The sequence below is a fragment of the Pithys albifrons genome, chromosome 1 (genome assembly GCF_047495875.1).
Source record: "Pithys albifrons albifrons isolate INPA30051 chromosome 1, PitAlb_v1, whole genome shotgun sequence".
Taxonomy (NCBI): domain Eukaryota; kingdom Metazoa; phylum Chordata; class Aves; order Passeriformes; family Thamnophilidae; genus Pithys; species Pithys albifrons.
The window spans coordinates 44,574,357-44,718,535 of NC_092458.1; the positions used below are offsets into that span (position 1 = coordinate 44,574,357).

Genomic DNA, 144,179 nt, shown 5'->3' on the forward strand with positions numbered 1-144,179 from the left:
ACTTTGGCCATATGATCTAAGCCTACAATGCATTTTATGTTAATTGTTAAGAGAAGAAGGGTTATGAGCCCAAATCTCTCCCTTTCCACATATAGTGCCCTGAGTGCTACCTACCCATCCAGACTCATGATCACTTCTGTTCTGGGTCTCTGCTGATGGAAATAGTTACCATGAGTTGGATGATCTTTGGTCGATCGACTATCGGAAAATTGCACTAAGAGTAAAAACCATAAGGAACCCACTGTGATTAGCTTTGAGCTGCAGACACTTGAAAATATCTGCAACACATACAGCAACTGAATTTTTCTTATTATTTATTGAAGCAAAAAATACTACTTAGAGGGTCAAGTAACGAGATTTTGACAGAATCTTCAGGAAATTCTAGGAGGACTGAAGTGTTGCCATTTCTATATAATTAAGGATTAGAGAAAAATTATCTCCTTTTTCTTGTCAGATGCTGTAAATGTGAAGTGATATCAATTCTTTAAACCTGCACACAAATCCTCATGCAGATCTGGATCAACCAATATCAGAATTGTCCCAAACACAGGGGGAAACAACAGGATCTCACAGGGTGGTGGTTTCTTGCCTGGTCAGCCTGGTCCTTGCCTGCTGTTTTCAGCAAATACCTCTGGTGCACTAGCAGGGATTTCTTTCTGTGATCTGCCTGAGAGGCAAGTCTCCCAGCACAGCATGTACACAATACAGGGCAAAACACTCCAGAAACAAAACTGTTCATATTTTTTTCTATCCCAGAGCACAGGCATTACTAATTTTTCCATTTCCCAAATGCTGTGTGTTTTAGATTTATGAAAAATGGATTTTTATACTCACTTGGAATAGTCTTTTTCTAAAGCAAAGATTCAGCTTCACCTAGTCTCTGTCAGAGCTGTAGTCTCAGATGGACAAGTAAGCATTCAGAATGATAATACTGAAGCACAGACCTCTAAGAAATCTGTTTTAATAATAAGCATCCTGAAGCCGGAAACTAAAAAAGCAAAACACGTTTGCTACAGAACAAACCCCCAAAGAGAGTGTATAAAACCAGTGTATTTTACTAAATCTCTGCTGTGTGGCAAGTATAGAAAAGTTGTGAACTTTTTAAATTATGAAAGTCCATTCCTATTTGACTTTATCATAGTGATAATGCAGACATACAAATCCCTAATCAAAAAGTCTTTGTACCATTCTGTATCAGTAAATTTATTCTGGAGTTAGAGAAAGAAAAAAGGAAGAAATTTTATAAAAACATTACAAGAGCTAGTTAGTCTTCACACCAGCTGACAATAAAACACGGCCCAGGTACATTCGAAGTTCAGAGCAAAATATGAATATCTCAACAAATTACATAAAAATGCTTTACAGAACTGAATGTGTCGCTTCCAAGAGATTGTCTCAAGGCTAAAAGTGAGAGCTATGTGTCCCATCCTAACAACCCAGACCCAGGGACAAAATGGTCTTTTTTCTCAACTAAAAAGTCACAAGATACCAAACTGCTATTAATGCTGACTTAACTCAATGACAGAATTTTATAAAAGAAAACGAAATTGTTAGGGAAGGCAAACTAAGAGAAAATTAATATATGGAGGCAAAAAACTATCATAACATACCAAGGTGAATAGTTTAGGCTATCTAAATAGTCGGAAGTTTGGTTTGTTATGCATTACAGGAGAGATTTTAGTGCACAGATTGGTTTCTCATATGGCTGTGCAGTTAATCACATAATTACCTCCTTTACATGACATTCATGTACCAAAATGCTGTTGTCCCTCTGCTAAGCATCACCCCATGTGAATCAGCTTCTCTTTAGAGGGGAAACAAGTAGCATGCGTAACTCCTCAGATCACATGTGTAATAGTGTCGTACATTTCCCTCGGTTAATTGCCACCCTCTCAGAACAGAGGTGGGCATGACCAAGTCACAGCCAAGCTGGTGTTCTATGAGCTCAGCTCCTGGCTTCAGGAGGTGCCTCTGCCTCCGTAAATAATCCTGCTGTATTAGCAAGCATAAGAAAAACCAGTTCCCTTGACTTTTGATCCCTTACTTTCCTACCCACCCACCACCACCACCAAACAGGCAGAGCGATTGATTGCCTGCTGCACGCCCACAGTATTCTGTGAAAGCCCTCGTGATAGTGCCATCTAGTGGCACCTGCCTCAAAAATACACCTACAAACCTTCGAGAATCCCCCAAACCCTGGAATGTGCTCATTATTGTATCAGGAAAACCGTGATGACAATTTGAACCCACGGAGCAAAAGGATAAATGAATGCATCAATGTTATGTTCAGATTTCCCAACAGGAGACCCCCTTCCCAGTCCTAGGTCTCCTTCCCTTCTGTCCATCAGTTCCTACTCACATCTGGAGCAATTGTTCCTGGGTCTCAGTAATCTGGTATAATTTGCTAAGAACAAAAGAGCCCTAATTATTCTATTTATCCTGTTACTGAAGCTTAATATGTTCAAAATATCCATTTTCAGATGTTAGTGCTATATAGTCTGTAATGCATACATAGGTGTATAATGTACCTATTAGACTGGCTGTGAATATCAGGCATTTGTATTGAATATTGAAATATTGCATTTTTACATACAGAAATATTGAGTATTGTGCCAAACCTCTTTCACAGTGTCACTGAGAAAAAGTCTTAGTAACCTCCAGCACTGGATGATTATGGTCAGTGGGTGAGCACAGTCACTGGACAGCCTCTGCCAGTCACCTCAGCAAATGATCCAGCATAAACTGTAGTACAGACAGCACAGATACTCCAGGCACTGAAGATTAGGGAGGTATGTTAGATTACAAGTATTTTCCATTTCTGTGGGTCTATAAAAATACAATTATCCTATAAGGAGTAATTGTTCAAAGTGATTAGCACATTTAAAAAAAAAAACCAACCAAACAAAACCAAAACCACAACCAAAAAAAAAAAGAAGACAGAATAAAAGGAATATGTTGCGAACATTAAACTAATACTTAATGGTTTCCTACAATCAGTTGCCTGGCTTTCATGTCTTTGACCACAGGATGCTGGCTTGCCTGTGGAGGATGACAGCACTATCAGGAAGTGTATCAAACAGATTAATTAGTCTTTGAAAGGCCTAACATGCTTTTTGGAATATTACCTTCTGTTCTGAGGGCTCTTTTTATATGCCATATATGGAGAGTTTATATTATCCTTTATGTTAGATCTATCTTCAAAGTCAGATGTGGAGAAAACAGTACCATTTTTAAAAAATTTATTTATTTGTTTTTTATGCCATGTCTCATTTTCAGGAATCTCAGAGGGTATAGATTCCTTATATAAGCTAATGCATTAGGACTGCACATCTGAACCTTTCTATATGTCAACCAAAGTCTGCTGTTTGCAGACACAGTACTGGTAGAAATGTATATGGTTGAAGTTTTCCAACACTTTTTAACATCAAGAATTTCTTCTGGTTGCTCATCCCTACCAAATTATTTCTACAAGATGTTTATGTAATTGTATGTTTTTTTAAACGTTGGCAAAAAAGATGGAACAATACGAAAATAAATATTTTTGTGGCATATGGTCTTATAAATTATGCTGGAAAATGGAATTGGCTCCCTTTTGTTATGGCATTCCTTTGTGATCCTAAGCAAGAAATTGGGTTAGATTTACCCTCTATTTTAAGAATTTGTTTACTTGCTCTTCCCACATTAGTTTCCTAACTGAAAGTGCATGGTGATTCTATTTCTCTCTCTCTCAAGCTCAACATAAAAGTCAAGTCAGTTATTTTGGTTATTGTGGACATGATGAGGTTAGAGTAAGCATCACAGAAATGCTTACATTTGGCATGCTACACAGTAGATATGGCTATCTACATGCATGTAGAAAACTAGAATGAACAAGCTCTCAGTCAATGTTGTCCGTCCAATGTACTGAAGTCTATGGAAAAAAGACTTTATAATTGTGCATATCAAAACTTGCATAATGTATATGCATATGAGAGAAACGAAAACTGACTTAGTTCTACCATGAGTTAAAATTGGTTCTCTCTGCCCCATTATGGCTGTATTATACACAGGGGCTCTATCTGCAGGATCTACCTGTTTCCCAGGTCACAGTTTCTGGGCTGAGAGCATTTCAGACTAATTAAATATTTTCCTGGTGAGTGGTGGGACCCATTTAAATGAGTGAAAAGGAAAGTGTTTAATAAACATTCCAGCAGCAAACATTGTCTGGTGTCTTCTTGAAAATAATTGCCACTGAGAAATCAAGAATAAAAGATGTTTATATTGAAACAACCTGGTTTGGTGCCTTGGAATCATGCACTGGAAGTTTTTCTGATATTAAAAGAAAGTTATAGAGTGCCTGCATGACCCCACATACTTCTAGCATAGTCTCAGGAAAACTTGCAGGGCTACTAAGCAAAGGGTGATTGGCAGGAGCTTTCACAACTTAAAAAGAAAGTACTCCTTATTAAATTCTGAAACTTTTAAATAAAAATGACTACATGAAAAGATAACTTCAACAGTTACCTCTTGAATTCCTGAAATGTGGAATGGATCTAGTTTTCAGGTTAACCTCTTTGTCAATACCTCTCTTGCTGTAGGTCATAGTGAAACCACAGCAGGTAATAACTGAGATGTGTTTACATCTGTCTGGTGTAAAGTTTGTTTATGCCTTGTAATGGGTATAAGTTCTCCTTGGGAACTGCAGTCTTAATACTTGGAACAAATATTTTTATGTCTATCTCAGAATTCTCAAAGAGAATTTAGTGAAGAAAGCTCCCAGAAAAGGAAACATGGAATCGTTGGGGTTGGAAGTGACCTCTGCAGTTTGTCTGGTCCACACCCCTTGCTCAAGCTGGGCCACATACCTCCAAGGATGGAGAATCCAGAGTCTCTCTGGGCAACCTGTGCCAGTGACTGATCACTCACACAGTAAGGAAGTGTGATCAGATGAAAGTTATAGTTTGTGTTCCCTGCCTCTGTTACTATCACTGGGCATTACTGAGAAAAATCCCCTTCATTCCCTCCCTTCAGATATTTATACATACTGAAGATATCCCCCCAAGACTCCTCTTCTCCAGGCTAGATAGTCCCAGCTTCAGCCTTTCTTCACAGAAGAGAGATTCTGGTCCTTTAATCTTTATGGCCTCTCATTGAATTGTTTCCATTATGTCATGTCCTGTGGACACAACACTGCAAATGAAGTCTCACCAGGGTGGAGTAGAGGGGAAGCTTCACCTCCCATGACCTGCTGGCAGTGATCTTCCTACTGCAGTCCAGGATACCAGAGGCCTTTTCTTGCCACAAGAGTGCATTGGAAGCTTATATTCAGCTTACTGTTCACCACAACCCCAAGGTAATTTTTGCTAAAGCTACTTTTCGCCCAGCTGAACCACAACTGAACCTCCTGCCTGGATGTTTCCAGTTCTTGTTGAAGTTCATGAGATTCCCACCAGCCCATGTCTCAAGCCTGTTAACATGCCATTGAATGACAGTATAACCCTATGGGCTATCGGCCATTCCCCCAGCTTAGGATATTTAGGTATTAGAAAATATTGAGAATTTTCCAGCATAAATAAGTAGCAACCTGGCATCTTGGAAGTGTCCAAATATTAACAAAAGATGACTTGAAACAGCAATTAATGGTTTCCCTGCTGAAGGCACAATCTATTCTTCAGCTTCTTTATCTTTCCTTTGAACTGTCTGCAATGTCAGACCGTTGTCTGGCCTTTGCTACATTTTCAGATCTTATCCCCTTCTCATTTTACAAATCTAGAAAATAACAACTGTGGCTCAGGAAAAAAAATTAGTTTTCAAAACAAGTTTTTCATTCTTCACTGGAATAAAGCCAGGATATTCCCACATTCTTCATCAGGGAAAGCAAGACAGTAAAGAAAACAAAACCACAAAAAGATAACCCACTTATTGTGGATAAAATATTCACCTGATCCATACAAGATCATGTGTAACTTTCCACTTCTGACTGACTCAAGGCTGACACTTCTCTGCCCAAATGAGTGCTCTAGGACAGAGGTTACAGCTTCAGTTTCTTTATAGGGAGCAATAAATAATGAAAAACAGCTTCAAAAGGAAGGACTGAGAAGGATTAGCTACTCGTCATCGACCCAAAACATAGGGGGATTTGCATATAATTCTTCAACACCTTCAGAATATTTCCTTAGCATTCTTCTGTTAGTAAGTTTGTGAAACTCATTTTTATTCTTCTCCTCAACTTTTGCCCTGAAGCTACTGTGAGTTTGCAGCAACTGTTTGTTTAAAATGACACATTTACATGAAACCATAAAGGTTTGTTAAACTGCCATTTTCCAATGTAAACTGTTCTCACCAAAGAAAACCCTTATTAGTACTCCTTTTTACCTTCTTTAATTTTTATTCTCTCTTTTTTCTTTTTTTTTCTTTTTTTTTCTTTTTTTTTTTTTTTTTGGTAGAGAGTCTTGGGCTCTGTTCTCTTCAATGTCTTCATAAATGACTTGGATGCAGGACTGGAGGGATACTAAGCAAGTTTGCAGATGACACAATATTTGTGAAGAGCTGGTGACACCTTCGAAGGCAGGGAGGCCCTGCAGAGAGACCTCAACAAATCAATGGACTGGGCAATCACCAACAATTTGATGTTCAACAAGGGGAAGTGCTGGATTCTGAAGCTTGAATGGGGCAACCCTGGATGTAACTATAGACGCTGAGATGCTGAAAAGCAGTGCCATGAGAAAGGACCTGGGGGTCTTTTTCAGTGGCAAGTTGAATATGAGTCAGCAGTGCCCTGACAGCCAGGAGGGCCAACTGTGTCCTGGGGGGTAACAGACAAAGCATCACCAGCTGGTCAATGGAGGGGATTGTCCTACTCTGCTCTGCAGTGGGGTGGCCTCACCTTGAATATTGTGTGCAGTTCTGGGCACCACAATATAAGAAAGATATTAAGCTGCTAGAGAATGTCCAAAGGAGGGCAATGAAGATGGTGAAGGGCCTTAAGGGGAAGCCATATCAGGAGTGGCTGAGGTCACTTAGATGGTTCAGTCTGGAGAAGAGGAGACTGAGGGGACACCTCATTGCAGTTACAACTTCCTCATGAGGGGAAGAGGAGTGGTAGGCACTGATCTTTTCTCTGTGGTGGTCAGTGACAGGACCCAAGGGAACGGGCTGAAGTTGTGTCAGGGGAGGTTTAGGTTGGATATTAGAAAAAGGTTCTTCACCCAGAGGGTGGTTGGGACTGAAACACCCTCCTCAAAGAGGTGGTCACAGCACTAAGCCTGCCAGAGTACAAGAAGTGTTTGGATGATACTCTTGGACACATGGTGTGACTCTTGGGTATGGTCCTATACAGGGCCAGGAGTTGAACTCAATGATCCTTGTGGGGCCCTTCCAACTTAGCATATTCTGTGATTCAGTGAAATAAAAAGAAATGGATATATTCACAAAACTTCCCCACCTAAATTTAAAGGATATGATTCAAATGAAAGCAAACTAAGAGATTTGTTTTCAATTCTGAAGAAAATGAATACACAGCAGATTACTTGGGATTAATTATTTTGTCTAATTTGGCCTTAACAGGTCTATCTTGATCAAGATAGACACAAGCATAATTAGACCTACAGAGTCCTGGGCAAAGCCAAAATTGTTGGGATGTATCTTCTGTTCTTTTGGACCTATAATTCTTTGCTAACTGTATCAGTAAACAAATAATGTCCAAAGCACTATATAATGTTACTTTTAGGATATCAGAAGCACTGAAGCATATTGCCTGAGCTGGGGAGTCCTAACATTAGTTGCTTCTGGCTTTTGTCTTGCTTCCATGGTTACCCGTTGCAAGTACTGCAATGTGCTAACTTTAGAGAATGGAAGAGCAAACTAAATAGTGACTTTAACAGATATGCTAAATATATTTCCATTAATTATCTACAAAGCTAGTTCTTCTTGCCAAACCTATGAAGCATTAAGCTTTTACACTTCTTTGCCAGGTCACTGTACTGCATCTATCAGCTCCCTCAGCTCTGGTTCCACTCTAGTTTTCTTCCATAACTTTCTTGACAGAAGCAAGAATTTTGAAATTACTGCCAAGTTTACTTCTATAGATTTCTCAAATTTACCTTCAGGATTGTACTGCAATTGTAGGAAAAAGCAAAAGTGAGACAATGAAAGACATAAGACTATCAAGTATAAATCACTTATTTTCTTCACTATAAACCATTTTTTTGGAATAAAAATCTCTCCTGGAAAATTAGGTATTCAACAGAAGAGACAGGTACATTCATGTGTCTCATGGGCCTCCTAAAAGTGACTCTTTTGCATTATAATTTCAGAATAAATAAAAAATTAAGAATGTGAGAAAAGGGGGATGCCAATTTTCTGACCCAAATTCCCAAGAGAGAATGAAATTCATTAGAATATGAAAGACCTGTGGCATAGTAACTGACATTCCATAATAGGCTGAAATACAGCTCAATATAATAAAACAATTGTAAAATAATAATAGAAAAGATTATTCCATTTAGATCAACAGCCTCTTTGGAACAGAGAGACAGGTATAACACTTAACCACTTTGTTTAATCTTTTTATAAGTGAGGAGCATAATGTTTTCTCTATTTGCAATTTTCATGATGTTCCCAAGTGTTCCGTATAGCTGATTTTATAAAACGTAAATACAAGTTCTCACTGATAATATTGCATTACACATTGCTTTGTAAAATTTGGTGGTGTGAAAAGATATTGTTAATCAATTATAATACTAGACAGGACTCAAATCTTAGCTGAAAAACTGTGTCCAACATTGAATAGTCATAGAGTGTTTAACTTTATCTAGTTTATGAGGAAAAAAATATTCTGTGACAAGGTAGATAGACAAGATAATTGTGAAATTGGGGCAAGACAACACCTGGTGCTGGGTCCCTCAATAAGGATTTCTGTGGACACTCAAATGAATCCTGGAGTGGGGAGTAAGACAGTTAAGTACATTTTTGTTCATATGCATGTCAATTTACTTTTGTGATATTATCCTAAAGACAGGGAAGTAAATCAGAGGAGACTGCTGGAGGAAACAAATAGAAGATAAATCAGTGGGAACAGTGCTGTTTGGTTCCAAATAAAAGGATAAGATTTATGCTTCAGTGCGTTTTTTAGCAGCACCTGAAATAAGCCATCTAAAGGAAGGTGCACACAAATTGCAGCAAGACCCTATCTCTCCCAAGCTAGAGATTGAAAATTGAAAGTCCAGAAGACATAATATAAATTACAATGTTGATAAGACCACATTGATGATGGCTTTATTTTGAGTATTAACCCTTTTCTATGTCTGCTCTATGGTTTTGGATAACTAGTGTCTTTGAAAAGTTGGGGTTTTTTAATTTCCTTTATCAACTATTGTTACAGGCTCAACAATCCCTGCTATACCTATTAACAAATCATAATGATACATAGAGCAAGGGGCTGTGAGATTTTACAAACTCTATCCCCTTAAGATAGAGGCCAATTTTTTCTGATGGTTTTCTGATGGCTTCTTTCTGAGAAGGAGTAATGTATCAACAAACCAAAGTGATGAACTTCAGTGTGTAAAAAAGAACACATTTACCAGATGTACATTCCTAGTTTGGACTTAATTATGTTTCAGTTAAAATCAAATAGAAATTTTTACAAAGCACTTTGTGAGCTCTTGTCTACAAAATGGTTTTGTCTTGCATGTTACTAAAGACCTGTGGGATCACTGTCACATGATTGATGCTATATGTAATTTACATAGTGTGTGACATTATGAAACAGGGACAGTCTCAAGATGACAAAGTGTGCCGGAATTCAGAGTTAGTCATGTATACGTTCTTCAATAAACTTAATTGCTGTTTGAATAAATGAATCCGAGGAAAAAAATAACAGCCAGAAATAGCTTCATCTATGCAATGGAAACAATGTGTTTAGTCTTCATGATGAATGTAAGTGAAGTTAGAGCAAGTTTTAAAGTTTTCTACTGGGTTTCAGTTACAGACAGGTCAAATATCAATACTTGCATTTTTTACTTCACTGTATTATGTAAAACAAATGTTTTTCTCCTGCCTCATGAAAGCAAAATTATTCTTCCTGAAGATGGTAAAGTTGAAAATGTTTTTCTTTATTTTCCAAAGTTCATTCACTATGAAAAAGAGTGAAAGGATGGAAATATGTTAACATGGTAAAAAATATTCTGGTTTAATGAGAAAGCAATCAAATACATGTTAATAATCATGAAATTGACAGCACTTTTGATATATCAGAATAAGGTGAGGAAAATTATGCAAAGAGCATTATCATGCATTTATAATTGTCTTATGTACAGATATCTTCTGTGGAGAGATGACATGGGAGTCCTAAACAAGTCTTCATTGATTTACTCTGGATGTAGAATCAGCACCTGTAACTTTGCTTTTAAGCTGAGAGAGATGGCTTGTCAAAAACTTGATGTTAAATATTGCATTCAGACTGACTTTTCTGAAATGGCTTCTAGTGGAAACAGCAGCTCAGAGAACTTATCTTGAAGGAAAAAATTCTAAGTTATTATGCAAAACCTGCAGCAGAACAGGTAGTTTGTATAATTTAAAGAACATTTTTAATCTTCTGAGATAGAAAAAGGGATTTCATTTAACTCCTTTCTTCATAAAACAGTTCAGTTTGCATTAAAATTTTGATTGTCTTACAATCAGAAGTGAACACACCCCAAAGTAAAAGTCGCCATGTCTTTAACATGCAGTTCAATGATTTATCCATTATGAAAGGAGCTGATGTAGTTGCCTGCAGGTTAAAAATTCTTAACCATGGCAGGCACAACTTGAGTCCTCTAGTTCCCAGTGTTCTCTCCTGGTCTGGGATGGTTTTGCCTTCTCTGTAACTGCAGCAGGTGCATGGCCCAGATTGCATGCTGGAGCCGGCACCATGAACAGTGCTGAGGCTGTGGAGCAGATGTGCTGCTATCAGCAAAGTCCTGTTGTCCATGGAGAAATCTGGGGATGCACGAGCATGGACATCACACGCGAGTATCTCAGGAGCTGAAAGCTGAATCTTCCTCCTTTTGAGAGTACTCCCTACATGGAAGAGTTTCCAGTCTTGGCAGGTTCTCACTACCTTATTTAGTTGGCATAAATCTGAGGACTGCCCTTTGGGTGTGATTCACAGGGTTCTGGTTTAAGCTCCATCGAAACTGGATTTTTCTGGTATATTTCAACTGGCATATGACAAAATGAAATGCCCATGCAAACTTGCATTACAGCTGGCTGGGCTTTTGCTTTTCTGGGCATCTAGAATCTGAAAGAGCACCACCAGAGGACAGGCAATAATACCTCCTTTGAGTTCCCCTATTCCACCCATAATAATCTAACAGACCATGGCCTCCACTAGGCTTTTGCCTTAGAAGTCTACGTAACACTTCCTGATATATGGAGAAAGTAGTTATTTTACAATGTGAGTATTTGCCTCTGGGATAAATCTATAATTAGGATACCCACTTATGGACATTTTCCAAATACGTCTAAACAGTTATGCCAATTACTGGCATAATTGCAAGTGAATCAGAATAAGCATCAGCAAATGAATCAAACTGGAAGTTGTACAGTTTGCCTTGCTAATTATATTCCTCATAAAATAGCTGACATGAGATGTCTGCTACCTGCTGACTGGGAAATGCAGGGAATTTTTAATGCTAATTTTGAACACTATTAATAAATAGGATATTTATAGGGAAAAAATATAAATATCTTCAGATAGTGACCAGGAGTTGTTATTTTAACATATAGAACATGCCCATTCCATTAGATTTGGAAACCAGGCATTGGTGGTACACTTTTGCAGTGTGTTAGCAGAAAGTACAGATGCTTTTCTCCTTAGTTCAAACTCTCTCAATCCAGTTCCAAACAGCTTTTTCTTTTAAGCTTCCAGCCTCCAAGACAAGGAAGCTTTGGCGGGACAGACTGAAGAAATGTAAATTCAGTCCTTTCTTGGCAATTTATGTATGTTCAGTTAAAATAAGTAGATTCTTGACATCTCCATCCTTTTACTGTCTTCCCCTCCTTAAGTATTTGATGCCTTTTATTGATTTTGCAATCATACAAATAAGTCTTTTTAGCAGCTATTTGCCATGTAGTTTTATTGCTATCATTTACAATGAAACTCACAAGAAACATGCAATATTAACAGCTGACAATATCATATTCATGTAATATACATCAGAATAACCTTAATTTCGCAACTGACCCTTCCAATTGGGCTAATATTTGACCAAATTAATGAGCTGTTCTTTCTCCCCCACTGCCAGCTGGTTTAGTCCCACACAAGGTGACAGCAAAGGCTGGTGAGGGGGAAGCAGAAGAGAGGAAGCAGAGACTAAAGCTCCTGCTGTCTCTTCTTTGGCATTGCTTGCTTAGCTGTGCAGCTCAGCAGCAGCAGAAGTGCCTCACAGATGCCTCTTCAATCAACTATGCAAGTGTTGAAGCGCACTCTCCATTCCCAGGAGTCAGGAAAAGTAGTACATCTGTACCCCCTTACTACCAAACTTACCACTCAAATAAGACACTTGTTAGCAACAACAAGGAGTGAGAATTTCAAACACCCACACTCTGCAATATCACACTTCAAAGAGTAAAATATCTCTAATCAAAAGTTCCCATTCTTGCTTATTTTCTTGTACTGCTGAGGAACCTGAGCTCTGCTCAGAGAAGTGGGCATATAAAACATTTTGAGCAAAAAGTGACATATCTCAAAAACTCTTGTCCATTTTGGCATATGTGCTATGCACAGTTTTATAAACAGTTTTACACAGCTCCATCACCTTAATATAGACATAACATCTGTGCTTTAGTGGAGCTTCTCCCCACTCTGTGATACTGCCTCTGATTTTCACTTACTGTAGAGCTGTGCTTTGAAAGTAAGTTGCAAGGCAGGACAAGAAATAATCTACTTAGAGATTAAGAGTTAGTGTCAAAAAAAACCCCAAACAACCAAAAAAACCCCAAACCCAAAAAACCTAAGAGACTAAATGGTATTCAAACTCAGATAGAAGAGACTGTGAAATACTCAGTTTGGGGCAGTATTTTGGACCACAGAATCAGAGGCAAAGTCCTTGTCCTAGTTGCAGTAGATCCTGTATTTCACTGCTTTTATATTCCTGACCAGAGTGAACGAGTGATTATGCTGCTCAGGAATAAAATCTTGACTACATGAATATTCTTCTGCATTCTGTCATATAAACTATGACCTCCTGCTGCTTAAAAGCTTTCACTCATTGTCCTGAAAAATTAAGGAAGTTAAATGGTACAGACAAACTGTTCTGCTACAGATGATTTGAAAGGTGATGGTGTGTAGCCAAGGTGATACTTACAGAGTACCATTTGCCTTTTGTATATGCGGATAATGTGTGAGTGGCTAGCCATTATGATGTTATGCCTGTTGTGTGTTGAGGATTATATGCTTCCTTCCTTCTTTGCAATCAATAATCTTCTCTCTTCCCACCAGCCCTTTCCCTCAGCTCCTGTCAGCTGAGGGGACATAATTTGTCTGATCCTTACAAGTAGTCTTGTGTTGAGACTCAAAATACTGCATTGCTTCTTTGTACTGCCTCATGAAAGGGTCAACATAACCTCATCAGTCATATCACAGAACCATAGAATGATGTGGGTTGGAAGGGATCTTAAAGATCATCTAGTTCCAACACCCTTCCATGGAAAGGGACTCCTTTCACTAGACCAGGTTGCTCAAAGCCCCATCCAGCCTGGCCTTGAACACTTCCAGGGAGGGGGCATCCACAATTTCTCTGGACAATCTGTTCCAATGTTTCACCACCCTCATAGACAAGAATTTCTTTCTCTCTCTAATCTAACCCTCACCACTGTCAATGTGAAGCCATTCCCCATTGTTCTGCCACTCCCAACTATTGCCCAAAGTCCCTCTCCAGCTTTCTTGTGGGCTTCTTCATGTACTGAAAAGCTGCTCTAAGGTCTCCCTGGTGCTTCCTCTTCTCCAGGCTGAACAACCCCAGCTCTCCCAGCCTTTTCTCATAAGAGAGGGGCTCCATCCCTCTAATCACCTTTTGGGCTTTCCTCTGGACTCAGTACAACAAATTAAGCTCCTTCATGTGCTAGGGACCCCAGAGGTGGATGCAACACTCCAAGTGAGGTCTCACCAGAGTGGGGCAGAGTCACCTCCCTCAACCTACTGGCCATTGTACTTTGGATGCAGCCTCAGTGGACTGCTGGGTCACATCCAGCCTCTCATCCACCAGCAACCCCAAGTCTTTCTCTAGCGGTGGATGAAAAGCGACCAAATACTGATGAGGGTCTTCAGCTCTGAGGGGCTTAGTTCTGTGAGTGATAAATAAGCACCAGTGCTATCAGCCTTAGCCCCTCAAAGCCCAGGAAGGCTCCCTCTGCACCAAGCACTACATTCAAAAGAGGGCTGGATACAGGAGGCTTAGTGGCAACAGAAGAAGCAACTTTATTGGAAACGTCTCGTTTATATAGGGTTAGGCAGGGAAGGTTCTGGAACAAGGGGCAGAGTCATGCTTCCCATTGGTCGAGGGAAGGATTGAAAAATGGACCAATGGGGAGTGGGGGTGGAACTTCATAACAGCCAATAACTGAACAGGGATAACAACCAATCATTGAACAGAGATAAAGACCAATAAGAATACAGACCTTGAACCAACGGGAGAGAATGGCGGAAAAGGAACCCTAGGGGATTATGGGAAGAAGAAACCTGGACAGGAATGACTAAGGGAAAATGCAATAGGGAAGACATATTTATGACGCACTTTTTATTAAACCTCTGATGTTAACCTAATATTAGGGGCAATAGAAATTGGAGAGTCCACATTCTCATAGGCACAGTGCTTAATCCAGGGTATTCTCCCACATTTCTCAGCAGGGCTGCTCTCAATCTCTTATTCCTCAACCTGCATCACTACCCAGTGTTGCCCCAATATGCTCTGCCATGAACACCATCTGGCGTTGTGGAGGAGGAAGACAACTCATGACCACCTTCTTCCTTACCAGCTGTTCAGGCAAAGAGTTCAGGGTTTCCAGTTCTTTTCTCTCCACAGGACTAGGACCTATTGCTTGGAACAGGGAATATAGAGGGGAAAAAATTGTCTACCCATCAATTTTTCAGAGGGAGTAAGATGCAGCCTCCTTGCTTAGGCAGTGTTCCAGTGGGATATGAGGTGGAATGAGGTAAAAGCCTATTAGATCTCAGCTCCCAGAAGTGAGCTCCACAAGCACCACACAAGGAAGAGACCCACAAACATAAGCAGGCGTGACTAGCATGCAGGATGACAAAGCAATGTGCAAAAAACCAATATAGTAATAGTAGTCAGTAGTGAGGGAATAAGGGAGACAAACTTGAACAAGGGGAAAAAGGAAAATAGAGGACCTCCTTTGCAATGCTTGCCATAGAGAAGCCTCCTTTTCCTGCCCACTACTCAGAGTAAATGAGGAAAACAAGCAGCCAGAGCCCTCAGCACAGCAACTTACACTACTGCTACCTTCAAGAGCTTCCTCTGTAACAGTCTCAATCCCAAAGAGATGCCAAAGAGCAAAGCAACAATCCGATTACAGCAAACGTAATTCACTTTAGTCTGCACAGAGCTGAAGAGCAGAAAGTTGAAGTAAGAGCTTTTACAATGGAAGAGCACTTTCAGTTGCACTGTCATGGCATTCCTGATGGAATAAAACCCCTGTATCTTCCCCTCCACAGTTTTTTCCTGTGGTCCTAAGGCCTTCACCAAATATAAAATATGAACAGCAATGCAAAAGATTTGTCCCATTTGCCATTTCATTTTATTGACATCTTCTACTTAAGGATGAAGTTTTGCTTCACTTTTACATAGCTATGGTTAATATTTAGAGGTAAAAATAAAGAGAGCAAACATATGCTGGTATTAAGGGAACAAAGATTACAGGTTTTACTGTATATTTAAAAGGAGAGAGCATTTCACTCAATTTTTTTTAAATATAGTAGTTACAGAGTTAGACTGGTAAAAAACAATATCATACATAACTGAGCCCCATAGAGTTTTACTTTTAACTCTTTGTTTTCAGTCACTGAAAGTAAATTATTAGTGGCTTCAGCTCGACATTTCATGCAATGTTTCTGAAAGATGTAGAAAGAGGAGGAAAAAGGAAGGAAAAGAACGGGCTTGAACAGAACCTGCAGACAACTGAGAGCATTTTTAAATTTAAATTCCTTACCACAGCCTAAATTCCATTAGCATGAGACTTGGAAGGACACATCTGCTATTCTTTAAGGAACTAAAGCAGTTGGCTGGCCTCCTAGCTCTTGAACAAAGTGTTCAAGGCTCACATGGCAACACTGTGCTGCATATAAGAAATCTGTTTAATTTAAATTATATTTCTAATGGAAAAAAAAAGGAAGGAGTAATGATTGAGAAGCATCTGTGAAAGATCTGCTACACCTTGGGTTTTTTTTTCAAAATCTGTCATCGTGGCTTGATTCATACATCATCTGTAGTTACTGGAAGAAGCACTAACATGGAAGTACTGTTCATGAAAAGTACAATATCTGAAGATTAAGTCTAGCGTCCTGTTTCACTGTCTTGTATATGAATGGAGAGTGTACAGAAAAGGTGTGAAGAAAGCTGTTTAAGTTCATTTTATTAATGACAAACTGATTCAAAATGCTGACCAGCCTTTTCTTTTCTTAATCACCTTCCAGTTGGACTGCAAGTGTGTAATGAAAAGGAGAATGCAGACTTCTTTACATGAGATTTTGGTGTAAAAATCTAAGTTGAAAGGGGGGGGGGGGGTGGGGGGAGGAAGCAGAGTGGAAGATAGACTAAGGGAGGAGTAATGTTTATAGAGACAAAAGAAGTGAAACCGTATGTACTTGAAGCTATCCATAAAGTACTGTACCAAGAAAACCACAGAAATAAATTAGAGAGAGTGAAAAGTCCCCATTCACTCTTTAGGTTGAGGAAATAATGTCCTCATGTCTGAATGACTACAAAACAGACAGACATAGGTGTTATGTGTATGTGTGTTATCTAGAGAGGTACAGTGGTTTAGCAAAGGAAGAAAAATTACCAGGAACTGTATATTTACAAGAAATAAATAGAGGAAAGGTTTTGTGATTAGATGAGTAGACTTTATCCACTGCATTCAGAATCCTTCAGTACTCGAGTTTTACATTATTCATCTGTAAATGTCATATATAAAGGCTGAATGAGAAAAACACTAATATGAACTGTCCTGAATGTCTCATGAAAAGCCTAACTTTAATCCCTAAAACCACTTTCATGAACTCTTTATAAACCATAGTATTTCCATGTCTTTGTATTGCTAGTCAATAGAGATTGGAGGGAAAGACAAGTCTGAATTTGTTATTTGTGGTTTTTTTTTCTTTCTACTGCTTTACAAGACCTACTGCAGATATGAGGATTCTGTTGCTGAAGACTCTTCACATTTGTCTTTGATTTCTTTCCTAATGAGACAAAAAAGAAAAAAACAAAAAAAAAAGACATAAGAAATTCTTCAGTATTTGAGAAGCCAAGCTGTTCTCAGCACTACACAAAGAGAAGAGCAGCAGAACTTTTGTAAGACTTGGGCAGGCCTACAGTAACCTGACTGAGGCACTCCTCATGGGAGATTATCTTTATTTCTGGTCATCCCTTGCCTGGATAGCTTTATTGATATTTTATGGGTTTGCTTCTTTCAATTAAAAGGAAAGACTTAAAAAAACCACAAAAGTGTTTTCCCTGGCCAGCCAAGATCTGGATGCCTCATAATGCATGTGGTCACTGAAGTATTTCAAGTACTCCTTGAAGTAAAACCCATCAATTACAAAAAAACACTATAACAGCACATTTAGGAACATATGGTTAAACTGGCTTCACCTATTTTAAGCAGGACAAAGACCAACTGAAAAATTTCAAAGAAGATGACACCATTTTATGTGGAGACACTAATGGGATCTTTTTGGGTAAGAACCCTGTGATTTGAGTCTGAAAAGAAAATAAGTATGTTGTGGAAAAATAAAATTTCAGCATGTATGGACTTCAAGATGATTGCCAGGAGATCTCTTCCATTTATGACAGCTCTGTCTGTGGTTTCCTCCATAACCTGAAATTAAGAGGAATAAAGTTTCTATAAATAAATAATTTTCAGTAGGCCAAATGATATTGAAACAGACAAACTTGCAGACCTCTCAAATATTTCAGACTCTGAATAACTGATCCAATTTTGTCTGTCTGTAAGTTTACACACAAGCTGATCCAACTTAATATACTAGCCGATCCGTCTGCCTCTGGAAGAACTTATGTGCTCCCAGGAAACACTTTAGCACACATTCATCGGGGCTGCTTAAAAATGCCAGGCTTCATGTTCTCCTGTGGTTTTGGTCCAAGGAATTGCAGCCCCATACTCAAAGTACTGCCCTGCATCCAAGCATTGCAAGCTATAATTTTAGAACACAGCCTTAATGTGGTCTGCCTTCAAGCCCACATCTCTGCCCAGGCAGTTACAGGCAACATCGTTCATTTCCCAGATAAATTCTCTACACGATTGTCCTAGTTCAGCAGCTGGGAGAGGTTTATCACTGTGTGGGTGTAACCAAAGCTGTGTATTCTACATGCTCTATTCATTTCCCATGAACTGTTAACAACAGACCGTTTGCAGCAGTTGCCCAGGACACACCTGGCCCCTCAGGCTGCAAGCTGGATATTAAAGAAGCCTCTGAGATAGGAGCTGTGATAACTCCCCTCTGGTGACTCGTTAGCACCACCACATGGAGCCTAAGGGGATGTGTCTGCTAATGGGCCATCAATGATTCCAGAAATACTCCATGACTCACAGAGTTAAATCACCCATTGATCCCTGCCCTGAGGGAGGTACTGGGCAATGGTATATAATCAGATGGTATATAATCTTCGGGTTTGAGGACTTCTGGGACCACTTATCAGATCCAGAGGAGGACCAGAACCTCAACAGGACTGCGACTGTCATCTGCATGGACAAGTTTTCCTTTCCTTTTCCTTTGGACTCAGGGGGACTACATAGTGCTCAGCACAGGGGCTAATGAACACTACCTTGTTTGTGCCCCAGGGTGCTGGGTTATACCTCTGGGTTTTGTGGATTAAAACCAGTTTTTCTTTGTATCTTTGCATTTATTGTTATATTTTTATTAAATCGTAATTCTGATTTATAATCTCTTTTTGAGTTGGGTTCATTTCTCCTGCCAGTTTACCTTTAAACAATATACAAGATATTGTCCACTGTTTGTCAGGAGAAAAGTCAATGAATAGCATGGACTTAATTTCACCACCCATTTTTACAAATGGAAAAATAGGAAGCAGAATGTAGAGAAAGATTTTAGAAGCTTTGAATCCTTTTTATTACATTGTACTGCACAGGCAATTTTATTGCTTAGAATAAGATGAGCAAGCACTTGCTCAAAATATGGAATGATTGACCTTCAAGGTCAGCAGAACTGGTGGCAGTATACAACATAACTACTTGCCAGATAGTAGAAAGAGGATGAATCAAATGCTCTCAATGCATTTTTCATCTTCAAACTCATCTTGTGGGCCTTGTGGAGGAACAGAAATGATGTCACTGAGGACAAAATAGAACTGAAGAATATTTCTTTCTTGCATTTTCTCCTCCATCTGCTCACATTTCCTGGGTGACAGGTTCATCTCATCATTGTTGAGTTGAAGACCCACCCACACTGCAAACCTCTTACAACTTTCATTGTCAGCAGTAGACAGAAATACTGAGTGTTTGGCCATGATTTTTATTTGTGTGAATGTTGACTTTAGCAGCGGCAAAAATGAGCTCTGTTAGCCTTACATGAACTGTGCCTTGTCCTTCTTGCTCAACAGCAGAGAGAGAGGAGGCTGTGTTCAAAGAGATACTTAGTAGAGGAGAGCTGTCTCCCTCGTCCTCAGGGCTGCAAACTCTCATGTAGCCTGAGTATGTTTTCTGCCCATCGTGTTAGTGTGGGGAAAAGCATTCTTGTTTCAATGGCTTCCCGTTTAAAGAGGAACTATTCTCCCATTTTTCAAAGAAAAATTGTGACATGAACGTTTTTAAGATTTTCCCTTTTTCACTTAAACTGAATTGTTTAGAAGTGGTATTTCCTGAAGGTTGTATTCTACCCTAACCTATTTCTTGTGGGTTCTGACAAGGCAATTTCCCTTGAATGTGATAAACATTTAGCAAAGCAGAATGAAGTGGTGGGTCCAACCCACAGACGTAATTGAGTAATCCAATAAGTATTTTGTATTTTCCAGTAAGCCCATGGAGACTACTGAATCAAGATTTCATTCACTAATGCATAATTACATGTTTAAATAATATGTAAGAGCACTAAATGAGAAGTGGACTTTGTAACTCAGGCCCTCACCTAGCTTGTGAGAGAACAGGCAAGAATTTGACAATGTCTTTCACATGCCTTTAATCACTGGATTACTGGTTATTTAGACACGATCCCTTCTGCTTTAGAAAAAAACCATAACCTGAAACATTTCTGTCGTTTCTCATTTACATCGCTTTATTAGTACTAGATTTGAGAAAATGGCCTTTTCCCACTGTAGAGAAGCTTCCTGGAAGCTAGAGTTACATTTTGTTACTCCTTTGGTTCACTTGCAGCCTAGATGCAATGTGGCTCTGAAGTTGAGGGGAGCTTTGTTCAGGCACTTTTCTGTTCTTACCTCTCTGTTCTTACCTTTCCCCAAGAGAAACAGAGACTTTCCTCCTTCACAAAGTCCCTCGAGATCTGCTGCTGGCAATCACTTCATGAAGGTTGCTATTTTATTTAATGTCGATAACCTTCTCCTTCTCTCCACCTTGTTTTGACTTGTACCACTGTTTGCACAAACACAAAAATTTTTGTGTGCTCCAAACCATTCTTTCAAAGCCACTTAATTCCTATATTGTATTATCAAGGAGCTTTGTCTCACACTGTCAAAGAAATGTGATTACATCTCTAAAGTTGCTTTTCAGAAACTACCCTCTGTGTTTATAGCAAATCAAAACAGAATGTAATCAACTCAGTTTGCTTTTGACAGATGTTGAAAGCAATTTTATGCTACATAGCTTCCTTGCATCGGTTTCTGCAGTGCTAGGATACATTATTTGTAATATAGGTTCACCTAATATGGGGTGGATTACATGTCATTTGATAATCCTTATCTATACAATACTATTCCTTTATTTTTAGCATTTGTGTTGTGAGTTTAATGCTTCCAAAACATGGTGCTCTGTCAGAAGTGAAAGTCCTCTATTTATAAACTGGAAAAGCATACAAACTTCCTCTATTGCCTTACTAAAGTGCCTTAACATGACTACAGCTGCAAACCTGAAATATCCTTGAGGATATACTTAGCTTTAAACATGAATTACCTCATTAAATGTCTTGAAATCAATTACACTAATTCTGCTCTAAATTAAGTAGTTGAACTGCTCTTGCAAGCTGATGCTCTACTGCCCACTCCTGGGCATAGGAAAGTAATTCATCCTCAAATTCTGTTCAGCTCATAACTTCCCTCCTGAGCATTTGAAGTTGACTCTGAGGCAAACAGTTGTCTCACCAAGAGCCAAAGTCCATCCAATAATCATGACCTGAATTCAAAACCATTCTGGACTGGATTTGAGCCGGTTATTTGAAAGACTCCATATTTCTCCACTGACTGGTGAATTCGCTTTTCCTCCTTACTATTTGCCATAAAATTAATTTCAATATTCCTGATCTTCATCAGACTACAACTAATATGAAAGGAAAGTACATAACATGGATACATCTAGTAATCACCCCAGCAAAACTTGCTATTCTTCTCAAGTTTAAATGCCAAAGAGTTAATCGTAAGCTAAGACAACCCATGAAGAAGAAACCTCTAAGAAATGCAACTTTGGTTATTATATGAAAAATCTCATTAAAATAAAGAGAATGGAAACACGACTAGGGTCCTTGACATTGTATTTCAGTAATTCACTCCCCCAGGTGAGAATAAGGGTTATTTAGTACAGATCCTCTAAAAACCAGAGTATATTCTTTTATCTCCACTGCAGGTTTTGGAGACACCTCCTGCTTGTTAAGAGTGCCAGGGTTTTAGGCCTAAAGCAATTCCTTGCACTATTTCTCCCTTCCTCTTTGAGGCTTCAAATGGGTACTGCTAATTATTGTTTTAGCAGTAATCACCATAGGATGATAAACTAACAAAATACTTACTGAAAATGAAGCATAAAAAAATAAACCCATGGCTATATCAAAGTGAAAATTTGCAGGAGCATGGAGTCCAGTTCTGGTGTCACTGGTAGCAACCAGTCCATGTAAGAGGAAGAAGACTTGTCATGAATTTGGAGAAGGCATAAACAGGCATAAACATCTTGGTACTACTATTCATGCTCCTACAGCTAGTTACACTCTTTGCAAGTGCCAAGCTTTGGATCTTCCCTGAAGTATCCTTGACTTGGGGCCAGTGTGTCTAGTCCAAGGATACACCAGGTAACTTTTAGTTTGCTCTCTGTCTTTATTTGGGATCTTAATACACTTTTTCAAGACAAATCCTTGGTGGGGAAGACTTCACCAAAACAGTGTAACTGCAAACTAGTTGTTAATATGCTCTCATATCTCAGTGTAGACATGTTCTCAGAGCTCCTTTGTGCCAACTCCTTTCTGTTTTTTCCTAGTCCTTTTCCCCCATTTGAAAGACATCCACAGAATTTTTTTTAGTGCTCAAGGATTTAACAGAGATATTTGCAGTAGCTGGGAATTTTAATTGTTTCTGATAGTATCAGGAGCAAGAATTCTCATTTAGGAGAACTGATCTGACCTGCAGGGGAAGCACTGTTTCTCTCAAAAAGCTCTACAGTCCTAGCACTGCACAGAACTGGCATACACCACAAGCATGAATATGCAACAGCAGTGTTATTCAAGAATCGGAGTTAATGGTAATAACCTTTTCCCCCCAAAATTAATCAGAAAATATGTAAGTCAGCATATTTAAATAATGCACTGAAATCAAAGCACAGCATGAACAATATTTAAATTAAATCTGACAATGTAAGAAACACAAAAAAAAAGAATATTCAGAGTAATGGAAATAAGGAATTTTGAAAACTACATTTTCTGAAGGAGGAAGTAATTAAAAGGCCTACTTCAGTAAGATAATTTATGGCATGACTTTATCAGCAAATAAAAAGTATAGTTAGACTAAATGAGGCCTTCATAAAATGAAAAGCAGAAAAAATGGAAGCAAGACATATACATCGTGTTTTGCAGAAAGGCACAGAAACTAAAACAGGTAGACTCTTCTCATGAAAGACACCTCATTTTTTGCAGATGAAACCTCTGTGTCGCTAAAAACACTTTAAGGAGAAAAAAGCCTTTTAAAAATGTGTTTATGAACTTAAGCACATCTTAAATAAACAAGCTGGACAACAAGGATCTCGAGTTCACATTTCTGAATGGCAGAGCTTACACTGTGTGGGTACATAGAAGCCAATGCTTGGAAAATACTCTTTCCATGATGGTACCTTGCTTTGGGTCACAGGTAAGGACTGTACTTGGGAGAAAGTATTTGTGTTTTTATATTTCACTGCTAATACTGAAATATACTCAGGATACCCAGATTTTGTACACTGCAAGCCAAATTCTAGACAGAATGGGAAGTAGAGTGGACTTGAGCCTTGGTCAGTTCAACTCTGGTTTTAGTATCATTTAATACCTTTAAAAGTCTAGTTGCCAGTGCCCTGACGCTTCTCTCTTCCTTGCTGTAATACAGCTAATTACATATTGTATTTATGTGAATGGCATGATCTTTGGGCTATATCCTGCTGAATAAAAAGAATTTGTTACATTGTTATCAGTTGATCAGGAGCATCACTTCCAATTTAGCTGTTTGTAGGTGTTGCTCCTGAGCACTGTCAGAAATGCTCCTCAGCAGTTTAGTGTGTTTCCTGACCTCCATGTGTCTTCTGGATCTGCATACAGGGAGCTTTTAGAGAGCCCTTTCTTATGTACATTTTCATACTGAAATGCTCCATCATCTACTGCAATACAAATGTGTCTTTTTGGTAGTTAGTAATCATTGTGAATAGTGACTGATTCTTTCCATTCTGCTGTTCAGGCTTATATAAATATCAAGATGTGACAGCAGGGATGAGGAAGGTGTCACCACAGCTTCATTCTGGCACATGGAAGGGTGGTGGGGACGTAATAGCATTTTTCCTCCAATATCATCTGCACAATTAAACCAATCGCTGGTTGTAGACAAAGGCGCTCTGAACTCACAGATGGGAACAACGCCATCCTCACAGATGGGCATGGGCATCCAGCACCAAGCAACACTGCACTATCACTGAATGTCTGTGCTGATGCCTGGCCAAAAATGTCAGAAAAACAGGTGCTGATCCTCATCTTCTGTGTTCACAATACAAAGGAATGCACCACCAGTTGTTAATCCAACACCCCTCTGAATTATTTCCAGAAGTTCCTGGGAAAAATAAGGAGAGTTTAATGAGTAGGTTTAAAACAAGTTGAATGTTTTGAAATGCATTTCCACATTTAGAAATCTTAGAAGAAAAACATTCTTTGAAATCTGATCTCATTGACATCTTCATTTCACGCAAACATGAAAATAAACTGCTAGGAAAACAATAGTACTCCTGAAGCCATTGATCTTATTGCCCACTGTAGGAGTCCAAATATTTCACAGGGAGCAGAGGCTACATATAACCCAATACAACCCTGCTTCTACCACTACCAGATTTAAAAATTTAATAATTCACTCAGAGACACTGAAAAAAAGAAGGAATATGTTAGAATGATAGTAATGAAAAGAAAGGCAGAAATTAATGATGTTGCTCTTTAAGGGGATGGTCAAGATATCTGCAAAATCACAGATTTCCTTCACAGTGTTCACTGTAATCATGGGACAGCATAGCTCAGAGCTCTGTCTGAGGACTCCACACCTCTAGCATAAATGTATTTCCAGCTGCTTTAAAAGGCATGGGCAGTCCAGAGCTCACTATTTACTTGAATCTCTCTTCATTCCTGCCTACTACATGAACATCTGCCTGATGAAAGTGGAAGAGGCTCACAGTAATATGAGCACTTTGGGAGAGGTATCATAAGTGTTGGCTTCCCTCAAGTAAGAAAAGGACAAGAAGTAGAAACTAAAAAGTATAAAAGTAATGAAAAAATAAAGAAAAATTGAAAAATGTAAAAGTGGTGCATAGGAAAACCTGGAGAGGCTTTAAATCCTTTCATTACATTGTACTGCACAGGCAATTTTATTGTTTAGAATGAGATGAGCAAGCACGTGCTCAAAATATGGAATGATTGACCTTCAAGGTCAGCAGAACTGGTGGCAGTGTACAGCATGACTATTTGCCAGATAGTAGAAAGAGGATGAATCAAATGCTCTCAATGCATTTTTCATCTTCAAACTAATCTTGTGGGCCTTGTGGAGGAACAGAAATGATGCCACTGAGGACAAAATAGAACTGAACTAAGAATGTTTTTTGTCTCCATTTTCTGTCTCCATGTGCTCACATTTTCTGGGTGACAGGTTCTTCTCATCATTGTTTAGTTGGAGATCCATTCAGACTGCATTGATGTGTGAATGTTGACTTTAGCAGCAGCAGAAATGAGCTCTGTTAGCCTTACATGAACTGTACCTTGTCCTTTTTGCAGAACAGCAGAGAGGAGGCTGTGTTCAAAGAGACACTTATGTAGAGACACTTATATATGTCCTCAAGGCTATAGACTTTCACATAGTCTGAGAGTGTTTTCTTACATCATGTTAGTGTGCCATTGTGAAAAAGTAGTCTTGTTTTCTTAGTGTCCCCTTTAGAGGGAGAATATTCTTTGGTTCTTCAAAGGGTACTTTGCTTTGTGAAAGAAGGAAATGTTATTCAGGATATCTGAAAGTGAATGAACAAGAAAGGTAAAAAAACCACGCAGTATAGGAAAGAGTGATGTTTCGTGAGGAAAAGAAAAAAGCAGTGGATTTTACTCCACCTCATCCAGACTTTTAAGTCTCACATCACGTCAGTCATGACCAGGTTTACTTCCCTCTGACTAGTCAAGAAAGTTGATGATACCTGATTTCACAGAGTAGAAGGAAAAAAAATAACCAGCTGTGTTAGTGCTTAGTGTTTGTGACATTTAGTATATGTGCCTCATTTTATAATTCAGATGGATAAAATCTTTAATAGTTATATCAACCTTCATGGAGATTATATGAACACTGACATACTTTAGTTTACTCTGAACTGATATTTCTATATGTTGCAGGTTTAAAGAAACACACACATTGCCTCTCTTACAAATCTTTTTCTTTCTTCTACCACGTTTATAATCATGAACCCTATCCCTGCCTTTGCATTTTATTGCTTATTTTATTATGATGTTATAAAACCTCTACACTACAAAAAATTAATTACTGTGGTTTGAGTGAAGTCCTCACAAGTTTTCATGCTGACCTGTATTTAAAGCAGGAATAAATGCATGCTTCAGTCATTTTGGAAAGTCTTAGTCATTTGAAAGCTTAATTCTTTACAGAATTCGTGGATAAAAAAGGAATTGCATTCCATGTTGTAGGCATAAACAATGTACGGCATATAAACTGATAGTTCCTCTTGCAAGGAGATGCAAACAGTCTCAGGCCAGTCTCTCTGAACAGGGGTTCAACATTTGTCTTCTGTTGGCAAACACTCCCTGCTTTCCCAGTTTTCACATCAATGAGATTTTCCCTAAGGCCAACATACTTCTTGACAAATTACCTAAGGGTTTGGATCAAATACATAATAGAGCCAATGTGTTTGATTTGGGCACTGGATAAGCATTAACTGCTTTAGTAGAAAGTTGAGATGTGATGACCTTTAATAATAATTCTCTGAAAAGGTTTTTTTGTTGTATACAAAAAGAAAAAAAAACATCAATTGGTTTTTATCTAAATGCTTTCAATTTTGAAAACAAGCATTTTTAATTTTTTGTGTCAATAACACAAAACAAGAAGCATTTGATAAAAGAAAAGCTGTAAGAAACATATCATTTGGAACAAATCATAATCTGTGAACAGGCAAATCATAAAGAGACAAAAGGTTTGTTAAAGAAATTGAATCAAAAGTGATATGGATGTTTTGGAAAATTGGAAGGACAGCAGGATACATAGTTACCCAGCTTATGATGGCTGCTCTCTTTGTGCCGTAACTAGTCTTTTCCTCCTGTGTTTTGAAAACATAAATGTAGTTAAGTTAGTTAATCAACCGTTTTCACATGCTTAGTTGTTGGGGTTTTTTCACCTTTTTTCCATGAAAGTGTATGGTTTTAGTAAATTGCATCTGTTACTGTTGTAAAACAGCAGTGTCCAATGAATTGTTTTTCATAACAGTTCTTTCATCTTGTTCCAGAATTGTGCCCCTACCCACCCCACATTCAACTCTGTCATCACAAGGTATAAAAGTTAGGAATCATGTCATCTTCCTGTGTTGAGAGAGATGATTATATATCTGAGGGTGTTATGCTTGTTGGCTAACTACAAGTTTAATTCTGGCATAAACCATTTATCTTGGCATTTCCTATAGTCAGTAAAGAGCCATGGACATTCCTTGGGGAAATTCATTAAGTCTTTCTTGCATTGTTATTTTGGGCTGTTTTTTAAAAGTGATTGGTTTTGCCCCTGCCATAATCTGTTAGAGGAGGTTATATCAACTAACTTCTGTGTGGTCTGGTTTTTAGGTAGTTGAAGTTGGATGCGAACAGTTCAACTGTGCATGTGCAACAGATGGAACATTAAAAGATTTTGCGTATGCATATGCAAATGCCCCCAAAATAGGAAGTGCACACACAATAGGAATGATGGCTCCAAATAGATCTAGTTTGGCTCCCTATACTGCCAAAAAAAAAAAAAAAACACCTAAAAAAACAAAAACAAAATCCAAATTTATTTGAAATTTTTATAGAATAAGCTAACCAGCCTGAACCAGAGAAGGAATAGAGATTTGTGGATCTGGAGTCTTTCCTTAGAGAATTATAGAGAGGTTTTGATAAGCATCTCCTTGAGTTCATCAGTATGCGTGCTACAAAGCCTAAGCATATTAATTTTTATCAAGATGGCTCATACTAGATTTGTATCTGCCCTTCATACTATTACAGCAATTTTTCCACAGGTGCAAGGGATAGCCACAAATCAATATGGGATGGTTATTCAGAAAGAATTCAGTCTACGAATGTATACGTTCAAGTAAGAGATTGATTTCTTTTAAAAAAAATTTTGAATGCCTGCCATGAACTGTGCTATGCACAGCATCAGTAGGAACAGCTAGGGAGAATATTTCAACTATGACTTTATTTCCTGATTTAGGACCTCCTGCAAATCAGTTTCAAGACCCTTGAGTAGGTATCATCTGTGTCATTTTGGTCAGGAAAGGTCTGCCTAATCTGAACTGCCATACTTTTAGTGTGTACATCCTTAAAGGGTTTACTCTCTGACTGAGAGTAATTTCCATAGAGTGAGATGGAACACCCTCATTAAAACTGTAGGTGGTTGAAAGTTTAGTGAGCAATGTATGTTACAGTGTTTCATAGGTAGCTTTCTACACATTACTTAATCAGATGCACTGAGAATCTACTTAATTCTGCATCATCCCAGGGAACCAATTTGGCCTAAGGAGCTAAATGTCATTGACTACTGAGTAATGAGGACATTTTTGACAAACATTTCCATTTAATAGATATTGTTCAGCCAGGTCCAACAGCTTAGGCTGTGTTTAAGGGCATGATAAATGAGCACAATATTCTACACTTTCTATTTCTTAATATGCAATAGTCAAACAAAAAAGTAAATGTAAGCAATTAAGGTGGAATAAAATAATTTTATCTGTCTAGGTTTATGCATTACCCCACTTATTTTGAGTAATTCACAGCTTTAAATTGAATCCCGACCTGCAAGAGACCATTGAAACATTACTTACTGCTGGATGCCAGCTATATCTGTCAGCACTCCAAAAATGTACAGTTGACAATGAGTCATAAATAGGAAATTAATTAGTGCGGTAGTTGGAAGTTCTGTTGCTTGCTGATTCAGATATTTAATATCTACTTCACTAAGATGATTTGCATATGTTCTGCCCTCTTATCATCTGTTAAAAGATTTGATGAGGAAAAGGAGTCTAAGAACATTGGCTGCTAAGGGAAGAGAGGGACACATGGGAAGGGCACATGATGATTGGCTCAAAACAATAGGAAACAGCCCTTAGTGATGGCATGAAAAAATCTTGAGAGTCAACAAGGTTGATGGTAATGGTGCCTTTGGAAACAGAACAATAGGCATTATATTTCAAAGTTCAAAGGCCAACCATGAAAATATCTGATTGGTTTACACCCTTGATTTAAGCCTTGTTCCCTTATTCTGCATTTTAAAGTTTTTTTATTCAAGCCACTGGGAATTTTGCCAGTACTCCCAGAGGGAGAATTAGGTGTACTGAAAATGTATTTTCAGATATTAAAAGAATTTGCAGCAGTATAAAAAACTGCATTCATATTACAGATTAATCAGGCATCACATATTAAAGGTGGCGTATATGTGCCAAACTACAGAGCTATAGAAAAAATAATTCATGATAAGTTTTAGTTTCTTCACCTAGCTCTGTCCTCAAGCTCTCCCTTTGGCTTAATAGCCTAAATACATGTTCAATCCCACAGTAACATCCTATGTCCTATTGAATACCTGCACAGCTTTTCAAGGTTAGCCACCTTTTTCAAGGCAAATAAGAAATTAATGAAAAAATAGTCACCTATTTCTCTTTAAGCATTCATGGAAAGTCAGTAAAATTCTGCCCTAACCTGTTTTTATTGAACATGTGATTTTGTGGATTCCTGTTACTGACTGCTACACAACTGCACTCTGAGTTGGTTAGTTAGATCTAGGATCCCTGTGCAGTTAAAGGAAAAAAAATAGGCACATTAAGGTCTCTTTCCTGTTTACTTCATATCTGTTATCCTTTTAGTTCTCAAACAAATAGAGACATCTGTTTTTGTGTGACATAAATCCTGCTTCAAAACTGCCTGTTTCCCTTACCCAAATGAGCTAGGTTGACCAGATCAGCTTTAACTATTTGCATTTGATCAGATGACTCTCACCCCATGTGAATTAAGATAACATTCAGGTACCCCCAAAATGCCAGGCAGTCGAAGGATAGCGGAAAATTTATTTCCAAAGTCGAGAATGCTGGACTTAGAAGCTAAATCCTCATGGTGCTTCAAACACACCACACCTGGGGAAGACATGCCCCCTGTTCATCCTCTGGCTTTATCATCGCTGGCCCCCAGGCCCTCCCTATAAGATGGATGCGTGTGTTATCTCTCGTTGCATACTCGAGACAGAGCTTGAGAGCCTCTCTGGAATGTAGAGGGAGAAAACATCAAAATTGCCTTTGAGAAAGATATTTCTTTTAGGCAGGAAAACTTTCTTAAGCAAATAACTGTGAAATCTTCTGGAAGAGTATTCTATCCTCACACCCCATGATCCCAAATTTCTAAGGAAGCTACAGATATTATTGTTGATGGAGACATAAATTGAGTGAAATAGTGAAGCAGTCCTTCCATAACATTCAGAACTGCTGAAAGGTGGGTCTTCACTGTGAAGAAAGTCATGGACCAATTTTGGCACAAAGTCATGAGGAGTCTCATGAAACTGGAAGTCTAGAAAATGAGGCCTTCAAGAAAATGTAAAAAAAATTAAGTTTGGCTTAGTCTAGCAAAGAGGAGAATAAGGGAAAGTACAAACTCATGTTCTGGGTGTTTTTTGGATCTGCAAAAAGGCAAGCAAACTTGTCTCTATGTCAACAGGGAATAGGGCAAGAAATAAAAAGTTAAAACTTCAGTGAGGGAAATTTAGATTAGATACTGGAGAAAATTCTAACTAAAAGACTCCTTAAGAGGAGGAACAGTTTGCTGAAGAAAATTATGAAACTTTTTAAGTAAAGATTTTTTAAAAAATTTGGAGCAGTATTCACTGGATACACTTTTAAGGTAGGACATGAAGGTGTTCCTTCAAGGTAATTTTTTTTTTCACTCACCTCTTTCTTTTTCTCTTTTTCTCACCAAGTGTGTTGTATTGGAGTGGAGAAACACAGCCTCCAACAGTAGCCCCAGTTTTATTTCTGTGTCTGGATTCCAAATAAGTAACTTCTTTTTATATCACCTGAAGTTTCTTAAGTCATTTTGAGTTTTATGGCTTAGTGGCTGACCTCAGAGAAACAAGTTAGAAGTGAAGAAATAATTGCTATGTATTCTACCCTTTGAAAAGCAAACAAAACCTGCAGGAACTAGCTGGAGAAGAGAAACATACATCATTTACAGAATAACCATGTCAATCTGAATCTCTGCTGAACAGAGGGGACAGGCCCAGAGGGGCATGTGGAAAGCAAGGAATTCCTGCAGAAATCCCTATGGTACCTTTCCTGCTACTTTCTGGCTTAGCCTTCAAAAACAGCATGTCTGACAGTCTGTAAAAGAACAAGTTGGGGATTTTTTTCTGCCTGTAATTTTTTACCATATTTCCCTTTTTGAAGAAAAATGATTTCCACTGGGACTTCTTCATTGCTTCTGCAGTTTTCTAAACAGGCAAGATACAAGAATATAGTCAAATGCTATATAGTTAAAATGAGGAATAATAAATTTTCAAATTTTAAATGAGTGGGGAAAAAAGCCTTAGAATGCTTATTTTTATTATACCACATGAAAACAAAAAAGGAATTAAAAAGGTAACAGAACACAAGGAAAAATAATTTAGCACTTACATTATCCCACTGCTTTTCAGATCATCACTGAATTTGTGTCATTTGACATTTTAGCTTCTGAGGTTGCAAATAAAAAATCCCCCAAGCCTCCCAAAATTATTGTTTTTCTGCTGCAATCGCATTAAGCTGCTCTTGCCCCCCACCCCCTCAGACTACTCCTCCCTCAGGCAGTTAAAGGCACATTTGGTTGCCTGTTACATAGATCATACATTTGACTTGTTTACAAATAGTAGACAGCACTTTTCTATACATTAGACTCTGAATAGTGGGGAAAAGCCCATTGTAACATTCCCATGTTTTTTCTGAGGATCACTACGTTTTTTTAGCTAGGAGAAATAATATTTTTTAAAACAAATCCAGGTCTGATAAACTGCAGTCCAGAGGTTAAAACCCCATATTTTTCAGAGAACTTTCAGAAAGGAAATCCCATTATATTTTAAGGTCAGAAAAATTGTTTTATAAAGGCCATATGTGTCTATTTTTAATTATAGCAACATGTATCAAGAATATGTCTTTGGCTTATTTATGAAGCTGGAGTTGAATTCTTTGCCCAACTAAGTCTTCCATGGCACATGAGGAAAGCAATGTCAGGTCTAGAAGTATTGCACATAATAATGGTAGTATTTGCCCTAAAGTATCCCTTTGATCACACAATGGTCTGCATTACACACAGCAAACTTCAACACTGAATACAATCTGAGCAACAACAATACTACCACTACAGCACTGGAACAGGTAGATTATTGTGCTTAAACCCCTCAAAGAATCTACTTCTGAGACTTGAAATCTGCTCCTGTTGCCTTTTCTTCCCACAGCAATGCCAGTGTATAAATCTGCATTTTCCAGAAACTTCTCCAGACTTTTTCTACCATGTCTCTTTTTGTATTAAAATTTCTCCTGCTAAATTTTTTGTACAACTAGCAATAACTAGAAACATTATTGGTCTGCATGCCATTTGCGATCAAATCACAAGTGAAGAAGAGGTGCCAAGGCTCAAGTAATTTTGAATCGGAAGTGGTGACAGTGGGCAATCGTGAAAGCTCGGAGGAGTTTACAACCACACTGATATCTTGTTTGGCACCAGGACCACTGTCACGATGGCTACATTTATTTTTCTGTGTGGGGCCTATTGATGCTATAGCTAACTGAAGTGTCCAGAATTTCTGATGTAGCAGAGATGTTCATAGTAACTCAATGAAGGTTCAGTGAGTGGTGCCTAAAGGACTGAGCAACAGAAAAACAGGCCATTTCCTTTGCCTTGGTGAGCTCCACCCCTTTTTCTCCATTGGGGAGAATTGTGTTGCCTCTTCAATTGCTTTCTTTTGGCCTTCGCGTGGTGTATTTCTCTCCACAGAGCAACACAGATGCAACAGGAAAAATGGAAGACGTGTTTAGCCTGTTTCACACCTTTGTGTTGCTCTCCTGGAAGCTGGAAATAGAGAATCTATACCCCACCAAAGTGAGAAGAGCTGAGACATGAAGCTCTTCTCCATATTCTATTCACTCCTCTAATATCTAGGATTTCTCTGGATTTGTCATCAGTAACACATTTCCTTCACCTCAAAATGCAATTGACTGGTTGCTCCCACAGATATGTTTGCTGATGCCTAGGAGAAACATTGAACCATATGGTTGTAGACATGCCCAGAATTAGGCAGAGTTTGAAGAGGATTTGAGGGCATATTTGAGGACTTAAATTTTTGAATGTATCTATTTACAGATTTGCAGAAAGATAAATTCTATTCAGCTGAAATGTGGAAATCTTTTGGCACAAAATCTCTTCCTCATGTCTGAGATAAAAGACTACAAAGCCAAACACAAAAGTTTTTGAGCTGCCAACAGCACTGTAACAAAAATGTTATTTATCAAGACAGTTGTTTTGGCTTATATGTCTTTGTTCATGCGTTTAGAGACAGCTGAACATCCAAATACCTTTAAGATTCTTGGCCTTTGTTCTCATTGCAAAACTGCAGGGAAAAAAAGGAAGGAAAATCCCAGGAGCTTAAATTTATTTTAATTGCAAGTTGAATGAATTATGTATTTTCTATATATAGCTTTACAATATCATTCTCTTTGTTGCCAGATAGTCCTGTAATAGTGCTGTTTGTCTCTTATAAGTACATTTTAGCTGTGTCTTCACAACACTTTCCAGAAGATGAAAAGTATTTGGAGTGTGGGGAGTACAGACATGCAGGATAAAATCACTGCTGCAAAGACTTTTGAGAAATAAAACTAAAATTTTCCCAGTTCATAAAATTATATTAAATAGAGTCCTCAGTACATTTAACATGCTTTATTTTCCACAAAATTTTTGTTTCTTCTTTGCCAAAATCACAGTAATATGAAATCACTGGCAAAACGGACTTAGCACCACTCTGTTATGTTGTGAGGAAATCACAACTCAGATAAGAACAACTGGCAAATCACATGCCACATCCACTTGTGTTCAGTGGCTACTGGAGTCCACAGGAAAAATCCATTGCACTGTTTGGAAAATAAAAAGTATGAGTGAGAACATCATGCACAGAGACAAGAAACCCTTTTGGCTATTCCACTGACAATATTTTACTGTAAGACAATCAGTTTCTTGTGCCTCGAAATGCAGCCACAAATTTCCAGAAGGGGAATGAAACAGGAAAACTGTTAGATTTTTTTCAAAATTTTCCTAAGTGGTACTGTACTACTCTGTGCCAAATATATACCCTTCTTCAAGAGTTTAGTACAGAATATGAAGTTTACTGCCTCCATCTACAGGGTTTCTTTAGGAATACCATTATCAGTGGTCAAAGGGAGATTGAGTGACTTTATCATCCTCTTTTTGTTTTGGATAGAAGTGACAGACACAGTCATCAAAAACTGGAGGTATCACAGGTCTGCTGAGAGACAAGCCATTAAATGAGCTGAAGAGAGGAGTATTAAAGCCATATTAAGCCCAGACACAAAAGGTTGTGATTTAAAATGAAATATAAAATTTGACCAAACAAATCTTTTTGCAAAGTATTCATTTTGTAATATGATAAATTTTAAGAAATAAGGAAAGAAGAGCTTAGAAGACCTGTTTGTTAAGTTAGTCACTTAGAAAAAAAATCTCTAACTTCATGCAAGGTTTCCCTGTCCAGCTGTTAGCTGTGAAGAAAATAACTTTGGAATAAGACCAAGTGCTGAGAATTCTAGGCTAAAAACAAATTATTTGAATAAAAACTACATGGTTGTAGAAGCAGAGTTATGAATTTAGCTATATTATGCATTAATAGAAATTACAAGTAGTGAAAATTAGACTTGAGAAAAATATGACAGGAAAATCTATTTAAATGGAGCAAAGGAAGAAAAAGTCAATAAAAACTGTTTTTCTAAAAATAAATGAAGTTTTATGCTTGAATAACCAGAGGTGTGACCTTCAGTGGCCTTCAAATGATGTTTTATTGAGAAGTGATGCCTGGTTTTACCTTTCCATCTCCACAAAATAAATTGATTATCATTGCATTTCATGATTAAAAAAGTATCAAGAAGCATATCACCAAAAAGATGGGAAGTATCACTGACATAAAAATAAAGAAGAAAATTAACATTTAATAATTCTATGCACAAAATACTTATGAAAATACAGACAAGAGTGCAAGATAAAGTTCTTGGCACAGAATAGAGACATATATTAGAGACCATTGCACTGAAACATGACAAAGAGAAAAGAGTGGTCCTGGCAAGAGAAAAACAGCCAAGTTAAAACCAGCACAGAGGGCAGAAATGTTACCATTCCTAAAGCTAAAAAGTAAAATGGAATTCTGATTTTAGAGTGGCGAGGTGTTCCTGGAGCGTGGATATAACTTGATTTTCCTGTTTGGAAATTCCACACAGGAAACAGGGGGAGCCTCAACTGCTTTTTGTTTTCCGTACAAACAATGCTTAACTCTGCCTTTTTAGCTTTTTTCTTCTTTCCTTTTTCTTGTTTTGTTTGTTTATTTGTTTGGTTTATTACAAACGGTTGTGACCGAATAACTGATAAGGAAGTAAAATGCCGATGTGTACATTAAGATGCGAAAAAGTAAGTCTCTGAGAGACACATTCATTCATCTCTAGCCTGCTAGAAGCGGACCACAACAATGATGATATCCCATCAAATGTGCTCTTTTGTTCAAAACGAGCACCATACTTTATTGATTCCCGGTGAAATTGCTCTGAGATGAACCAAAATACCAGCTGCCCCATTTACTGAGCTGTGAAATATTTCTATTCGCTGTGCAGCTGTGTGAACCTGAACTAATTTAAAGGCCAGATCATCTAGAAGAGAGCTCAAAATAGTATTAATGCAGGCAGTTTGCCTAAGTATTAAATATACCCTGCTCACACAGGATTCTGAGCAAGGACTTCGACTGAAGGAAAAGCAATGCTATGTACTAAATAGAGCACATATTGCCACACGTTTTTCATAGATGCCTGGAAATTAAACTGTTAAATACATCCAATTTTGAATAGAGCAAATATATCTCATGACCAAATACTATGCCATGATGCTCTCTACCTTGAATGCGGTACTTCACATTGTGCAAAACTAGAAGTCTGGATGGTGGTTCCTGATAAAAACACGTGTCTCTAGTGAGTGTTATCTCTGTAAGAGGTTGAAAGGGAACAGAATAGCCTACTAGTTTGGTTTGTGACAGATGGCAAATGATAAAGCACCATTAAAATCAGCCAACCAGCCTAAAGTTTTCATTTTAGTGCCGGTGCGTATGTATGCTGCTTGGGGAGTTATGTTTTAATTAACCTAAAGCATGTAGCATTGCTCTTTTACACTTAATGGGAGGGTTAAGTGAATGCAGCAGATTTAAGGTCATTACCAAAATACCGCTGGTAATAAGGAATCTAGAATAATATAGGAATACTCCAAAAGAAGAACTGAAATCTCTTTTCTCTGTAATATTTTTTCATGCCATATTTTGTAATTTTTGACAAAGACAAGGACATTCAGACAGTGTATGGTTCAGTAAATTCCACTATTCTGTGGTGAATAGCCAAACTCTTCCTAGTTACATACTGTGAGTCACATATTCTGACAGGAAAGATAAGTCAATAGGAAAGAAATTTAGTTATATTTTTAAAGTGTCTGGCTATACAATGCCCTATAAAAAAAGGAGGAATTTCAGAAAAGCTGCAAATACTTGTAGGATAGCCTACTAGCACTATTTTGGGAGTTTCCAGTCATTTCAATAAAAATTCTGGCAGTTTGTCTACATTTATTTATGAAGTAGTAGATTTGAAGATTGTATTCCATCACATCCAGATTTTCAGGGGCTATTCTAATAATTTATGAATAAAAAACTCTTGAACTGGGCATTTACTATGCAAGGTGGAAAAGGGGATGTGTGTGCATTCTTTGCCATCTCCTTAGCATCCCAGGCAGTGAAATGCCACCCTGACATCCAATCCCATCAGATCTTGGATGCTAAGTAGGGTCAGCCCCAGTTAGTACTTGGATGGGAGATCTCCTGGGAATACCGGGGGTAGGTTCTAGTCCCTCAACAAAGCTTGCTTGACCGTGGCAGACGAACCTTAGGGGTTAAAGGGTGGGGCCAGTTCTGCGCACACTGTGCCTCACCTAATAAATCTACTGCACAGCTTGAAGGACACACACACGTGGGTAGAGCCCTTGCAAAATCTTCTTCACGAAGCTTAGCCATGATGAGTACCCTACCCCTGTGCACTTCTGTGACTGTCTGGTGCTCCAGCCATCAACCATTTCACGTTTGATAAGGCTGTCCAGAAATATTAAGTACCTCCTGGCACTCTATTGATGGAATATAGTGGATTGATAATGTATTTTGCAGACAAATGATAATGCTATGGAAAAGGAAGAGGTTATGAGCTGGGGAAAGAAAGACTGGAGTTGCGCCTTGGATAAAAAAAGAGAGGAGTGGATGAATATGGGACAGGAGGAACAGGGAATGGGACAAGGCAATACTTATGGCCCCTGGTCTTAGAAAAGAATAAGCAATGCTGCTACTGGGGAAGAAAGAATTTGGGCAAGATGATCCAGTAAATAAAGCATTTGGTATGAGTTCACAAACCAGCTGAGTTGACAAAATGCTCTGTTCTGCTCTTAATGGAACAAGGAGAATGACATAGAACATGACAGATGCCCCTGCCACTGGGAAGGAGCAGCTGAGATACCTCAGCAGGATTTTAGTCCAGAGAGAAAGAAAGGATAAGAGGGAATGGGAGTGACATAGAGTTACTTTAAGAGGGTCCTTAGCAGAGAGAGAGAACAGTTAGTATGAAACAAGCACTCGCCCTACCAGGAGGAAAATGCAGAAGGACAGGAAGATGCCAGATAGGACAAAGCAACAAAGTAAAAGGAGGCATGGTATTAGTTCACAGTAAACTTAACTGACAATAGCTGATGAAATGTGTAGTTTCCTTGTTGCTGCTTCCCTGTGCTTTTTAACTACCTCCTTCCACTGCTGCCCAAAACTAGTAATTCTTTCAGTTGTGCAGGTACAGGGGATTGTGAAAAAAAATTATTTGCTGTCCATGTGGATCTTGGTAAAACTTTTCTGCAGCTTGGCTTAATGGGGGAATATTTGCATGACTAATGTATGGTTACAAGTTCTTGATAATACTAAAAGTCCTGCAAGAAATGTGAAGTCCTAATGTATTTAGCTAAAGATATTATCTGAGCACTGCAACTCTAAAAGAAGGATTGGCGTGATCCACAATTTTACAAAGAGTAGGCAAGAAGAAAAAAGAAGACATGAATATATATAAATATGCATACATATAGTGTTTCTTTGCTGACATATTTCTGGGGGAAAGAAAGAAAACAACCAAAATTAAAAGCATTTATACAAAAATGTCTGCAAGTAGGACTGAATTTGTTATTGAGTAATAACCATGTGAAACTTGTGGAACTATTCAGAGACTTATTATGTAACATTAATTTACAGGAAAAAAGATGTCTCATTACTTATAGAATTAAGTTGGCTACAATTTATTTCCATCTCTGAGAATGATGATATTGGTTGCAAAAGTCTAACTGTACTAACTATGCTCCACTGGATCCAGGCACTCATCTGTCAATAACTTCATGGAATGGTATTTGTAGGCAACCTGCTACCACTGTAGCATTTCAACAGAAGAAAAAGAAAAAAACTCAGGATCCTAAATAAATTTTCTGTCTGTTAGGGATAATGAAAAAAAGTGAATTCCAATAATAAATTCCATTTGCAATACAGGCTTCCCTAAAAAAATAACTACTAAGGAAGGATAGAAAGAACAAATGTAACAGAAAAACATGATTTGCTTGTCCCCAGAGTCCCAATTTCCTAGTTCACTTTCTGAGTATATGCAACAGCATATATCTGGAATAAAGAAACAGAGACGGAGCAGAAAGAAACTGATTGCATGAGGGAATATGAGTGAAATAAAGTAGCTTTTGGCTAGTTTGGTAAATGACAGGAAGTATTTAGGATTCAGAACTATACTATAGTCAAAAATGCTACAAAAAGTCACATGATGAGTGGCAATCCCTTAGAGAATGAAGATGATTTTATAGCAGAGGAATGTACAAACTACATCCCAGAATACCGCAAATCTTGCCTGTTGACCAGTAGTCCAAATAACAGGATCAAGACTGTGATACAGGGGCAATTCTTTGCTGCCAGCAATGTACCTGCTGTAAATAATAACCACGGAGCTGCTCCCTTATCAGTGCAGCAAATTCCCAAGGATAGAATTATTTCAGGCAAAGGCTCCCTGCCTCACCTGTGAAACCTGCAACTCTATATCACTTAAATCCTACAGTAATGCAGAAATTCAACCAATGTCAACAGTTATATTTCCAGGTTGGGGGGGTGAGATCTGAAATGGCAGGATGGAAGTGAACATCTTCATCTGTGGGCTGTGCAGGGGCTGCAGAGTTTGGTGTCTTGGTTTGTGGGAGTTGAGCAAATGGGAGACGGATGCAGGTGATCAAAATAGTGTTTAGGAGAGGTAAGCTGTGTGGTATCAGGAAGGACAAAAAGGTGTTTCTATTCTGTGATTCTGTGTTTGAAGCTAGGAGAAATGTAGCTGGGAATAGCAGGATGATGCAGGGGTGGAAAAGGTGATGGATCTTGACAGTATGAAATTTCATGCAATTTTGCCATGTCAACAAGAGCCTTTTCTGGTAAGAAGCAACAGCATTAGTAATGTGTCCATGTACATCAGAAAAGGCTTTTAAACTTTTTGTCCATCCTAAGAGTTTGTGTATTCTTCCACAAGTTTGTACCATCATGGTTTTATCAAGACTCAGAGCTTTTCTTTGAAATGTGCAGAAATTTCATATTCTTTATACACAGAGGCTTTTAATTTGCTACAGCACAGCGCCTGATATTCATTTAATAATTAAGCATGACCAATATGAAGAAGGGGGAGAAAAAGGTAAGTTTGGCTTCAGAGGCATCTGGTTTTTTGAAGCCTGTAGATTACTTCAGTATGAACAGCTATTTTATGTTTATAAATAGAAGCATATAAAAGACGTTTTAAAAGGAAAATTGTAATTGACCTACTCTTTAGGGCTTTTGATATTTTAATTAATTGATCCCCTAATTACTGAAAACTGTAGCAGAAAAAGTGATAAACATGTTGGCTTGGAGTACTTTTTATAAACATTTTAGTACAGAGCAGTATGTGTATGTAGGAAATCAGTCTATAAGATTATAAAATATATTGCTCTTTCAATGCAACACAACTCTAAAGATTAATGTTTTCTGAATAACCAAGTACATATTTTGGACCTGTCATTCTCTTGTGCGATTAGTCTTTGGATTAAAGTCCCTACCAGTGTACACAATGAAGTATAATGACATCAAAAGAATATCTCATAAAAACTGGGTTACAGATAAAGGGAAAGCCTGAGACATGAACTTTGGTTTATGGTTCCAGCTCATATTACATCTTAAACACAGTAGTTAAAATCCATTCTTTCAAATACATTTAGAGACCTCGTTATATGTATTGCATAGACTTTAATTTTATCTATTCTTTTCTTAGGCAAAATATAACCTTCTCTACATGAAATTAGTTTTATTTCAATAAGATAACATTAATCCTTCTTCCCATGAGATTATCCCTCAATAACTTTCTGTGAGATTATCCTCCCTTTCTCTTTAGCAAATACATAAATCAGGGCCATTTACAGGATGAGAGATCAACAGCACAGGAGAAATGATGGTGGCCATTGTATTTGGTAGCAATTTAAGTGAGAGGTGGTACTATGACTCACTCCACCACTATAGAAAGACAATAATTCCCTGAGCTGATTATGAAAAATCAAAATTACTAGAAAGAGTATATCTAAGAGAACTCATGGATTCTGCAGTGAATGTTACTAGTTGAACTGTCTATTTGCAGCAGATCCTAAACTGTTTTTATAAATACCATTGGCAGCACTTCTCCTGTTGTTGATCAAGACTTCATAAAGGCCAGTATCCTGTCAACCAGAAGAAAACACAGTCTGAGGCTCTTCAAAGTTCTTCCCCATGTACTCAATTACATCTGGAACCAATACCAAGATGCTGAAAGTTACATTTTCCCTACTTCCAATGAACTTAAACATGGAAGTACAAGCAGTTGTAGCTAAAGGGCTGAGTTCATCCTTTCAGTCCCTGACAGCTGATTGCCTCAATGAAGCTGTGCAGCCCTCACACCCTCTTGCTGACTCTCCTGATCATCCCATATGTGGCAGTAACACTTTTATCACCTGCATGCCAGCCTCTGGAAAGCTAAGAGGACCCCTTTCACACACAGTGGATATGGATTCAACAACCCTTTCATGCTAAACAGGGAGTTGACAGTACATATTTGCATCATGAATAGATGTCTATCCACTAAATAACTGCAGAAAAATGGAGAAGTCTTCCTCGATCAAAACAAATCAAACCAAACAAAACCACCTCAACAACAACTGTGACTATTTTTCCAGGAACCATTTCCACCAGTGTGCGTAGTATATTTCTGTTACTCTAGCCATGATGCTGTATTATCTAAGTTGCTAGACACATATGCCACAGGCAGTGATCCATGGCACTAGACCACCCATTGCCAAGTGTTTTTCTCCCACCCTGCTGGGACCAGGTCTCCCCAGAGCTGCTTTATGGTATCCACACTACAACCATCTACCTCATACTGTTCTGGTCTTTTCTGATGGAAAACAAGTGATGCACAGCTTTGCATTTGACCCCAGAAAATCTGTATGTCATTATGTCAAACTAGAGACGGCTCCTTAAAAAAGTGTTAGCAAAATAGTGCTGTCTGATTTGGTCCTTTCATCTCGAAACCCGAGCAATACATGTGAAGCTTTGGGAATTCATTGCTTTCCCATTACCACTTAGGACTTACCATTATTTGTAACTCAGCAACCAAAGCAAGTAAACACCTTCAGTTTTTCAGTTTCAGTCATTATTCTGACAAACCTGGAATAAGATTTCATCAGAAATTGTTTTTCTAGCAGTAACCTTCAACTAGTAAGTTATAAATATTTTTCAAGGAAATACAGTGGATATTTCCCTATGGTCCTTCAGTTTCACTCTCTCTGTGAATGGAAACCCAGTAAATCAGTGATACATTTTCCCTAGATAGCCATAACTATCACCCTGATAAAGCATCACAAAATTAGTTCCTACTAAGGGTAGACAAAAACTTCGAAGCACAGTATTTAAATTGGAAATTTAAACACTAATAGACTTGTGTTATCTAAATTCCTTTCAGTACTTGTTACTATGAAACTATCCTTTTGAGTATTTGAAAGTGTGTGTAGGAGTTTCCATTAATATGCCAACAGGCTGAATGTGAGTAGCTATTTAGTTATTACACAGTCTGTGCTGCTTATCTTTAGTCTTCATGCAAATGCAAAAATCTTTCAGGTAGAGATTTATGCCAGTGGCCTTTCCTCTAAATTTTTCTCATATCATTTCTCATGAAAATACTCTACAATGGCCAAAGATCTCTTTCACCAGCTGTTGCCGTGGACAGGCACAGAAATCCTTGCATGAAGAACAAGATTTTTCTTTTGTACAGCTATAACAAGATTTCAGAAAAAAAGGGTTGAAAAATTTCTCTTTTTTCCCCCATAGATCACAAGAGAAAGGTGAGCTAAAAGCGCAAGTAGGCCATATATTTCTTTAAGATTACACATATCATTTATGTTAAGATTATTATTCTTTGTTTGCTGTTAAGATTTTTGATCTAATAGCATTTCTATTACCATGCTGATATTCTGAAAGTGCCTTGTCTTTATATTCGTTTGATTTGAGTATAGTTTTGCATAGTCAGTTGAAGGCACTTAGTGATTCCAGAGAGATTTAATGTGTCCCTAGAAAGTTGAAAATATTTAGAGAGCAAAAATTAAATGGGCTAAAAATTCCTCACAAAACGAAAAACTCTGTTGTATAACATAATAGTCAGTAATAGTAGTTATTAATTAAGAGTTTGGTAGCTAGATGATAGCTTCAGGAGTCAGCAAATGAAGATCAGAATAACCCACCTTAGAGCTGATACTAAGCCTAAGAACAAAATTCTGTTGCTCTAATGACTCAAAACTAAATCCACAAAGAAGTTCTCATGGAATTTGTTTCATGGAGAGTATGTATAAGTTATTTGCCTTGACTTGCTGTACAAGTTATTTGCCTTGACTTGCTGTACATAAAGTGGGGACAAGTGGGCTTATTTAGCATGCTACTCATGTGACCCTTTCTTCTAGCTACCTTGACACAAGATGAATTGGACCATAAAAAAGTCCTCCTACTTTCTCAGCTGTCACTGTGAAGCTACTTGGAACTCTAGCTTATACCTACATGTCTCTGAGGACTTTCAGACTAGGTCCTTGAAATCAGCACTGAGAGCCAGGTTCTGATCTCATTGGTGTTTGAGAGACTCTACAGATTTCTTAAAAAATTCAATAAATTTATTTAGAAATACATAAACAAGGGCAGAATCTGGAATATGTCTCTCATTCCTTACTGCAAACTAGATTGATGAATACATCTCCACCAACAAATGAACAAGAACAGGATAGACTGCAGTCTTGACACACATTTATCTATATTGTTTAATTTTCACTAAATTCAGAACAGTTTTTCCTGTGCCAGCTGGAGAAACTTCTGCAAGTGGTCTGAGGTATGAAATAAGCCCAGAAATAATACCAATAAAGGTATAGAGAAAACACCTTTTCCAGGAGAAAGCTTATATGGTGATTGTGCTATGCTGTTTGTCCTCAGTCAGAAATCTCCTTTTTCGGTAGCAAATGGGTCAATATTGACAGAAAGTCCAGGGTTCATTCTCTTGACAAGCAAACTGTTGGTGCAGCTTTATAGAGCTCAAGGTAAATGAGAGCATCTGGCAATTAACAGTGGTGGTGGTCTCACCTACGTTCCTTACTCAATTCCCAGCTAATACTGGAAATATAAGTAATTGACAGTAGTTCCACCTTCCCAAGTATTTGTAGCAATAAATCCTGAACTCCTTTAGTTCATTATGTTTTGGAATACTAGTAAGAGGTTTATTAAGATTACTGTTATTGAAATCTATTTCCTCAAGCATCTTTGAAGGTTAATGATTTATCTGCTAGATATATCTTTCCCTTTGGCTTTATAGGGATTAGATAGCTGTATATTTATTCTGTTCCCATGAGTAATTGTTTAATCAATTTCTATACATTCTCAGTCTCCAGCATAATTTCTTTTTCTGCATTGAGTGCAAGCTACTGAATAACTATGAATGTGTATGACGTAGATATAGAGGTTGCAATGGGTTACAGATTGTAAGTTTCACATTAACAGAATTTGAAGCTCTGACAGTCACTTAATGAAATATTTTTTCCAAAGCAGTCTATAAATTCTTTAAATAGTCCTCCTGCAGAGACATTTTAATACTTCTGGCAACATCATCAAAGGCCAAACTGAGGAGCGTACCTTTTAATTTAGATAGTTGGAAAACTCAAATGGTGTTAAGAATACATTTCCAGATAAATCTGAAGATTTCCTCTAGAAACATATGTTCAGTCACACGCTTAATGTTACAACTGACTTTGACGGTACAAGTTTAGTTAGAAGAGCTTCCCCTGTATGCTGCATCCTCTTCCCTCAGTGTCAGTAGTCCCTGCTTATGATGGTCCTGCCTCAGCACTCGTGCTGGAGTTTCAGGGACTTATACATGAATTTTCCAGTGAAGGAGAAATCAAGGACTTGGTGTGAATGGACTTCGAACTTGGCCTAGTTTGTCAGCATACACACACACAAATACATATACACACGCGCACGCACACAGAAGCCTTAGAAATGAGGACTGCAAACAACAGGAAGTGAGTCTCTCTTCCAGGAATACTGTCTTTACAAAAAATACCTGATATGCAGATAATCTCTTAGTTTTGAGCATTTATTCAAATTTTAAAGAAGGAAGAAAACTGCCCTCCTTCTTGCAAAGCACCTTTCCAAAGGCTATGGTCACAGCCAGAGTGTAACTCAACATAAAACTCATGGTACAATGTCTTCTCCCTGCCCTGAGGATTTATTTGCAGGCTATGTCTAATAACGCCACCTACTGCAACCTGACGAAAGTAATTTGTTTAGCTATAAAGTAACGTGGTCATTATCTTTTTACAAAGTTCTCATAATTGTAGATTTATGATCTTAATTTTGAAAAGAAAGGGAATTCTTCATGCCACATTGAAATAAACTCTGTTCATTAACTTAATGTTTCAAGGCAACTCCTGATTAAACTGTCACACACATAGTCATAATGCATAAATTCATGCATTTATTCTACTGAAGTTAAAAACAGATTCTTCACCAAAACCAAATACAGCATCAAATCTAAACTATCTGACTAGAGATTTGCAAATTTATTGTGCTTCAGATGCTAACTTTTCAGACTAAGGAAAAGGAAACATGACTTACCCAGGCCAATATGTCAGTATTTTCAACAATACTTAAATCACATATTGAATGAAGTGATCTAACTAGAAGAAACATGTAAGAAATTACCAGCAAATAATAATTTTTAGATTTATATGAGCAGAAGCATGAATCATTTAAATAAATCCTCCCCTATTCTTTACTAATTACAGTGAACTATAACTCCATCTTTAATCACCATAGTATTTATTACTCCATTTTACATTCTTTTCATGCTGAATCTATGAGTAAGGAGATTTTTAAAATTCTTGTTGGACTTTTGTGATCAAATTTTTAAACTTGGTACACAAAATTCTGGAGAGCATCCATATGCAGCAAAGCAGAACTGTTAAATGAATGCCTGGAGTGTTTGTAGTAACACTGTACATGGTTTCATAATTTGCAATCATTTCAGCAGTCATGGTTGGACTAACGCATTACACTTCCACTACAATTCTAATTGCAGCTGCACATGCTCTGAAGCACAAATATTAAGTCTGACAAATAAGTGTGCCAAATACGTATTTTACAAATCAGTCCTGACTGAAAAAATGCAAATGGATTTCTATTTAGAACCATGATTTTACTAAAGCCAGATAATGTACTAGTCTCCTTTTATTCAGGAATATGAACGTGAATAATGTGCTTGCACAGGACTCACAGGAATTGAGTTCACTTTCACCTTTTACAACAGACAATTCAAAGAAACCCATGTATCATTCTGAGAGCCACTGACCCACTATCTTGAGCTGAAGTGGACTCTATTTGACGCTGTTTATTTAGCATAAATAATTTTTTATTGAAACGCATAGGAGGACACAGCTTTTCAACATCCTTGCTGCCTGACTGAAAACTAGTCACCAGGGCTTTTTTTGACCTATTCCACTGTGTTTAAAATAATCCAACAGCATCTCTGAGGATGAGCAAAATGCAATTTTGGTAGCTTGTCTGAAGGTAGGAATGGGACTTCAGTTTCCCTGTTTTGTTTATGTATTTGTTTACAAAAAGAAAAAGCAAGATTGTAGGAAAAGGAAGATGTGAAACAAAATGGGAGTAAGAACTTGGCAAGTACCAGAGGATCTTCCCTTCCTATTCCTTCCCTAAAATCTCAAAAGTTATCAAGAAATCAACTTGTAACACAGAACATATAATGGTTATTCTCCTTGATGATCTTATAGGTCTTTATTTGCTTTTCTAAGCCATGAGGCATTAGTGTTTTCTATCACTTGTAAAAGGAATTTTCGCTGATAGTGAAAAAACCCACAGTAACTACTTTGCCAAATCAGATCCATTTGACATTTGCTTTATATTGTTTTTATTTCATAGATGTTCTGGTGGCATAAGTCAATTTCACATACTTGACTTGGTTACAAAAGTAATTACAGACAGCTGTATTTTAGAAAGCTGGGTTTGGTTAATTTTTGCTCTGAGAGGGTAGATGGAGTTTGAGCTCTGCTTTGACTGATATTACATGATCTGTCATATTTTTTGTAAAATACATGTCATTTAGCTGATGACATGGTTTTTTTCTGTGCTTCCTCCTTCTGAGTTGAAAAGTAACATCTTCACTAAATAATTCATAGAATCAACTCCTTATCATGTAACTAGCTTATTCAGCACAAAGATCTTGAAGGGTACTTCACTAAAAGACAATGCACTAGAGAATGGAATGTCAACCTCTTTAATTAGCTGTAGCATTGTCAGCTCCAGAAGAAATCACAGAATGATCCAGAGACTGACTTGTCTTACTCAGGAGTTTTATCTTTATCAATCTTGAAGACACAGCAAGAGTGAAGGCCTCCAGGCTGTTTTCCACTGATATTTCTGAATCCATCTCTCTGATTTGCTGATAAGAATTATGCAGGAGCTTCTTGGTAATACTGTCTATGAGGCACCCTTTCAGCTAAAGCCTTTTATTTTAAAGAAATTTTTAGGTTTATTTTTTACTTGATTTAGAGGGCTACCTGACACAGCACCAATCCTTGTGGACACATGAAGTGCAGTGTCACAGCCATTTCCTTCACCTGGCAAAGGGCACAGGGGACACACACTGCCCAACATCCCTTTCATGGTGGTGACTGAAATACACCTTTCACAACTTGAGCCAACTTTTGCTTTCCTTTACTGTTCTGGAATATCTGAATAACTGGTCAGTAACTAATGCAGTTATGCCAATATGACACTAAACAGAACTGTGGTATGGGAAACAGGTGAGATTAGAAGGATCAGTTGGCTGAAGACACTGAACTACATGAATATTTTTTCAGTGCAGTATGCTGCATTCACATAAAGCAATTCACTAGTGACTGTAAAGAAAGTGAGCAGAATTCACATTACATTTCCAAAAATCTTTTCACTGGCCTTCTTAAAAAGCTTATAACTAAACACAAATTAACTTTGCATATTGGCTAATCTGTTCCTTTTCCTGGGAATATCTGCTTTCCAAGATACATGCACAGTTACTCAGGCACACCCACGCCAATCCTACAATTTGTTTTGGAAGGCAAATTAATGATAATGTGATAGACACTTACATAGCAACCAAATGAGAAAAATGTGTTTCAGAATGTAATCTGATTTTAATTAATAAGTAGATTTGTACAAGCCAAGGATAAGATCAGGTGGCCACAACTGTACTTTACTGGGTTTCATCTCCAATGTATCCTATATATAAAAATTACAAATAATTTTTAAATTGAATTTTTTTAAAAAAGAATATCTTCATACAAATAAAAACAGACTTTTTAATGTGATTACTAGTTTTATAAAACATGTAATCAATTTTGCTGAGCACAACCTCTATAGAAAAAATAGAACTGATAAGTGGTTTTGACTTTAGCACTATTATTTTTAAACTAATGTCCAAATAACAGAGACCACAAAGTGTACACAGAGCAAAAAGTAAGCATTATGACATGTTAAAAACATTTTCCCCCTCTCAAAGCACTCTGGTTCTCCTTGGAGAATTGTGAAGTTGAACTTGTCAACAATTTCTATTTTTGACAAACTGGCTTATCCATCTCTGGGAGAAAATAGGGAACAGTTGGAAACTGAGGACGGAAAAAGAATGTCAATATGAAATGGCTGCAGCTGAATGTATACTGCCAAGTTGTATGATAATTCCTCCTTAATGGTTTTGAAACAAGATTGAAAGTATTTCTCGAGTGTTACAGACTAGTTCTTCCACAAGTAATTGATCTCCATACTTCAACTGCCAATAGAGAGAAACAGTTTCCTCTTTGGAGTTTTTTAAAGGACTCATTCCCTTCTCATTTCCTGCAAAACAACTGGGGAGTCTCATACTTTTAACTGACTCACTTGTGAGGCTTTCATTTTATTTGGATTCCAGACCTCTGTTTGCCAATTACTAAGGCAAAACTGTACAGCTATAAATGACCTAAGGGCTAGTTGGATATGCAACATGATGTTTCTGGAAAAGGGAAGATGAATGTTTCAAAGAGACTGTTTAGAAAATGAGCCTGTATATGCATACATGTAAACTTTCCTAAATACTACTCAGTCTTATAGCTCTGTCTCATTTTATTACAGAACATTATAAGATAAATTACTGCTAATGACAAACACAGATGTTTGGAGCCATGGACTGTGCTCAGGTCTAGGTGACAAAAATCTCCCTGCAAAATGTAAAAAATAAGAAGTTTTGACTTTTGATTCTCTTGCATTTTCTGAAAATGCAAAATAAGTTTCCAAATATTTTGTGACTTTATTTTCCCCACTAAGGAACACCATCTTCTGAGTCCAACTTGAAAACAGGCAAGAAAAACATTGCACATGTTTAGGTTTCTTCTCAGATTCTTCTTTTTATTCTTTCACCCTCTTTTTTGTCATCCTTGTTATGTGGACCGTTCTTGGTGCAAATTTATTACTGGAAGGATGTTTCTGCAAGAGACTGAGGAATCCTAATTTGGAAAAAAAAAAAGTAAGTTCTTGTCAGACTCAGCCCCCTGGGCTCACATCCTCCATGTTCCTTCCCCCTCTCTGTGTGCTTTTTCCCTGAGGTTTTTCTACACCCGTTCCCTGCCCTGCCGCAGCGCCATCCCTGCCTTCCTAACCCTGCCCCCAGATGTGCTGTCCCATCCCCTCCAAACCCCGCCCCTATTAGGATTCTTTATAAGCCAGACCCCAGCTGGAAATATGTTCAGGAGCCTGCTCTCAAGATAATTCACACATACACACGTTAGGAGAACATATTGATGGCACTTTATTTCCGGCTGGGGTCTGGTTTATAAAGGGTCCTAATAGGGGCGGGGTTTGGAGGGGATTGGACAGCACATCTGGGGGCAGGGTTAGGAAGGCAGGGATGGCGCTGCGGCAGAGCAGGGAACAGGTGTAGGAAAACCTCAGGGAAAAAGCACACAGAGAGGGGAAAGGAACATGGAGGATTTGAGCCCAGGGGGCTGAGTCTGACAAGTTCTATGTAAGGATTGCTGGCTTCAAAGTTCAGGCTGGATAAATAGAAAACTGGGAATCTACGTGTTCAGTAAAGGCATAATAGTTTCAGGAGGATAATGGTGAGGACACTTAAAATTAGTAGGATGACAGACTAGATGCCTTGTGAGATAGGTTAAAAAGGCTGAGACTTCAAAGGGAAGAAGTTTAAGGATGTGTGACTGAAATGTTTGAAAAGTCATGAAAGGTTAAGATGAGTGCAGAACATTATTTGCTAAATCTTGCAATACTGGAATTAAGAGGTAATTACCAAAAGCAGAAAGATGGGTTCAAAATAGAGGAAGATGGAAAATGTTTCTTTACAAAGCAAAGGGTGATCTGAAATTTGTTTTCATAGAAGATGTGGAGGCAGACAATAACAGCAGATTCAAAAAGAGAATTGGCAAATTCATGGGAGTCATTTCCATAGACAAATACTAAACAGTTAGGCAGGGATATACCTTCTAACACCCTTAATACAACTGGAGATACTGACACAGTTATAAAGGGACATTGCAGAAAATAAACCAGTCCTTGTCCTTCCCTTAGACAGCTCATGCCACTGGCACTCCCAAAGGTGAGATGGGGAAGAGGACTGCCAGCCAAAGCTTGTTGAAATTGTATGCTTTTGTGATCCTATCATGTTTATTCAAAGTTGTCCTCCTTAAAAGTATGAGGTATGCACAGAATTCCTTGGCATGCTTTCAAGAAGTAGAAACAGCCATGAATACAGGAGCAATGTACAGAAAACATACAATCAGGAAATGCCCATGAACAGCATGTTAAAACCTTAGAATCATATAATGGTTTGAGTTGGAAGGGACCTTGAAAGATCATCTAGTTGAGCTGCCCTGCCATGGGTATGGACATCTTCAACTACATCTGCTTGCTTAAAACCCAGTCCAATCTGACCTTGAATACTTACAGGGACGGGTCATTGATCACCTCTCTGGGAAACTACTTTCAGTGTTTTAGCACGCTCATTGTAAAATATGTTTCCCCTGTATCTAGTCTATGTCTGTGCTCATCTTGTTTAAAAGCGTTACCTGTTGTCCTTCCACAACAGATCTTCATGAAATATTTGTTCCCATCTTGCAAGCTTCCTTTAAGTACTGAAAGGCCACAATGAGGTCTTCCTGGAGACTTCTCTTCTCCAGACTGAACAATTTCAACTATTTCAACCTGCCTTCATAGGAGAGGTGTTCCACCCCTCTGAGCATTCACAGCTCTGTCTCCTCTCTTAATACTCTTGGCCAGTGACTTATGTGCTTCCCTACCATTCCTCTTCTTTGCTCAACTGTTATACAGTGAGACAGGATAAAGTTTTAAAAATATATTTTTGGCCATACAATGAGTTTTCATGAGTCAATTAAATATTTTTGAAAGTAAGGCCATATGGGAAGCTATTGGATTAAGTTGCAAAATTTATTCCACTTTGGTTTGATGGGGAGTGGTTTATTGAAGAAAATATGCTATGTGCTGAATTGAAAATCTTCATAGAATAACTATAGAACTTCAGACAATTGAAATAAAGTTATTTTATTTAAAATCATAAATGCTGTATGAAATAACCTGACAGAACTCTTCCTCTGAGTCTAACATTATTGACGAACACTTTTAATAAACTTGCTCAAAAAAGTCATAAATATGTAGGTCGTTTTTCATGCTTCTTCAAAGACCTTAATGACTGCTGAAATTACAGGCAAGTCTTATTATTACTATTATCCAGTATCAAATAGGAGCACCAGAAAACACCACACAGCTTAATCTCAGTCAGCAGTCTTCAGTCAAATTATCTTAAATAGAAGTTTTCTGTGCTCTCTTATTCCAAACACAAAGAAAAAATACCAGAGAATATTGGTTGATCAGTAGGTGGCATAAATTATTCCTGACTCCCTACTACAATCACAGGGCTTTATACAGTTCACATTAAAACCAATAAGAGCTTTTATATCAGCCACAATGGAAGCAGGATTGGGGTGGTATTTTGTAATAGGGGGGCTTATGTGTAGAGTCACAGTAATTTATAAATCATTGCTACTGAACAAAATGAACACAAAATGTCATCCTACAGCACTAATGGTTTTCCAGTAGCTGGCCAAGGTTTTCCTTCATGGAGAAAAGGATTGAACAAACAAGTCCCACACCTGCTGTAGCTTTTATACCAAGCCTTATCCAATTATGCTATTTGAAGTATTTTAACTCTTTTTGTTTCCCCTCTCAATTGCCAGTACATGAAGATGATGGGTGACGGCTAAGAACACACAAACAGCTGCATTATCTCTCTCATATTATCTGCCACCAGTTAAAGGAAGCAAAATAATATGGTAGCATCTATCTGTGGGGAGAAAGCTGCCATTTCTTGCCAGCTAGATGCATCCCTGTCTTGCCTGAGGAACTTCTTATCACTTCCTTGTCATAATAGTCAGATACTAATAAGGAGTATAAATCTCACTTAGGATACTGCACCACAAGTCCTGGTTGAATGGTTTCTCTGCTGTTAGCATGTCAACTTGCACATGAATGTTTTTTTCCCTCAGGACTAAACAAGAACTAATGACAATTAACATCAGAGTCCTGGAGGTATCTGATTCCTTATACGTGCTGATGTGCCTGCTTGTGTTCCTTATTATCCTCAATTCTGTTCCTCTTTACTATTTGAGTAACTGACATTCCCCAGCAACAATGAACTGGTGAAGGAAAAAAAGAGTAGAGCTGAAAGACTTTTTTCCTTTTGGATATTTGGATATGTGTGTTTCAGCAAGGACAGATGACACTGTCCAATCAAGTTTAGGCTTGATATCTAATGGGAATGGTAGCTCCCTTTTCCCTGCAAGAAGTGCTAGCATGGCAAATTCCGTGCAAGAAGAGCAGAGAGAACAGAGGAGAAGGCATATTATGCACATTCCCAAGCCCTCTGCACGAACTCAGAGACCTCTTTTAACACCTTTCATTTATGAAACTATTTAGGTTAATGTACCTCTGAGAATTCATTAGTGAAGGAAACACAAAGAGAAAGACTTACAGGAATGTTTTTGTTCAGAAAATCAGACAGCAGCACAAAGTACCTGGAGATTTACAGGAAACAAAACTGTTGCTAAAGCCCTGTAATCAGGAAGGCATTGTAAGATGAAATTACAAGTTCATCTTTGTCACACAATAGGGAAGAACAGGAAAAAAGTCTTTTTTTGGCTATCACCTTCAAGTGTCTAAAACAGAGTTTGCAAGATTTACAGAGACTCAAAATTCACTCCTTACTGAGCTCTTCACTTCATACAAATAAATGAAGAATGCAATGAGACTCCAGGGCTTTTTACTTGCCCTGACTGCTCAGTACCTCTGGGGCTCTCTGCCTGAATTTCAAGACAGTCATTTGTTCATTTTCTCCAGCTAAAACACTTGATCTAAGAAAGACTCTTCCTAGTATTGCCTTTTTTTTGACTCTCAGGCTCATCAGTCAGGAGAGCAAAATAGGTGTAAACTTGGGGGTTTTTTTCATCCTCAGAGAGAATATACATCCCTCTTATTAACATTAGGAGACCTTGCCTTCTCCCCTCCTCATAGGGCCTCAGTGCCTTCAAACATGCTGTCTGTATCAGATTGCATTACAGAGGCACATCTTCTTAGGTAGAATTGTCTCATTCCAGTAGCCTACTGTAAGAAAAGTACAAAACAAAGGGAGAGGATATGTAATTTATACCTTTCTTTTCTCCCATCAGCAGTATGTCACTAACAGCAAGAAAACTGCTTTATTAAGGCTGTATTTATACACAAGCAGATCATCAGGGACTTTTGTCTTGCATATCACCCCCTGAAGTAGTTGCAAACTTCATGCTGAACTTCCTTAATTCATTTGAACTAGATAAATGCCTAAAATAGATAGGAAACATTCAAGAGATAAGTAAATCCTCACCACATATGTGCAATTCTAAATCACAGAGGCCACAAAGCAAACACTGAGGTCAATAACAACCTTTCCAGTGACACAAGTAAGTTTTCCGTTTGCCTATCTGAGCTAGAACAAGAGCAGATATCTTTGTGATCCTCCAACCCACATGGTTTCATGTTTACATGGGAAAATTCAGCAGGACAAATAGCACAACTCACAGAGATCCAAGAGGAAGGTTACAGGGGCATTGCATTTATGGGACAGAGGAAGCTCTCAAGGAGTCCCACTGTTCTCTCTCAGCATTACCATGCCTTGCAGAATAATCTGGCAGTATTAGTCGAGCTAGGTCCTAATGTTTTAGTTTTCTCCCACAACAGAGATCCAGTTTATTCCTCTTGCACACTAACCAGAAAATAGTACAGCTATAATAGAGTAGCTGTTTGTTTGACTTGCTGATAAGCATACATGGTTTAAAAGCCCCAGGTAACCCATGCCTGATCTCAAAAACTCTGTTTTATCCTGTCATTTGTCTTCCTTTCAGTCTGCTGCTACCTCAGAAGGAAAATTTGGAGATGTTGAGCTTGCTCACCTCCTGAGTAAGTTGTCTTGGATCCAGTGAATATAGTGCAATAGTGTTTGTTTACATGTTCTCTGAATATGGTCACAAGCTATTAAATCAAGTTTCCCTATGTAATGTTAACAAGCACAGACCATTGGACTGTGTCTGCATAGAGTGGACTAAAATACTGGCATCACGCTGAATCAAACTGATTAGGCTAAATTACTGCTAAGTCTGTGAGTATAATCAAGCAAGAGAGAACACAGAATTGCTCTTTGCAATGTTGTTTTCCAGGATGGACTCCTAGATCCTACTGTCTTTATGAAAATATAGCTACATTGATACAAATACTATTCTGCATAGGATGAACCAGGGAGCCTGTAAATGGAATGAAATTCAATGCTTCAACAATGTAGAAGTAGTATGTAAAGTGAATGAGCAGGAATATGAATTTTGCATTAATGACAGTTCTAGACTTGTAAATCAACCCAAAACTTTTTCACAGATTCAGTTATATCATGGACTTTGGGGTTTTGCTATTATTTAAAAATTGTAGGGGCCTGATGAAACCTCCTGAAGTCAACAGATTAAATGTGTTCCCATAGGGTCTGGATGGCACTTGTGATGCTTCTCACTAAATTGGAGAGAAGGATGCAATGGGTAAACTGTTAGGTGGATAGGAATTGACTGGATGGTCACATCCAGAGGGTAGTGGTCAATGTTTCAGAGTCCTAATGGATACCAGTGCCAAGTGGTGTCCCTCAAGGAGTCTGTAGTGGGACAACTGTTATTTAATATCTTCATTAATAACATAGACAGAGGGATCAAGTGCACCGTCAACAGATTTGCAGATGACATCAAGCTGTGTGGTGCAGTTGACACACCTGAGGGACATGGTGTCATTCAGAGGGACCTGAATAAAATTGAGAATTGGCCCATGGGCATCTCATGTGGCTTAACAAGACGAAGTGCAAGGTGCTGCACCTGGGTCGGGGCAAGGCCTGCTATAAATAAAGGCTGGAGGATGAACAGGTCAAGAGCAGTCCTACTGAGAAGGACTTAGGGGTTCTGGTGGATGAGAGGCTGGACATGACCCAGCAATGTCCACTTACACCCCAGAAAGGCAATTTTATCCTTGACTGCACCAAAAGCAGCATAGCCAGCAGGTTGAGGGAGGTGATGCTGCACCTCTATGCCATTCTGGGGAGACATCACCTGGAGGGCTGCATCCGGCTCTGGGGTCCTCAGCACAAGTAAGACATGGATCTGTGTAGAGGAGGGTCATGAAGATGATCGGGGGTTGGACCACCTGTCCTATAGGGACTGGTTGAGAAAATTGGGGTTGTTCAGCCTGGAGAAGAGAAGACTTCTGGGACACCTGATTGCGGCCTTCCAGTACATAAAGGAAGCTTGAAAAAGAGATAGGAACAAACATTTTAGTAGGATCTGTTGCAATAGGTCAAGATGTAATGATTTTAAAGCAGAAAAGGGCAGATTTAGACTAGATATAAGGAAAAAAATTTTACAATGATGGTGGTACAACACTGGAAGTGGTTTCCCAGAGATGTGATCGATAGCCCATACCTGTGAATTTTCAAGGTCAGATTTGACTGTGTTCTGAGCACTCTGATCTAGCTGAAGATGTTACTGCTCATTGCAGAGCTGGACTAGATGACTTGTAAAGATCCCTTCCAAATCAAAGTATTCTACAATTCTGTGATTCTATGCTCATGTGATGCAGACTTCTCATGACAAGTGCTGGACATGCAAAAATAGTTCTGCTCTTTCCTGCTACTCATATATCATGTGCAAATTCAGCTATTTCTAATTTAAATTAGAAGATCATCCTTGACAAATGACAATTTTTCATACATGCGACTTCTTTTTTCCTGTTTTCAAAGTGGCTCCTTTTTACCTCTCCACGTCTGATTAGTCCTACAAAAAATTGGTACTGCTACATCATTGTTTTGTGTGTGAGTAATCATTTCTTCTTTAGTTAGTATCAACAAAACTTGAAAATATCTTTGAAAATTTAATATTTGATATTTTTTTAATTAATCTAGAAATTATTTTGTTGTTTGAGTGTAAGGAATATCATGATGTGTGCACAAAAGGGAAATGGTGAGATTGCAACTATTATGAGCCTAGAAAATATCCCCGAGTTCAATATCTTGTACAGCTAAAATAAGAAGCCGTACAAATTCTCACACTGAGAGCTCTCATACTTTAGCATGGTCCATGTGAAACCCTAATACGCGTAGAAGACATACCTGATGAATACCTAACCTGGAAAGTTGAGAGAAGCAAAATTGTCTGGAAACTATAAAACTGTACAAAATTTACTTAGATACATAACATTTGAGCTGAATCAGAGATTTGGTGCCTCAAGTCTGATAAAGCTTACAGACGGTACAGCTTACTTTCCCTCTCCTGGAGTTGTAGTGTCATAGTATCTGAGCTACTATATCCACTTTTCATAATTGATATGGTAGGTACTGTCACATTCTATATGAGTTTTTTTCAATGACTAAGCCATCTACAGAAAAACACTACATATGCAGATAGAAGGGTCATGATCAGTCTATAAAAGACAGCACTATCAGTGTATTATGTAGAAATTATTTTCATGATCAGAAACATAGTCCCTTACTACTGTAGGAAATTCTACCAGAACACCTAAAGTATCCATGAGTGTGAATGAAAGCTCTACAAATGCATTCCACACAGGAATTTTCCACTTACAAAACTGGCATTCATTACAGCTATCGCACCATTGTCAACACTCAGTATATGGCAAAGGTTGACAAATCATGGCTATAGCTATTCTTACAAGTAAACAGAATGGCAGAGAATCAACCTGTTCTGAAAAGAATGCATGCAAATTACTTTTGGCCTGAAGTTGTGTCAGGGCAGGTTAAGGTCAGATAGTAGAAAATGGTTCTTCACCCAGAGGGTGGTTGGACACTGGAACAGGCTCCCTGGGAAAGTAGTTACAGCACCAAGCCTGGTAGACTTGAAGCATTTGAATGATACTCTCAGGCACATGATGTGACTCTTGTGAATGGTCCTGTGCAGTGCTAAGAGTTGGACTCAATGATCCTTGTGGGTCCCTTCAGACTTTACATATTCTGTGATTCTGTGATACTTTCACGGTCTTTCTCATTTTGTAGATAATCTTGATGTGTGGGGGTTTTTTTTCTTAAAAGCTAACAAAGAATACATAAAAGAGTTGTTTCTGCCATTGGAAGTAAAGGGACAGGATACGTTTTGAAGGGATATTGTGAATGACAGAACCAGTTATTATCTACTCAAAAAGAAGATACGATGCTCAATAGCTGATATAGCTAAAACAAGGAGGACCCTGAATCTGACCTCTTTTACATTTGCCTCTTAGATAATATAACAGCTTGGGCTGAAGTTCAGCTGTGGCGGAATTTTGAGTGGGTGCTGAGATGGTTAGAATAATTTTATGTACAGTCTCCAACTGTGAAAGCCAAAAATCAGTAAGGGGAGCATGAGTTCTGTCCTGCTCTCTTTCTTCTGACCTGCTTCATTCTTTCTTCCCACAGGCGTACCTGCAAAACAGGTGACAGAGAGCCATTTAGTAGGCTTTGTGTCCTTCATGCTCAATAAGAAAATCCATGTCTTTCTGACTGCTCAGATTTAGCTTCAACCAAGCTAAAGCATTTCTCTTCCTCTTCTACCGTGCCTTTTCTCATTTGTTTCATGGCACTTCCCTTCTTCAAAGCACAGTCCCCTGCTGTGTTCATTGTTCTCTCTACTTTCCCCCTCCTGTTTCCCTTCCGATGTTTCTCCATGAATCTATTCACTTGCCTTTCATTTTACCAGTGCTGTACCCTTATGTACCCCCTGCTGTCTCTGATATCCTTTTATTTCTCCCCTGCTTCTTCAATAGATAACAGATTATATAAAACAGATTTGTAAGAACATATTCATGTAGACAAGAGTACTAAAAGACATAGCACTCCTAAAATACTGAAAGCCAACTGGCTTACAAGAACAGAAGACCTCCTTTTTAGTATAGGGTTTGGTGCTGTGGGCTAAAGTGCTTTTATTTCATACAAACATCTTTTTTCTATAGAAAAAATTCAGAAACAATGCTTAAACCATTAAAACAATGTACATTCCAAAACCATAATGAAATACATGAATTATACAAATGTCATTTGTTATTTAGGAGACCTTGAAAGTTCAGAAAGGAGTTAATGCACAAGTTTCTGTCATCTCCCTATTACCCAAGTTCCAATTTACATATGAGTGACCTCTTTTTATACCCATTTGGTCTCTAAGGCAAGTCAGCAGTTTTTAATCTGTTTCTGACTTGCTACCAGAGAGGTTTTACAGATTATTCTCCATTTTTTCTTCATTTGATAATGTATTTGATTTATATTAAATATTTTGAGTTTATTAGGTCTTGAGTTATTTTTGGTATTGTTAACACTGGCAGGAATATTTCTCTCCATCTATCATATTACACTTGAACACATTTTTGTTTCTTTCCCTTTCATTCCTATCTTAGTATAGGTTAAATGGGAATAATTCTTATGCAAAGTTATTCATTAAAATGTTAATTTTTAAGCATACCTAGTATCATCCTTTCAAAAGCTGACAGAAAATAGTTATAGGTTTACTGTAGGACTTTGGAAGAGATCAAGAAAAACTTTCTTCACTGGGCTTTGCAGAAGCCTCATGAGGCTGCAGCTTGTATGAAACGATAATGACTTGCCTCTTATTAAATTCTTTCATTTTATGATCTAAATAATAAATTTGTACCTAGTGCTGTGGTTGAAGGAGATGGGTGTGGAACTGGTTCTTTCCTGGGTTGATGGAGGATACAACCAAAATATAGTCAACTATGCTGTGATTCTCAGCGACATAAAATACCAGAAATAACAGGTAAGTAAAGAAATATTTTCTGTAAATCCTATACGCTGGGATCAACCAGGTCTGAGAGTCTACATCATACCAGGAAATATCCCTAGGAGACTGTTACTCTGCCTTCCTTCTGCTTCACATTCATGTAGCAGTAGGAAATATTTTGTCATATATATAAGTATGAATCAAACCTAGGAGATCTGATTTTTTTGAACCCACTCTCAGATATCCTTGTTTTCCACCAGGGATGGACTGTTCATAACCAGGTAACTAGTATTAACTCAGTATTTGTTTCATTGGGTGTTTGGACTGCCTGTCTACAGCTCAGTGCGATACGAAAGGCAAGAGTCTACAGCCCATAGATCCAAGTTTATGCCAGGTGCCACATGGATATCTATAGCCCAGTCCTAAAACACTCTCTTCTTTTTAAGAAAAGGGACAAATACTGTTGAAGCTAAAAAGCAAACATTAACTTTTCTGCATACTGTCTTCAGAAAGCGCCAAGTTACACTTGTTGGCTTTTCCATTATGGAATACTATGAGTTGGAGATTGATGGCCTTCATGCCTCTGGAGATCTGTGAAGTAAACTGTCTGCTGGTAGTTTTTTACAAAAATTATATGAAGTGTCAATGATGAGAGCAGCTTTAGTGCTTGTCTCTACTTTGACATCTGCAGAACTGGGAATGAACAGAAACAAGAGAGCAGACAGTCAGCAGGAAGAAAACACAGATGAGAAACACAACAAGAAATTTCTGAGGAGAAAATACCAGTGCAGAAGCTGGATGCAGAGAGATAAAGGACAAGGGATGCTGGAGGGATGGGAGAAACTAGAGGATGTGGAGGGGAATCTCCTTGTTTAGCTCTGGGTTATGCAAAATCGGTGGCAAGCCTGCGTGAGGCAGACGGATTCCACGCCTCCTGTTTCCAGAGGTAAGTTCTCTACTTTGGCAACAGGAAACAGATGTCTTTGAAAGCCTCAGTGGTGACCTTTTTTCTCCAAGTTTAGACACCTGAACTATTGGTTACAAGTGGCAAACAGGACTTCTCTCCTTTGACAGACTGTAAAGGGAACATGGACACTTACTTCATTAAGGACCTAAAATTTCACTGCATGTGCCAGAGCTAAGCTGACAGAGTGTCACCCAATGGCATTTTAAGCACAATCTAGCTAGCAGGTTTGAACTCCCTTGCTCAGAGCTGAGATCATCTCCTTTTTTTTAAGAAGTCAAATATTCCTTAATTTCCTCTGTAAAAGTGTCCTGTTAGGTCCAGATATCAGCTTTCATCTCAGCTGCTGTCTATTATTATCACACTAGACTCTGGGGGAAATGTTAGGATTACAGTACCAAATGAGTAAAGGGTATGAGGGAAGAAGACATCATGTGGTTTCAATCTTGTTAACTCAAAATTATTCTCAGTACTAAATGAGAAGGATTCCTGCAGTGATTAACAAAGGATGCTCTTTACTGTGGTTGAAGAACCTCAGTCCCAGCTTCACAAATCCCAGTCCTCACTAGCCTGGCATCCTATTTTCTGTGTGACTCCCTTTCAGTCAGGCAACAAATAACTATTCCTCTTGCCAAGGCTATGCAGGTTGAGGTTATACAGTTCATGCCAGTCAGCCTAAGGGGAGAAGATTAGAAAAGTTAAAGGTACCAAACACTAGAAACTGAGTAAACAAGCACGGGGTTTTCTGTTGTTTCTGTTTTCTTCACTGCTTTCTAACCACCAAAAGGGAAGATGTTCCTGTTTTGCTGGTCTCACCAGTCTTTATCCACTTGCTTCCCTTCATATGTGTTTGCATGTTGGAAAATCCATTAAATCCTGTTAAAAATACCGTGAATAAAGGAAGTTGTAATCAGAGGCACTTCTCTTCCTTAGTCCTTTTTCTCAGAGAAGTGATTCACTAGGGGGGCTGCTTGCTGTTCTATGCTTTGTCCTGTATATGCTGCTAAGACAATTTCTCTCCTGTCTGTGCAAAATATTAGTTCACTTCTCACTAAACAGGAATAAAATTCTTGTGGGATGTCTTTCCCTCTATTCCCAAATTTTGCCTTAATGTTTCTGGTGACTCACATTAAGACAAATTACTGTGATATGTATCAAATGGCCATTGTAAGAACTTCCAGGTACTGAAGGCATGTTAACAAAGCAAATCTATTTAACTGTGAAGTTTACTGCACAATCAAATTTGATTAGTCAAAGAAGTCCACTTCTATTGTTCTGAAAATTTAAGGTGTTTGGAGTTTATTGTGCAAAATTGCACTGAACTTGTGTTACAAAATGCCACAGAGATAAAGTTAAATTAGGCAGGTCTGAAAACTTCGTTCATTAAAATGAATTAAAATAAATAATTAATTTTAAATTAATATTTTTTCAGTGTGTTTTAAAAATCACCAACAACCTTTTTCATGTTAAATCTGTCTCTGCTTCCAGGTTCTTATTGTCAATATAAAAACAGGTGATAAAATAGAGGTAGTCAGACTTTTTTCAGATAACCAGTCCACTACCATGCAAATTCATGAAAGAATGTAGCTCTTTTTTTTCCATATTCCATCCACATCGTGACTGTATCTTCTTTCTCCATGAGAAATAATGTGTGAAAAACACATTTATGAAATTGAAAGAGTAGGTGCCATAGGCTGAGTGGGCACTGAAGAGTTTGTCTGAGAGGAATAGTAACAGCCTCATTTGTCCTTTTGTATTTCATGGAAACCACAATGTCTGCATATAGTCTGACCATGTGTAATAGATTAGGAAAGCATATGTGATAGTATCATTTAAATGTAGTCATGGCCAAAAGATGGACTTCTAGATAGCACAGACTAACAAATTCTGTTTTCTCAGTGTGCTTTTTAGTAACTTATAACTGATTGTATGTTTGATTATTGTCCTGGGTTGAGCTGGCAAAATGCCAACTGTCCAGGACAGAAAGAAAATAGTTCCCCCTGCCCCCAACCAGCTAAGGGAAAAAGAAGAGAGAGAGGAAAAGAAAACCCTCAAGGCAGGTTTATGCTGAAACTAACTACATGTATTTGTACAGAAAAGAGAAAATTAAGAGGCAACTACAATATAACACACACCTACACAAATTATGTATAACAAGAAATAATTTCCCACTTCCCAGTAAACACAAATTCTACCATTTTAACTACAAATCATTCTAGAGAAGTAAATTCTTCAGAGACAGACTTAAGGAGAGAGAAAAGCTAAGAACAAACATTTTACTTCCCTCAGATAACATGATGGTAAGCTGGTGCTCTGGGCTTGGGCCTCCCCATCCCTCCTGGGACGGCAGAGTGTCTTGCTGGGACCACAGCTGTGAAGCAACTCAACAAGCCACACCCACACACCAGCTCTTACCCCTTTTGAGATGATGCAATATGGTATGGAATACAATATTATTGGCTAGAAGAAGTCAGCTTCTAGCTAGCTCAGCCCAGCTCAAGTCAGCTGACAATTTCAGGCCTAATCTGAACTTTAAAGCCTAATTTTTTGGCCTACTTGGCTAAACCTATAACAATTATTTATTTTAGCAAACAAAAATGTTAAAGTTGCATCAACAATGAATGCATCTGTCTTTTCTAACTCTCGAGTATGTACAGAAAAAGTTCACTTGTATTTGAAAACCAACAGATTTAAACAAGGTAGGTAAGTACCAGGAATAGATAATGAATCATGGAAGGGAGCTACAAATCTGTTTAAAGTCAAGTGAAAGAAAACAAGATTTTAATTTTTTTTCGAGACGAGTTTATTTTTTAAATCTTGAGGATTTAAAAAACCTACAGGACATTATTTTGCAATACAGTTTTTAGGTGTTATCTTGATATGCCTTTAAAAATCTGTTGGAAAAGTAAAACTACCTATGTACACAGTCAGTTTAGACTTTTGCTTGTGAATTGTCTCAATGCAGAACAAAGAAAAATGAAGCAAGTAATATGAAAAATGAAAGCAGCACCTAGAAAAATATATTGTGCAACAATGATGCTAGTGGGCTTGGAGTGGGATACTTTTGTGGTGAATATATGGAAAGTAATTCTGTGAAGCAATTAATATGTAGTTCATACAGGGAAGGTGACCATGGATAAAGTCAGACAGACCAGCTGGAACAGAAAGAAACATGATCATTTAGTATAAATTCACTCACTGACCCATAAGTAAGGGAGAGACATTTGCCATAGCATTCTTATATGTATCATTTCAGTCTGTGTACAGAAAGAAAAAACAAATTTTCTTCTTCTTGTACCTTCCAATATTTTGTTACTGTGTTTCAGAGAATTTTGCTTCTATGTGCCTATCAGAGGAGCAGTTATCCCATTTCACGTCCGACATCCAGCATCTTTCTAGCAGTACTTTGAAGAATGATTCACATCGACCCTATACAAGATTAGTCAGCTTGACAAATACAGCCCATCTACTCAATGAGTGTCAGAAGCTCAGACCTCTAAAACTCTCTACTTAAAAGCTGTAGTCAACCTTAGTCATAAATCTTCCAGGACTGTGGGAACTGCAGTTTGTTTGATAGCTGCAAGTCACTGTGGACTACATCAAACTCTCAGTGAAAGACTCATATTCTTCCAGGGTAGGACTTGGATTAAATCCAAAATCTTACTGTGTAGTTTAATCGAATGAATGAAACACAATGTTGATTTGCCAGCTGTTATATTAGAACCCAGGCTTTTAATTCCTTGCTCACAAATTACTCTCTGCATGCAGGCGGGACTAAAAGACTGTTCCATTTAACACCCAGTAATTCAGAGCCTGTAGGGAGTTTTGTTGCACACAATGCAAATACTGGGAATAAATAGCAAAATATTCCCTAGTACATAAATGAAACACATTCAGAACTTTTAAAAAGTAACTTAATTTTAAGACTACCAATCACATTCTGCAAGGAAATGTGTGCAAAGCAGACATAAAAACATGCATATGTTTCATTGAGATACTTTAGTCTGGTATTGGACTGCTAAGAGTTGTCTTCCATTAATCTATTCCAATTTTGAATGCAAGGGGCATAAATCCAAAATTCTCTTGCCTTCTCCCTATCCAGTATCATGAGTTATAACAGTCTGTGCCCAGTCTGACATCTTTTAAAATGAGCATTCTGAATTGCTGAAAATGTGACAGAACCTTGAAAAAGAATTGGGTAGGCAAAGAAACACAGCTTGAAGGGAGATAATGGTGTTGAAATGTAACTGTCATTTCCAAATGCAAAGATTTGAAAATAATTCTTCACTTACCTGTCAGGATGATTTAGCAGAAAGGAGGGAGTAATTGTTGATTCTTCAGTACGTGAAAAACTGAGAAAAAGTCTGAGCTCCTAGCTTTTTAGTCTATCCTAAGAATGTAGCATCAAAGTGTAGAAATAAACTCTAGAAATTAGGTGTTTTAGCCACATGAGCAGTCATTTGGATCTCAAATAATTGATTGTGAGGTCAGATCCTGAAGACCACCATTGCTGTTGTGTTTGATTCAGTCAGCAATGCCACATTCTTTAGACTATATGTGAAATTGTTTTGGCTTGAATACTTTGGCAAAATGCCAAGTACAGACCAAAGCAACAAAGTTCCCTCTTCCCTTTGCTGAGAAAAGGGTGAAAAAACCTCCAAAACTTAAACTTAACTGGTTTATAGAAAGAGAGAAAATCAAAACTACAATATAGCACATATATACAAAGGCAAAAAGAAACAATAACTCTACACCAAGTCGCTCACCCAATAATACAGATTTCACCATCTCAGCCACAAAACACCCCAAAAGATACTTCTCAAGAGACACCCAACAAGTAAAAGGGAGAGAATAACAATAAAATATTTACTTCTCCAAACTAAAACAAAATATGAAGTAGCAGCAGGGCAGCAGCGAGCCCAGCTCAGCAGAACAGCAACAGCGTGTCCTGTCTCTACCTCTGCCATGATGGAAACTGAGCTAGGCACCTCCCTACACTGTATTTATACTGTGATGATGTCAGCATATGGGTTGGAATACCATTGGCCAGTAGAAGTCAGAGTCAGCTGGCCTGACCCAGCTCGAGTCAGCTGATAATCCAAGGCGTGCTCTAAAATTCAAAGCCTAAATCTGGCCCTAGCTAAACCCATAACAGATAATCAAATTCCCTTTCACAGCTGAATATGGCCAAGTACAACACTGTGGAATGTCTGATTTAAGGCAGAGAAGGAACTGATTGCCAAGAATACATATGTAATATCATCACAGTTCTTAAATTATTAAAATTGACACTTTTAAAATGAAGAAGATATCATGTTCTCAACAAAAAAAATATAGTAGAGGAATACAAAAGTTCATTTGCATGTGTTGGCATGTTAGGATAAGCAAATCTGATCCAAAATTAATTTAATTTTCCATTGCACCTTACCTGGAGGCAAAATGTGCCAGTGGCCAAAAATTCAAATTCTAGGCCTATTACATTATTTACAAAGCATTAGGTGACAGTTTTAAAGTCAACATGATCCATACATTTAACTGCAGGAATCACAGAATCAAGGAAAATACTGGATTAGAAGGGATCCACAAGGATCACTGAGTCCAACTCTTAGCCCTGCACAGGACCATCTCCAAGAGCGACACCACATACCTGAGAATATCATCCAAATGCTTCAAGTCTGGCAGGCTTGGTCCTGAGGGGCCTGTTCTAGTGCCCAACCACCCTCTGGGTGAAGAATCTTTTTCTAATATCCAACCTAAACCTCCCCTGACACAACTTCAGGCTATTCCCTTGGGGTCTGTCACTAATCACCACAGAGAAGAGATCAGTACCTCCTTCCTCTTCCTCTTACCAGGAAGTTGTAACTGCAACGAGGTCTTCCCTCAGTCTCTTCTTCTCCAGGCTGAACTATCTAAGTGACCTCAGCCACTCCTGATATGGCTTCCCCTCAAGGCCCTTCACCATCTTCATTGCCCTCCTTTGGACACTCTCTAAGAGCTTAATATCTTTCTTATGTTGCAGTGCCCAAAACTGCACACAATATTCAAGGTGAGGCCGCCCCAGAGCAGAACAGAGCACGACAATCCCCTCCGTTGACCAGCTGGTGATGCTTTGCCTGTTGCCCCCCAGGACATTGTTGGCCCTCCTGGCTGCCAGCACACTGCTGACTCAGATTCAACTTGCCATTGACCAGGACCCCCAGGTCTCTTTCCTGGCACTGCTTTCCAGCGTCTCATTCCCCAGTCTGTCTGTACATCCAGGATTGTCCCATCCCAGGTTTAGAATTCAGCACTTTCCCTTGCTGAACATCAAATTGTTGGTGATTGCACAGTCTTCTAATTTGTTGGCGTCTGTTTGCAGAGCCTCCCTGCCTTCAAGGGAGTCAACAGCTCCTCCCAAATACTAAATGCACAATAGAGACAAAATCGAGGATGAAGATTGTATATCATTTAGTGAAATACCATTTTCTGTGTTATCAGTGCAACTTATGCATTATGACACAGTACTGAATTTATTACTATTTTAAAAAAAACCACCTTCCTCAGGCAGGGGGTGATGTGGTCATCACACCTATTGAGTAATTTCTATTCTAAACAACATATGTCCCTGTCACTTCTCATGCATTATACACCGCTGAAAAGACAATTATTTTTGTCCTTGGTAGGCCACATATTGGAGCTCTTCAAAGATATCAGCAGGTTGTTTTCCACGACTATCATTGTCTCTGTTTTACAGAGAACTTTAGCAAAGAAGTAGAGAGGAAAGTGTGGATGGTCTTAGGAGTATTGCATATGGGACTGTATACTTTTCTATGCAATGGAATCCTGTAATTAGACATTTGACACACCTACAGACACATCCAGAAACTATCACATAAATAATCTGCAATATGTTGAAAATATGTACTGCTGCCTTGAGCTAGTGAGCAAGTTTCTCACTTATATAAGGATAACTTTCCAATCTTTGAGCCGGGTCATGAAAACAACAAAGCCTTCTGTTCTGGCTAAAAGGGAGAGGTTTTGTGGTCTCCCTCTGTTTTTGAAGACCCTTTCTGAAGATTCATTTGAAATAACAGCACCTCTCTCTGGATGTAGCAATTCCTTTTAGTACTTGTTCTGTGTGTCTATAAAACATTTGCATCATCCTGGCATAGCCAGGCTTATTTCTATCTGAGAATAGAAAGGGATCTTTCTATTCAGGTATTTTGGGTACAAATGGTACAAATGGAAAATCAAGCCACTAAAAAATCCCAAAATTAATCCTTTTTTTCAAGGATTGTAAAAGGCACAGTCTAGGTCATAAGAAGCTAAACCTACTTTGCTTTCAAATTTACTTAAATTGACTTGGGCAAGTCACATAGGAAAAAGACCCCCACCAGTTTGTCTGCCTTTAAAATGGAGAGAATAGCAAAATCTTTTGCAAAACAGTTCTTCTTACAGTAACATGATCACCTTCCAGCGTGGGCACTGAAGGAGGCAGCACGGTAGTAACATTTTTCTTCTTACATGTAGAGGCTGGAATTTCCTCTGTGATTCAGCCTTCTTCACTAGCTAAGGACCACCTGGATGCTCTGCCTTCTCCTGACAAAATGCATCATGAACAATCTGTTAACGTATAGATACATATTACAACTTCAAAATCATCAAAAGCAATACTGGATGCCAAGTATTATTAATTAGGAGATATCACAGATTATTTTGGCAACATGAGTCCTTGGAAATTAAAGCTGAAGTGGAACTACATCAGTGGGCAATAACATTCTTGTGTCCATGGACTCAAGCATCCCTGGATACCAATAGGAATAACAATGAGGAACACCATCTGCTGAAATAAACTCTTTATTCATGCTTGGCAGACCTGCAAAAAAGGAGGGGGAAGGAAGGGGTGTGGAGAGTTTTTAGCCAAAATTTGCAGCTAGATGAAGGTAAGCACAGCAGAGGTTGTCAGCACTTCCCTCACAGGGTTTTGTTTGCCCAGCCACAATTTTTCAGCAGAGACTAGAAGTCATCATTCAAGGAACCCACTGAAATAAGCCTAGTATTTTCAGCAGTCAGGTGTTAACAACACATAAATACATGCTGCTGTGAAATAAATTTAGATTCTAACAGAACCCAACTGCAATAATTGAGATGGAACTAATGCCTTTTGTGATTTCTGCAGGGTAGGCTAAATTAAGTGCTTTACAGAGAAGACAAGGTGTATCAGAAATGTTTTCTCCTATAGAAGCACAAAATTTCAGAACTCCATAATTTTAAACATTAGTCCCTGGAACACTAATAGTTGAGTTCACAAGCACTTAGCACAGCTGATTTTTCAGCTGAAAAGCAAAAGAAAGCTCCTATTGAACATGTTTTCAATTACCAGCAATATAAAGCAGATTTACAGAACATCATACAGTTTTACAATGGATTTCAAATGAACACACAATACTGAGGCTGTGCCTCCGTAAACACAATTTTTTCCATTATTAATAAAAGTCTGCAGCCTTTGTGCTGACCTGGTAGCTTAGGGTCTAAGAATTTTTTGGCCTTACCTTTGTCTGAGCTGACCTTAACTTGCTTTAATTGCTGTGCTGTGGTCAACCGGCTAATGCCTGTCCTCTTGTAACTTTATTTGTGGGAATGCTGCATGTGGCAAAGGCCTGACAAGGGTTGTAGTTATCATTGGGCAAGCAACAGTCCTTTGTGTCAGGTAGGGCAGGTGGAAGATGCTGTTCAGCTTTCGCAATTCTTGGTGGTAAATATGTGAAATAACACCAGGCAGACACAAATAATTTTAAGACTATTACTGCTGAGAAATCTCTGTATTAATTTGAACAATGAGAATATATTTTTGTAACAAGGTTAATTTTGGCTGTTAAAATATTTGACTAAAAGTAAATACTTAGTTTCAGGTATATGGTATATTCCTTTCTGCTCATAACAACGCTTGCAGTGTATTAAAAGCAGAATTTACTACCAATTCTATGCCCTTCTGCAACAGCACTATAAACACAATTATGAACACATGGATACATTTTTGCTGAATTAGCCTGAGCATGCAACATGAATTTTATGTTAGATTTATGCTATTATGCTGGCTTTATGTCAACTGTGAAAAGACAGATGACATGCAATAAAGTCTGCTAATAGCACCAAGTTAACATACTAAAAGTTCTGCATTAATTTGAGCCAGCACAGAAAGATTGTATGAGATCAGCACTTTGCTCCTTGCAGCTGCAACAGTTTGATCTGGTACCCGGAATCTGAAGGCAGGCTTTCCTGTATCATAAAACCATGGCCTGAGAAATTCTGGTGTTGCATTTTTGTTTGATATCCTACCTTATCCCTTTACAATTCATGGAGGCCCTAGGATGTTCATGTGACAGAGAATGTGCCTTAAGTTTCAGTAAGTAGGGGATATTGTGATGAACATGCTGATTAGTTTTCATCCTCGGTGCTTTTGTCAGTCACCTTATTTTCCCTTATTTCTCTCTTCTCCCTTCCATCTCTGTTTATCATTCTCCTTGATTTTCTCCTTTCTGGCTTTGTTCTTCACTACTTATCTGTTATTTCTCTTCTTTTCTCTTGCCTTCCTTGCTTTTTGATGAGTCTGTCTGCTCTGGCTTTCCTATAACCCACTCCACCCCTCCTTCTTGCAGATCTCTCTCTGTTTGCTGAGCTCCACAGGGTGCTCATCAGTACTCCTTTGCTGAGGAACTGGGTGATGGACTAGCATGATGGTTCCTGTTTTGAATGAGGTATTCATGTTTATGGAAATAATAGGTGTGTTGATAATTTTGCTTTGACTGCAAAGGAGTAAGTGGTCCTAGTAGTTTAGCACTTTTAATTTACATTAAATGAGCAAATGGGAGGTAAATAATGAAATATAGCATAATGAATATAAATATATTGTAATTTGATTGTGGCCAACGAGTACCTCAGAAAAAAAAAGTAATGATTGTTTGAGAGAGGTCAGGTTGGCAATATAAAAATGTAGTAATTTGAAATTAAAACCAGGGAGACTAATAATAAAAAGATAAGAAAATAAATATAATACTGTGGAGCAGTGAAGAAACTCTCAGTCTGCAAAAGCTCATAATCAGACAAATCAATCTTACCTGGCCAAGGATGGAAATTACACCCAGAAAAAAATGGTTAAAAAATAAAAAATCAAATCAACAGGAAACAAAACTGCATTACATCAGAGTGGGATACTGACCTTGTAAAAGCTCTAGCTACCCTTTTCACATACCACTGGATATAGTGCTTCTCCACAGGATGATTTTTGGTTACCTTCATGAAGTGAGATGATGACTTTGATCCTGGATGTAAAGCAAAGTCAAAACATACAAGAAATTAGCATGAATGACAAGAAGAGATTTTGGTAGTTTCAGCCAGAGTTAAAAAAAGGTTTTTTCTTCTTGACAATTTTCTCACAAGAGAAAAATGGCATTTTATGATTGCTAGTATATCCAGAAGGCTAACAGGGTGAGATTGCAGCAACAGCAGCAGAGAACAATAAAATAATGCAATGCTAACTGAAAATGTAAAATAAAAAAGATCTTTTAGAGGGTAAACCTTCATTAATATGAAAAAAATTGTATGTCTCAAGCGAATCATTTCATACTTTGTCTGTGACTGCCAAAGTACAGAAAATACTCAGGAACTCTAATTTCATCCCTTAGCAGTCAGTAAGCTTTCAAATCACCCCTCCCCTTTCTTGAGCTGTTTAATCCAGATCATAACTAGAGAATTTTATTGCTGTCTTAATCTCTCAAGTTTCAGTATGGATTGTACATGGACTTGTTTCTGGACCCCCCATTCCAACAGACTTCCAAGACCCAACAAGAAGTCATTGCTTTCTATTATAATCTGAGAGAAATACAGACAGGAAGAAGAGGTAAATTGGGTTTTAGATCTGCTAATTCTCTTCTAGGATTTCTCAGTAAGAAATTGCAGGAGACATGTACTCCTAATTATTGTTCCTAGGATAAATTAGGGATGAAGAAGGATCAAAAATAAATGTTGTCCTCTGCAAAGACAAGACAAATAAGCAACAGTCCTCACAGAGTTTGCATTCCAGCCTGCTGGGAAATGTAGGCTTGCACAACAGGAGGACACAGAGAGATGTATTGTCTTAAGACCCAATTCAAAGTGTGTGTAAGTAAATGAGCTTCAATTTCAGTGAGCTGTAGCCTCTACTTCACTGTGGCCTGCCTGCAGATGTCTACCATCAACACCCACTTGTAGGAATAAATGAGGTGCAATGGCCTGTCCAACCAGCAGATGTCTGTTATGACTGACATCACTTGCCATGGATAAAATATGTTTCTCTATGAATTTTGTGCTTGCATGTTCTGTTCACTTTTGTGCTTAACTTATACCCTGCTTGTAATGCTCAGCAACATCTACAAGCTGTATGAGATGTCTGCATATCCTACTGACCTTTCTCAAAGGCAAGAAGCGGCTGCAGTGTTGTATCCATGCTGACAGCTTCAGTTTGCGTTTTACATCTGCTGTCATCTTGCCAACCAATTTTCATTACTCTTCCAAAGAAAAACACCTAATGGCATGCCTAATTCAAAACCAAATTACCACTGTTTGAGTCGCAACTGGTTTACCGAGCTTATATAAAACCTTGTGCTTGTTGAGTGCACAGTAGAAGAAGAACGGGGAGATAGGAAAGTAAATGCTTCACTAGTTTATTTCCTCTAAGTCTTCATGTAGGTTTGACATAGAAAAGAAAGTAAGTGGAACTCAACAAACATGAATAATACCAAGTACTGTGCAATGTTAAATAGAAATATTTGAGCTTCAAAAGGCACCAGAAAACTGAATCATAATTCTGTTAGTGTGGCACTTCTGCTGGCCCAATTCCTCCTGATGGCAAGTGCAAATGAAAGAGCCCAGAGAGAGCTTTAGGCTTGCCCAGTTATATTAGTTCAGATATTGAAATATATACATGTGTGGTGGTGCATCCCTCCACCTCCCCATAGTCATGGATTGTTTTGATTGATTCTTTTGTCAAATTTAAGCTCTGATAGGCATTTTCTGCTTGCATACAGCCTGTTATGTCAATTCCCTTCTAATTTAATTTTGCCTGGCCATTTGTAAGAGTGTCCCCACTGCAGTTCCTTCCCTTCTCTGTCACTCAGTCTCATCGTAGGCCCATGCATCCAGTCCCATTTCTCCAATTTTTAATAAAAGTGAAAGTCTCCGTTTCTGAACAACTCTTTTTTCCCCATTTAAACAATCAGGACCACCTCTTAAGCCCACAGCCATGCTGTAACTTTTTGAGCGCTTCCCTTTTAGCAATACTGAATCTCAAGTGCACAGACTTTTTGCCAGTTTTTGTTTTCATCTAGCTTCTCATTCACAGTTCTTCCACACCCACATCCCTTTTCCCTGCACCTCAACCTTTCCTCAGTGTCAGGTCATATTTACCTGCCCTGTTACGTTTTGTCCTTTGGCCCACTGACTTCCAACTTGACTCTTCTCATCCAGATGCCCAAACAGCTTCCGGTTCCCTTTTTTTCCCTTTTTTTCCTCCACAGCAGACTTTAATTTCCTTCTTCTATATTACCCTTTCCACTTTCACACTCAGTCTCTTGCCTTGACAAACATACTATTCCAACCCTCACTTCCAGTCCCACTTTCCCCACAGGCTGCAATACAAGCCTCCACCACCTACAACCGCCTTATCATCCCATGTCCCAGGCCATGTTCCCATGTGCTGTTCATGGTCATCCCTTCTTTCCCATGTTATTCTCATCACTTGACATATGAATAAATTACATTTTTTCCAGATTTCTTAAGCCCAGCAAGAAAATAGCTACCAAATCTATCTGGTCTATCTGGACTTCAGCAAGGCCTTTGACACTGTCTCCCATAATATACTCCTGGAAAAGCTGGTAGCCCATGGCCTGGACAAGTGTACCCTTTCCTGGATTCCGAGCTGGCTGGAGGGTCGGGCCCAGAGAGTGCTGGTGAATGGAGCTGCATCCAGCTGGCGGCCGGTCACTAGTGGTGTTCCCCAGGGGTCTGTGTTGGGTCCAGTCCTGTTTAACATCTTTATTGATGATTTAGGTGAGGGGATTGAGTCCATCATCAGCAAATTTGCTGATGACACCAAGTTGGGAGGGAGTGTCGACCTGCTGGAAGGCAGGAGGGCTCTGCAGAGGGATCTGGATAGACTTGAGAGATGGGCTGATTCCAATGGGATGAAGTTCAACAAGGCCAAGTGCCGGGTCCTGCACTTTGGCCACAACAACTCCATGCAGCGCTACAGGCTGGGCACAGAGTGGCTGGAGAGCAGCCAGGCAGGAAGGGACCTTGGGATACTAATTGACAGGAAGCTCAACATGAGCCACCAGTGTGCCCAGGTGGCCAAGAAGGCCAACGGGATCCTGGCCTGTATCAAAAGTAGCGTGGCCAGCAGGACCAGGGAAGTGATCCTTCCCCTGTACTCTGCGTTGGTGAGGCCACACCTTGAGTACTGTGTTCAGTTCTGGGCCCCTCAGTTCAGAAAGGATATTGAGGTGCTGGAGTGAGTCCAGGGAAGAGCAACAAGGCTGGTGAAGGGACTGGAGCACAAGCCCTATGGGGAGAGGCTGAGGGAGCTGGGGTTGTTTAGCCTGGAGAAGAGGAGGCTCAGAGGTGACCTCATCACTGTCTAGAACTACCTGAAGGGAAGTTCTAGCCAGGTGGGGGCTGGTCTCTTCTCCCAGGCACTCAGCAACAGGACAAGGGGGCACGGGCTTAAGCTCTGCAAGGGGAAATTTAAGTTGGATATCAGAAAAAAATTCTTTCCAGAGAGAGTGCTCAGGCATTGGAATGGTCTGCCCAGAGAGGTGGTGGATTCACCATCCCTAGAGATTTTTAAACACAGATTGGACATGGCGCTGAGTGCCATGATCTAGTAAATGGACTGGTGTTGGACCAAGGGTTGGACTTGATGATCTCGGAGGTCTTTTCCAACCCAATCAATTCTATGATTCTATGATTCTATGATTCTAAATGCATGGGAGAGAAAAGACCCATAGGATCTGAAACCTGGACTTGCCACAGTAAGAGTAAGTTACAACTATGATTTTAGACATAGTTTCATTCAACCACATGCTAGACCTGCTACAGCTGGGATTTTGGGAGACTTTATGCTGGAAAGCTGTAGCAAGAGGATATCTGTAGAACATAAGCTAACCGTGGCATTTCAAAGGCCAAAGCTGAGCTGCTTTTTCCATAGAGAGAAAAGGCACACGCCTGCCAAAACACACAAATGCATACATACAAGATTGGTCTTCTAAAATAACCCTGAGGCTGAGTCTTTTAACAGGAGCAAAAAAATCTTTTTCCATGCCATTATTCTTACCAGATAATTTAAAAGTTAATTTAAAAATAAATAAATCTATTGGGCAGAAACATGCTATGTCCATGGAAAATTCAAGTTGAAAACAGCTGTATCAAGGAAGACTTGTAAGAAGTTGAAAAAAGTCTTCTTATAGGTAGCATGAGGCATACTGATTGCTAACTGACAATAACAGCACCAAATCTACTATTTTTCTGATTTTTTTTTTACTATTATCTCTCACTAAATGCATAAAATAATCTGATAACAAGAAGGTGTGAGAGGCACACTTAACTGCTAGTCTTTCAGAAATGACTGAGGGGGACAGGCTAAAGAAGAAGGTAAGATTTTCTTTGTAAGAGTATTGATGAAATAGATAAACCACATACTGAGTCTAATCTGGAAATCTGGAGATGTTCAAATGACTTTCAAAACAAAAATGAAAAGTAGGGGAGGAAATACTGTTCCAAAGCCTGCTCATTGATTTAAGCATTTTTTGTGCCAGTAGGAATAATAACAATGAAAACCATCTGCTGATCTTTGCAATGAATTCTTTATCTATGCTTGAAAGGCTTGTACAGAGATGGAAAGCTGTGTATGAGACTGTAGACAAAACAAGGTGTGTATGGCAGTTGTTTGGAGGGTTCCACTCCCAGGAATCCTGTTGCCTTGAAGTTAAGACCTTTCCAGGGACTGGAAATCAGCTTCTTGTTGAGCCAGCTCATCAGAGCTAACATATTTCTTGTGGTTTAATTCATAAACCATCACTTAAAAATAAAAGTAAAATTATGAAAAGTATGAGAGCTTTTAATAATTTAATATATACTGACCTAAATATAAATTGATGAATAAACAGAAAATTAATAGAGCATATATCAGATTAATTTTTCCTCCTTTGGAAAATTCCATAAATCCCTGGCATCAGCTGATAGGTTTTTATTGCATGCACTGCCTCATCCAAATCAGGCTGTTTCATGCTCCCAGTGGCTATAATTTCTAAATATTTTTCACAGAGTTGTAGAATGCAGTACATTTAGGAATGGTCTATTTGCATTCACCTGCAAAGAGTTTTGACCATACAGGCAGAATGGATAGAAGGGTGCTGCACAAACCAAAGGGAAATAAAAACTGAAGATGATTTTATTAGGGTGGCTGAGGTAACCTTTACACCACTTCCACATAGTTATTTATTCACATGTTGAATAGTGACTGTTGAATAGGTTAACAGCTTGTGTTCACCACCAGTAATCATATAATGGTAGTGTGCATCAATAAGTGTAGTTTTTGCGAATAGTCATGTGAGACCACAGGCTTGGCATAGAACTGACAGAGGAGAGACTCACAGCATCTCTGAGTCTGAGCTGATTTTAGCAATAGTCAAGGGACCACTGTGTGACCTATATCTTCTGGAAATACTCCATGGTAAAGATCCAATAGACTTAGGTAATAACTGTGAAACGCACAATACTCCTTGATGTTCTCAAGAGCTGGAGAAGGATTTGAGGTGATGCTCAGTGAGTAAAAGGAGGTATTGTAATGAAAACATGCAAAAATAGCCACAGATGGATCCCAAGACCAAGGAGGAATGTACCCCGCACACCACTGTCATTCTCTTCCGGAAGAGTACAGAATGTCCAGGACTCATCATAGAATCATAGAATGGCTTGAGTTGGAAGGGACCTTTAAAGGTCACATAGTTCCAATCCCTCCATCAAGGCCTAAGATGCCACTGGCTAGATCGTGGACCTTTCCCCCTCCATGCACACTCTTCTACTTAAAGAAGACTGGAGCTGTTTTCTTCAGGGTCCATAGGAACACTGGAAGAGTGAGCATATCTCAAGGAAAAGGGGTAGATACTACTAAGTTATTTTTTAAAATAATTTTAAGAATATTATCGATGACATTTTTCCATATTACCTTGGATTATAAGGGTTAATAGTATAACTTCCTGAATGGAAGTTATAGCCAGGTGGGGGTTGGTCTCTTCTCCCAGACAGTCAGCAATAGGACAAGGGGGCATGGGCGCAAGTGCCATGAGTGCCATGATCTAGTAAACAGACTGGAGTTGGACCAAGGTTTGGACTTGATCTCGGAGGTCTTTTCCAACCCAATCGATCCTATGATTCTATGAAAATTGTCTGAGTAACTGTTAGCTGTGTTTTGGCTAGATTGTTATAATTTTGATTAGTCTAACAATATATTTTTTGTTTCATATGCGTATATACATAATGTATATGTATGTGTACATATTTTTTATATATATATGTATATATGTGTGTATATATATATATGCGTATATATATGTGTATATATATGAATAAAATGTTTCCTTCTGACCCTAGTGACATTTCAAATATAACCGTAGCTGAGCTGTTTTTGCACGTCCTTCAAAGAGGAAATAATAGTGATAAATATAGACCTTTCAGTGACAAGCATAATATTTTATATATTTTAAGTGCAATCAAGAACAGTGGTGGCTTTGTGCAGAGACAGATCAGTGCTTCTGGACTATAACTAAGGTATTCCAAAAGATTTCTCTCAGTTGGTAACTGTTAGGTGTAAGGTATGAGCTGAAGTTATTGTAGAGGCTGAGATCAAATCACAGATAAGATTAATCTAACTGGCTATTTCTATAGTACTGCACATCTTTATGTGTTTATGTTTCTATGGCTGCTGTGGCTGGGTACAGAAGAAACCCCTCTCTTCCTAGCACAGGAGAGAGAGAAAACTTAGATTCACCCTTAAAGAAGCTGCTTTGTACAATAGAAGTTGTATTTTTAACCACTGGGGCAGATAAGGTGGAAGATGACAACTCTGTAGTAGTCAAGTCCCTTCCACCTATTACAATCAAAAGTTGTCCACTTAGTAGTTAGAATACTTACTCCAAGTACTCTGATGCCACTCTACATGCTGGCCAACAGAATAAAAGCCATCAATGAAAAATCAGCACAAGTAGATACCCTGTGAACTTGCCTATTTGTTCATTTATTCTTCCCACTTTCTCCTGGTGTTGTAACAAGTGTTACCCTGCAGTGATGACTGTGGACCTTTTGTTTGGACCTTGCAAGTCAAATTTGGCCTAGAGCCAGTTATTTGAAAGCCCAGCACTATACACTAATATAATTGATTCAGTACTTGTGTTGTTCACTAACGAATTTACCTCTCTAGATTGTAGCTCTCTGCTTGGTGACTCGGAGCAAGTCTTCTAGGTGGCTAAATTGGTTATGTTGATGATTTTTTAGCCATATGATTTTTCTTGTTAGTAAGTAATCTTGAAGATTATCTGGAGAGAAAGCTGCAAAATAGAGCTTGAGAAACGTCTCCTTTAGAGAACTAAAGATGCCTCTCAGAGGCTGAAGGGTCAATCTGACCTATATGCTTGCTGTCCTACACCAGGTCTTTAAAATGTCTCTGATGGCAGAAGAGCTCTCCATGGCAGATAGCAGCAGAAACAGTAAGAAGAGCACTCATTGAATGTGCTGGTTTAAAGGTAAACCAGCAGGAGAAATGAACCCAGCTCAAGAGAGATTACAAGTCAGAGTTACAATTCACTAAAAAGATTAAAATAATTACAATGATACAGAGAAAAATTGGTTTTCACCCACACAGAATAGATGTATAAGCCAGCACCCTGGGACATGAACAGAATGGTGTTCGTTAGTCCCTATACAAGAGCACCACATGATCTCCCTGAGTCCAAAGTAAAAGGAAAGGAAAACTTGTTGGTGAGGATAATGGTGGCAGTCTGGTTGAGATTGGCAGTTGCAGTCCTGTCAAGGTTCTGGTCCTCTTCTGGATCCTATGAGAGGTACCAGAAGTCCCCAAACCCAAATATTATATACGCTCAGGTTCAGATGGGAATGCCCAGTACCTCCCCCAGGGTAGGGAGTTTCACAGTGAGTGATTTATTCTGTGAGTCATGGGATATTTTGGAGCCTTTGATGGTTTAGGTCATTGCAACTGCCTCTTGTGCTAGTCCCTAACAGCCCATTAGCAGACATGACCACTTAGGCTGGGTGTGAAGGTGCTGTTGTCTCTCCGGAAGGGAGTTATCACAGCTGAGTCACTGGTGTGAAGACAGAAACCTTCCTATGCCATGCAGAGTTCTTTAACACCCAGTTTGTAACCTGAGGGGTCAGGCGTGCCCTGAGCAGATGCTGCAAATGGTCCATTATTAACCGTTCATAAGAAATTACGTAGAAGGTGTAGAATACACAGCTTTGGTTACACCTACACAGTGATAAACTGGTCCCAGCTGCTGTAACAAGGACATTGACTTAGTAGAACTTTGGGATTTTTCTGAGCAGAGACCAGGGTTCCTACTGCCTGCAAAGTAAAATAAGCACAAGCCTGTCACTTGTCCCAGCCCTGTCTGAGCAGGTCTGTGTGTATTTCAGCATTTTTCCTCTACAAATTTCTTTCAAGTGTGCTCAGTATTCAGTAAAAGAGTATGCACATCTGCTGTTCCAAGAAGCAAGTTTAATTGCTGATGGGATTTTTTCCCACTAGCATTTCAACCCATCTGCATGTTGAGATTACTGAAGCCTAATTTTGTTTTTGTCTACTTCAACCTTTTCAAGTGATATTCATTAATCCCATCTATGGCATCTCTAACATGTGGGAAATCTGCCTAGAGTAATTACAAAGTATTTCCTCTGCACTTAGTTCTCATATAAGAGCATGGGAAGATAATGAAGGCTGATTGTAGTGTCATCATTCTATTGAGGAAATGAATGATGCTGTTCAAATAACAGCTGGCTTGTTACATAAAAGAAATGACAGATCAGAATAATAAAGGCAAACTCCCCTTTAACAGATCTTTCTAATTTGAAAGTCTCAAATAATTGTCTTCAATCCTAGAAATACAGAAAATACTGGAAAAAAGGCACTTAAGTTTCCTTTCAGTATGTTTGTGTATACACATATATACTTATATTTACACATACATGCCTACAAACTTCTAGTATCTTTATTATTTTTACACGATATATGTATTTATGTATTTATGCATGACACTGAGAGAGCAAGAAAGATCTCCAAGAGTACTATTTTTTGATCTGGAATATTCAAGACACAAAATAAAGTATAATTTAGGGAAATTTCTTCTTATGGTGAACTGACCTGAAATGGACATTTAGAAATGTGAATGATACATATTACAAATGAATTTAAGGTGCAATGAAATTTCATAATATAAATACATAAATTTACCACACACTGCAGTTATTAAAAAAAAATCTTGTGAAGCAACAGAGGCTTTTCTGTTTTATATATATTCAAATGTATGTATGTATGCATGGCCAGACTTTGTGAACGAAGGTTTGGGAAGGGCTCTCCCCACGTGGGTGTGCCCTTCCAGCCTGCACAGTGGATTTTTTAGGTGAGGCACAGCGTGCACAGAACTGGCCCCACCGTTTAAGTCCTAAGGTCCATCTGCCACAGCCAAGCGAGCTTGGACAGTGACAGTGAAGTCCTCAGAACTGTCTACAGCACCTGGTATGAACCGGGGCTGACCCTGTTGAGCATCTGAGATCTGATGGGATTGGATGGCAGGGAGGCATTCAACTGCCAGGAGATGGTCCCAACTAAGACTCAAGCTCAGGTCCTTGGGATTCAGAGTCCAGAGCGCTCTCCTTTATGCCACAGGACTGCCCTATGTTCAAATATGAATTATATATATATATATATATATATATATATATATATATATATATAAACATCACATATATAAGCATCATACATCATCATCATCATCATCATCATCATCAAGGCTAGGCTTCGTGAACGAAGATTTGAGAAGGGCACTACCCATGCTTGCTGCTAGCGTGCTGGTGGCTAAAAAGGCCGATTCGGGATAGGCAGGTCTGGTCACAAAAGGCACAGCGGAACGTCTCCCTAGGTGACATTGGCAAGGAAAGGTTCTTTCTGCATTGTCTTTTCTCCTCAAGACTGGCTCTCCGTGCATTCTCAAAGGAAGCAGCAATGTCGTGAATGGTGTGTCTCCATGAATCCCGATTGGAGGCCAGAGTGGACCATTGGTGGCAGTCAATATGGCCAAGGCTGAGGTGTTGTTTCAGGGAGTCCTTGTATCTCTTCTTCGGGGCTCCTCTCTTGCGGCAGCCGGTGGCGAGTTCACAATAGAGCACAATCTTTGGGAGGCGGTGATCCTCCATCCTGGAGACGTGCCCTGCCCAGCGCAGCTATGTTCTCATAAGCATGGCCTCGATACTGCTGACCCCTGCCTGTTCAAGAACAGACACATTGGTCACGTAATCAGACCAGTGGATGTTTAGGATTGAATGAAGGCAGCGCTGATGGAAGCGTTCGAGAAGCCGCAGGTGGTGGCGGTAGGTGACCCAGGATTCAGACCCATATAAAAGAGTAGAGAGTACAATGGCTCTGTAGACACTAATCTTTGTACTTTTCTTCAGGTGTTTATTGGACCAGACTCTTTTATGGAGTTTTCCGAAGGCTTTGTATGCCTTTGCTAGCCTGTTGTCTATCTCTTTGTCGATCTTACCGTCTGAGGAAATGATACTTCCCAGATAGGTGAACTGCTGGACTGACTTAAGCTCTGAATTGCCTATGGTGATGTGAGGATGATGGAAGACTTCTTGAGGTGCATGTTGGTAGAGAACTTCCATCTTCTTCAGGCTGACTTCCAGCCCAAAAAGCTCAGCAGCCTCTGCAAAGCAGGATTTTAAGCGTTGCAGAGCTGCTTCTGTGTGAGCAACGAGGGCAGCATCATCAGCAAAAAGCAGCTCACGGACAAGGTGATTCAGGGTCTTGGTGTGGGCCTTCAGTCGCCTTGGGTTGAATAGGCTTCCATTGGTACGATATCGGATGTAGATGCCGTTTTCTTCATCGAGGTCTGCTGTGGCTCTTTGGAGCATCATGCTGAAGAAGATTGTGAATACAGTTGGTGCAAGAACGCAACCTTGTTTCACACCATTGGTTATTGGAAAGGGCTCAGAGAGTGCATCGCCATATCTGACTTGTCCACGCTGATCCTCATGTAGGAGGATGATAATTTTGAGGAACTTGGGGGGACATCCTAAACATTCCAGGATCTGCCACAAGCCTTTTCTGCTCACGGTGTCGAAAGCTTTGGTGAGGTCAACGAAGGTTACATAGAGACCTTTGTTCTGTTCCCTACACTTCTCTTGCAGTTGTCTGAGAACAAACACGTCTGTGGTGCTCCTATTGGCTCTGAAACCACACTGGCTTTCAGGTAGAAGATCTTCTGCAATAGTGGGTACTAATCTGTTCAGAAGTATTCTTGCAAGGATTTTACCAGCAATGGAGAGCAAAGTAATACCTCGGTAATTTGAGCAGTCTGATGTTTCTCCTTTCTTCTTGTACAGGGTGATGATGACTGCATCACAGAGATCTGGTGGTAGTTCCCCTTGTTCCCAGCAACGCACAACAAGCTCATGGAATTTGGCATGGAGTGCTTGACCTCCATGCTTCCAGATTTCGGGTGGAATTCCATCAACCCCAGCTGCCTTGCCAGTTTTCACCTGTTGTATGGCCTTGAGTATCTCTCCCATAGTAGGGGCTGCATCCAATTCATGTTTCACCGGTTGTTGTGTAATGTGCTGAATTGCTGAGCCTTGGACTACACGGTTGGCACTGAAGAGAGTCTGAAAGTGCTCAGACCGTGGGTTCAGGATGGAGGTTTTATCTGTTAGAGGCAGTTGACCATCTGCACTGAGTAGGGGACTTTGAACCTGGTGCGTGGGTCCGTACACTGCTTTCAGGGCCTCATAGAATCCTCTTTGGTCACCCAAATCTGCGCATAGTTGTGTCTTTTCTGCTAGGTCGAGCCACCATTTGTTCTGGAAGTCTCGAAGTTTCTGTTGGAGCTTACTGCATGCAAGACGAAAGGCGGCTTTTTTTATATGGCAAGATGGCTGAGCAAGGTGTGCTTGGTGAGCAGTACTCTTCTTCTTCAGCAATTCCTGGATCTCTTGATTGTTTTCATCAAACCAGTCTTTGTTTTTCTTGGAGGAGAACCCTAGGGACTCTTCAGAGGACTGCAGGATGCAACTTTTAATATGTTGCCAAAGCGCTTCAGGAGAGGGATTTATGGGATTATCCTTAAGTCTAGTTTGAAGGTTTCCCTGGAAGCTGTCTCTCACTGTGGCTGTTTGACGATTGCTGACTTGGAGCCTCCTCCTTGGAATGCCGCCTCTCTTAGGTTTGGGCTTGAAGTGGAGGTTAAGTTTGCAGCACACAAGGCGGTGGTCTGTTTGACATTCTGCACTCGGCATCACTCGAGTATGACGGACATCACTGACATTTCTCTGTTGTACTAAGATATAGTCAATGAGGTGCCAGTGCTTGGATCGAGGATGCATCCAGGTTGCCTTCAGGCTGTCTTTCTGTTGAAAGACAGTGTTGGTGATGGTGAGCTGCCGTTCTGCACAAAACTCTAGCAGGAGGCGTCCGTTGTCATTGCAGTTTCCAATGCCATGCTTGCCCAGGACTCCTTTCCAGGCTTCAGAATTCTTACCTACTCTGGCGTTGAAGTCACCAAGGATTATGATCTTATCATCTGCAGGAACATTTGGGTGAGGCGGCGCAGATCTGTGTGGAATTTGTCTTTTTCTGCTGGGTCAGCTTGGAGAGTTGGGGCATATACGCTAAAAAGAACAACATGTTGCTTGTTGTGTAGAGGGAGGCATAAGGACATAATGTGATCGGAGTGACCTGTCGGCAGATTTTCAAGTTGGGAGGCAATGGAGTTTTTAATCATGGAGCCAACTCCTGAAAGGTGTCTTTCGGTTTTGGGTTTGCCTGAGCAGTAGAGTGTGTAGCCAGCACCATGTTCTTTAAGGCTGCCTTCCTCATGAAGACGAACTTCACTGAGAGCAGCAATGTCAATGTTGAGCCGTGACAGTTCGTGGGCAATTAGAGCAGAACGACGCTCAGGACGTCCACTATCCCCAGTATCAAGCATGGTTCTGATGTTCCAACATGTGAGTGTTAGTTTGAGCACACCTTTGCAGGCAGGTGTATGCCTTTGAAATCTCTTTGTTTTTGTTTGACCGCATGGAAGATGCCGGTGGGCCACGGTTATCCAACCGGGTGTGGAGATGAGCTTTGTTTAGGCCACCTTTGCTAGGCCCCTCTCCATGTGGAGCAAGCAGTGCTGTCCCTAGAAAAGGCTGCTTGGTCATTCAGGATGCTGCTGCAAGAGACTGTCATCTCTGGGGTCAAGTCTCTATGACCAATATCCTGAACCACCTGCATGCAGGGTTGGGTCTGCGGCTTCCAGCTGCTTCCTATCACCTGCTGTTTTCGACCCTCACCTGTCGCTACAGGGCTTTGCAATGTGGGTGAACCCTTCAAGCCTGTGCAATGGGTTTTTTAGGTGAGGCACAGCGTGCGCAGAACTGGCCCCACCCTTTACTCCTAAGGTTCATCTGCCACGGCCTAGCGAGCTTGGACGGTGACAGCGAATACCTCAGGACGTAGGTTTGGTTAGAGTATCCTTCTCTTAGATGGATGGCCTTACAGGGCTAAGTGAGCTCCATCTGCCCGGGTTTGGGGTTGGAGTTGTCCTTCTCCTAGGATGGTTGCCAGGCGGCTAGCGAGCCCATCCTGCCCGTGGACACACTTTGTCTGACCCTTCAGCTGAGACCTATCTGGCATGGGAGACCCTACCGGCGGCACAGACCACCTCCAGCATAGCTCTCAACCTCATGAGGGCACGCAAGCCTCTCCCCCGTGACAAGGGGGTGTCCTCGGAGAAGGCATCATACATATATATTTGTGTATGTATGTAAAATAGAAAAACTCAGGTGCTAAATGGTCCATTTAGAAGTTGCAATGCTCAGTTTGTACTCTGAGAAGCCAAAGGGCTAATTTCACTGTGTCTTTCTGTCAGAGGGTGTGTTCCTAAATAGTCTTTCAGACCATCTAAACCCAAGAGCCTGACCCTTTTAAGAAAGAAGAGATATGATATGACATTATCAGAGCACAACAGCTGATTTCTAATTGGAGTTTGAAGACAGACTAATACCAGCCAAAATGTGGTGTCTTCAAGGTCTAAGAATTTCCTTGAATGATCCAAGGAAATCATCATTCATTGGAAGGTGTGACTTCAAATTATATGGAAGACAAAATTAAAATTCAAAACAACATTAGTGTGAAATGAGGCACAATGGCGAAGCCTTGGAGAACAGACTTTCCCAGCAGCACCAGCTACATTCCTAAAGTATATATAGGAGACTTCGCAAATTTCAAATTCTTTACATACTCTCATTTTATGTTTTCAAGCTGCAGCAATTTACATAAACTGGGATCTTGAGACCTGCATACAAGATGGACCCCAATAAAAGAATTACCGAATAATCACAGTCCATCCTCTTACTCCAAGTAGCATCTACTGGGGTAGAATCCAAGGATGGAGGCCACACAACCTGTGTGGGCAACATATTCCACTGCTTGACTGTCCTAATAAACCCCCCCTACACTTTTTATTTATGCATTAATATTTACCAGTGGGCTAGCATAAGCTAAAATCAATGCTTAGAGCTTGAACAAAGAAACCAAAGTACAACAGAAAATCCTGTTAGAGAGGGCAATAAAATAGTTTAAATTGAGTGTATACAAAGTCTTCATGAAAGGTTAGCTTCAGGGAATAGTGCAACAAAATTGTAATTCGATTCAATTATATTTTTATTATTATTCATAAATGAAGAAATAGGGATCTATATCACCATAGCAACAAAATACCACGTGTTATTTCTATATAAATTTGAAAATGTAGTGTTCTCACATGGAATTAAAAAGAGAGCCCAGGAGTACAAAGAACATTGAAGTAGTGCATTTATAATAGGAAAATGATAATTTTTTGACCAAATGTATTTTCTCCAAATTAAAAGATGGTTGAAAGGGATATTTAGCACTGAAGTTGATTTTTGAGTAGCAACCTTTTACTCTATAACTAAAAATTATCTCAGCTCAATTTTTCTCTAAGAATAATACACATAGCTTTGTAGAAATAATATGCTGCTTGTTAGCTCAGGGCATAACTCCTTTTTAAAGAAATGGTTGTGTAGATAGAGGTGTAAGCTTTCCTACACATGCAGTCTGATTTTGCCTCCTGAAAATGTAGCTTCTAAAGATATTGTTAATCATAGACTTAGTGAATAAATTTAGTGAAAGATTTTACTGAAAGTCGTTTTATCCAAAAAACAGAAATCTACTTGCATTTAGCACTATTTTCAGGAATCCTGAGTTGTGAACCTCTGCACATACTGAATGCCCTCCAAACTCAATGCCTCTTATTACCAAACTTAGCCCAGTTGCAAATTTAAGGCAGTAGGGATTGAAGCCAAAATCAGAGTAAAAGTATTCTGCAATCTTTTAGCTAATGGACAACATTTGTGTTTGGCATTTCAGTATCCCAATTAAATCCAGACATCAGATGAAACTGAATTTTAATAGTTACTCGAAATGTCTTTTCACTAGTAGCAGACTTCCTGCAGCTGTCAGGAAAACATCTAAGCAAGGAGACTCTAATAAGAACCTCTACTACTGCTTATTCTTTTAAGGACTGAATCTGAAACTTTTCTGCTTTTCTTAAAAATCACATCAGACCTTAAGAATTTGGGGCCTTTCAGGAGGTGAAAAAAGCAGGTAATTTTAACTCAAAATTTTGAACCTAACCTGGTCTTTTTGATATCACTGAAAGTTTTCCAGACTTAAATGTGGCATATTTTGTACAAAGGCACTGTGCTAACTCTTGTTTTGAGTGAATTTTCCCAAATGACTGGAGGTCTCAGCTGATGAACATTTTTCATTTTTAGTAACTGGGATAGAACACTTGTTCATATCTCTGCTGATTTGACAAGGGTAGGAATTTTAGATTATATATTGAATATCATATTTAAAATTCAGAATTTAGTTCTGTTAGTGAATAATTATATCAAGGCCAAGAGATTAAGGAGATAGATCTGTCACATTTTGTTTCTTGGTAATTTATGTCTTCTTAAAGACTTCTTTTAAGTCTTCAACAATAAAAAGACATTTTACTGCTATTTTGGCTCCAGAAATTAGAAGTTCTTTGAAATTTTATGCATTCATCCTCGTCACATTTTTTTCACTTCTCCACTTTTAAGAAACCAGCGTGGAGCATAGCATCTAAAAATTTCTTTAGACAGTAATTGATGCCAAGTGGTCTTTAATTTAACGATGCTGACAATTTTGACTGATGAAATCACCAGCTGCTCTTATGTCTGCAGCATGTTCCTGTGAGTTACTGGTTGCACCTATTTCCAACTGACCAAGCAGATAAGTCTACCAAAACATTCCCTGTTTTGGCTGCTAGCAAACCACCAAGGAATGCCTGACTCTGAGGAAAAAAGAAATTCATGCTGTGTGCATTGCTAAATTGCTAATTGCTGTAATTTCTGCACTGGACTCAGGAAGCATAGAGAAGATCAGGTGGTAGGGAAAGAGAAGAAAATTGGAGCAGCTCTTTTCTGAATTGCTTTCATTTAAATTAAACTCTCCCCAGACCACAACTGTATCATAGTCTGCATTTAAGGGTTACAACTTCATATAAATCTGTCATTGGACGTAGACTTCCAAAACTTTAAGTAAAATTTTCAAAGAATCTACAAATAATTGAGTACACATGGCTGAAGTGAAGCAGAAATAAGGTGTTTGATTCTTTTAGTTCAAAGAAATGTATTAACCAAACTAAGATGATATAAATGTGTCTGGTTAGGTATCAAAACAAAGAATACCTTCAATCCAAAATCCAGGGTCCAGTTTCACTTTCTACAAAAGACAAAGCGATTTAACTTTGAATATCCATGGACACTTCTTGTACTTACCTTGGTTATTCCCTGCTGTGCTGGCCATAGTTTGAACCCCTTTTTGGCTAATTCACATCTATGTCCTTAGTGTAAAGTATAGCCACAATCTTGCTGCAGCAAGCATATACCAGGACTGTCCCTTGTCCACATTAAATACTGGAAGCAAAACAGCTAAGGTCCAGCTAGAGCAGTCTGGCTTCCTAGATTCTGGGTGCTTTTCAGTAACACAACTTTCACAAGGGGCTGGGCAAACCTGGGGTACACTGCAGCCTGTCACTGCACTCTGCCTGCAATTACAGCAACAAATCACTTTAAATTAGTGCAGAAGGGAATTCCAGCTGCCAGGTCCTTGCATACAAAGTATTCTTTCACCCTTGTACTTTTACTCATGAAAGCAAGTCATATGTGTACTGCTCAAGTATCTGCATGACTCAGTGCAGGCACCTATCCAAAAGGACTCCAGATAGACAGAGGGCAAGAATATGCCCGTAACATGGCAACAAGATGCCTTTGTACTTAAGTTTTTTGTATTAGGTGGTTCGAGAGGCACCTCCTCTGATCCTGCTCCATTTTGCACTTCAGTTCACCCAGGGAAGGAAACCTAGTCACAAATCTGGTGGAGGAATCCAGCCCCTGAAACTCTGGTGCAGCAGTATTTGTTTCTGCAGATGGAGATTAAATAAACCTTCTACATAAATTGCTGAGTCCTATAGCACTCATCACAAGAGTACTCAGGCCATGAACTGCTTGAAACCTTTGCTAACAGCAGCTGTTAGTTGGTCTTTTATTGAAATGTTAAAGCACCTGAGCTACACTGAGGGATGAAAGACAGCCTATCCAGGGAATTTCAGATTGCATTTGATATCCTAAGAAGATACGACTGTGATAAGACCAAAGAGGCAAATGAGATAAGTATGAACTTCAGGAATTAATACAACAATGTCAAACCATCTCTTAAATACAGACACTTTTAGACTGCAATTTAGTCAGCCTTACTTACAAACACAGAAAGCCCATATATCTTTTCTAGCAAAACAGCCTTCCAAACTGAGAGCCTGAGCTTCCTAGAAAGTTAGTGGAGATGGGGAGATAACTTCAAAGGACTCCATAGGAAGTTCCTGTAACCCTACATTTTATTCCCTAAGCTAGACTGTCAGGAAGAGCAGAGTGTCTGGAACTCTTCCTATGCATTTATTTATTTTCACATGATAAATGAACATATGCAAGGTGTGGAGCTACTCATTACCCACTTGAGCCTGGGCTGAGAAGTGCCGGTGCTAGATGAACATTTTAAAACATGAATTTCTCTCTGAATTTAGTACATGCATATGGGAAGCTGTATGGTGGCATAATGGAGGTTGGGAATAGGAATAATTCAGTCTATTGGTTCAGCCCTGAAGAATAGAATAGAATAGAATAGAATAGAATAGAATAGAATAGAATAGAATAGAATAGAATAGAATAGAATATCTTAATTGGAAGGTACCTACAATGATCATCTGTCCAACTGCTTGACCAGTTCAGGGCTGACCAAAAACTAAAACATGTTGTCAAGACTGTTGTCCAACCACCTCTTAAACACTGACAGGCTTCAGGCATCAACTGCTTCTCTAGACAGTCTGTTCTAATGTTTGATCACTGTCTCTCCTAACATCAAGTCTGAACCTCCCCCAACGCAGCTGTGAACTATTCCCATGGTTAATGTCGTGGCTTATTTCCTTTGCTATTTTAACAGTGGAATATGTTCTGCTAAACTTCATCTAGGGTTTTTTGCACAAAATTTTTGAGCTTCCTACATGTCTGCATACCTACTCTTTATTCACATGCATACAGAAACACCTACTGGGTACTAAGTATATACTTGGTGTGTACTTAGATCTTTGAGTGGATTATGCAATTTTAACATGTGTAGGCTATAAGAAAACAGAGTTTAAATAGAATGCTGACTTAAATAGAAAATATTTAGGCTGAGTAAATTCTAGAGAGGTAGCAGACTGTTAGTGGCACATCTTTTTTATTATTCATTTTGAAATATAAAACAATGGTTCACATGAAATTTTGAAATTAGATGTCCTTCCAAGCAAATAATAAGCAAGCCTTTTGGATAGATTTTGACTATGATTCTCTTTTTTCTCCACTTGCTTTTTTTAGCCTTTCAAATTTGCCAGTGAAAGTAGTACTTTGAGGAATTTCTCACAAAAAGCAACAGAAATTAAAAAATGAGAATGTAATTAAGGGGTGCATAAATATCAACTAGAAAGAGGGAAAGAACCACAATTATTATATTTTCCTTCACCCATTGATTATGGCATCAAAGATAATTTCTGTTTACTTTCTTCCCTTCTGTGAAACATCAGAAAATGGAGTTTCTTGCTTGTGTCTAATATATGCCACATATGAGCCATTAGTGTGGTTTCTATTGTACTACAGAATGATTTGTAGGAAGCTGATATATAAGAATTCCTCCAGAGAGGTATGATGAGGTTGCTGAAGGTCAGTCATTGCTTACTTTATCCAGGTATTTGGAAATTTGAATGATTGAAAAGACAGATAGACTTACACTGCATTTAGAGTATAATCAGTTAGGTAAAGAGTTAAAAAAAAATCAAATAGATTTTACACAACTTTCCATCTCTGTATTTAACAAAGTTGAATGTGTTGTATATAAAACAGAGTTACCAGGCCTGTGTTGGAGGTATCTTAGGCCTTGTTGATCTTACATCCTATACTAAAACTGAATTTTAAAAAATAATTTTTTTCAAAGTGCTGCCTGAAAGTACAGTCTGAACATTTGTCATTAAAAGTTACATTAGATACCTACTCAGAAAGTCTTACAGAGCCTTAGCAATGAAATTTCAAGTGAAGGAATGGTTTCCAAGTACTAGGAGATGCATTAACAACTTACTCCCTGCAGGACAAGACAGTAAGATATCTTGGATGACTCATGCAAGTCAGGTCTAAAATAAATCATAGCAACCAAAAAACTGTAATGTGAACATGTGAGCAATGCTGGAAAAGTGTTGGATATGGTTTTCATTGGGTGCTTTTTTTTTTTTTTTTCTGTTTGTAGCAGTTTCCTTGGAAGTCTATATAAACATGTAAAAGAATCTAAGGTTCTGTATCGCTATAATATGTGCTAGGAAGCATCTCAGTGAAACCACATCATTGTTATACTCAAACACCTTCAAAATCAACTGTAAGTTTCATCAGAAACTGGATTAAAATAATACCTTGACTGATTTCTACATTTTAATAAATGCAGAAATGTTTATAGAAAACCCACAATTTATTCCATACTAGTAGCAAAACCAAAGACGAATTGTTAATTAGAAGGCTTTCCTGATGCAAAGATGCAGATCAAAAGTCAACAGGCTGAAAGAATCAAAAATTAGGCAAAACAAGCAGTGTGCAGATGAAAATAGAAGTTTAATTTTGCTACAGTATCTGATAACATAATCACACTGACCCCAATTCCTAGAGTCTGCACGTTTCTAGGCATTAACACTAGCTTAATTTTCAATCAAAACCAGTTAATAACATGATCCCATTTGTCCTTTAGTTTATGCCAAATAGCAACTCTTGGAAACAGAAAAATAAGTTCTTCACATTCTTCTTTCTCTTTATTATCTCAGAAAAATTTCATAAGGCTTCATATTAAAGTTACTGCCTTAAGGCTATCACATTGCTTATCCATCCCAAAAAATCTTGTGTGTCCTCAGCTAAAACTCTTATTAAACATAATGAAGCAGAAATCAATCCTTTTATGAAGTACAGAGACACTTTTTACAAAAAAAACCCCACCATACTTCCCACTGTTGTGGCAAATAATATGTTTAACTGTTACTTTGCAATTTCCTTTTTTTGTACAATCACAGAAGAATTTATGTCAGAACAAAATCTTGAAGACCATCTAGTTCAAATTGAACAGATTTTCAGATGCTGTCTGTCAAATGTCAAGCAGAGGGGTATAATCACTTTCTTAGACCTACTGTGTGTTCTTGCTAACGTGGTCCAGCACAGCCAGCCTTCATTGCTATAAAGGTGTGGTGCTGACTCAGAGTCATTTTACTGTCCACAAGAACACAGGTCCTTCTCAGCAAAGCTTTGAGCTAACCAGTCTGTCTCAAACCTGCTTCGATCAATGTGGTTGTTCTGCTCCAGATCCAGGACTTTGCATCTATCTTTAATGAACTTCTAGAGGTCCTCGTCAGACCATTCCTCCAGCTTGTCAAGACCCTATAAATGGTGGATGTTCTCACCAGCCATTCATCCCAATTGTGTGTCATCCATTAATTCATTGAGGATGCATTCCTTAGTACAGTCCAGATCAGTTATGAAGATGTTAAAGAGTATTGGGACTCATATCAAACCCAGCAAATACCTTATTCTGTTGTCTACCAAATTCAAAGTTAAACTTTGAACGCTTGACTCATAACTCCTTGAGCCCAAATGGTTTAATTAGTTTTTCAACAGCTTGAAGTCTAGCCCATTCACCACCTAGTATGTAATTTTGCTTTAGGAATGTTTTTGGAGACCTTCAAAGGTCTTGGAAAGCCAAAGTAAATGATGGTTTCTCCTCTGCCCTTGTCTACACAGCCAGTCATTTCATCACAGAAAGCAACCATGCTGATCAGCCATGTAGTTCACGCCTGCCTGATCAACTCAGTCAGGAGGTATCCTTTCAATCAGGATGACTTTCTGCTCAACTATTGGCCCATCAGGATGTATTGCACTTGCACTTTAAGGAGGTTGTTCCTGAAGATCAACCAGCAACCTTTGGCCCCTTTGGCATCCTTCCATGACCACCAGTTCCCGTTCCCTGAATAAGCTTTCTTGAAGTTCATGATAGGTGCTTTCTCAAGTTCTTAAGCTCTATTATCTCGTAATCACTGCAGCAAAATGGCTGGCTATCACATCCCCTCAAGCAGCTGGAGCAGTTCCAACAGAGCACCTCTTTTTCAGTCCATCCAGCGCCCCATCACAAAATTATCTGTGGAGGTCTTGAGTTGGTTCTAGCACTCATGCCTCCTCCCAACAATAGATAAAAGGTATAGGGTTGCAAGCTCCATTTACCTCTGCTTTTTCTAATTCCATCACATCTGAAGTTGCCTTTAGCCATTTTTGTGCAACTTGGGGTATCAGATTTCCTCACTGAATTTTTCGGCTTGCACATTTATGCATAATGCCAATTTTTTGAGGTATGGTTCCACTCAATCAAAAATTACATTTGATGCAGTAATTCCTGGAAGTGAAAGTCTGCATTACAGTGTGTTAATGAGAAATCAAATGAGGTGAATAGAATCATACCTTGCAGCATCAAAAGTCAATTACTTGGAGGACACAAAGAAATTAATTAGTTAAAATAAGAATCCTTTTGGCCTTCTGGCAGTATTCAAGCCCAAACTCAAGTGAAATTAGAATATATTCTTCCTTTTCTTTAATATCAGCACTGCCTTATTTTTGACAAAATCCAAAGAAATATTATCAATCAGTTGTGAAAACAATTGAGTGTGTCTCTTATATTTCTGGTGCAAACAAAAGCAGTCAGAAACCTGAAAAAAACTTTCAAGACTTCTCGCACAAATCTCTGCATTATTGAGTGCTTGTCCTAACTCAGCCATAGTCCACACATGTCCTCAGGTGCCATATCAATATTTTTTTAATGCTTCCAGGGATGATAATTCCACCACGTCCCTGTGTGGTCTGTTCCAATGCTTTACATCCCCTTCCAGGAAAAAAAAATCCCAATATCTACTCTATACCTTCCCTGTCAAAACTTGAGGCCATTACCTCTCATTCTATCACTGTTACCTGGGAGAAGAGACTGACACCCATCTTACTACAATTTCCTTTCAGATGGTTGTAGAGAGCAGAACAACAAGAAACCAACTTACCCATACTCCCAGTCTGCATCTAGAGTCGCTTTGTTGTTTCAAAATTTGGCATTTGATTCATGCTGTTAACTTATTTCTCCCACGCAACTTTTCAGATATACCTTAGATCAAAGTATAAAGAACATCCCCAATTCCATTTCTCCCTGCTTGTGTGCTTTCATGATAGTTCCTTTTTTATCCTCTCAGAAAAGAAGTTTAGAGAACAGTAGATTAGTACCTTGTTAAATTTATAGATTTTGTTCTTAGCCTTTGTGAAACTGAAATTTCATCTTAACTGCAGCATTCCTCATCTATCATCATAATCACAGATGTGCTGCTTTAATGTTCAGTTGATACTGGAAAAATTAAAACAATGGCCTTTGTGTTAATTAGCAAGTCCAGAGAAGCTACTTAGATGGAAACTGTGGAACTCAGCAGGGAAGTAGTTTACATATTTTACTCATATTTTATGTTAATTATGGGCTCAGAAAAGTGTTACTTTATCATTCCTTTATTTTAGCCTTATTGTTTCTTTGTTTAGGAAATAAACAGCCTCATAATTCTTTTATTTTAGTTGGGGCAGTCATATATTTCCTATGAATTCTTTTTTTCTTAATTCAGGTGAACTAGAATATTAGAAACTGATCAGTGGATTGTGCACATGGTGCTGAGTGATTCACTATGCTATTTTCTTCTTTCTCAAAACAGTCTCATGATGCATTCCCTTTTATTTTTTGGATAATACAAAAGAGTTAAGCCATTATCCATGTCATTTTAATGAAAAACCTTCTCATAAACTTGCAAATTGGATCTTTTCATTGTGCAAATTCTGTCTTTTCAAATACCTCAGCAGTGTATCTACTTGAACTATAAAATAAAATTGCAATACACTTCTAAATAAATTCAATTGTCAGATTCTCCACTCTTAGCCCCTACCCTCACAATGAAAATGCCCAACTCTAAATGCTATTCATGGCCATGTCACCAGTTCCTTAAGCCCCTTCATAAACTACCATTTTGCTCTGAGAATATATTATCTTTAAGTTATTACTTGAAATGATATTTGGCAGTGAAGTTAACACAGAGATTGTCAGGTTAGACTGACGCTGTCAGCCTGAAAGCTCAGTCATAGAGCCAGTAAGTATGGCACAAATACAGAGCTGAAACTGCCTGAGCTTCTCCTGCAACAGAACCTGTCAATCTGTCATATCATCTACTCTGATTAAAAGATTTTGTGAGCAAGTGTCTGCAACTGCAGCAAATGTTTCCTAGAAGGTAATGATGCAAAAATAAAAACCTGACTGATATGTCCATCACAGAATGGTCAAGGGCAATAGAGCGAGTTTCAAAGCTGCATGTTTCCATTAATCAGATGACCTTTTAGTGCAAGTTGCTTAAAAGGTCTCTTTTGACCCCTATTTCCTCAGAATATGCTTATAACATATGCCAGCAATACAGACACTTAAAGTCCTTCATCTGCCAACTTTGTTTAAGAAATAAACTATAACCTGGAAAAAAAAACAAAGAACTTTTCACTTTAATAAAATGTGTGAAAGAAAACATATTTTCTGCTCCCTTTTTCAGTTTTCAGAAACTTGTCTGCATCAGGATTACATTTTGCCTCCTGTTCAAAAGAGGTCTTCTACCCATAGGCTTGCAGAGAGCCCTTCAATAAAAAGAAACGCTGGAAACTTTGGCTCTAAATCAGAGACCTGTGGATGACTTGCAATAAAGGGAAGATCAAAGGAGGATTAGAGGCTGTCTCTGGAGAACATGAGCAGGAATGACAAAAGAAAAGGTGCTAATTTTAGCTTAGTTATATTCCCACCAGGAAAATAATGATGGATAAAAATCCCATCATCTTTTTTAGATTAATTACCTAATAGAAGAATTCCTTGTATACCTGCATTACTAATGTCCCATTGTCCCATACACCAGATAGGAAGAGACCTTTGCAGATGGTTTCATGCGCATAAATTAGTACATTATATGTCTAAACTCGAAGAATAGGTAGGAATTTTAAAAGTTTTGTTAAATACTATAACATCTTAAGATTTAGAAAAATATAGACATAAAACAAAGGGGAAAGAGACCTTTTCTCTCCTTTATTTTTCCTCTTTCTTCCTTACATGGCTGGGTTTGATCAAGCCTCCTGTAAGGCATAATTTGTGAAGGTGAAATAATGAATGGCAACTTTATTCTTTAGATTAATGAACACTGATTAGCATTTTCACTTCTTTACTTCTCTGCAGATTTAGAAAAATGCCTGTTTCAAGGTCATTTTTATTTTTTAATCTAAGCTTTCACATTTGTGTGCTTCAAGACTTGATTCACAGTAAAATGGGTGTGAATTTAGACCTGAGTACTATGAGGTGTTCTGTCATGCATTGTTATTAAATTTAGGTGATTAAACACATCATATTTCATCCTCTGACTTACCATTTTCATGGCAATAGTCTCCTACTATGTGTGGCAAAATGATATACCCTCACAGCAGGGTATCAGGGTCTGATAAATCATCACTGTAGACAGTCTAGGGCTGGTAACTTGGGTAAGCATAAAAAAATAGTCTCATCATCTGAAGGTGCACATTACCAGGTTTTCTTTCTGTGGAAATGGAGCACAGAGAAGACAGGAAGATGGGGAGAAAAAGGATGAGGAACTGTAATCAGGGGCAGAAACCCACACCTGGAATTGGGAAGTTACCCCAGGCTGCCTAATGCAGACAAAATTCTCACAAGGCCTAAGGTAAACAGATCCAATACCTGGCCAAGCTCTTCTCTATGCAAGTATATTGTATTTCCTACACCAACTTTCATCTGATGATCCAAAAATGTGTTACCAAGGCAAAATGTACCTCTCTATCTTAGCAAAATGGGATGCTGGAATATAATGAATTTAAGAAATTCCTAATCATTGAACCACTTATCTTTATTGCCAAGGTCAAAGATACTAGAGTAGTGGAGTAGCTCTTTCTGGAAATTGATGATTAAATGATGAGTTCATAGAAATTAGTCACCATTTTCTTTTTGACTTCTGCAACCAAGCAAAGTCAGGAATTCAGTTCAAATCTTCAACTGATCAGCTGCTGCTTTGCATCATGATGGAACCTTGTTACTCTGATGAGGGCTGAGATATGTCCTCAAAAATATTTTCTTTTACGATGACAAAGAACAGAGGGGAAAAAGTGCTCAGATGCTGTGTTTGAAATATATTGATTGACGCCAAGAAATTCAGCTAAAGCTCATCCAAGCCTTAAGCCATTTCACTCTATATATGCCTTGCAATTCATAAAATGCAACTGCTAGGAAACATAAACTCTGCCTGATGTCCATAAGATTATTTAATTGGATAAGCACTGTCAAATGCAGTTAAGCTTGATTCTGTAATGATAAGAATGTAAAATCAGCCAAACTGAGTAGTACTAGAAATCCATCCTACTGAAGTCTTGAAAAGTGCCTAGGGAAAACAGGCATGCATAGTAAAGGTTCCCTTGGAGCCTCTGTGCCTGTACACTGAATTCCTGCTTAGGTTTTGTCTAAGCCAACTCGTGCTAAATCCTGAAGTATGTTGAGAACATACCATTAGGTCAAAGCCAGAGTATAACATAGGCAGGACAGGTGCCTGGGAAGAGCTAAAGGCCCCTAATCACCCACAAACTGCTGTCTCTTGTGCTCATTTTTATGGCAGTCTCCTCAGAATCCACTAACTTATGGAAATGGTATAGACCAAACCTCCAAACTGGAGGGTATAAAACATCAGTTTACTCAAAAATCTTCTAAAGCATATCTAACAGTAGCTGAACTGATAAGGCTTTCACGTATCCTGGTGTGATACAAGGGACACCAGCACTGTGATGGAGAAGGAATGATGAGCATTCTCACTACTGGGTAGGTAATTAGTTAAATTAAATCACAGAGTAAATTGTCCTGTAAATCTGAAAGATCTGAACAGACCTAGACATATCTCCCATTCAACTATGAGTCCACTTCCTACATCAGAGATTGCATCCAGATAACATTAACAGATGCTGAAGGTTGTGAGCTCATTTTGGCCTACGCAATATCATGTGACAATGAATTATGCAGTTTAATTATTTATAATATGAAAATAATCTCTCTAGAGAGAAAGCACTAGTTTAAGTAAATTGTAAGGCAGCTTGCTTAGTCAGACACTCTATGGATCATGTTGCTGTGCCTGGGACATGGCAAGTACACCAGACAGTGATACCATGAGCAAAGGATATGCATTAGAAATGATCCAGTTACACTTTCATGCTATTAGTAGCACACTGAATTGTGATGGAAGCCACATCAGGTATATCCCAATAGGCTACAAAGGGAAACAGGAGCAGACATTTCAGGAAGAGGTCTCAATCTGAAACTGTGGTTATGTCAGTAAAATTGACAGCGACTTCAAGCGCACTACTCAGCAAATTGTTCCACTAGGCAGCTCAAGAAAATTACCTGAGCATCTCTTCAGTTTTACTAGAAGAAACATGACCTGGTAGCGTAACAGCAAATGCTGCCAATTTTCTTTACTACATGTTTGAAAGAAATTCTTATGGCTTGCAATATAGGTATTTCCTTGTAGACAGTCCAGAGAATGAATAGTAACACAGAATTTTGACTTCTTCCTATGCTGGCAGCCATATAAGAGACTTATAAAGGAACAAAAAGTATTATGAGCTCTTTTCTGCCCTTCATGCAATAAGAAGTGCAGTCTTAGGAGACAATAGTATTAGCAGGCTATCAAATCCAGAAAAAATTTTCAAAAGAAGGTAAGTCAGAAAGTAAATGTGTCTTCACTTCACCTGTCAATCCTTGATAAAATTAGATAGCTACATGACTCACACACAGAATCTGAACAACTTTTCCCTCTGACATGGTTGTCAGATGCACAAAAACTCTATATAATCTGGCTGTGAAAAAAACAGCAGCTTTGGAAAGGGCAGGTAAGCAAATTTGTGGTTACAGGTTTAATTAGGATCACATCAGGAACTTGGAAAGGATTGTCCTGGCTCTTTGCACACTACTGGGACTTCACGCTTTCTACTTTGTCAGAAAACCAGGATTAAAGTTATTTGGTCAGGTTTGTTGGTACAAAAAACTTTGCAGGATGATAGTGAACACTTGTATTCACTTGTGTTTGTCACCAGCCTTTTAAAATCTCAGTGCTTTGCCTGACATGGCTGACCTAATCTAACAGCTTCCTACCTACAGATGGGCTGTTCCATAAAGCAGAAGTTGAGGGGATCAGCTCTAGCTCTTTTGCAGGAAAGCTTTCCAGTTGCAATCCAAATGACTTAGGCACAGGCAAAAAGGAGAAGGAAAACAAAAGCAGAGAGGCAAGCATCAGATATCACTGACAAATAAGCTGCTGTGGCATTTACATTTTTGTAATTTTGTCCCAAGTTTTGCTTGTGTTATTGGCTTTCCTTGCACAGGTAGGTCTGACGGTCTGGTCTGTAGTCTCCAACTCTATGTATAACTGAGACTGTTAAGACTTTGTGTAATCATTTTTAACTCCTTGGCTGTTTGTAAGGAGATGGGAGGCCATAGCAATGTCAAAAGGATTTACTGAAATGCACAGAAAGAGCAAAAAATCTATTCAAGCCAATAAAATATCACCATACAACCCACAACTAGCAAGCAGAGATTTACATTTCAATTGATAGTTCATTTAAATTTACACTTAATTTTGGAACAACAAAATATTCAACTCATCAACTGGAATCCCAAACATCCAGTATGCAAAATAAGCCATGAAGATTAAGAGCTTTACTCACATGCCTGCCTCATTTTAAAAAACAAGCAGAACAAGATTTCAAGTGCCTACGGCAGAGTTGTACAATGTGCTGAAACCAAAACAACTACTAGACTCCATAAGCCACAGCAATGTCTCATGTGCAGGAGCTGATTTTGGCATCTGGGTATCCTGACACCTCATGTGTCTCTGTCTCAGAGGGCAAGGTTCCTTTGCTAATCTACAAAACACCTTTGCAAGATCTGGAGTCACCTAGTCAGCCTGTATGCACAAAAAAATCTGACCACATCTCATCCTTTTTCTTCTGTCCAGAAAAGGTGAAGTGCATTTGGAGTCTCAGCAGGAAGTTTAAAATGGAAAGTATTATGCAGACCTCCTTCAGGTTCTTTCTCAGGGCCATTCAAAAATCTTGCAAATTCTGCATCTTATTCATATCAGCAATTCCTCACATAAAATATTAGGTTGCAATCACATGGTGTTCCCCAAAAGATATTTGTTGCCTTTTCTTTTAAATAAACAATAAAAGTTTAAATCACTTTAGCAGTCTGATTGCTCTTGGCCACCATAAGAAAAGGAAGGATGTTCCCAGTGCATCCTGTGACAATTCTTGGAGGATCTTAGCTCCACATGGCACCACAAAACTTGAGAAATCTATATCTGTACGTGTTTCTCACTGAATATACCTAATATAATGTACACCCAAGTACAAGAGCAAGCACAGGAAAAAATACCAGGGTACAAGCAAGTAAATACAGATAACTAGAGCTCAACGGATGAGTAGGAGTAGTTTGCATTCTTGTTCTCCTATGTACCCAAGCAAATATACCTATTAAAATAACCAAACGAAGTAGTTAGAACACATATTTATTGTCTCAATACCAATAACAGCATGGTTCTGGAATGTCTTTTGTAAAGAAAAAGTAAGTGAATTTAATTTTTTGGTATATTTTTACATTTTTATGTGATTTTTGTTGCCAAAAAGAAAAGTAATTACTACTATTCTTCCTGGCCTACATGTAACTGTAAGTTGCTGGGCTTTTTTTTTTTAATTATCAGAAATTATAAATCTGGAAAGAGTTTAATGAGATCCACTAACAGGCAACAACAATATCTCTGTTCAAAGGTAAAAGCAGAGCAGTTGGCAATTTAAAAAAAAAATGTCATTAGGATGCCTCACTTTCTTCCTTTTAAAAATATATTTCATTTTATCTTGTTTTCACACAGGCAAAGCCATTGCAGTTTAAAAAGGCACAATAGTTCTGTTTAGGTTAGAAAAAGTCTAGCTCCATCCTGCCTGACTGTCTAGGAAAGTGATACTTGCTGTAGCAATTACAAGGGCGATTTGAGCTTTTTCTCTAAGGGAAGCAGAGCTAGCTCTTGTCTAAATAAAGCAATGTGTTCCTTTTAAAAGAAATACAAAAATATACTATGGTGTTGTCAAAATTTCTAGAAAGCTGCTCTGATCACCTTAATGTGTCTCACAGCAGGCAGTGAGGAGGCATTTGTAGGGCCTATTATAAGTTTTCCCAGACACACTTGCTGAACAAATGAATCCCCATGAGTGGCTGGGAGAAGCAGCAGATCACTGCACAGCTGCATCCAGGACATGGTCTGCTATAAGGAGACATCCTGGGTGAGAAGGAAGAAAAAATCCCACTTCTTCCTCTGAAGAAGCCTATCATGTATTCAGATGGTCTTCACTTGTCTCAATATCTAATGAAACTTTTAGGACAAATGACACTGGTTTATACTAGTTAAGAGCTGAGCTTCTGTGTTCATTACAGTCAGGCAGGGAATATGACATGGTAAGTTTTACAAGAATTCAAGCTGGGCTTGCAGCTAGCACTCACACTGAGCTCCAGAACTTAGAGTGGGCTTATTTGGCATTGCAGAGCTTTCCCTCTGCTCAAAATCCTACTTGCCTACTATTCTGGCATACAGCCAGGCACATTTTCTTTCAGCTGTTATGAATGACATGTATGTACCTCTGGTTTGTGCATGTCTGACAATTCTCTCATCATCACCTGAGACTATAGGTGTCCTTTCTGACAACCTGATTGCAGTAGTAATGTCGAAAAGGAGGAACCTGATGGCAGACATCCTTCTTCCAAGAGCAGTGAGGTTTACACTAGGAAGTAAAAGTCACACGTCAGTGAAAAATGAAACTAAAGAACAATAAAACTTGATTAGTCCCATTCTAAGCAAAACCAGAATTTTTTTCAGAATCTACTGGGGTAAAAAAGGTACAAAAGATTTTGATTAAAAGAACTTAAAACTTCAGGGTGCCACATAAAATCAGAATCTGTCAGAGAAGTAGTGTTGCTATTAGCACCAGATTAGAGCTTTCTGGCCTCACTTCAAGACATCGAGCTCTCAAGAGAACATGGTGTCCAGCAATGTTGTTTTCAATATTTTACTAATGGGATACTATTCTAAAAAATGAGCAACTGCTTTGTGAACCTGAACAAAAGGAGACCAAATATGTTTGGACTAGCTGGTTCTAAAAATTACTTTACAAGCATTTTTACTTTCTACTTCATAGAAGTTCCTGATTCTACTTGAAGTTTTGTAGCATCCAATTTTCCAGTGCTTACTAGACATCTATGATAGTCAATCTGCATGGAATGATAGTGGGCTCTTACATAAGCACCTTTAACTCTTTCCTGCAGCTAGGGGATTTTTTTATCCAAAGTTGGACCCTAATGAGTCATTTATATAATAAAATAAATTATTCCATCCTTTAGAAAAAAAATTAAAAAAATCAGAGGTATTATAGCATCAAGGAAACATCACTGTCTTTCTTTTAGAGTTGGCCTGAAGCCTAGGGGAGGTTGTTTCAGGGAGATCAGAGCACTTGGACTTAAAAGTAATATTCAGAGGGGAAGTGAGATGAATGAGTCAGCTGCCTTTGGAAAATGATGCACCAGCATGGATAGGGCTCCACCATATTTCAAGAACAAGGGAAACATATCAGTAAGGTGGCAAAAACAGTTCTCCCAACAAACAGCCCTGGCAAATCCCTGGTTAGACATATCCATTTAACAGCTACTTTTTTGTCACTGGCTATGATGGTGTCCCTAATGTAGGATGTCAAAACTGATAGATCCTAACTTGCAGTGCATTTTACCCAGGTGAAAATACTTTTTAGCTCAAGACTCACACTAGCATAACTTCAGCTTCCATCTTTTTATAGCTGTAAACCAGATTTACTTAAGATTTATTTAAAGGCATAAGTATAGAATTTGATTGCAATTGTCTCTAAGGTTTTTACAATTATAATCTGTTGTTAAAGATAGCAGGCTAGCTCAGTTCCAAGTTACTAGATTGGCTACAAGAGATGTGGCTTAATTTATATGTTCTGCTTATACTTTCTGGTTATGGAGTGAATCTTTCAAAAATACTTACTATTGAAATGATAATTAAAGACATTCAGTCTTCCAGAGAAACATGCTGATATTTCACTGGAGAGTAAAAATAAAGATTGTAATACCTCAGACACCTTCATAAATACTTTGCATAAATTTAATGCTATGCAGCCTAATGGGTATTTCAAACTGTTCACTGAGCTAAGACAGTATTTGACTTCAGTTTTAGCACCATATTGATATTGTGTTGGCAAGGGCAGAGCAGAGCATAGATCTCTTTGGGTAGCAATAAAACCACATCCCGTCCTAATAGTTTTGTTTAAAAAAATCAAAAAAGTAAACAAATACTGTTTTTCAAACAGCCTAGCTACAACTAGTAGAAAAACTAAAGACTATGATGATGTGTTGGTACAACTGCTTTATATAACATTATATAAACTGAAACTACCTTCCATTAATACAGGGGATGTATTTTTAGGTAGCATGATTCACTATGTAACTATGATAACACACTTCAAACATCTGAAAATAAACCAATATTCTTATAAAGTATTTCAAAGAAAAAAAGAGCAGAATTCAGGCTTTTCATATGAGATATGGCAACTCAGCAGGGTCCAGACTGGCTCACAGGATCTGGAACAACTCTCTCTGCCTCAAGACACTCCATGGGTGTCTGTATTTATTCTCTGTTCCTACCTGCTAGTCTTAAAACCAAGGTCAGACTTCTTTAGCCTATATGTGTGCTGTACCTAAAAACACAGGAAAATAAAATTTACTGCATTCATGGTTAATCTAAAGTATAATTACTTCTGTTCACTGGGAAGGAACATGGTTTTGTCTGTTTTCATGAAAACATAATCAGATGATATCAATTATGGATGCTGATTCTAGCTGACAATTCAAAAGAATAAACCAAGATCTGCTGTCTCAATAAATATGTAAAAGCAAAGAGGAGAAAGATTAAGGTAGTCTGGTTTTCATCAGCACAAGACAGCACTTACTCTGCCGGAATATCACATCTCCCCTCTTTGTCTAAGGAAATTACTCCCATTGTTTGTTATGTCATACTCCTGGAATGGCAGCATGGGCTCCTGGGTTTCATGATCTTGAAAACAGTTCATGTCTCATCAAAAAAGTGATAGAAACACGGGAGCAGCCACAGGGATGGGAAATGGCATGCAAATTCACCATGCACTCCAGCAGAAGCATTAAGCCAAATATGCGGCTTTGGGTTGGAATTCCTGACAAAGCCATCACACTAGGGAGGAGCACAGTCATTTCCATCCCTTTGAAAAGGGGATGCCTTGCTTCTTTCTGTTTCCTTCTGACATTGCTCAAGACAAAATCCTTGAGATCAGGTCATTTCCCAGTGTGCAGCCATACTGTAAACCTCCCATCTTTTGGATCTGTGCTATCACACTTTCTCAGTTTTTCTTGGACAAATGATAAAAATGTAATTACGATTGTGCTATATAAATAAAAATAGATTATTATGGGAAAGATTTTATAGAAACTAAATAAGCACTAGTTATAGTCAGTCAAAACTTCATTTTCCCAAATTTAATATTCTAGTCAACTTAAAATTACATACCTGAACTTAAGCTTGTACCTCTATATTCACTTTGAAGTAATGAGGAAAAGCTACATTTCAAAGATGATTCAGCTCACCATAAAATAAGAGTTTAAAGTGAATATTCTTTTGAATGTGTGCATACCTCTCAAATGGCAGAATAGCTTAGGATGACTAAGTTAGAATTGTATTTTTGAATTTTAGAATCATACATTTTGGCAGATGGATCTCACCATGAGTATGCTAATCTAATGCATCTATAAGAGGTACCATTAAGACAACAATTGGATAAAAAGGAATGTAAAGAAGTTAAATGATACTGCAGTTCCCATTACAGCAATGTTTTTCTCCTGCAACTGTTTCCCTACCCATAATAAATATTTCTTACTGATATCTCCTGAAATGGAGTGCACACGCACCTGGGACCACCAGCTGGGTTGAACAGTCCATAACTTTTTATGTGAAATGGCATAAGCATCAGATACAACATCTTTACAGTACTTTTTAGCATGCTATTATGGCCTAAAGAGCCTATGATACAATGTGAAAATGATTGTATGGCAATGTTGATGACAATGGCTTTTATCTCCCCTGCACTCAAGCATCTGGATTTCAGACATTCATAAATAAATCTCAAAGAATAAACTAAAGGAAAAAAAGGAAAGTGAGTAATACATTAAATTGTCTGTAAAATATTTCAGAACATTATCTCCAAACCTAGAACACAGAGCTGTAATCCAAATCCTCTAGCTCTCAAGTTCTGGGTGTTCCTGCTGTATCTAAATCTGAATATAAATTTATCCCTAATACTAATTTGGAATCTAAATTTAAATCTAAATACAAATATTTCATAGTCCAAATAAAAATTAAAAGCTTGTCGTATTTCCTAGTATTAATCATCACAATCTTAGTGCTATTATTTTGAAAGAAACTGTGAGAGAGGAGTAGAATATCATTTTGCACAATTTGATAAGACCATCACAGCCAAAGGTTACGGCAACATTTGATAAAGAGACATGGACTTGACTTCTATTGTAGAGACTAGTGCTAGTGGCCTCAGATATAAACCCAAGGAACCAGCATTGTTTGTTTGTTTTAAAAGAAAGAAGATGCTAATACTGATATTAATGAACCTCAAAGTTATGTACCTAAATGTTAAAATATCCAAGACACATTTTTTATTCAGCACACCACATGCAAGGGAAGTCCTAGCACTGACCATGACACTAGACAGAACTGACGCCATTGCAAATGAAGATCTGAAGGTAGATACATTCCACAGATGTGTATGGCCCTTATGTCAGGAGAGATCTGAAAGATGTGCTTAAATTTTCCAGTCTTCATAGAATAGCTCAAACTCCTTGCCTCTGAAAAATTTAAACTTTGAAACTGTTAAAGCTAAATGTTCTCAAACTGGGAAAACTGCAGATCTGGGGTATCAAAACCATTAGGGTCTTTCTCCCTGCACAGTCTATCATCATGGAGCCCTGATAGCAATTAGAGAAAAAGTAGGGCAAGCTGACCTGAGATTAAAGAAATGGTAAATGTCCATTTTCAGGAAACGAAACTGAGGCTTTGGGCCCAATCAATTTCATACTAGGAAACCTAAAATGTCTCCATGTAGGTGTCTATAGATGTCTAAAATACTAGTATAGGCAATAGACCCCTGGAAACTTTTCAGCTCATGATAAAACAGACATCTAGAGGATGAGTCAGCTGCCTACACACTGCCTTGCAGTGGCATTTGCTAATGTCTCCAGGCACACATGATGTCATATGGACCCCTGGGAGACTATTGCCCTTCTAGAGCAGCACCAGATGAGATTACTGAGGACATGGGAAGTGGCATTAATGTCTCTGTGTTGTGAATAAATCATATCCCTATTGATGGTCAACTGAATTGCCCCTCACATCTCCACTGACTAAAAATTCTCCTTCACAGACACAACCGAGTACTAAATTTATCAGTCTAAATTAATCTGTCTTAATCTTGAAATGAATCCTATCTGTCAGAACCATTCAAGGAGAAAATGATGCCACAGTTACATGATGCCAGATTTCTTCTTCAGTGTAGAGACACAGAAGAAACATTAGGCATGTAATAGATTGTAGAGCAAATAGTATCAAACAGGAGGAAAGTGGTGTTGTCTCGCTGCATACCATTTGCGATAGCTTTTGGAGCTCTGTTGTCAACATTTTAAAGTAGAAGACAGCGAAAGGTGGGGAAGGATTTTCACAGAGAGCTACAAGATCTGGTCATGATCCTGGAGTAAACATGGTTAATAAAAGTCATGGAAGATATTATCATGCATTATTGTCAATATTCACACCTGTTTACATGAAAAAGAAATTAGAAAGAAACTGTGAGAGAGGAGTAGAATGTCATTTTGCACAATTTGGTAAGTCCACAAAGGCCAAAGATTATGGCAACATTTGGTAAAGAAACACGGACTTGAGTTCTATTGTGTAGACCAATGTAAAATTCTGTAAACTATCAGGAAAATACTCAGAGAGATGCCATGTTTTAAAACTAAAGACTGATAAATTCACATAGAGGTGGGGAATTTTTAACCTAGGCTTTCCTGCCTTTTTCATAGAGATGCCCTAGGATGATTCATTCTGCTGCAGCTGAACAAGCAGTTTTCTGCAGGAGGTCTGACTAGAAGAGCAAATAGCCCCCCTGTAGCTGTGATACTTATGACACTACTTAGTGATGCTAACACATCAAAGTGTGATCCCCAGATATGTCCCCAGGCTTTGCATTAGACCTGACAGACCTTGGGGAATGCACTAAAATAGAGGTGGTGAAAAGGCAAAGTCTGCCTTTTTGAAGAGGCCACGTTGCATCAATTAGCACAGAGATATGCTGAGGTGCATCTTGGTGGCAGTGCTTTCCTTTCATCTTTCACAAAATACCCAGTCTTCCCCAAAGCCATATAAGCACAACTAGTAGCACACAGTGTTTATCATAAGAAATTGTTAATAAGACTGAAGGTTTTCTACAGAGAACCTCAAGAAACATTCCATTACTGAAAAATTAAAACAAAACTAACATTTTAGAAAGCTCTGGCAGTGTCAAAGCAAGGTACTGTTGGACAAAACACAGCAATGAGTTGTCTCTGACTAAACAGTATGATCTAGAGAAGGATGATTGCCTCATAAGCTAAGGAATTATTTCCTTTCTGTGCAGAGTGTGAAAGAAAGGTAAAAAGAAGCTGCTGGGATGTCCTCCATTTCCCACAACAGTGATTGCAAATTTACTGCAAAATTCGTGGGCATCTATGAGGGAATCAGAGGAGACTTGAGAGGAAAAACATTGTACATGTAAAGTAATGTAATAATTACTAGTTTCAATTCAACATAATTACAAATGGGCTTCCATCAGCTACTAATTATCTTCTTGGTTACAGAGGCCATATTTTATTTAAATGAAGTGGAATGAAGAGCTGGTTAAAGCTAGACAGCATGCTGGAGGAGATGTATTTCCCTTTTAGGCCCTTGGTTTAAGAATCTTGTTTTTAAAGGTATAGGAAGAAAAATCACACAGAAAATCAGCATCTTGCTGAGCTTCTGAGAGACCCCAGATGTAACTCAGAAAGAAATTTACTTTCCCTGAATGTGCAACAAACAGAACATACAAAGTTAATTTGTTATAGTGTTAGTTGTTCTTGTGTTCTTACTGAAAAAATCTGACCAAAATAAAGTTTTTGGGTGGGCACCTTGGGTCACATCCCTCTCAACATTCTTCAGGCACTCATGGTAGCCTTCATCATTTTCTGCAGTCATGGAGGTAAGCACATCTTTGTTTGGTCTTTAGATGTCTACATTACCTGGGAGGAACAACTCGCCCAACTTCCCTTTAAGGAACTTAGAAAGCATCCCATGAACTGAAGTCTTATCTTTTCCTACACACAGGAATGCCTAAATCACTCAGTGTCAAAACAATGTTATGCTACATTTAACTCTGAAAACTAATTAGCATTCATAATCATGGTTATTGGAATAAAGTCTAACGACTAAATAGAGAAAACCAAGGAAACCTGCAGTCCTTGCCTAAAAACTTCACCCTAAATAGACAAGGTAGAAAAGGGCTGGAGGAAATTATACCAGATGACAGCAGAAGGATGTGATGGCACCCACTATCTGAGGTGGCCCAGAAGTCTATATTGTATGTTGGAAGACAAAGCTCATAGAAATAGAGAAGAAGGTAAAAGATGTGTTGGAAAGGAAGAAAGCAAAGGAAGAAGAAAATTCCTCTACAGTGTATTTAAGGAAAGAAATTGCGAGGATCATCATTTCCCCAATACACTGCAAAGTATATAAGGGTTAATATTGGATTTAGACCATCACATGGACATAAATCCACAGTGAAATTAAAACACCGAAAGACAAAGACAGAAATACTAAAATGATCAAAGACAATTAAAATCTTGTAAGAAAAGCATATCCATATAAAGGTTTTTGACATTTAAATGTCAAAATGATTTCATGACAACAACAATAGCTGTCAAATGCAAATGCACTGAGCTTTCCATTCACCCTTCAAGTAGCAATTTAATAAGCAATTTTAATATTTTTCCCTTCATAGACAAGGGGGCTATGTTTTCTTTACAGAGTTTGTAATTTATAGACAAAGATGTCATTCTTATCATGAAACAATCATTTAATAAGATTTGTTTATTATTTATTCCTAGCAAACTGACTTTTCTTAGGATCAGGGCTGCAGCAGCTAAGCACTCAGGGTCTTGCTGTGAGATATTCACTACTCCAAGCAGATTTTCAGCTGAAGGCACAAAGCCCTGCCATAAAGTCCACTAGCAGGTTGCACTCTGAAGTCATAGACATGGCAGTAGTAGTCGGCACAGGCATGAAAACCTTCTTAAGTGTCTAACAGTGTGGGCTATATAGTTAAAAAAACAGACACAACTACAGTATACAAACCTTTACATACATACATTACTTCTTATAATAACATAATGAATGTACATTGTCTATATTTGCAGCTGGTTCAGTTTACTCATAATTATCTGGCTCATTTATTGTACATCACACTGAATACAGAGATGTAGCAGAATGAGAAAAACACCAACATAATTCATATGACTAGAAAATAAGTTTGAAGGCAATATTACCATGTTGATGAAGATTCCAAGCTGAAGAACATATACGTTTTTGAAATTTTTTTCTTTTGTCTGAAAGAGAAATACACATTTGGCTTTAACCCTCCATTTTTACAGCCTGTTTTATTGCACACATGAAATTATTTTTGAGTATTTAGTTATCTGAACATTAAGCACAAGATGCTCAACACTGTATATTGTATATGAAACATGTATTCCTTTAGTATGTCTGATGAAACTCAGTGCAAATAAAAGCAGGATTGTTGTTGCAGTTTCTCTAGACAGCAACCTATGCCTCTTGTGTGTGGACTACAGTTCTGTCTGTGATTAAAATGATAGGTGTCTTGTGGTTTATAAAACCCAAACCTATTTACTTAGCTGTATTTTTAATTAAGTGTGCTTTGCAGTCAAACTCTCTGTGGCACTTGTATGGAGAGTGCTATAAAAATACAATGAGTGGCTGAATGTAATATTGGATAGGGATTGCTGAAATACATTTTAATGTTTTTAACGCTTGCTCATAAAACTTATGTTGGACAGGCTAAAAATTCAAATTTCCTGGTGGAGAAGAAATTTTTTCATTATTTAGCCAGAATGACATATGATTAGTCATTACAGTCTGCCCAGAAAAATTTTAAAACTCTTTTATTCTTCTGAGTTTCAGGAATTTCTACCTTTCAGCTATTTTCATCAACCATAGCAGAGCAGATGATAAATGAAGCTCCTTTCCCACACACAGATTTTCTATTATGGTGGCTCTGCCACAGGAAAGAAGGACTTGGAGCACCGGCTGCTTGAATTCTGCCTCTTTTCAAACCATGTGTACATCTTACATCTGGAAACACAAACACCCTTAAATTACCAGATGACATTGGATTGGAGATATATAATTATCTGGAAGTATGTTCAGTACTTTGTTCTTTTATTGTTTTTATGCCTGTGACTGGAACATACAGAGCTTCAATTTTGATCCTATTGAACTAATGCCTGTACCAACACAAAACAAAAGATGATCTCTGCCCATAGCAGTATATGATGTCAACAAGACATTTCAGAGGGATACAGGGTGATGCATAGATTTTTTCAGAAGGAATTATGGATAGTAAAGTAGTCATTCTAAAAATATACATCCACTTGAGAGTGAAGTAGGCAATGCCCTCCAAAATTCCCCTTCATCTCTAGCAACTATAAAAGGAATTTGGGAATTTGAGAATGAGATATCTACCTTACACATGTATAAAATAAAAGGAGATTAATCCCAAAGAGCCAGAATAACTACTGTCAGTTTTCTCTAGAAAAGATAAAGATAAGGTTTAAAGAGGGCTGTTTACAGAAAACAGCAAAGAAGTGGTGTTGTGCATATTTGGATGGAGCTCAATCAATCAGATTGACACTCTAGTATGATAACCGGTCAGGTACTTCCCAGGCAATAGTTCAGTCAACGATTTTACTATGCATTTGTTTAATACACAATTCAATTTCTTCATTATCTTCTGCAGAAATAAGACAAAGCTTTGTATATGGCATAAATATTAAGTTGCAGGGGCAAAATGTACAGCTACTGCTGCAAGTACTTCACTTTGAGAGTCAACATTCATGACTCATTGCAAATCCCCTATTATACTGCAGCTGGGAGCACTGAACACAAAGCTCATGCTCTTTCTGGTGGTCTCTTTCCCCTCTAAATCAGAATTTTCTATGTGATCCTGTATGTATTTGAAGTGTGTGAGCTACACAGTGGTCTAAGCCCATTCTTGACTCAGGTCACTTGCCCTCCTGCATATTTGTTGCAAGTGCAGTCAAAGACTTGCGTTACAGACTGATAAAAGTTCATGCTCATATACAGTAAAATTATCTCAGTGGTGAGACTGGTCAAGGTACAGCTAAATCCACCATCATCTTAAATTTGCCTCTTTCTAAGCTGCAGCTGTGACAGTAGCTCACAAGAGAAACAGAAAGCATGTGGATCAGGCAGCAGCACACTTATGCCAATTTTTCACCTCAACAGGATAGTTAAATATACAGCCTCTTGATGCCTGTCTGGATATTCACTTATATCATAGATCTTCACTTGTAGAATATGGATCATATCAGTTTCTTTGTCATCTTTCTTGTCTATCCTGGATTACAGAAAGAGAAACAACAGCACAAATAATCCAGTGAGTGTTGATAAACACCTTTAGAGATTTTTTTGTGGGGGTGTGGGGGTGTGGGGGTGTGTGTCTTTAGAAGGTTCAGCTCCTCCTGACAGTTTTTGCATTAAAGCAGCAAAAGACTGGTAGTTGGAAAAGGAAACAGTATTCTGTGTTGTGAACCAAAGGGTATTCTCTTCACTCTTATGCTTGTGATGAGCACAGTAGTCAAACAATTGCCCATTTATTGCACTTCAGATTTCCACAATACATCCAAATAGTGCATGTTGAACTGTGAAGTCATGAAGGAAACGGCATAGCTGTTGAAAAGCCATACTTTAAAGAAAAAGCAGTCTACATGCTCACAGGAGAGGTGAATATTTCTGAACACCCAATTTTAACATGTTCAAGTCATGGTATAGGCACTGCTTGAGCTGCCTACAGGTTCTTTGGCTGTGTAAAAATCTTAAGACTTTAAAATGAAAAGTATTTTTACTTGTTGCATCATGCTGTCTTGTAAACAAAGCAGTGAACTTTAGTAATTGATTTTTGTGGCTTAATGTGGGCTGAGGATACAAACAGAAGATGAATGTTCAGCCTAAAGGGAGAGACAGGAAGCACTCTGCCTGTTTCCCATTGATGAACAAGGGGATGTTGGCCAAAAAATAGCAGACTTTGAAGGATAAACTTCTGCTGTACTAACAGTGTTCTTCTCTCAATAAATAAGCTGGTATATAATTTTCAAGGATAGTGAAGAATACAAATCTAATATTTTATTATCTTCTGCACAACCTAGGTAATTTTGCACTCGGATGGAATTCAAGGGATTGTGAATAGGTGAATCTTTGGCAGTTGTTTTTCAGGAAAAACATAGCATCCTGCTGAGACACAAGAAACTCTGGAAGGAAGCATAAAAATGAACTCTCATAACAGGTTGGAAATGGCACAGTGTGGATGAGCTGTGTGAAGGCTCTTGCTTATATACTCAGCTGATAGAAATTGTGACTGTTGCATCGAGTGGAGCTGGAGAGAACAAATTTTACAGGAACTCAAAGCCTGTTCTCTGGTGGCATTCTTTAATTACTAATCTCAAAATTAAACCTCATTTTTAGGCATCCAATAGTAAACAGTTAAGCAGCCCTGACACCAGAGATTTGCAGATACTACAATGATAAAATCCATGCTGCAAGGTCAACATAACACAACTGTTTCCATCTCCTTTGTTTCTTTCACTGTTGAAGTTTGAAGAAGAGTTAGCCACCGCATGTGGCATTAAGGTTATTATGTCATTTGTAATTACATATACTGATTATTACATATACTGATCATTACATACAAAAAAGCTTGGTACCAGTCTCTGGCGCATATAAAAATGATAATGGGATATAAAGCTCAATATTATTGATTTTTTTCCTAAGTGTTTATCAGTTCTCTGTAAATTAATATGCTTGCAAGATAATCTAATGAATGGGGCACATTTGAGGCAAATATTTTTATCAGTTCAGTTCTTTCTGATGTGTCATTTAGGGACAGGAATCAGAATTGCTTTTGCTGGTGTCTGGACACTCTTGCTGTGATTTGATGCCTCCACTGCTGAGGGTGTCACCATTGCATGGCAAAAAGCAGCTCTGCAACCTCCCAGAGCAATGGCTGGACAATGGTCTGTGGTGCAATGACTTTTTAGCCAACTCAGTCATTCCCAGGGATGGGAGAGATGCAGAAAAGTGACAGAAAGGGCAGTTTGGATGGAATAGTCAGAAGCACTGTGGATTTTTTCAGGCAGAGGATCTAAAACAGAAAAAAAAATAGAAATTACTCACCTCCTTTCTTCTCCAAGGAGCACGTGCAGAAAGCTTCCTCCCTTCTATCCCCTTCCATGTCAGAAAAAAATTCAGATACCTTCTGTCTCCATTTGTCTGCACTCAGGTGCAAGGTCAAAGATGCCAGCTGGCCCCTTGTATATCCTGCAGCATAAGTGACACTGAGCAACTCCAGACATGCTGCCTGTCCCCCTCTTGGTAGCAAGTGATACTGCCTATCTATCAGCCACACTCTACAAGTGTGACTTAGTCAGTATGCCTCCATTGCATGCCCATATGCAATCAATCTGCCAGGTATATGTATGACACTTTTTTAGTTACATCATTATGTCTTATATATTCACCCATTTTATTTTATCTTCTGTTCCTACTATATATATATATATATATATATATATATATATATATATATATATATATATCCTTAATTCAATATAGGCAAAATCACTCAATTTCTCTCAGTTCTTCAGCTTCAGTTTTGTTACTGGTATTTATCTTGTCAAGTTCAAGTAGCAAAACACATTTATTTTCTGCAGTCGTAAGAATTATAAATTGGTTTCTTGCTTTGCTTAATTTCATCAAACCAGGAGCCTTGGTAGTGCTCTTGTAACAGGAATTTGCAGCTACACAACACTGAAATAACTCCTGCGTCAATCTGTTCATACAGGGCAGAAGTTTTTCAGTGTAAGAGAATCCCAGGGGAAATTAGGAGGAATACTGAACAAACAGAGAAAAGATAGCCATAGAGCTTACTGATTCCAAGGCACCTTGCTAAAATACTGGCTACTTCTTTTTGCACCAGAGGGAACTGTGCTGAGAAACACCTTTACAAATCCTTTGCTTCATGCACTGATTTGATAAAAACAGAACAAAAAATTACATTTGGTACCTGATTCCTCAAACTGTTATGCAACTCCATAGTTACAGGGGCTTGCAAGAGCCCAGGTGACTCAACTTTACATGTGTGTTAAATACTTCCAGTATTAAGACCACAGGTGCATAATAGTAGCTTCTTGAATTATGACACTAGAAGTTGAAATCAGTCTATCTATGAGATTATTGTAATCAAAGTGTTCAAATTAATGTTATATTACTTAATGAAAAAGTATAAAAGGCATTCTTTTTGAAGCATGAGAGCCTATATGCTATGGAAAGCTTGAGTATTTGTTTCTTACAGAGGAAACTTAAGATATCCAAAATCCATATGAGATAAAAGAGGGACACAGGAATCAAAACAGAACACAAGAATCAAAGCAGGACTTCACTATATTTTCAAAGTAAAAATCAGTCATAGGATATAGCTGTGAAGACCACGAGATCACAAAATGTATTGGATTTAGATGCTAGACAGCTATAAAAGCTTTTTTGAATTCATGGACATCCCAGGGCTTCTTACAACTGTCTTTCAGTGTTGATTTTTTCCTTTTCTCAGCACCAAAATAAGCTTAATAAAAACAAAAAAACCTGTAACATCAGCCCTGCTAGTACTGCAGCATAATGATGTAAAATTGAATAGACTAGCTTACATTGAAACATTTTTTGGCATCATAACAAAGCCATTATGGGATATTTGGTTACCATAGAAACACAGGTAATGAAAGAGGCACTGTCACTAAATCATGAAACTTGAAATAAATTAATACAGATATCAGAACCATAGCCTCATGTATTATATTAAAGGACTGAGCTCACTGCTATCATGTAAACTCTAACTTTACTGATTGTACAAATCTAAAAAATCGGGCTGTGTCTACACATAATTCAAGTGAAAAATCAGTCTTTGTTCAATGTTTGGAAACAAAAATCAGATCTGAAGTTTTAACAAATTGCTGCTGTATATTTGCTGGTCACCAGTGTCAAACGTGTATTCTTAAATACGAAAATAGTACTGCCTAAAGGGTAAAATTTGACAAAGAGGATGGAACCACAGGAGCTACTAAAACACTTAGGAAGAATATGTAGCTGCTAGAAATAGCTTTTTTTCTATCACATCTATTTTCTGAGTTTTAAGCTTAAATAGCATTCTGTTGTTCTGGTTTTTAACCTGAGGTGAAGAAGAAGTCCTTTGCCTTTTCCATTAAATTGCTTTGTCATCAACTATGGGAACAAATTGCTACTCTGGCTGACCACGTTAAAAAGGCTCTGCCTCTACTGCCACTATGCTAAAGGTGAAACCCATAGGTAGCCATATGAAGGTCTGTGCAGTGAGGCAGGAGAGTGTGACTTGTGTCTTCTTTTTCCCATGCAGGTGAAAATTTAGCATCAACATCCACAGTAGCAAATTTAAAACTGAATCTTCAACAAACTTTCAAAACTGGCCCTTTCAACTCTCTCTAATAATGTCTGCCATTTTCAGTTTATCCTTCTCATCCCCCATTCTTCCTTCTCTTCCCTGTTTTACCTCCCAGTACCCCTCACACACAGACTTTCCTGTTTTGATAAAGAGGTGTGCCAGTGCAATTTTAAAACCTTCTTGCAAATATTTCTGCTCCAATAATTTCTACTATATTTGCTTGGAATTAAGTTTTCATTGCCAAATATGCTGCCAATTAGGGAACGCAGTGTACTACCAGCTAAAGATCATTACAGCAATGTGAAATATAAATGTCATAACTAGAGAAAGAGAATGAAAGATAAGGAGGGTTGCAATCTAATAACTTTGGTACTTACCTAGCCTTAACAATCTGACACCTAATGCACAACAGTTATAGGATCAGTGTTATGCATGTTAGAGAACAGGTGAGATTCAAACATAGAATTGAGAACCAAAGATAGGGTTGTGAGACACAGCATTTATTATACGTGTGACTGGTCTCTGAAGGGAGTTTGACAGCTTTACCATTCCACTCAAGAAGAGGGTCTGGATTTGAGGTGGTGCATTGGCAGGACTAGAGAATTTAGGAAATCTTTGTTCTTTTATGTCGTCACACTTCAGCCACTTTTCACTAACAGAAGTTAGCAGTATGATAACATTCCTTGTTTCTTATTCTATTATTGCATTGTCAGAAGAGCAATTCAGGGAAAATTACTCTCCAGTAAAGCTGATAATTATACTCTAAAATTCCCTTCTGTCCCAGAAACATGACAACTGGTGTCATGTCTCCACCTTGCAGACAAAAAGGAACAACAACAACAAGTCTGCAAAATGTAACCTAATTCCTTTCTTCCCAATGAGAATTTTACAGGACAGGAGATATCAGCAAGCATCTGAAACAAGAAATGTTGCAAGTGGCACTCTTCACACAAGAAACAGTGATGTAATAAGAAAAGGTGAATTTCTAGCTTGTACCTTGTGTTTTTCATACTTAACCTTTCTCCAACAAAGCTGAGCAGACAAAGCTATTGATACATCCAGCAGACTTTTAGAAATCCTTCCATAAGCCTGCAACAGAACATCCCACCAGAGGACATGTTCCTCGGACCAGCTGGCAGGTGTCTTTGTAAGTGTTTTGGTCTATATCTGGGGGATACAACATGTGTAAATTATCAGAGAGCAGAAGGGGTGCGCTTGACACCCCTGCAGGAAGTGGTTCCTAGACTTTACCAACAGACATCATTGTAGGTATCTTTCCCTCAGAAAACAAAGAGCAGTACTGTCCACACTGGCTAATTGCTATCCTATAAGGCATTTAACAACTAAATAAAGTCCTATTTTAAAATGTATTACCAACACAAAGGAGTACTGCTTAATTAATTCCTCCTAGTAGAATACTTTCATGGACAAAGTGTTGCACACGATCCCTCCTTTGGTTTACTCTGAACGAGTCTGAATGGTCTACATGGTCAGAGACCAGAAAGTTTGAATTTCTTGATCTTCTCTAGTCTATCTAATACTGAATCACAGATGAAAGAGGAGGAGAAGGCAAGGTGTATGGAATCTAACTGGGTTGTTGTTAATCTTTATAGCAGTCCCTTTTGGATTTGGGATTACAACAGTCCCAATAAGACACCAATGTTTTGGCTATTGCTGAGCAGTGCTTATACAGCATGAAGGTTTTTCTCACTCTGCCCCAGCAAGGAGGCTGGGAGAGTGCAAGAAATTGGGACTGGACACAACGGGGACAGCTGACCACTTAGCAAAGGGATGTTCCACACTTTATAATGTTATACTTAGACGTAAAAGCTCAGGAAAAGGAGAAGGATGCACAGACAATTGTGGTTGTGGTAGTTGTCTTCCCAAGTAAACATTACATGTGCTGAGGCACAGCTTCTCAGGAAGTGGCTCAACATCTATCTGTGAATGGGAAGTAGTGAATGAATGCCCTATTTTGCTTTGCATACACAGCTCTGCTTCACTTATTGAATGTCTTTATCTTGAGCAGAAACTCTTCTTGCTTTTGTTCTTTTGATCTTCTCTCCCATCCTGCTGGGGGATGAGCGAGGAACTGAGAAACAAAATTGAGGCTCCAAGATGACATTTTTTAATTTCCTGATGAAAGGAGGCAAATTCCAAGGCTGGAAAGGGCATATGACAGCTCACATTGCAAACAGACTTTGTTCAGTAAGTAGTATCAAAGGTGATTTCCATTGCATTTTTCTGTGTCTGGACAGCAACTGAGACAAGACTAGACTTCCCCTATGAAACAGAATTTAGAAACTTTGAGATTTTCCATTTTAGAATTCCTAGAAATATTTCTGCATTTTGTAAAGGATATCCTGAATTATTGATGAAATATCCTTTTGGCAATGTTCTTAATGGCCTTTTTAATACTGTAAAAAACCTCTCTGTGGTCAGATTTTTCTTAAGCAAATTAAAGAAAGTAGGCTCACTTAATAAATATACATGAAACTTCTCTTCATGTATATAAAACTGAATAGTGAGGAAATATCATGTTTTAAAACGTTCAGCTTTTCTGTCTATTGAGCCAAAGAAAATCCTTTACAAATTGACTGTCATACTACCATGATTTCCTTAGCTGATAACATATAAGCAATTCTGGTAATTTTAGTATGAGAAGAACAACTACCATATGAGCTGCTGTGTAAAACCTTTTGTACAAAAGATATTTGTAATCTGCAGAACCCAATTACTATACTCAAGCCCTTAGGATTGCAAGGCAAGGAGTTGCTGCAAAGTGGTACAGGACACAAGTGATGTGTGACTCTGCAAGCAAAGGCAGTCCCATATGGGCATTTCATAGAATCACAGAATGGTTTGACTCAGAAGGGACTTAAAGGTCATCTAGTTCCAGCCCTCCCACCACCAGCAGGGATGCCACCCACTAGATCCATTTGCTCAGGGCCCCACCTAACCAGGCCTTGAACAGCTTCAGGGACAGTGAATCCACAATTTCTTTGGACAACCTGTTTCAGTGCCTCACCACCCCCACAGTAAAGAACTTCTTCCTAACATCTAATCTGGTTCCAACATCTACTATTTCTCTGAGGCCCTCCACTCCCTCTGTGGTGCTTGGAGATGGCAGAGGCGACCAGAACAGGGGAAAAGAACGGACTAGACACTTAAAACAGAAGGAATTTGAAACCTTAAAAAATCAAATCCAAGATATGAGACATTATTTTTTAGATTGGGCAACTATGTTTATATTGCAGGCCACTTCTTCATGTGTGTGGATAAACATGAGCCATGGATACACAGGAAGCCTTCTGCTCTCCCTGCAAATACTTCAAGGAGGTACAAGCTTGCAAAGTGTTCTGTGGTGAATAAGTGAATTTGTCAGAGCCTCTGTCATCTGGAATATAAGTGCCCTAATGCAGCCCCATTTAGGTTAAAAGGGTAGAATGGAGATCCTGAAATTGTAGGAGTGCACACCCATATATTAACCTTTCAGTGCATAATGTACTAGCACAACGTCAGTGGAGGAGAGATGCTACTTCTGTAATTTCACATTTATTGATTTTAAATCAGGCTGATAAAAGTTCAATGGAAAGTAAAAAATGTTGTAAGGACCTTCTTGACTTCAGCAAAGATTGTAGTCAGGAGCCTTGAACAGTTTAAAACTTCCCTTCCTACTGTCCCTAGATCAGCTGCTTCTGCCCATTTGCTTTGAGGAGCTGACTACATTGAAGTGGTAAATTTCATCAGTTGGATGAGAAAAAAATGGAGAATTTCTTTCACACCAAAACTACAAACATGCACAGTTGTGCCACACAGATAAGATAGGAGGGAGCAATACAAACATTCATTTTCACATTTCTATGCACCTAAATATATCATAGTCTTCCGACAAAAATCTTTCATGGAGTGTTTCTGGTTTTAAGTTACAGCAGCAAACAGCACGGTAAGAAATACTGGCTGTAGGCTGCCATCTGCCGTTTGAGTTATGAAAAGTCACTTGCCAGCAGATTGGCAGATTTCGCCTTAGCACTGTAAACAGCGTGACAAATCCTCACCCATGGAAGGCTGGGACAATCCCATTCCCACCAGTGGCAGCTGAGAAAGTTTCTGGAAGCCAGTGGGTTTTCTGAACCTGACTTACTGTTCCCCAGAACTCTGAAAAAACATTGTTTTGCACAGGTATTGTTTCTTTATTGATATTAATTTAAAATTAATATACTTTAATGATCACTGTCAGGTTATGAATGTTTTAGCCACGAAAATACACACACACATGTGCATGTTCGATCCCCGTGGAAGCCACACCCAAAGTCTAATTTTTGGGGGACTTCATGTCATGTGTATGACCTGCATGTTGTTTTCTTGCAATAGGATTATAGTTTTATTTTCATCAGATGGCATGCCCTGAAGGTTCTCCATCTGTTTTCTTGGGATCTTAACATCATTTGATGACTTATTACAGTTCAGAACACAAATATTTTATTGGGTTCAAAGGCAGCATGTGAATTAAAAGAGCCTGTGCAGATGATGAGATATTGGTTCTCTTATTTAGCTGACATTTAGGCTAACATGTGTAAGACTAGTGCCCATAAAAAGGTGTAGAAATAAAAGCCAAGCTTGTGTGAATTGATGGCATTTTTGCCACTGACTTCAATGAGTTCAAGATTTCAACTAATACGTCTTAGTCTTGTGCATAAATTCCTAAGCCTGCAATGAGCTCCACATGTTCTCCACAGTGAGCTCAGACTACAGATAGTGTTGTTAGTTTGCAATGGAAAGTAAGAGACATGAAAGCCTTTCCATATTGATCATAATCTCAGAAAAAGTCTCTAGGGATCACTTCAGTTGTAGTATGTACCTCCATCTTGTGGAAACTACATTTCAGAAAAGGTACTATTAATACTTTGATTTTTCATCTGAATTATTCACCCTTTTTTTTTAAAGTCTCAAGTGTGTCTGTTTCAAGAAATGTTAAACTTTCTTTGTTCCAAAAAATACACAGAAGTGTAACTGACTACCTAATGAGCCAACAATACAGCAGAATTTAGCAATCATTGAATATCACAATCATGACGCTGAAATCAAGATGATATTGTCGAGGTTAACAACAGGCTTTCAAGTGAAGTCTTTGGAAGCTGAGAGCATTTTGGAATTTCCTAAGGCGTTCAGTGTACATGAAACAAAAGTATTCCAAAACTTACGTAATATCCGTTGGAGCCACCTTATTAATTCTGTTGTATTTTCTTAAAAACACTGAATTGATTAAAATTTAACATGACATTTCTCAGTTGCTTGAGTTGACAGGAACCTTCTGAGGTTCAGCCAAAAGGCAAAATGCAGAGTCCAGCATGTGAGACAATCTCATGCAGCATGGCAGACTGTGGCCCAGCTGGCTAGAGAGCAGCTTTGCAAGAAAAAACCCAGGGTTTGATCTGGAGGGTTTGAACATGAGCTACCAATGCCCCTTTGCAGCACACCAAGTGTCCTGACTATATTAGGGGATGTTAATCCAGCAGGTTAAGAGAAGAGATTATATTCAGCACTTCTGAGACCATATTTGAAACACTGTGTCCAGTTTTGGGCTCCACAGTAGAAGATGGATACTGACATACAGGAACTAGGGCAACAGCTGAGCAGCTTTGTGGTTGGATAACATGATCAAGGAGATTGTGTCAGATCTGGGCCTGTTTACCCTAGAGAAGGAAAGGCTGTTGGTGGGGGTTTCTTACTGCTGTTTGCAACACCAGATGAGAAGATGCAGACAAAGGGGACTCAGGTATTTCTAGTACATGCACAGTTATTGATGGAGAGTCAACAAGACGAAATGGAAACACAGAAAATGTGAATAGCTATAAAGAAAAAGTTTTCCAGTGTGAGAATGCCTTCTGGCCCACAGGATTCTCTTCTTTCCCTTTTGAAGACTTTTCTCATTCACATAGCAGTAACAACATGATACAGAAATTCTCTGCTGGCTCTCAGGCACTTCAGTAGCTAGGGAAGAGACAGCACATGACATTGGAACACAGTAGTTGCTTGGAGCTGTCCAATCCATCAGTTCTCTGTGTGCGCAATGAAATATTCCTACCAAAGCACCTTTATAACATGCTTGCTTCTCCTTTGTGTGTTGGAGAAACAGCTAGCTTTCTGTTATTTAAATGCTGTTCTTTGACATCATCTGTAATTGGGTTTAGCAGCCTAACAGCACAGCATCAATATGAACTGTCACTTTAGCAGACAGCATGAACAGTTGGGTATTTTCCAGGTAGTGGAAAGCAATTAAGAAACTCTGGTGTCACTACAATAGGAGTGATCTATTGTTAATCAGACACAAATCTCACCTTACATAGATAACCAGACAGGTTATTGCTAAGTATCACATCCCCATTAACAGCTCTGGAGGTATGGTTTATTCGAAACAGTAGGTCTCACTGAGTCTAGATTGTGCTGCAATTAGGCTAGCCATCTCCTTTTCCTGGCCTAGGAACATGTGGGGAAGGCAATTTTTGGCAGCCTACTGAGGTATTACCTTTCAGTCTGAAGGAGAGAAGAGTTTGAGGGGCATTGTGAGGACTTTAAAAAATAAGGTTGAAAATTAGTTTCAGGTGTTGCCATTAGGTTAAACAAAAAGCCATCCTCGGATACACAGAAGTATTGAATGCAAAAAAATGTACTAATGTAAAGGTTACTATAAAACAATTCCTATATACTATTACCTAGGATTTTATTAATTATTTTTTATCACAGCTAATGGAAATGCTGAACAAAATACCTCACAACTGTCATCATGATAAATCAAATTGTAGTGCTATCTTGAACAGCCTACGTATCGTCAGACTGTTAAGCTGAGCATCTCAAGTGAGAGTAAATAGATTTATCTATATGAGATATACAACATCATTTGTATTTGCTATGGAAACTCCATTGGTGGCATTTTCCATAGGATAAAGTAGATTTTAGGATGACCTCTGCTGGAAAAAATCACAGATTACAGATATTGACTGAGACTTTTTTTCATTTCACCTCCTAGAATGCAAAATTCAGTGTTACAGTTCAAAATCAGTTTCCAGTTGAATCAAACATATGAAATCGTGTATCAATGCCTGTAATTGGCACATGTAATGACATCTCCATGAATAATGTATGAGCAATGATGCTTGCTAATCATATTTGGAGTCTCTTAAATGTAGCTCTGACTTCATTTGGCCTGAAATTGCAGGAAAGCAGCAAAGTTGATGAAGCACAAAGTACTGTAGTTTCTTGTTACATATTCAGGCTTCAAAGGGTATTACAAGTGCTTTCTGATAGTCTTTATCTGTAAAAGAAATATTGACTCTTCTGTGAAGAAATACAGAACCTGGGACTTAAATTTGGGGTATTTCTTATTAAAGTAATAGTATAGTAAAGATAGCTACTTATCCACGCAGATGTTTATTTCAGAATTTCTGAGTTCTGCCTTGATTTTTGGCTGCCTTCTCAAATATTTTGATTATATATATATACATAGAGGGGAAATAGGTGACACCAGAGCCAATATTTTTTGTAAGCCTTTCAAATTTTAGAAGAATTAATTCCCGTAAAAATGTTTCTGATGTTCAAAATACTAGTGTTCTCTCTGCTCTTAAACTCACCAATTCTTTGTCCTGGAAGAATTAAAAAAAAAAAAAAACCAACAAAAACAAACACAAAACAAACAAACAAAAAACATATAAAAACAAGAACAAAGCAAAACACCAAAACCACAAAACCCCAAACCTATCAAACACAAAAAAACCCCACAACCATATAAAAGAAAACATCTAGGCAGGACAAAAGAACACTGGTGATTTTTACAAGTTCTCCTATGTAAGCATGGTATCTGGTAGCAAACACTAATTTGATCTCCTGTGGAAGAGGGTCTTCTCCATAAATCATGATGGCAGGAAGAAAAGAAAAGCAGCACATTCCTTTGATGGTTAGCCATGCACAACTGATGGTCTGGGTGTTTATAAAAGAAACACTCCTCAAACATCTGGGGTTGCAGATCCCCAGGTTTTGGATTTGGAGGCCTGTTGAGCATCGCTGTGTTCCGATGCTATTCCCATTTCCACAGCAAGTGGAAACTTGCCTGCTTTACAGAATAAAAGGACATTTCATTGGAAGGTTTTGAATGGCCGTATTCACAGCCTTATTTCTCTGATGTCCTTTGTCACAGGAGTAGATTTTTTTCACATCAGTAGTTTGTTTCTCAAGTGCTGTACAACTAACTCCTCCACACTCTGAGGTTCCCTTAGCAGGGAGAAAACGCGCTGTCAGTGCTGCTGCAGGAAGCCTGTTGCCAGGGCATAGGCACATCTGCTTCTCTTCATCATAAGAAGCCAAGACATTTTATGCATGTTCACTGTACTAAGAGCAAGGTGAGACAGTTACTTCAAAAAGCAGAAAGCAAAAGGACAGTTCAAGAGGTGCATGACAGGACATGGTGTATGAAGGCCATGGACATTGGATGCATCTGGTAAAAAACAGGAGTGACCTGATTTTAAAACACAAACAAAGACCTTGATATTAAAAAGAGAAAAAAAAAATGAAAAAAAAATAAAAAGGAAGAGGAAAAATTAAAGAACTCAAGCTTCAGCATTACTACCATAATATTTTGTCATAAACAAAGTGACAAATAGAGGAACTGGCATTTTCTCAAGGGTACCTAATAACAAGATTTCTCAGTGCTAAGTCTTTCTAGGAGAAACACAAATGCTTAGGCACTTCAAAGGTAAAGTAACACAGAAGAACAAGACATGAATATTAATGTAAGGCAAAAAGAAACAAGATTTCAAAAAGGAAAGCCAGATCATTTAACGGCAGTGAGAAAAATAAGGAAAAAAAGCCCCTCAATTCACCAAGCAGTGCTTTTAGATAAATAAGCTTGCAAAGCTGACTTTCTCCTTCTGTCCTTATAGCAAATACTTGGTCAAGCACTTAAATTCAGCCACTCTGCTGACTGCTTGTTACTGTTCTTCGGACTCTTACAATATTCACACTTCTCACAGTTTATGTGAAATATATGAACCTGTCTAACTATCTATACATCCATGCAGAGTCAACATCCTTGCCCTTTTGTCTGATTTTTTCTTATTCGCCTCTGAACTCTGTTGCTCTGATCTGCCAGTTACAGTTCAAGTCACCTTTCTTTTCACTCTCATGCATGATGCTGACAACTTCTTCCCCTACACCTTCTCCAGCAAGGATAACCAATAAGCAATAATCTCTCAACTAGATCAGATTTTGGTACTAGTATACTCTACACATTGATGTATGTTTTTGAGTGCAACACCAGCTAAACATAATATAGAAGACATTGGAAATTTTAGATTTATTTTTTGAATTGCAATCTTCTTTCTATTTTTTTTGCCAAGATAGAAAGCGTTTTTGCTGTAAGTTAGCAAACTTCTTTGTTCATACAGCAGCTATCAATTTGATACTAGCATGGTAAGCAAATTGCACTGGAGGCAATGTGTGGTTCACCCCAGAAAGCTGATGGAGTGAATAAAGGAAATTGAAGATGTGGGTTTTCCCACAGCATTTAAAGTGATAAAAGTGAGGGTCTTAATTCTCACCAAGAGAAAAGAAGGTCAGATACTCTACAGAAACCTATTAGAGGCATCAGGAGAGGCTCTGAGATCAATAGATATTTAGACGGGAGACACAGTGTGAGATAAATGAGTTTGAAAGTGAAAAAAGTATTAAGAAAGAATGTAGGTGCTAGTGGAAAGCTGACAGTTGCTTAAACAAGAACAGCAGAAAAACCAACCCCCCAAAAAGAGGGTCAGTTCTTTTGTGACACCTTGAAAATATTTGCCCAAATCAGTGGGAGTTTGGCTGTGTGAACTTTTTGCTGTTTTTCAATTAAGCATACAGCTGAAAACCATTTCCCTGACATATTTACAGAGCAGTAATTGGAAAAATAGGATTTTCTTTTCTGACTTACTCTGTAACAATATCATTAGTCAAGTAAATAATGACATAAAGAACATACAGAAATGCAAGATGGGCAGCAGTATTTAACCTAATTGCTTAGAAAATATTTTGTCTCCATATGTACTAGTTCATTAAAACTGGCACTTTTTTGTAAGTAATATAATTGTACCAGTATAGAAATAATAGGTTACTCTTTCAGCCCTGCTATGACCTTACTTGTTCCATTAAGGTAGAAAAACTGTCTCAGGGATCATGTCTGCAAATCCATCAGTGGGAGATTTTAGTCTCTTATAGTTGTCAGGAAACATAATGGGATACTCTATTTGCTGAATAAAAAAAAATATGCTTTAATGAGAAAGGCTTATGAAAACTATCCCAGTAAAACAAGAAAGTGAGGCAGCATCTGGAATAAACACAAAGCAAGAGCACCCACCCAAGTGTGAACTGGAACCTACATAAAAGTGATGAAGAAAAGCAATTCTGAGCCTTTGAAATAGCTCCAGTCAGCTTGAAATAAACTGGACTGCTATTCTCGTAATAATACTCCTAAATATATTTTTGCTGTTCCAACAAGTAAAGCAATCAGACTTTCCTTCTTTTCTATGTTGAAACCGTATATACTGATTTCTTTTTATCTCTCTATCACAATGCTCTCCTCTGAGCCACAATGATTCATCCTTTAGGTTTGAATTCTCCCAATAAAATTTCAATGTGTAAACAGATCTTTTGGTGGCAGAACATGTTGCCTGAGAATTTTTCAGTCAAAATGAATATTTAAGAAAACTGTATATAGACACAATACTAACAGTTGGCCAAGGTCTGCAAGACCTTTTGTCTTCAGTAACAAAAGTCTTAGAAATAAGTTTTTAACTTGTTAATCTGTTCTTCCCTGTAGGGAAAACTTTATCATTAAATATAGATGTTGTAGTTTGGGATTATTATGTAAATTCTCTCCCCTGCCACTTAACTGCCCAGGCCAGCGGTTAACAAAAGAAGTAGTTAACTGTGATCGCTGGGGTGGGGGCAGGTTTGTCTCTTTTGGTTTTTTTTCGGATATTCTCCTCAGTCTTGGCTCGGCGGAACGGGGGAGTGGGGGCTCCAAGGAGGCAGGCTGCCCTGCTGGTTACTGCTGGGGTTTTCCCTGGCTGTCTTGCCGCTGCCTACTTCGGATTACTTTTTTCCTGCCGTGCTGCTACCTGCCTTGGATTTGCTGCTGGTTGCTCGTACCTGTCTGCTTCTTGGACGGGGAACACAGGGGAAAGAGACTGAGTCCATCTGAAAGCCCACTGCTCGTCTGTTTCGCTGGAGAGGGACTGAAACTCACTCTGCAGCCAGCGGGCTGTGACAAGGACACTTAAGTATAACCTTTTCTCCCGGAGGAAAACCTGCTGGGTTTTGTTGTTGTTGTTTTTTTTTTTTTCCTCTTATGGTGTTGGGGAAGTGGGTTGCACTAGTCTGTTTACATATATATATATATATATAGCAGTTATCCTTCTTGTATTAAAATTCCTTTTCTTAAATTTGATAAAGAGTGGTGTGATTATTGAGGAGGAGGCCCCTCCCCTGCTTGTGGGTAAAACATTTTGGTTTTTCCCCTCAAACCGAGACATTTCTTGGCGCCCAACGTGGGGCTTGTAAACAAAGAAGGATAACTGCTATTTTGTGGCACCATGTGGGTCTTGAGCTTAGAGTTCATCAGGACCATCCTGTATAATATATTGGCTTTTTGTTGGTACAAATTCATGCCAAAAGGAGCGGCAGGTTTAAGTCTTATCAACAAATCAATGAGCAAAACTCAAATAGCCGCAATTATTATTGAGTTCTTACTCTGGATTTATGGTGCCATGAATTCGATGCCTTTGGATGTCATGTGGGTGGTGCTCTCCAGGCTGTTTTCCTGCCGCAACCTAAGCTGCTACCTCTGGGGATTCAGTGATAATAGTACGGACCCTTGGGAAGGAACAAAGGGGAATCTCTTCTCCCAACCCTTTGTCCATTCCCCATTCAAGTCTGCTACAACAGCTTTTGAGATGTTTAAATTCTCCCTGGATGCCAGAGATATCTTGCTCTTTATGGTTTTTCTGCAGGGTTGTATCCCTGCAGCTTACAGAATGTTTGAAGGTAGGGCCAGGGTTTTTCCAGAATGCATTCAGAAACCTAGCCCAGTGAAGGGGGAAAAGCGAGAGAATAAAACCCCTGATGCCACAGTGAAGGGAGAAAAGGATGAGGCTAAACCAGGAGGACAGGCCAAGCCTATGGAAGTTGCCCCTATTCAGAAAAGGAAATATAAGACCAAATTAGACCATCCAGCAGACGATGAGGGGGCTGCTGCACCTCCACAGCAAGCAGACCCAGAGCCTGAGATCATCACTGAGTCATTGTCATTTGATAATCTCCGTAGTTTGCGGAAAGACATTGCTCGACACCCGGGTGAGCCCATCCTGACTTGGTTGATCCGAGTTTGGGACCTTATGGGTGAAACCTTACAACTGGATGGTGCTGAAGCCAGGTTTTTGGGGGCTCTGGCCCAGGACGTGGCTATTGAACAGGTGTTCGTGAGGGAATCAAAGCCCCTTTCACTCTGGGCACGACTTCTAACGAGTGTAAGAGAGAAGTTTGTTTATAGAGAAATCCTGCAGGAACATCATATTAGGAAGACTTGGAAGACGATGGAAGAAGGAATTTTACGTCTGAGGGAGATGGCAATGATGGACGTGCTTTTTGGAAGAGGTGGGCAAGCCAATAATGACCCTGACAAGGTCAGATGCACACCACATATGTGGTGGGACCTTTCACGCTCGGGGCCAGCTGAATACACCGATTTCCTGGCATCCATGTATAGGGAAGAGAACCATGAAACAGTGGGCGCAGTAGCAAATAAGCTCCGGATATATGAAAGCATGACCCACAGCCCAATGCAGGCCCGTATTTCTGCTGTAGAGACATTGGTTGAGAGTCTCAAGACGCTGCCTGCAGAGGTAAAAGCGATCAGAGAGGAAATTAGGGAAAGTCTCCAAGTGGCACCAGTGCGAATGAGAACCTCTGAAGTCAGAGCCAGACGCCCCCCAGCCAGAGGAAGTGGACAGACCTCACGAACTGAGATGTGGTACTTCCTGGCCAAACATGGAGAAGACATGGGACGGTGGGATGGGAAACCCACCCGTGCCCTTGCAGCCCGAGTACAAGAACTGAAGGAGAATGGAAGAAGGTCAGTGAGAGTAAGTGCAGTCCCAGTTTCCCACGGGCAAGAATCTGACCCACAGGAGGGCACCTCCCAGGTGTACTCATCGAGAAAAGGTTCTGACCGCTATGACCAGGATCAGTGTTAGAGGGGCCCTGCCTCTAGCCAGGTAGAGGCACGGGACAACCGTGTCTATTGGACTGTGTGGATTCGATGGCCTGGTACATCAGACCCACAAAAGTATAAGGCTTTGGTTGATACTGGCGCTCAATGCACATTAATGCCATCAGGACATGTGGGCTCAGAAACTATTTCTATTTCTGGGGTGACAGGGGGATCTCAAGAGTTGACTGTGCTAGAAGCTGAAGTGAGCTTGACAGGGAGAGATTGGCAGAAACACCCCATTGTGACTGGTCCAGCCGCCCCATGTATCCTGGGCATTGACTACCTCAGGAATGGATATTTTAAGGACCCAAAGGGGCATAGATGGGCTTTTGGAATAGCCACTGTACAGACAGAAGGGATTGAACAATTGAACTCATTGCCAGGTCTCTCAGAAAGTCCTTCTGCTGTTGGACTGTTGAAAGTTGAGGAACAGCAAGTGCCAATTGCCACCACGACAGTGCACCGTCGGCAATACCGAACGAACCGTGATGCTGTGATCCCCATCCATAAGATGATCCGTGAACTGGAGAGCCAAGGGGTGGTCAGCAAAACCCACTCACCCTTCAACAGCCCCATCTGGCCTGTGCATAAGTCTGATGGAGAATGGAGATTGACTGTGGACTATCGTGGCTTGAATGAAGTTACCCCACCGCTGAGTGCCGCTGTGCCGGACATGCTGGAGCTCCAGTATGAACTGGAGTCCAGGGCAGCAAAGTGGTATGCCACTATTGACATTGCTAATGCGTTCTTCTCCATTCCTCTGGCACCAGAGTGCAGGCCACAGTTTGCTTTCACCTGGAGGGGCGTGCAGTACACCTGGAACCGACTACCCCAGGGGTGGAAACACAGTCCCACCATCTGTCATGGACTGATCCAGACTGCACTGGAGAAGGGTGAGGCTCCAGAACACCTGCAATACATTGATGACATCATTGTGTGGGGGGACACAGCAGAAGAGGTTTTTCAGAAAGGAGAGAAAATCATCCAGATCCTTTTGGGAGCTGGCTTTGCCATCAAACGGAGTAAGGTTAAGGGACCAGCCCAAGAGATCCAGTTCCTGGGAGTGAAGTGGCAGGATGGACGCCGTCAGATTCCAACAGAAGTCATCAATAAGATCACAGCAATGTCTCCACCCACCAGCAAAAAGGAAACACAAGCCTTCCTGGGTGCCATAGGGTTCTGGAGGATGCATATCCCAGCATACAGTCAGATCGTAAGCCCTCTCTACTTGGTAACCCGTAAGAAGAATGATTTCCACTGGGGCCCTGAGCAGCAACAAGCCTTTGACCAGATTAAGCATGAGATTGCTCAGGCTGTAGCCCTTGGACCAGTCAGGACAGGACCAGACGTACAGAACATGCTCTACTCCGCCGCCGGGAATAATGGCCTGTCTTGGAGCCTTTGGCAGAAGGTGCCTGGTGAGACTCGAGGCCGACCACTTGGATTCTGGAGCCGAGGCTACAGAGGATCTGAAGCCAACTATACCCCCACAGAGAAAGAGATCCTAGCCGCCTATGAAGGAGTCCAAGCCGCCTCAGAGGTGATTGGCACAGAAGCACAGCTGTTTCTGGCACCTCGACTACCAGTGCTGAAGTGGATGTTGTCAGGACAGGCTGCCTCTACACATCACGCCACTGATGCTACCTGGAGCAAGTGGATTGCCCTGATTACGCAGCGCGCCCGTATAGGAAAATCAAATCGCCCTGGGATCCTGGAAATCATCACGAACTGGCCTGAAGGTGAAAATTTTGGTCTAGCAGATGAAGAGGAAGAGCAGGTGACACGTGCGGAAGAAGCTCCACCATACAATCAATTGCCAAAAGAGGAAATACGCTACGCCCTCTTCACCGATGGCTCCTGTCGCATTGTAGGGACTAATCGCAAATGGAAAGCAGCTGTATGGAGTCCCACACGACAAGTTGCAGAAGCTACTGAAGGAGAAGGTGGGTCGAGTCAGTTTGCAGAGCTTAAAGCCGTGCAGTTGGCCCTGGACATTGCTGAACGAGAGAAATGGCCAAAGCTTTACCTCTACACCGACTCATGGATGGTGGCCAATGCTCTCTGGGGATGGTTAGACCGATGGAAGAAAACCAATTGGAAACGCAGAGGGAAACCCGTCTGGGCTGCCGATATATGGCAAGATATTGCCACCCGAGTAGAGAAGCTGATTGTGAGAGTCCGCCACGTAGACGCACACGTGCCCAAAAATCGGGCCAATGAGGAACATCTCAACAACCAACAGGCAGACCGAGCTGCGCAAGTGAAAGTATCACAGACAGATCTGGACTGGCAGCACAAGGGAGAGCTGTTCTTGGCTCGATGGGCCCATGATGCCTCGGGCCATCAGGGCAGAGATGCCACTTATAAATGGGCACGAGACCGAGGGGTGGATTTAACCATGGACATTATCTCTCAGGTTATCCACGACTGTGAGACATGTGCTGCCATTAAGCAGGCTAAGAGAGTGAAGCCCCTGTGGTATGGTGGACGCTGGGATAAGTATAAGTACGGGGAGGCCTGGCAGGTTGACTACATCACACTGCCACAGACCCGCCAAGGCAAGCGCTATGTGCTCACCATGGTGGAAGCAACCACAGGGTGGCTGGAGACACACCCAGTGCCTCACGCCACTGCTCGGAACACCATCCTAGGCCTGGAAAAACAAGTGCTGTGGCGACATGGCACCCCAGAACGAATTGAGTCAGATAATGGAACTCATTTCAAAAACAGCTTAGTTGCTACCTGGGCGAGAGAACATGGCATTGAGTGGGTGTATCATATCCCCTACCATGCACCAGCTGCCGGGAAAGTTGAGCGGTGTAATGGACTGTTGAAAACCACTTTGAAGGCGTTGGGTGGAGGGACTTTCAAACACTGGGATCAACACTTAGCAAAGGCTACATGGCTAGTCAACACTAGAGGCTCTGTCAATCGAGCCGGCCCTGCCCAATCAGAACCCCTTCACACTGTAGATGGAGACAAAGTCCCTGTAATACACCTGAGAGGTATGCTAGGGAAAACAGTCTGGATCAACCCTGCCTCAGGCAAAGGCAAACCCATTCGTGGGGTTGTCTTTGCTCAAGGATCTGGTTCCACCTGGTGGGTGATGCAGGAAGATGGAGAGACACGATGTGTACCTCAAGGGGAACTTATCTCTGGGTAAACGACTCATATTACTGTATTTGTAAACACTTAATTATTTGAAAGAAAATTTAAGTTTAATGTAGAGTATCGGCATGGAAGAGAATTTAGGGGTGGATAATGTTGTAGTTTGGGATTATTATGTAAATTCTCTCCCCTGCCACTTAACTGCCCAGGCCAGCGGTTAACAAAAGAAGTAGTTAACTGTGATCGCTGGGGTGGGGGCAGGTTTGTCTCTTTTGGTTTTTTTTCGGATATTCTCCTCAGTCTTGGCTCGGCGGAACGGGGGAGTGGGGGCTCCAAGGAGGCAGGCTGCCCTGCTGGTTACTGCTGGGGTTTTCCCTGGCTGTCTTGCCGCTGCCTACTTCGGATTACTTTTTTCCTGCCGTGCTGCTACCTGCCTTGGATTTGCTGCTGGTTGCTCGTACCTGTCTGCTTCTTGGACGGGGAACACAGGGGAAAGAGACTGAGTCCATCTGAAAGCCCACTGCTCGTCTGTTTCGCTGGAGAGGGACTGAAACTCACTCTGCAGCCAGCGGGCTGTGACAAGGACACTTAAGTATAACCTTTTCTCCCGGAGGAAAACCTGCTGGGTTTTGTTGTTGTTGTTTTTTTTTTTTTCCTCTTATGGTGTTGGGGAAGTGGGTTGCACTAGTCTGTTTACATATATATATATATATATAGCAGTTATCCTTCTTGTATTAAAATTCCTTTTCTTAAATTTGATAAAGAGTGGTGTGATTATTGAGGAGGAGGCCCCTCCCCTGCTTGTGGGTAAAACATTTTGGTTTTTCCCCTCAAACCGAGACAATAGAAAAGAAATTTGGCTTTCAACTCTGTTATAATAATAAACACTGTTTTTACAAATAAACTACAAAGATCAAGGAAAGATCCATGCTGCCTGGTGATGATGTGCTGCCAATATTTTAACAAAGACCTCTAATAAAAAAAAATACTTCCTTTGCCATGCTAATCTTGACACAGCAAGGAAGTTGTAAAAATCTTTAATTTTAACCCCAAAAGTTCTCACTGAGACATGCAGGAAGGCTAGAAACACAAAGAGGGGAAGAATCATTTAAATTAGTTTTTGCTGGTGATTTTTATTTTATGTTCTGACAAAGAAATCTGTAGAAAGTCAAAGAAATCCACCTGTGGACAGAAACAGGAATGGTAATCCATGACATAGATAGGATAAATGAGGGGTAAGTACTTATCACAATCTTCTGGTGCCAGGTTCACAGAGAATGCATGTTTAGCTGAAGTTTAGACCAGGAAGTTTTAAGTAGTCATTCTTGTAAAGATTTTTGATTCACTAATACTGTCCAGGAAAGTCGACACCTCACAGTAGGAGCTGCCTGAGAATGTGAATAGCTATCATTTGACATAACTTCATTTGAAAATAAAAGAAGCTAGAACTTACACAGAATTTAGGCTCCCTAAGTTCAAAATTACAGTTTTCAAGTCTCTGTTTGTCTGCTACCTAGTCTGGGAAGTACCACTGTTTTCAACGTGAGAGTTTCTCTCCCATTGAGTTATCTTCAGCATCACTCAGGGTCTAGAAATTAGCTGTTCCCCTACTAGTATCTAGTAATCATTTCCAGTCAGTAAGTGTACACTGAAAATAACTATCATAAGTCCATGGCTGTGTTACACAGGGGCAATAATTTTCTTTTAGAATACTGCTATTGCTACCTTCTCTCCTCAGACTCTATTCAAAATTTCTACAGAGAACTCACTAGTTAAGTCACATATCAAAGGAAAGGGAGATTGAGGTTTATTTCCTACATACTCTTGAAATTACCTTAATCAAAATCATCTCTCTCCTACTCTGTGAGTACACAGAAAGACCTTGCAAGAACATGTAGTATTTGTTCACATTCTTTAATATTAGTATTTGCTCCCATTCTTTAATCGGGCTGATTAAAACCATTACTTTGAGCTTTGTGCACAAGTTATTTCAAGATTCATTGCTTCTGAAACAGAGCACAAGGCCACAATGACTATCCTGTATCCCTTGCCCCATGGGTTGTTTAATGAGTGACTTCAATGTTCCTTAAAAAAGAACAAAGTTTCCCTGTTTGCAGACACCTCAGGTGAATATGCCTTGCCTCCAAACTTATCTCCTGCTTTGTTTTCTTTATTTATTGCTTTTAGAGTCACCTACAGGATGGTATCCACTTTGATACCCATTATGGTATACCTGATGCCTGAAATTCCTGCAAAAAAGGAAGTCAAAACAATATTAGTGGAGAAAGATAAAGTACCTTTATTTAGAAGCTTCTAGGTGCACACTACGAAACATGCACATACGTGATCCGAGATGTGACACTTTTTATAACCTTAAGCCATTAGCATATATGTTATCTATAGCCAACCCTGGGTACCAATTTCCCTTGATGCCCACCCATAGAAGTTCTCAGGACTGCCCCTTGGAGAGGCTCTGGGACCTCTCTATTATTTTGTCTTGAAGCTATCTTGCCCGTGTTTTCTTCAAAACACCATTACCATGGGGAGGCGCAACAATATGTGAGAAAATGTTTTAGTAACTTCTAACACTGCCTCATATGTGAGCAACCCAGGAAACCCTACATAATTCTAAAAGCTCTAAAAATCTACAATATGCACACTAAAACCTTAGGCATCATACCAGACTCTCCCCATGCACTTTAGGTGGATCTGAAAGCACTTTCAGTTCTTCCTGTTGAGAATTTGTCTGGGTTACTGCCGTTCAGTCTGATTCATTTCATGGGCAAAGCATTCACTCCTCAGTAATAATGTGTATATGTCTTGGAAATGTGATTAAGTAGTAGCCTAGAGATGAGCTGCAGAACTTTCTCCAGATCAGAAGTAAGACCATCACTCTATCTTTGTCTTGGAGCTGGTAGAAGAATTATAACAAGCCTTTTAAGAGTCCCCTTCAGCAGATCATTAGCATTGAATATCGCTACATTGCAATCATATGAGGAATTCTAATCACCAAAACCAAAATCAAAATGCTTCAAGACTAAAATACATGTAATTTCTCTGTGCTCACCAAATATTTCCATCTCATCAAATATAAGCCTTTTAGACTCTTGTCACCACTGATAAGCAATTCTGAATCTTTTGCTCACAGCTGAAATACTGCTTGATATATCATGAGACTCCTGAGGAGTTTTGCTTAAATGATTGAAGAAACACACATATTTGGGAAATGTTGAGTTGGAGTTATAAACAGTATAATTCAGGCTTAGCTACCATTTCAAGATTCATGCAAGGACCCACCTTTGTAAGGAAATTCCATAATACTTAAGGTTTGATTTCACTATGTTGCTTTGAAACTGATCTGTTTCCAAGCTTGAGACATGTCGGCTGTGAAAATAAGCAGTGGTCAGCATTTCCCAGTGTTGCAAATACCTTGTGAATCAAACAGAGATTTGGACAGGACTTTTGAGCATAGAAGAAAAAACAATGAAACACAGGAAAAGAAAGCAAAGTTTATGGTATGCTGGATATTGTCTTAGAACAAAATTCATACTCCCCATAAGAGGGAAATGGTACACCATGAGAAATTATGAGTGTGGACCTTCAATCAGCTCAGAGTGATAATTTAAAGGGGTTCAGGATGGAGAAAACAGCTACATATTGGAGTGTTATTTCCATACATCTTCAACTGGAAGACCTGCATGCAGTACACCCTGCTACCGTTTTGTTCAGAGGACAACTTCTGTCAGGCTTTTGTCCTTTAAATATTGACTGTCTTTTTGACTGAGCTCTATTTACCCTTTCAGGCACAAGCTCAGCAAGCTGACAGACCCAGTTAGCCAGGAAGATCCATCAGCTTAAAGAAATTCTAACAATTACTTGACATATATTTTGTGAGTTTGGGGTAGAATTTTTTGTATAGTTTCCCAAAAATGAAGCAGGAAAAGAATTCAGGGAATTTGCGATGGATTGTCTGTGGAAACCCAAGGGCACTCTTTAAATTGCTTTGCAGCTGCAGTCCCCATTTCATTTAAGCCTTTGCTGACTTTTTTCACAGCGCAGCAAGAGGTTTATCGCTTACTGACAGAGAAAGAAAGGAAACAGAAAGGTGTCAGTTGTATTCCTGGGTCTCTGACAATCATAAAAGAACTTCCCATTTAACTGGTTCTATTTTGGATCTTTGGATCAAATCCATCTTTCATATGCTGAATTATTACGGTAGTAAGTTTTGATGTGGGAGACTCATTACTGCTCTATTTCTGCAAGAGGCATATCATTGCTGTTTTGGAGGAATAAAATGCAGGCCCTAGAAATGGCTCTCTTCATGGGAACAGGCATTGTAATAGGCAGAGAGACACAACTCCATGAAACTGAAGCAATCACCCAACACTCATAAGAGGTTCACTATGGGAGGATGTTGCTGATCAGGGGTATCCAGCAGACATGGGGTACAGGAACCAGTAGGTAACGAGACCAGCAGAGCTCTGTGACCCCCTCTTGCTGCCCAGGGATGCTAAATGCACAGCTCAGGGGATGTATTGCTTTCCTGAGGCAGCAGGTCACAGTATTCCGCAGCTCCAGCTGAGCTCCAGCTTCTGCATATTGCAGGAGCAACATTTTCCACTAGCTTCTGCATGCACTTTAAATAAAATTCTCTTTCCTAAGAAGTAGTGAGCACAGCTTAGGAAAACAGGGCAAAACCTGCGGGCATAGCATACCTCTGTTCTCCCACTTTGGGGATTATTCTTACAGCTATCTACAAATAGGCAAACTGTAAGTGCAGGTAAAAGAGTAATTTATCTGCCTTAGCTTGGTGATTAGATTGCAAACAGAAGCCAGCCATCCTGACCTCCTGACTCTACTTTAAAAGCTATTACCACAGTTATGAACTGCTCAGATAGGCTTGAAAATACAAGTCCTGTTGGTGACATCTTACTGTGGAAACCAAAGGTATCGAATAAAAGCAGAGACAAATTACTCCATTGTAATACTAAAAATAATTGGAATAGATAATCAATCACAAATGGAATATGTGGTCTGCAAAATAAAGGACCTGGTCCAAAAAAGCCAAAGGGCAGGATCTGCAGTAATCTGGATGGTCACAGTAGCCGTTAATAAAGATGGCTAGATGCACATTTGTTTCTGCAAAGTTCACCTCATGAACAACTGCAAAGGGCTGCATTCCCTGACAAGAAGTTTTGCAGGTCTACTACTCATTCCACAAAGAACTGGCTCCTTACAGTTACCTTAAGTCTGGCTATCATGGGCGCATTTCATGGTGCTTTGTTCTCACACTAGAAGAGTCAGCAGTCTTTTACTTTCTGTGCCACTCACAGATCACAGATCTCTGCCAAGCTGTACTGGCACTCTCGATCTTTTAATTATTCTCACTTTCTTTCTTGCAACATTTTCCAGTGCAACATCTCCTTTAGAAGTTGCAGAGATCAGAACTCCACTTAGTGTATCAGCTGTGAAAAAATCACAGGTTATTATAGCAGGAAGATGATAGGGGATTTTTATTGTTTTATAATTCTTAATGCTTTGATCTGGTTTTTTGACTGCTACTGAGATTATGTTTTCAAATAACTGTCATAACCACAGGGGTTTTGTCTGCAGCAGTAATGACCACTTCAGAGCCTATCATTTTATGCAATGATAAGATTAGGTTTTCCGCATGGACATTTCTTTACATTTATCTACATTGAATTTCATCTGCCATTTTTGTCATGTCGTCCTGTTACAAGATATGTCTAATCTTTTCCTGCCAAAAATAGAACACTCCATCTAAGTACTTGGTTTGCTTTTCCTCCTCTATCAATTGCTTTTTCATGTAAATTTTTGCAGAATTCATACATCTCCAATGACTCTTTCTGTCTTACCAAAGCAACAGCTTTTCAACAAAGATTTGTATTCATCAAAAATATTGCATCCAGTTTTTCTTGGCAATATATTAGAGTTTTCATTTGCTTTGTAGTTCAGTGGCTTTACGCTTTTTCAATGTTTTGTATAAAAATTAAGTTGAAAAGGACATAGGCACAGCTGGTTTAAACCAATGTGGTTTCAAGTAAAGTTTCTAATTTTCTTTCCTTATTTTCAATAATTTTTTGTGCAGTTGAATGGCCTACATGTAAAACTACCGGTGGCATGTGTGAAGTGGCAATGCTAGTGATGATCAAAATCTTGAAAGTTTTAATTATTTTAGCTTTTCCTTCTTCATTGTCTCCACTTTAATTTTATCCATAATATCTTTGGCACACCTACGTCGAGAAGACAAGACCCATCTGTGAATAAAACAGTGAATCCATAGCAGGAAATATTTCACTGGAATTTCTTTGCAGAACCATAATTGCAAACCTAAACTGAGAACATTGCACAATGCATGGGACACTGTTTACATTATGGCCCATACTGGAGGAGCTACTGGTTAACACATACGATTATCACACCATGTGATGGTAGAATTCTGTAAAATAAAATGAACTGTTCTTGTTCCTGTCTAATGATCCAGAACAAGAGAGCCCCAGTAAGCAATACTACATGAACACTGAATCACCAGCTTATTTTGAACACATAAGCACATCTGCCAAGCAACGATATTGTGGGAAAATGTTGTTTTATTTAATATTTTAAGATAATTTAAAGTAATTTATGATCCAGTTGTTACTGTACTCTACTTGTCAGTGGTTTTGTTAACTTGCAGAAATTATAAATACTTTGAAGCCCTTGCTGCCATTTTATTATACACCTCACATTTTATTATACACCTAAAAAACCCAGATGGTAAATGCTTTGAAATGCTGAAGCCAGAGCTAGATGCTATTGTATGCATTAAATTGATCATCTGACCTCTTTGTGTTTAATCACCTGCATTTCAAGATGCTTACTACACATACAGGGACAGAGGATCTTAAAGGAAAAGATCAGTCAAAAATGGTATAAGTACCAGCAGCATTCCCAAGTACAGCTGGGGCTTTCCACGCCATTATATGTATTTTATTATATTATGGTGATGTCGCTTTTTTAACATTTTTTTCTAGCACACATGTATTAAGACTCTAAATATATAGATTTCATAGATGCATTTGTTATGAAGATTAACAGGAACTAATTTCACATAAATGTGTAGAACCAGCCAAAATATGATAGCTATTTTGTAATCCTAACAGAGGTACATAAAGTGTCCAGTGCTACAGTGCAACATCTACAACAAATATCATGTAGAATATTCTCGGATAATTTGTGAATACTGTATTATCATTTTCCTAAGACTGAGTTAAAATCCTGATTAATATTTTTGAGCTCTGGAACGATTTCTTAGAAATGGAGAAATCTTCACAAAAATAAAGGTGGCATTTGCATTGTATTTCTCATTAGTCTTCTAGCAAAACAGTGGGTAGCAAGAAAAGATGTCTTTGTCTTTTTATGTTTATGTCAAAGTGGCAATGATCTCCCTTTCTGTTATGATCAAATCAGTGTGCAGGATAGAGGTATTTAAGTGTGAAGTACAAACGTATTGAACAGCTGCATTTTAAATAGGACAAAGTGTGTGTTTTGGGTATGGAGGAATAGTGACTGGGACTAGACTCTCAAAACTAGAGTGAATGATCCAAAGCACTGACTCACAGAAATTTCAATAGAAATATCGGTCGGTCTGAATGAAGAAGTAACGGAACACCTGAAAGTACCAGATAACTCAATATAGAACAACCAAGGACATGGTTGACAGCAGCAGACTGGGTAAAACTGAGGAACCTCTTATTATTCTCATCAACATCAGTAGGTCTATAATCTGATAAAACCACTGCACATATGACCTCTCAGCAGATGATCTGCATGCTAACAACAGGCAGGTGACAGTGAGGTGACACCGCAGTGCATGTGCAATTCCTCTTCTTTTTATGCCAGCTGGAAGACTGAGTATAGCTGTTAGGAGACCCAAAAGGAAGAAATACTGACAAAACTTCACTGTGTTTTAGGCAGGGAGAAGAAACAAAGAGTCTGAGGCAAAATCATCAGATCATGTCTTATAAAAAGAGAAAAAAGTAGTTTATCGTCACCAGAAAAGAACAATGTCACAAGATGAGGACTCAGTTGCTGGTGTCCCTTTCTCCTCTCATAAACAAGGGACCCTGGGCAGACCACTTGGACACATGTGCTTCTGCTTAAGTGGTGGTGAGTTGCAGAATCACAGAATGGTTTGGATTGGAAGGGACCTTTGAAAGGGTCTGAGAGCCAGTGAAATATATGTGGGAATGACCATGAGTGTCTGAATGAATTGTCTGAAACAAAAATATCTCCTTGCCCTTTCCCAAGGACTCACAAAGAGTTAATTTCCTGTTTATCTCAGATAAAGCAGGCCTGCATATTTTGATCACAATTACAGGCTTAAGAAATCCAAGAATTCCCTTCTATGCACTGTAAAGTATTTTAATATTTTCATATTACTTTTTTTTAGATTGTATATAGAAATAATATGTACTGAATTGTAAATTTGCATAGAAATGGACAAAGACCTCATCATTAATAGCTCACATTTACTGGAGAATATTTTATAATAATTTTAAACAAAATTAGAAATTAAATTTTGCTGATTAGTTTGAGCCCTACCCACTACTTCCCAAAAGTGGACAATGTCTTATAGAATGTTTTAATTTCTTCACACCTGAATTATACAGTAGCAAAAGTTCTTTCAGGCACATGATTTTATCTTCATACTAAAACCAAGAATATGTTACTGGGAGGTGGAATGTACAAATGGTGGAGAGAAGCTTGATATTAAGCAAAAAGGACATTATAAATCTGAACTTTGATATTTCTGCTTAAGAGTTTGGGGACAAGAGGGGAGAAATTCCAGAGTGTTATTAAAATTAAATCCAAAAGATCTTACCTCAAAATTTGTAGTTGTATTTTCTCTGTTTGAATGAGAATACAGTTCTCTTGTAGTTAGCGTGGAAATGTTATAAAATCAATCCTAAGTATAAAAGTGTACTGAAGATACTGAGGTAAAAACACTGCTACACATGTACAAATGGTCATTATTCACAGTAGTGCCTGGATTGCACAGACTGTAAAAAATGCAGAGTTCATTTTGTTACCAGGAACTGTGGACCAATTAAAAGCCACATGTGCTCCTTGGCAGTTCTGTATTCTGCATTGCACGGGATTACTACCAAATTCAGCATCTAAGATGGAGACACGTCAACACAGCCAGGAAAAACAGACTGGCCACTAATAAAATTGACCTCTGCAGATTTTGAGGAAACATGGAAGTGACCCCTGGACTTGTGCTAGCAGCATGTGATCCAAAGTGACAAAACAAAAAAAATTATGTATATATAGATATAGATACAAATATCATCATCATCATGGCTAGGCTTTGTGAACGAAGATTTGGGGAAGGGCTCTACCCATGTGGGTGTGTACTTCAAGCTGTGCAGTGGATTTTTTAGGTGAGGCACAGCGTGCGCAGAACTGGCCCCACCCTTTAACTCCTAAGGTTCATCTGCCACGGCCGAGCAAGATTAGATGGTGACAGTGAAGTCCTCAGGACTAGAACCTACAGCACCCGGGATTCCCAGGAGGTCTCCCATCCAAGTACTAACCAGGGCTGACCCTGCTTAGCTTCTGAGATCTGATGGGATCAGGTGTCAGAGTGGCATTTAACTGCCTAGATACACATACAGATACAGGTACATAGATATATAGACACAGAGAGATAGAACATTATTTAAAACCCCTTTGTTCAGACACTCAAATAACTAATCATAAGAGAATAATCCAGGTATAAAGGCAAACCTGAAAGAAAGATCAGTCAGGGCACTTCACCATTCCTAAGGGCTGAGAGACCTGCTTCTCCCTGTTGACCTTGCAATTCCAAACACAGCAGCTTCCAGAACTGTTAATGCAACCTGGAGCAATTGATTTGGTTGAAACCTCTTTTTTGCATCTGTGCAGACCTTTTCTGAGATCCATGACTGTGCTGAATACACACAACAACCAGTCTGTAGTTCTGAAATCTTCTGAAGTCACCTGACTTCAGGCAGGACCCTGGAGGATTGAGACCCTTCTTACACAAATTTGATGAAATGGCATCAGATTTGGCTCCTGTAATAAAATAGACTCCTTCAACACTATCTCAGCAGTACCTACCCATTCCAACTCTTCCTTGAGTCCTCATATCACATTCAATTTACTTATTTTTGTGCTAGAAAATGCTTCTGTGGTTAGTTATACCACTATCAACTGCAATTTCAGATACTTTGAGCTTGAATAAACCATCACGTAAAACAGTAAATATGACATAGAGCTGGGAAAAAGCACATAAAAAGAGAAAATATGTTGAAGAGCCACAAGGCATTCCCCGGGACCTGGTAGAGACTAAAGGCCAAGTGATATAAAGTGGGAACATAGCCAGTCTGGAATTATCTCTTCAAGGAAAAGATAAATGAAAGAATAGCAACAGGAAGGGGGGAAGAGGGAGGGTGGGGGGAGGGGGGAAGAAAAAAAAAGGAAGAAAAAAATGAAAAAAAGAAACCTAGTTGGTTGAGGTAACTCGTCAATCACTGTTCTCGAAGTCTTTTTATTGTGCTTCCTTCCCTGTCCCTCTCTCATTCCTCTGCTGCACAGCCTAGGATGCTACTTTTGAGAATGCCAACATAGAAGTAGTGCTTCCCTTCTCACCTGAGCTGGACAGAGACAGAAATGGTTGCTGAGTTCTGTCCGTTGCACGAGACCTCCCCATCTTCTGCCAGTTTTGCCTTTGACTAGAATATGTGCATTTCCAAAAGTTTTTGTATGTACATCCTGACAAGTCCCAAAATATTAAGAATGGAGTCTGTGTGTTCTTGCATATACCCTATTTCAAAAGCAAGTGGCAGATTACATGTCTCCCATATTGAGCACCATTCTGTCATGCTATGGGTGAAGAAGTTGATTATTAAGAGATTATCATGATACAATTGGAAGTAGAGGAGTTTGCCTCTTTGTCAATTGGCTTTCTGGAGGAGAAATCTTCAACATGTCCCAGACAGTTGGCTTTGTCATCACACAAGTGGTGGGAGCCAAATGCATTGGGCATAGCTAGAGTAGAAGAAGACCATGAGACTCTGCTGCCTCTATTAAGTAACAGTTTCACTGTCTCAGAACAGCTTGAATCAACTTTTGGACTTGCATTTCTGAGAGAAACTGGGGGAGTTCAAAATAGTGAGAGATGCGAAATACCTTCATATTATTCATATCTCACCAAAAAGCTTTGCTCACACATTTTCTCTTTAATTACTTCTTCACCCATGAATAATTTCCATACTGCTGCATCTCACTAAAAGAAACATTTAAAAATTATTTTGGAAAAAAAAATCTCTGTAATTTTTCTATCATTTTTGTTCACACATTGCAGAGAAAACTAGAGCAGGCAAAACTCATTTGGTAATTTTACTCTGACTTTAAAATTTCTTTCAAACTCATTTTAATTCCTCAGCATGGACTTTTCTTTTTTCAGCATAATATCAAGCCTGAGAATCTAAATGTGATCAATGCATATTTGCATTCTTCCATAGATTCTACAGCTGTCAACATTTTTCCACCTAATCAAGAACATTCTGTTTGTCACCCACCAATGAAACAAAATGCACTGTAGCTACATGGCTAATGAGATACATGAACAAGATTTGAATGTGCAGTACGACTTCAATTTTTACTTAAAAACAGAGACATGTTATAATAGTTAATACATACAATTAACTACTGGAATTCCTGTTTGTGTATTCCTATTGTTGTTCCTATGGCAAACTGATTGAGTCCCAAAGAAAAAAGTTGTTCTTTAAAAGTATTTTTATGAATTACAGATCATATCTGGCCTAGAATAAATTCAGAGTTGTACCAGATGTATGGAAATTAATTCCTTCAATCCATTAAAAGAGTTTTAATAAAGGACTTCCCGGAGCTTGTGTATGTAAGCCTCAGCACAACAGTAGAAATATGTATTACAGAATTTGTACCCGCTCTGAACTTGCTCTGTAATAATATCTGGGAGGGAAAGTGGGTAGAAGAATGACCATCATCCAGTTGCTCATTTCCTTACTGCTATAAATACCACCAGTTAAGTTAAAGTTAAGTTAAAAAATAATGCCTTGCTTAAACTGTAAGTGTCCAAGTTTGGTTTTGTGAGTTTCGTGGATGAAGATTCCTGGATGAAATAGTTACCATTCTGCCCTGAATATTTATTTTACACCATACCCTTACACTGTTAGGGA

The 144,179-nt window shown here is 38.9% G+C and overlaps 1 pseudogene; it reads right to left on the minus strand.

The window, feature by feature from the left end:
• Positions 1–141,481: 141,481 nt before the first annotated feature.
• LOC139681185 (5S ribosomal RNA) lies at positions 141,482–141,601 on the minus strand (annotated as a pseudogene).
• Positions 141,602–144,179: the final 2,578 nt, after the last annotated feature.